This window comes from Cynocephalus volans, chromosome 1, assembly GCF_027409185.1.
Source record: "Cynocephalus volans isolate mCynVol1 chromosome 1, mCynVol1.pri, whole genome shotgun sequence".
NCBI lineage: Eukaryota > Metazoa > Chordata > Mammalia > Dermoptera > Cynocephalidae > Cynocephalus > Cynocephalus volans.
This window is the reverse complement of record NC_084460.1, coordinates 165,020,046-165,164,224: the sequence shown is the minus strand read 5'-3', so window position 1 is coordinate 165,164,224 and position 144,179 is coordinate 165,020,046. Positions and strand designations below refer to the sequence as shown.

Below are 144,179 nucleotides of genomic sequence, written 5' to 3'. Positions count from 1 at the left end.
CCTTTTGCCATTTCAGACCAACGCATCCAACACTGGCCTCAATTCAGGGTGAGTCAGTGAGGTCTGTCCTGCCTCTTCTATGGGTTCCCTTGTTATGCCCAACATCCGACGGGTAAAAGAAATTTGCCCACGAGAACTGGGTGATAGGAAAAGGAAAAGAGTTTATTTCTGGCAGCCAGGGCTACGCAGGCCAATCGAAGTGCACAGCCCCAAGTTGAAACCTCTCACAGCTTTTATTTTTAGCTAGGCAGTAATTTTTCACGCCTGACACAATCTAGCCAATACAAGCAAGCCAGCGATACATAAGCTAATTTTGTGGTTAGCCCTGTAGCCCCTCCCCACCCTGGATTCCCCATAGGGACTTTACAGGCTAAAATTGCAGAGCCACCTAAAATGGCATTGGCCATGCTACTCTGTTTATTCCCCCATTTATTTTAGCAAGCAATTTGTACAGAAGCAGAATGCATATGTTAAGGTCAGTAGGGGTTGGGGCGTCCCTTAACACCCCCAACTACTCTCTATGACTCTGGTCTCTACGAAGCCCAGGTGCCTGGCCAAGGGAACTCTTCTCATGCCCCCAGCTATTGGAGGATGCTCCTCTAGCTGGTTGGTGGCTTTTCTCTTGAAAAGAAGGTGGGCACCAAAGGGGACGCTCTTTGCTGTCACTCATCTTCAACCAGGACTGACTGCCCTTTCTCACCCTCTACACGGAATCCTCACGATCCAAACCTCCATGCTCTACACCCTTGGGCTGTCTCCTGGCCAATTTCTCGGCCTCCAGGGAGACATTAAAACTCAAATGCCTCGTTACAATGGATCCCAGTGGTCACAAGATGGCACTCAATTTAGACACTCACCAAAAGGGCAAAAGCTGTAGAGATTCCTTGTTCAGGCCTTCTCCTATCTCTGAATACGTTCTTCTCTCTGTCAAAACTGTCCTCTGTCTCAAATTCTTTTAGCTCATGCTCGACCTCTCCTTCCAGACTTGGATCAGTCTTCTGATCCATCAGCCCTCCACATTTCTCTCTCTTCCCCAAACCTGGCCTCCAGACACTCATCCTCAGTCACTCAACCCCTCTTCTTCTCCCCACTTCATCAGGTAACAACCCCACCTCAGCTCCAGCTTTTATAACTCTTCCATGAAGTGGCTGGTATGGAAGGAATTGTCTGAGTCCATTTACAGGCAGCAGGTCTGGATGGTGGCTCAGGTACATGCTCAAAATAATAGGTGGCCTGTGGGAGCCATTGTTGTTCCTTGCACAGCCCCAAATTGGAAATACCAGGCTGGCCACGGGGATCGAGATCTCTGGGATAATATGACCACACCTACTTTATGGCCTCCAAAAGGCTACTCACAAGTCAGTCAATTATGACAAGCTTAGAGAAATCACACAGAGATCCACTGAAAATCCCAGCGAGTTCCTAACCTGCCTCTCTGAGGCTTTACATGAATACATATGAATACAAACTCCCCTGCAGGCATGGCCCCCTTACACTCTCACTCTCATTTCATTACCCAATCAGCCCCTGATATTCAAAAACTATAAAAGAGATTAGGCCAAATACCAGCTCCTCGCTAATGCCATCTGTGGCTCACATACTCCAAAGCTGTCTGCCTCTAAGGGCAAGCCACCCAAGAACTGCTTCAAATGCAGTCAACCAGGCCACTTGGCATGGGCCTGTTGTAACCCCAGGCCTCCTCCTGGGGCCCTGTCCTCACTGCAAACAGCCAGGTCGCTGGGGGATTGACTGTGCCACTCGTCAGAGAGGGAGTGGCCCAGTCCCCAACCTACAGCCTTTGGCTTCATGGCCATCCCTACTGGAGCTTCTCAGCTTTGCCCAGGAGGAGGACTGACAATGCCCAGGGCCTGAGGCACCCACAGAGATCACTACACATGAGCCCAGGGTAACTTGCCTTGTAGCAGGTAAACTGATCTCTTTTGTCATCGATAGAGGGGCCATTTACTCTACCCTTCCTGAATATGTAGGACCAACAACCCTGTCCTCTATCACAATAGTAGGGGTCATGGGATCAGAATACCACCCACGGATCACTCAAACCCTTTCCTTCACCCTACATCACACCCAATTCACACACAAATTCTTAATAATGTCTCAATGCCCAGCCCCCTATTAGGACGGGACATTCTTTTCAAATTCAAAGCTACTCTTACCTTAAACACTTTAACTCCAGCTACAGTACTCCTGTCATAGGCCACACCCAGACCTGGCCCCTGAGGCTTCCACCTTCCCCTCCCCCTCAGACAAGGTCAATCCCTAGTACAGGAAGCTTCTTCTCCCTCCATTGCTATGCACCATTCCCCTATCCTTGTTAAATTGTGGAACTCCTCTTTGTTCCCCAATGTCCCACAGTACCCCATCACTAACAAACACCTAATAGGATTAAAACTCATCGTATACAAACTCTTTTCTTCTCATTTCTCATGGCTTACCCACTCGCCTTTTAATACACCTGTCGTTCTGGTTATAAAGCCTAACGGCTCATATGGTTTAGTATAGGACTAATCCTGATACGCGTCATTCATACCATTTAGTACAGGACTAATCCTGACACATGCTGTTCCCAACAACTTACTTGGACAGTACTATCTCAGGGGTTTTGGGATAGCCCCCACTTTCTGGCCAGACCTTAGCTCAAGACTTATCTGAACTTCCGCCCCCAACTTCTAGCACTTTAATACAATATGTGGATGACCTTCTCCATTGTAGCCCTTCCTATGAGGATTTACAGGCCCACACTATGGCTTTCCTTAATTTACTGGCCTCCAGGGGATATTGAGTGTCCTCCAGCAAGGCCCAAATTTCTTCTCCTTCAGTCACCTACTTGGGAGTCCACCTCACCCCCAACACCATAGAAATAATGGTGGATTGCAAGAGTTTAATTTCTGGACTCCCTACTCCTACCACAAAGGGTGAAATCCTTTCTTTCTTGGGCTTGCAGGGTATCTGTGCCTGTGGATTCCTAGCTTTGGCTGCCAGCAAAGCCACTTTACGGGGCAGCCAAAGGGGATCCTGCCATTCCCTTAGATCCCACAAAGCCCATTCATTCTCCCTTCCAGCAATTAAAAGCCGCTCTCCTCGCAGCCCCAGCTCTATCTTTCGCAAACCTTCTCATCCTTTTATCCTATACGTCACCAAAACCCAAAGATTGGCAGTCAGGGTTTTGGGACAAGAGGCAGGAAATGTTTTCTCCCTTGTTGCATACCTCTCAAAACAATTAGACACCACAGCTCGGGGATGGGGCCCTGTTTATGGGCCTTGGCGATAGCCACCCTTTTAGCACAAAAAAGCTCTAATTCTCTCCCCTCCCTGCCTACAACTTATTCACCTTACTTTCATTGAAAATTCCCAGTTCTCCTTTAAATTTTTCCCTCCCTTAAAATCCAGCCACTCTTATTCCAAAACACTCACGACACTTAGAACACAATTGCATGGAGGCTTTAGACCTCTTTCTCTGTCGCTTTCTACACATCTCCCCGCATCCCATTATGCAGTTCCTAGATTGGAGTGCCACCTCCACGCCCGGCCCCTGGGTGGGTTATGCCACAGTAAATCTAACACAAGCTATTGAGGCTGCACAACTCCCAGAGGAGGTTGGGGTTATACACTGCAGAGGACACCAAACCTCCAATGACCCCATAGCGCAGGGAAACAAACTGGCAGATCTAACCACAAAACAGGCTGCTCAGTCACCAGGCCCCCACTCTTCCTCTCCTGCTCAGGTCCTTCTCATGGCCCCTACACCCTTATCCCAATACACACCCCCAAGAAATACAACACCTCCAATGTTTGGGAACACAGAGAAAGGACAACTGGTATACTCTCTCCGGTTGCTATATCTGCCCCACTACACAAGCTGAGCAAATCCCTTTAGCTTTCCATAATTCAGTTCATATAAGCTATGAACACCTATTACATTTTCCTTCAGCCCTTATATTACTCTCCCCACATGGCCAAGTTACTAAAACAAATCACTCAAAACTGTCCTTTGTGTACTTGTTGCTCCAATCCTTTCCCACCCACCAGGCCAGAGGGTACACTCCTGGCCAGGATTGGCAAATTGACTTTACTCACATGCCTTCCCACAAAAGAACACGCTATCTTCTAACCTTAGTAGATACCTTTTCAGGTTGGATTGAGGCTTTTCCCTGCACTTCAGAGGATGGTACAGCAGTAACGCATGCTCTCACCTCAGAAATCATCCCTTGTCTTGGCCTCCCCACCAGTCACTCACGCACCTATGGGCTGCTCCCCGAAAGCCCACAGGGCTCAGCCCCCCTTGAACTTATGTACGGTAGGCCCTTCACTCTCACACCTCTCCCTTCCAGCTCACCACCTTTAGGCCAGTATCTCCCTACTCTTTCGCTCGTAAGGGATCTTCTTAGGGAACAAGCCAAACTTCTGTTACCTCATTCTTTCCCCACCACCCCCTCAGACTTTAAACTGAGCCTGGATAGCAAATGTATATTAAGACCTGAATCCCAAAGCCCCTCTCACCATGCTGGGAAGGGCCTTATACAGTACTTCTCACCACCCCCACGGCAGTAAAAGTACTAAGAAAAGCCCCTTGGTATCATTTATCCTTGGTAAAACTAACACTTGAGACTTTACCCAAAAATCTGTTAACACCAAGCCAGAGGGGTCCCTCTACTCAACCCTCAACCCGACATCTCCTCACACTTCATCCATTTTAGGACCCACAAAACTGAAAATCCCCAGGACCTCCACTCCTCCCCCAATCCCAGAAAAAGGATGATCTTTCCCCTGGCGATTATCCTTTCACTCTTGCAGGCCCGCTTCACTTCCTTCACACAAGAGCTACTCCAAGACTGGTCCCGACCTGCTATCGCAGGTTTGCCATTGGGGAACATGATGAGTATAAGCCGCCCCATGTCCCTAACCTTTACTTGCTACAGGATTGGCAGCAGCTTCCCCAAAGAGTGTAACATCTTAGGAAGATTTCTCCTGCCACTCCTTTACCTCCTATCAGTAGGATGCTTCTTAGCAATTTCATTGTGGAAATGTGCCCTTTAAATTCTTTTGGCTCCCTAACCCTTCGCATTCTTCCAGTGTTTTTCCTCCTATCTCAATGCTCCCCCTTACCTGGAACATGGAGGTTCCAGGTCCGCAGGGACAATGCAGTCCTCAGCGAATCAGACTGGTCCCTGAGCGACTCATCTGTCTCCCACTTTGCAAGAAACTTTTTGTGGTCACCCCCTCCCTGTCAATGCAGCCCACAACGTTTCCACAAACGTCTCTTCACTTTCCTCTAATCTCACCTCAGTGGGGACTGTCAGCATTATGCGGGGCCTGCCCACACTCTGCCTCACTAACACCAAACGCTGCCACTCACTTACCCCCTCCTCATCCACGCCCTAAAACCGGAATACATTTCCTTTGAAAAACTACGTTATCCTGTTGCCTGCCCTCCTAATGCAATTTCTTGCATATTCTTTTGGCTCGTCCCTGACATCACCCTCCAGACAGATGGAAAGATGGGGATGGGACTGGGACTAACTTCGACCCCCCTCTCAGGAAGTGCCCCTGGTCCTGTAGCGCACTAATTGTACCTTTTAATTGGGTCAGGGATCCTTCCTGCAACTGGAACTGGCATAGTGGGCCCTGCTACTGCCTCTCGATTCTATCAAAAACTCTCAGAAGAACTAAGCATAGATAGCATCTCCTCCCTCCAGGGACAGGTCACCTCACTCGCGACAGTCGACAGTCGCTTTACAGAACGGTTGGGCCCTTTACTTCCTTACAGCTGAGAAGGAAGTCACCTGCCTCTTCTTGGGGGAGGAATGCTGTTATTACATAAATGAGTCTGGGTGATCGAAAACAACTTAAACCATTTTACTGAACCCTTGGACAACCTGGCTTATGCCCCTACTAGGACCCCTAACTGTGCTGGGACTCATCCTACTTTTCGGTCCCTGTCTCTTTTGGTGTTTCTCTAATTTCTTGAAGGAACATATACAGGCTTTCACCAACCAAAAGATTGCCAAATTGTTCCTGCAAGGAGGATATCAGCCCCTCAGAATCAGTGACTCTTCCCCAGAGGAATACAGCCTCCCCACATGAAACCAATACCCTATCACCTAATTGTTTAACCCGCCAACATAAATCTTTTATTTTTTCATATCTTCACCCATCTCCAGCAGGAAGTAGCTTCAGAAGAATGAGACCTTTGCCCCTTTTCCCTTCTTCTTATACTTAAAAGGCAGGAATGATGGATTTTGGACGTGGCCGGTGCCATTGTGCACACAATAAGCACCAGCATGAAATAGCCGCCGGCCTCGTCTTCCACTCCAGCACCAAGTCCCTCCCCCCATCCCTTTACAGGAAGCCTCCTGACTTAGAAATAACTTTTCAGCTTCTGCATCGGTGCAGTTCTCCATCGGTGCAGTTCTCCATCCAGTTACATCAACCTAATGGTCTCTCCTCCCCCATACATTTTGCACCCAAAAGCTAATGTAAACTCTTGCAAACCCATTGTTGAGGCTGTCCCCCATTTTCAGGGCAGCCCTGGGCTGCCCTCCATTTGGAATACAGCCTGGCAGATTTCTTTCTTTAATAAAACTTGAATGGTACCCGGCATCCCAGCTCACTTTCTTTTAATTCCTTACTTATGAGAAGAGCTATTGGGCTCAAAATGATCTTAATCCCAAAACAGTCCTGCTTAGACTATCACATTTTAGTGCATAAAGACAGAATTTAAAAAGGTAAGCAACCAGAACAAAATTTTGCAAAGTTGTAAAAAGTAATTTGTTTTTCAGCTAGGATAGAATGAGGTGGTCCTACCTCGTCTTGCCCAAGACAGGTCCCAGATGGAAGGTCCTCCCTTATAGGGCTTCATTATTTATGTAGAGTTTGAGACAGATGAAATCTCTCCTCTGAAGATTATATTCCTGGGCTCAGGACCTTTTGAAAATTTTTTTCCTCCTTTGTTATCCCAGTCCAAACAACCTGCTAATATTTACTAGTGTTTGAGGCTATTCTTAGGTATAAACTTCATATAGTTAAAGAAAACTTCAGGTGTAGTTTCATGTTATACAATTACCTTAGCACAGGTTGAGAATTAGACCACCTAAACCTTGGGACCATAGTGATCATAGCCCTAGCCAGGATCTGAGTTCTGTTCTTCAGACCCTTTCAACCCACAGGCTTTAACCTGAGTCTATTCCCTAAGTACAAGTTATACTTCTAATGACCACTTGACATGTCAACTTGCTTTGTGTAACCTAAATGTTGCCGTTTAGAAATGTTGACCAGCTTGTCCCTTTCAGCTGAGCCTCCACATCAATATGCAACTCTGAGTGCTTTCTTTATCTGTTCTTTTTATAGTTCGTCCATCCTTGATCTTTCCTAATAGGCTGTCAATTTACACTGTAGTTTCCTAAGTTTCCATCTGAACACTTAAACTTTGTTTTTCACGGACATGTTCACTCAGGCTCCAACCTTAACCTACAGTTTGTAAAACTCTTCAAACTCTTGGGGAGAAGTGTGAATTTTGTCAACTTCAAATGGTCTACTCTGATAAATAAGTAAATAAACAAGTTATTTATATCCAAATTCTCAAACATGTTTGCTGCTTTCTGTTGAAATTTCCCCAATTCAGGCATTTAAAAAATAGTGTGAATGTTTGATGTATTCGAGGTGTTGCTGGAATTAGCACTGATTACTGTATGCTAAATTTTCTTTATTTTTTTAAAAGATGACCGGTAAGGGGATCTTAACTCTTGACTTGGTGTTGTCAGTACCACGCTCTCCCAAGTGAGCTAACCGGCCATCCCTATATAGGGATCTGAACTCATGGCCTTGGTGCTATCAGCACCACACTCTCCCAAGTGAGCCACAGGTCGGCCCTGTATGCTAAATTTCCAAAGGTGATTCTGGCAATATTTTAGTGTATTTAAAATTCATAAAAATTATTTCGTTATAAAAAAATACAAATTGTCATCCATGAGTGCTGTCTCATACTTGAGTAGAAACAAAGTCAGTTGCTGCCTGGCTGCAGCAGTACTTTTGTTTGACACTTTTAAACACCTAGCTTAAAATGACCTAGTGTGCTGGGCAACAAAAAGCAAAAGGGTGTGAAAAGCAGTGGGGTGATGAAATTGGGTAACAGCAAGACATTTTCAGTTCAACTGTTTCATTTTATAGTCTGCAACTATAAAAGCCACAAACTGTAAAACTGTACTAAACTATTTACCACTGAATTCTACATGATTCTACAATAAGTATCATAATCTATTTTTTCCTCAAAAAATATTGTAAGTTTATAAGTTCTATATTTAGGTTGAAGAACCTATAATGTCAATGTAATATAGTACTGATCTTTTTACAACTCTCTTAGAGAGTACACACTTGATGTGTCCATTTTCTCAAATTTGGTTCACTTCCTTTGGTAGGTGTATGGGAGCTGAGGAGATGCCTTATATTTCTCTGTGTCTTCTCTCTCTCCATTCCTGCTTCCTTTGTCTTCTTGATCTACATCCTGTATTTCAATTTCTGCACTTCCTTTCTCTTTTCCACAATCCACCATCTTCATGGAAAGCATCTCCCAAATTCTTTTGCTTCCATAAGAACCTCTGACTCAAAGATGAGTAGGGAGCAGAATTTTTGAAAGTATACAGCAGAAGATAGAAGAAAACATTGCAGAGCAGTACAAAAAAAATGACGTAGAAATGAATATTAGAACAAACTCAGAACATGGGGCACTTTAAATGACAATAGACCCACTTCAACAAGTCGATAGCATGAGAAACAACAAAAAGAAGGAAGGAGATTTTCTCTACATTAAAAAGACTCAAGAGTCAGAACATTCAAATGTAATGTGTGGACTTTGTTTAAATTATCATTCAACCAACCTACTGTCGAAAGAAATTTTTGAGGCAACTAGGGACATTTCCAATAGACCAGGTATTCTACAATACAAAATGGTATTAAGGAATTACAGTAGGCCCTCCATATCCATGAGTTCTGGATCTGTGGATTCAACCAATTGCTGATCGAAAATATTTGGGAAAAAATAAGCAATAAAAAATAACAATATAACAATAAAAATAATACAAATTAAAAATACAGTATAACAACTATTTACATACCATTTACATTGTATTAGGTATTATAGGTAATCTAAAGAAGATGTAAAGTATGGGGGGATGAGTATAGGTTATATGCAAATACTATGCCATTTTATGTAAGGGAGTTGAGCATCCTCAGATTTTGGTATTGGAGGGGGTCCTAGAACCAACCCCTTGTGGATTCTGAGAGATGACTGTATTATTCATTATGCTAGGTATAAAAATGGCATTAAGTCATGTTATTTAAAGAGTCCATCTTTTTTAGAGATGCATGTTTTAGTATGTAAAAGTAAAATGAGAGGATTTCTGAGATTTGTTTTTAAATATGCAAACAAAGAAACAGAGATTAAGCAACTGTGGCACAACCTGCTAATTGTAAAATCTTGATGGTCCTGGCGGCTTCATTGTTCTATGCTCTTTATTTATTTATTTATTTTTTAAAGATGACTGGTAAGGGGATCTTAACCCTTGACTTGGTGTTGTCAGCACCACGCTCTCCCAGTGAGCTAACTGGCCATCCCTATATAGAATCTGAACCCATGGCTTTGGTGTTATCAGCACCACACTCTCCTGAGTGAGCCACGGTCTGGCCCCTGCTCTTTATTTTTGAACGTGTTTAAAATTTTTCATTTCATACTATTTTCAAAATTTAAAAATAAAAAATAACATATTCCCATTCTTAGGATGCTTGATAACTCTTGAATCTTAGAAATTTTCATTTGAATGTCTTCTGCATTCAAGAACCAGCCCAACATATTTTGGGGAAGTCTTGATTTCTTCTCAGACTCTCACTCTTAATCTCCTGCTATATCTGTCAAAAGACAGAATTACGACAAATTTAGTTTAAAGGTCTTAATTGGCTTTATTTGTAATTCTGGAATCTGACAACACTTTATTCCATAAAATATATTGTGTTTCAATGAGGCTGGCTTTATAGAAAGGGAAAGGGCTGAAGAAAGCAGAAACAGAGAACAAAAAGCAGACTGGTCATTTCAAAGTTACTTTCCTAGCAAGGCGGGAACAGGGAAGACAGTATAACAGAAAAATAATTGGCTAGTTAACATCAAGTTACTTCAGGTTAAGGATTAAAACAAAGGGAACTTCATTACCATGTTGATTAAAATTGGAAAATTAGGCTGTTCTTTCTCTCTCCTGATTTCTCAGAAGGCAGGACAGCAATTCAGTTTCAATTCTGTGACATGGAACTTTAGCACTGGTGACTCCGTTTTGACTTTTAGTCTGGTCTGTTGGGGCCTAATGCAGGAATTTAGTCCAAAACAATGGCCTGATAAAATTATTATGTAACACATCTATCCCTCAAATGCCCATTTATTCCCCCCTCCACCCCCCACCCCCCCACTCCCCCGGCAATCTGGAGATATCCTGGGTTATTCTGGCAATTCTCAGATAGCCTGATATTTTGACAGACAAAATGGCCTATCTTGGTGTTTCCCTAAACACCTGTGACTTCCCTAAGACACACTTTTTTCCTGTGACTTCACTGACTTCACCTTTCTCCACAAGCAGAACTTACCACTCTCTGCTTTGTGTTTTATAGCATTTAAAAAACACTTATGTTGGAGTATTAAAACTATGTCACTATTTTACTTGTCTGTCTTCCCCCAGTAAATTGTAAGCTCCTTGAAAACAGACGTTGTGATGGTTAATTTTATGTGTCAGTTTGACTGGGCCCTGGGATACTAGAATATTTAGTCAAGCATTATTCTGGGTGTTTCCATGAGGGTGTTTTTGGATGATACTCACATTTGAATGGTAGACTGAGTAAATTGGATTGCTGTCCATATGATGGGTAAAACTCGTCTACTCAGTTGAAGGCTTGAATAGAACAAAAGGCTGACCCTCCCCAAGCAAGAGAAAATTCTTCTTGCCTGACGGCCTTCGAACTGGGACATTGCTTTTTCCTGTCTTTGGACTCCAATTGAAACATCAGCTCTTCCTGGGTCTCAAGTCTGCTGGCAATTGGACTAGAAATACACAAATGGGATCTCTTAGGTCTCCAGCTTCTCAACTTTCCCTACAGACCTTGGGACTTGCCAACTTCCATAATCACATGAGACAACTCCTTGAAGTAAATTATATATACATGTCTGTGTATGTATATGGCTTCTCTTCAGGTGTCTCCCTGGGTCTGGCCTTTCACCTCTCTCACCTGTTCTAGTAGCAACTATAGGTTAGTATTCCTAATAAATTACTTTTATTTTGCCTCCATATTTCTAGTAGCTTTCCACTATCTACACCCTTTACTCTGGTACTCAAGTCAGTCACAATCTGACCTAACCTGCCTTTTCACACTTGTCTGCCACAAATCTCTCGATGAAAACTTCCACCCTTTTTCGTTGGTTAATGAACACCTCTTGAACACACATTGAACTGAATTACTCCAGTTCTTACAATGCTCTTCCCCTTGCTTGTAGCCCATCCAAATTCTCTCATGGAATAGTGGAGAAAACACTAAGTTAACCAAGCAAACCCTGATTCTAGTCTTTTCCAGTACCACCATGTTGAGTGACATAGGCAATTGAGTCAAATAACTTCTCTGCGACTCAGTTTCCTCATCTTCGTGATAATGGGGAAAGACAAAAGGGTTCTACCCTCTTTTTTGATTAAAAAATGTTATGGCTTCTTCATCTTTTAGCACAGCTTTTGTCATTAATTCAACAACAGTTCTTGAGTGTCCCTTATGAGCAATAAACACCTACTCTAGGAAGACAACCTCAACACCCACCACCCCATCCCTAACAGCTGGACTTGCTGACTCAAGTGCACTGATTGTCTATGTCATTCATTATTTATATGTTATTTTTATGCCTTATCATCTCAAATATATTAGCTCCTTAGCAGATGTATGGATATGCTTCTGTATATCCTTGATAAAGTTCTCAAACTGTGAAGTGTATAACCTGAGAAACTTGATGAAAAAAATGCTGATTCCCAAGTCTCCCATCCACCCTCTTCCAATTGTGATTCAGTAAATAGTAATATACATAGTAATAAGTACCCTCCTCCCCACTCCGATTCTGATTCAGGTGGTCCAGGGACCATGCTTTAAATAAAAACTGCACCACTATATATAGCACATTTTCTTGCTTACACTTAACATGGGCCAAAAAAATTATTTTTTAAAATTTCATTTTTATTCTGAAGGATATGTATGTTTGTGTTGACAAAATCTAAAATAGAAAATGGCTCAAGAGGGATGGGTAACTCTAAAATAGTCTGCTCATATTGTCAAAAATAATGCTCAGGAGGAAAGGAAAGGGGGAAATGCACAGGAAACCAAAGAGACAGCACAAGCTGCTGCCTGATGGATGAGCTACAAATAAAAAAGTCATTGGCTGAAACCCATACAATGGTGAAGGGAAGGCTAAATGTCAGGATGAGCTGATACTTCACAAGGGCTGTTTAGTTAACTTCAGAGAAAGGGTTCAGACCCCTGCTCAATGCAGATGGAGACAAAAGCAAAACCTCCAGAGTCTCATTTTGTTTTCATTCTTTACTCGAAGGAAAGCAATTTTAAAAATGAAAAAAAAAAAAAAAAAAAATCCTAAGTAGATGGGTTAAAGAAAAAGAAGAAATGATAACATTGAGGGGATTAATATCTTTGGCTCTAGAACCATTTGCAGACTTATGGTGCACTGTTAATAATCTTTCAGGACTGTCGGTTAGAGCTCAGCCTTGTAACACCAAGGTCACGGGTTCCAATCCCATTACCAGCCAGTCACCAAAAAAAAAAAAAAAAAATTGAGAAAATATTTAAAATAAGAGAAATACCAAGAACTGGGAAATTTCCTGATTTTAAAGAGGGAAAAAAATGGATTCTGAAAACTACAGCCTTGGTCTTGAGCTCTTTCGAGATTTTATCACAGGTTAATAAAAAGCTTCTCAGCATTTAGGGATGGAAAAGATGAAAAGTTTGAGCTGGATTAGGTATGTGAAGGAAAGTAATGCCAAACTACTTTTTTTTTTTTTTTTTATGATAGATCGGGAGATGCTTATAGAAGTTGCTACTAATGATTTCAGCACGGCATTTTGCAAACCAATGACATTCTTATGAATTTTTTTTTTTTTTTTTTTTTTGTCTTTTTGTGACCGGTAAGGGCATCGCAACCCTTGGCGTGGTGTCGCCCGCACCGCGCTCAGCCAGCGAGCTCACCGGCCATTCCTATATAGGATCCGAACCCGCGGCGGGAGCGCTGCTGCGCTCCCAAGCGCTGCACTCTCCCGAGTGCGCCACGGGGCGGCCCCTTATGAATATTTTTTAAAAGTAGTTCTATTAGGTCAATTAAGAGTTAGTTGACTCATTTTTCTCAGACATAATTAAGGAGTGAGGCTTCTGAGATTTTTTTTGATAATTTGCATTTATTCACCAAATGTCTGTTGAACATTTTATCATGTACCAGGAATGGCTCTATTTAGTGGAAATCTAACAGTGAATAAATCAAAGTCCTTGTTCTCAGGGGACTTCTAGAGGGAGACAGATAATAAACAAGTAAACAAATATATTTTGTCAGGTTGTAGTGAGAGAAATTTAAAAAAGCAGGTTAAAGGGAAAAAAGTGTAATTAGGGAATTTTTTTTTTAAAGGCTGATCGGAGAGGCTAATAGTATATGATGATAACTGAGCAGAGACATGAAGGAGTGATAGAACTAGTTGGGTAATTATCCAGGGAAAGAATATTCCAGGGAGCAGAACAGCAAGCATATGGGCATGAGATGGAAGCATGCTGGGCCAAGAGACTGTATGACAGGGAGAATAATGGTCCCCCAAAGATGTCCATTCCCTAATAATTTCTGGAACCCATGAATTTGTTATATTTCATGGCAAAGAAACTTTGCAGATGGAATCAATATTTCATACCTTAAGATAAAGAGATTATCCTGAATTATCCATGTGGGCCCAACCTAGTCACATGAGTCCTTAAAAGCAGAGAATTTTCTCTGGATGCAGCAAGAGAAAATTGGCAGAAGGGAAAATCAGAGTGATTCCAAGTTATGAAAAGGATATCATGCACTGATGCTGGCTCTGAGATGTAGGGACCCATGAGCAAGACCAGAGAGAATCCTCTAGGAGTTAAGGGTGGCCCCTAGCTGACAGCCAGTGAGGAAACAAAGGCTTCAGTCCTATACAAGGAAATGGATTCTGCCAACAACCACAGAAACAACCAAACCAGTCCAGACTTCTGACCTACAGAACTGTGAGATAAATTGGTGTTGTTTTAAGCTGAGTTTGTATCAATTTTTGGTCATTTGTTATGGAAGCAATAGAATACTAATACAGATCATGAGACTGGATTGAAATGAGAGGGGAGTGTGGTAGGAGCTGAAGCAAGCAATGTAGGAAGCATGGGTTGGGGGAAGAGGGTAAATGTAGAGGAGAGAAGCTACCATGGGTCCTGGCAGATCATTGTAAGGCCTTTGTCTTTTATTGTGGGTAAAATGGGGAGCCACTGGGGGTTTGGGGCAGAAGCATGACAATGATCATACTCACATTATAAAAAGATCACTCTGGGCTGAGCCCGTGGTGCACTTGGTAGCGTGCTGCGCTAGCAGCGCGGCGACGCTCCCGCCCGCGGGTTCGGATCCTATATAAGAATGACCGGTGCACTCCCTGGCTGAGCGCCGGTCACGAAAAATAAATAAATAAATAAATAAATAAAAAGATCACTCTGAACTACTACGATATTGTGAAAGTACGTATTTGGTCTTCATCCCCCTCTCCTGACACAATTCCTAAAATCTTTAGAATCTTCAAAGTGATAAATCTTTTCATATATTAACAATGGCTAGCAACCCCTATGTAGCTTCAGGATGGGGGCTGGTCACAGAAAAGACCATGGCAGGACTTTCAGTCCCATCCCCCAACCTCTGGGGAGGGGAGAGTGACAGAAGGTTAAGTTAATTACCAGTGGCCAATGATTTAATCAATCATGCCTATGTAATGAAGCCTCCATAAAAATCCAAGAGGCCTGGGTTAGGACAGCTTCCATATAGCCGAACATGTGGAAGTTCTTGAAGAATGGCATGCCCGGGGAGGGCATGGAATCTCTGCACGCCTTCTCCCATGTCTTGCCCTAGGTATCTCTTCATCTGTTTTCTTTGTAATATCTTTTAAAATAAATGGGTAAACATAAGTGCATGTTTCCCTGAATTCCGTAAGCCACTCAAGCAAACTAATCAAATCTAAGGAAGGGGTTGTAGGAACCCTGGTTTATAGCTGGTCAGGCAGAAGTTCCAGATGCCTGGACTTGCTACTGGCATCTGAAGTGGGGTCCTCAACCTGTGGGATCTGAAGCTATCTTCAGGTAGATAGTGTTAGAATTGAATTAGAGGACAACCAGCTGGTGTCTGCTGGAGAATTGCTTGCTTGCTTGCTTGCTTGCTAGTGGGGAGAAATTCCCACACACTGGGACACAGAAGTCAGTCTTCTGTGATTGTGATTGTTGCTGAGTAGGAGCATAGAGGGAAAAACACTATCATTTACTTGTGTTTTTCTCACCCTCACACAACTACCCTGCATAGAATCCAGTTAGATGGATGTTGTGATAGTTCACGCAACAGCTTGCACTAGAGAAAATGTAACAGAGATAGGAATGGTCAGATTCTGGATGCATCAGGTTGAACCATATAAAATTGCTACTTGAGTGGGTCACAAAGAGTTGAAAATCAAAGAATAAGTCAAGAGGATTTGCTCATGGATGGCTTATGGGGTGCTGGGGAAAGAGGGGAATCACTGTCAACTCCAAAATCTTTGGACTGAGCCACAAGTAAACAGTTATACCTAGATGACAAAGAATGAAGGAGGAGCAAGTTTAGTGGGACAGCAGCAAACAAGGTTTCATGTTGGGACATGTTATGTATGAAAGGCCTATCAGACATCCAAGTGGAGATGTTCATTCAGCTGTTAGATATACAGGTCTGGAGTTCAGAGGATTGTTTGGAGCTAGAACTATTAATTAGGGAGCCCTCTCACGTAGTTGATATTCAAAGCCATGAGATGGTGAGTTCAAACACTGAAGAAATTAAGACAGAGAAGAATGGTGTCTCCTGGCTCACCCCTTTTGGAAAGTCTCTCCTAGATTGTAATTTTCTTTCTGATTTGTGAATACAAATATATAAGTTCTCCCACAAGCTAAAATATTTTCAAAACATTCAATTATGCATTTAATGAATTATCTGCCTTAAAAATGATAAAATTGGGGCTGGCCATTTAGTTCAGTTGGTTAAAGTGTAGCCTTGTAACACCAAGGTCAAGGGTTTGGATCCCCATACTGGCTGGCCACCAAAAATAATGAAACAAAATAATTAAATAATTAAATAAAAATTGTACCATTATAGAAAATCCAAAATAAAATCATCACTCAATTTTAGGTCTTCCAAATTAAATAGATCATAAGCTGGAAAAGCCCAGTGAAATTAGCTTAAGGTACACACTCATGTCAAAGGACCAGTGAATTATATTCCCTCAATAGCTGTTGCTCTGAGACATTTTAACATCACAGAATTGTGCATGTTTTTGTACAACCCTTATGCTGAACATCTGGTGAGAAGTATTATTCTTTTAATTTCTCACACCAAGAGAATTCAGTATTTACATGTCTTCAATTAAAAACAAAAACAAAATGAAACAGAAAATTACCAACCCAACAACTTTGTGCTACTCTCTGTTCCCTTTCATACGCAATGCCCGCATTGTGTCTCAGTTGCTGCTAATGATATAGGTCATAGCTAGTCTATTATTCTCACCAACTTTTCTTCTGAGAAAAAAAAAATTTGTGAGTACTTTAGACTAGTATAAAAACACTAAAAAAATTTCTTTCTGTGTCATATATCTTTCTCTTTCTTCACTCCACCAGAAATAAAGCATATTTTATATATATATATACACACACACACATACATGTACATATACTATATATTTGAATCACAAAACAAGTTGAAACCTTTCTATAAGATAGAGAAAAACCTGACCTGCTGCAATCATCTCTTAAAGCACTCCCATAAGCACACCATTACAAAATATTTTCGCCAACCACGTCACAAACAATAATTAAGGTATTAACTTTAGTCCATGTTTTGTCCTCCTCCTGGGCTAAGGGTGGGGTGGGAACATGCTCTTTATGGTAAAATTTCATAGGATCATCTGCTGACAAAGCAGATTTTTAAAGCTTACCTATAATCACCCTAATTAGGCCATCAAGTGTCAGGACTTGCTGTGTGAATTTGATTAATTCTAGGCATTTCTGTGGTGCAACCTGCATTAAAGAAGTGACTCTGCCTTGGAAGCAATTTCTTTATGTTTATGGCCTCTCCCATCTACCTGCCTGCATCAAAATAGTAGTAAGGAAGGTTTGCAATGATGCCCTCACAAGTCTTTTAAGCTTCTTTTCAGCTGGGAACCCAATCACATCCAAACCCTTTTTTTTTTTTTTTTTTGTCTTTTTCGTGACCGGCACTCAGCCAGTGAGTGCACCGGCCATTCCTATATAGGATCCGAACCCGCGGCGGGAGCGTCGCCGCGCTCCCAGCGCCGCACTCTGCCGAGTGCGCCACGGGCTCGGCCCCAAACCCTTTTATATACCTATGCCGCTAATGTCCTTATACCTTTATGTGGTGACTAATTCATAATACAACTTGTAATATGTAAAGTAGATTGTTTACATATGTCTAAGTTAATTTGTGCTGCTACAACAAAATATTTGAAACTGGGTAATTTATAATGAGCAGAATTTTATTTCTTACAGTTCTGGAGGTTGGGAAGTCAAAGATGAAGGCACCAGCAGGTTCAGTTATCTGGTAAGGATTGCATCCTCTGGAAGGAAGGACCACTGTGTCCTCCATCAGCAGAAGGCCAAGTAGGCTGAACTTCCTCTGTCAAGCCCTTTTATAAAGGCACCTAATCCCATTCGTGAGAGAGAGGCCCTCATGGCTTAATCACCTTTTAAAGACCCTACCTTTTAATATTATCACATTGGCAACAACTTAGTTTTAGAGGGAACACGTTCAACCCATAGCAACATCTACAACTAGATAGTGAGCAACTTATTTGTTCATATTATGATCTTTTCTAATGGATGCACTGTTCCCAATGCTCTAGCACAAATATTTGAAATAGTTATGCAGAAGATGCTCCTGGAAACAGACATTAAATCCTCCTCCCCCACTAGCATGCAACTGACTAAAAAGAGCAAAGAAAAATAAAAACAAGGTGATTTGTCATCTTAATGAAAGAATATTTTATGTTGCTCATTAGGGATTTATGTTTTTAAACCTACTTATTATCATGCCTTTAAGGAAAAACTATTGAATGAAGGTTGTTGTGATGGTTGGTTTTATGTGTCAACTTGGCTAGGATGTGGAGCCCAGTGTTTGATCAAACACTAGTCTAGATGTGGCTGTGAAGCGTATTATGTAGATATTACTAACATTTACAATCAGTTGACTTTAAGTAAAGGATTTTACCCTCAGTGATATGGGTGGGCATCAATGAGTTGAAAGCCTTAAGAGCAAAACCTGAGGCTTCCCAAAGAAAAAGAAATTCTGCCTCAAGACTGTAACATAGAAATCCTGCCTATGGATTTTAGATTCAAGACTACAACTTCAAATCTTTCCTGAGTTTCCAGCCTGCCCTATAGATTCTGAACTTGCCAGCTCCCACAGTCACATAGCCAATTGATTCAAATAAATTCTCTCTCTCTTTTTCTCTCTCTCCATCCTATTAGTTCTGTTGCCCTGGAGGACTCTGATTAATATAGTTGTATTTCAAGCAGTACTTTATTTTACAATATTTCTGCACCTTTTGCTAATTAAATATACTAATATTTTTAATTTGTTGCACTAAATAAGGGTAGAAGCTTATACACTATTCACTAATAAAAGTCAGTTTCTCTGCTGGTATGGTGAACAGGAAAGTACTGGCAAAGGAATCCAACAACAATGACATCTCTCCTGCCAAGCACGGAAATTTTATACCAGAGGTTTCCAATATGAAGCTCTACTTGAGTCCAGAGTGTCTGGCCCACTTAAGTATTATATCCTACATATCATCCTAACCTAGTTCATACAAATCCTAACCATTTTCTGATAAAGAATCTGAGAAGTTTGATCAAAACATTTTCTTCTGAAAACAATAGCCCACAATTTGGGGCCTGGTTAGAGCAGGGAGGAGGGTTTCAATAGCTAATGAAACTCAAAACAGGAGGTTGGTGTGCCCAGTTTCCATTGTCTCATTTATCAAGAGAGTTTCTGTTGTGACTTTTGGAAGTCAGTCTTATTGCACAATGTAATAAAGAAAATAAAATTTTCTGGGCTGGCCCGTGGCTCACTCAGGAGAGTGTGGTGCTGATAACACCAAGGCCCTGGGTTCGGATCCCATATAGGGATGGCCGGTTCTCTCACTGGCTGAGCATGGTGCTGACAACACCAAGTCAAGGGTTAAGATCCCCTTACCGGTCATCATTGTAAAAAAAAAAAAGAAAAGAAAAGAAAATTTTCTTTATGCTTATGTTTTTTTAATCATTGCCAGTTTATGGATATTTATGAAGTTGTATTAGTCTGTTTCTGTTGCTTAACAAAATACTTGGAACTGGATAACTTATATAGAAAATGACATTTATTGCTTACAGGTTCAGAGACTGGGAAGTCCAAAGTCCAGAGAAAACATCTGGTGAGGGTCTTGGTGGTGGCAATAGTGACTCAAGGGTCTCCTGGAATCAATGTCAGTCCAGATCCAGTGTCGAGTAGTCCCCAAAAGGTCTGATTGTTTCCCTTTCTCCAAAGCACAGTTCCTCTGGTAAAAGGCTGTAGGTCCCCTTGGGGAAGGAAGGGAGAATGATTAATAACATAAATTTTTGGTAGTGTACCAGGGTCCTTCCTCAAGGGGACCTGGCCACCCCTTTATTCAAGGGGTTCTGGGTCTGCAAACTGGCTCAAGTTTGGCAATTGACTAAGAGGCCATGATTCTCTGTTTTTATGATTCAAGTTAGACTTTTGTTCACTTGACTGACAAGTTTTCTGCTTATATAGATCAACTAAGAATTTAGTCGCCTTCCTATCTACTTGACTTACAGGAACACCATGATTAACTAACCAACACAATAGATCTACACAAGTCAAACTATTCTGATTGTTGCTTGCCTCTGCTGTCCATTATGGTAACTATGCCCACCTTGCTTTCAGTTGAGTGTCACCACTTAGCTCCTTCCATACCGGGAGCCAATTAGTCCCATCACATTTAAGTGTTCCAATTGCCTGACAGTGGTTCCCACTGTAAGGTTCAGTCTACAGAGAAGAGCAATCACAGAGCTCTTCAGGAATGCTGGGGCTCCCCTCACAAATTTGTTTCTTGGGGAATAAGTAAAACGTATGACTTCTGGAGCCTCTCAGTATGGGTAAGTAGGTTTTACGTGACAAATCCACTCTAGCATTCCAATCTCCCTAAGCCTTTGAATCCCTTTCTTTACAGTTAATCAAGGGAGATCAGGTACCTCTAACTCACTCACAGTGGGCCATCTTTTGATCCATATTTCAGCCAACCAACCACACAAACTCTTAGGACCTTTCTCAACTTTCCAAGCTACAACATTAAATGCAGATCTTTGCTTAGTGAGCCCATATCAATAAATTCAGCCTGATCCAATTTTATGTTCCTTCCACCATTATCCCACACCCTTAATATCCACTCCTGTACATTTTCTCCCAGTTTCTGCTTGTATGAAGTAGAAAACTCATTTAGTTCTCTTGGAGTGTAATGCACCTCCTCATGGTTCACACTTCGTACCTCACTTTTCAGGGTCTAAATCAAAGACAGATGGTGGGGGTTGGTTCTGAAGAGAATCGGCATTGTCTTGCTCAGTAACTGCCTCAGAGGAAGCTATTACTGTTTCCTTAGGCAATGCAGAGTTAATTCCTTCAGGCAGAGGTGGAAAGCCACTGCCTCTGGGGACGAGGGCAAGGAGTTCATTTCTGGCAAACAAGACAATGCAATTTAGAGGTTCCATGTCCCCAGCCTCATCAGGGTCTCCCCAGATGTCCCCACCCCAATTTGCAGGATCCCATTCTTTCCCAACCAATGCCCTCACTTTAACAGTAGATACCCTGTGAGGCTGATCTATAATGTAGATAGATTCATTGCAGTTCAGCCAATCTATAATGAGGGCTCGTGTTTGATTTTTGGCAATTTCAGCCCTGTGGATACTGGAGAGAAGATTCTGGCCTAGAGCACACCTAGAAACTTTTAGGCCATCTGTGTGGCGCTTGAATCAAGAATTCACATCCCTGAACTCTTCCTTTCCTTTCCACACTTTGTCCAGTGATGCTAGGAGCAACCAGCCACGTCATTATATTCCTTGGATTTCCACAAATACTCAAAGGTATCATGTATAGAGTCACTCAATCTCTTGCCTTTTATAAGCAGTGAATCAGGAGTATTAAACGGATTTATTTTGCATCTCTCTCCAAACAGTTTATGCCATGGACTGCCAGTGCTGCCTGTATTATTAGAAGTTGGGCTTGTTAGCATTTTGGGGTTTAAAGCCCAGAAACCAATTGAAGAAATTCATCTTTAAGATTCTGTTTCTCTGGATCCACTCTTGGTACAAAAATCTGTATTAGTCAGGGTTCTCAAGAGAGACAGAATCAATAGGATGTTATAAATATATCAGAGGGGGTTTACTAGGGGAATTAGCTCACGTGATTGTGAAGAAAAGTCGTGTGATAGGCCTTCTGCAAACTGGATGCCGGTAGTGTGGCTCAGTCCGATTCCGAAGGCATCAAAACCATGGAGCCAATGATGTCCTTGGTGTAAGTCCTGGAACCCAAAAGCCATAGAGTCTTGCACTCTGATGTCCACGGACAGGAGAGAAGAACGTATCCCATCTTCAGCAGAGAGATTCACCTTTTTTCTCTGCTTTTGTTCTCTCCAGGCTCCCAGCAGATTGGATGGTTCCTGCCCATATTGAGGGCAGATCTTTCCCACCCAGTGCACTCAGGCTCTCATCCTAATCTCTTCTGGAAACACCTTCATGGACACACCTGAAAAGATAGCTTTACCAAGTTTCTCGGCATTCCTTAATCTAATCAAGTTGATACCTAGAATTAACCTTCACAAGACCAACCCTTGTCAACTTGGTGTCCACACTATCTCCTGAAATCATATTTAACCTTCAAACAGGACAATAACATAATAGTTCCACCTAACATGATGCAACTATCCTGCGTACAGCCAAAAACGCATTAACCCCTTTCCCAGAAAAGGAGGTAAAGTCCTTAGATGATATTTACCCTTCTCCCGATATCCCATGACTTAAATGCAAATACTATGATGTAAAGTTAACAATACTTAAATGCTGATATACAGTCAGTAAGTCTCATGGTAAGTGATAAAGGATAAGAAGAACAAAAACAAAGATAATTGCTAAATATAAGTACGGTATATATATATACATTCTTAACACAGTAGAAATGACAATTATAATCCTCGTTTCTGCAACTGGTCATGTGGTTGAAGCTGGCATTTATAACTACCTTCTTCTGCTACCCATTCTCTATTCCCTTTGCCTTCAGCAAGCACCTCAGCTGGTTGTGGTTCTTTACCCGGTGGAGCAACCCAAACCTTCATCCCCGAGGAGTCTGGGCCATTCATAGCCTTGTCTGGATTTGGTTGTTGTAATTTTCCATTGACCTTAATCACAGGGCATGGTAGTACTAAGAGAAACCCTAAGGGATTTCCTATATTCCAGACATAATCTTCCTTACCTGCATTGTGAAGTAGTAGTCCAAATTCCCCTTGGTAGTCTGGGTCAATCACCCCATCCATTACCATAATTCCTTTCTCAGCCTGTTGCCTCAGAGGCATGAGGAGCCCAAAGTGACCAGGTGGCAGCCTTAACTTCCAGTTCAATGGGATCATTTTTGTGTCTCCTGATGGAAGCATTCTTCCCTCTGGAACCAAGACCTCTAGACCAGCAGAACATAAAGTCACAGGGACAGGAAGCAAAAATTTTGTTAGTGGGTCCCTAAGGTAATGGTGAGTGGTACCACTTCTCTTTCCACTCCTTGATTCCTGGACCTGTGAATCCTAGCTTTGGGAGAAACAGTACCATATAATGGGTGCTGATTTAGAGTATATACAGTCTCCTGAAGAACCTTGACCCACCCTGCAGGGTATTATCACCTAGCTGGCTGTCACCTGAGGGCTGTTTCCAGCTTCTAGAGACTGCCCACATTCTCTGGTTCCTGGCCCCCTTCCTTCATCTTCAAATCTAGTAACCATGAATTGAATCCCTCTAGTGGCTTCAAATCTTTCCTCTTCCTTCCTCTGTAGCCAAGAAAGGTTGTCGACTTTTAAGGACACAAGTGATCAGCTGCAGCCCACCTGGGTAATCTACCCATCTCATTGTTCATAACCTTAATCACATCTGCAAATTCCCTTTGCCATGTAACACCACCTTGTCACAGGTTCTGGTGTTGAGTGTAGATGTCTTTGGGGAGGGGCCATTATTCTGCCCACCATAGGTGCCCTCCTTTGAGTCATATTGAGAAGGGGCTCTTGTGGTGTTTTCCCCCTACTGTGTCTGGATCTTCCGTTATTTGTTGACTTCTGTTCCAAGTCTGCAGGTTACACAGGTCACTGGTGAGTGAACCCATCTCTAGGTAAAGAGGTTTGTTGTCCTCTGCTAAGAAGGACTGTTAGCTTTTTCCCCTTGGTGGACAGTCTTTTTGTCTGAGGACTTCACCAAAACCTAGCATTTTTTTCCCCTAGCCTTTGACATCCTCCACGGAAATGGAGTAGAAAGTGACAGAAAGATAAAAGCACTCAGAATAGACAAATTGGAGTTGAACACACCCCCCTTTGCTCACTAGCCACCTCTTTGGCTTTATATAAATAGTTTAATCTTTCTGATTGCTCATTTTTTAAATTTACATTTTTTAAAAGGTCAGAAATCATAAATTCCCTATCTGGATTTGTGAAGGTTAATTTTAGGTGTCAACTTGATTAGATTAAAGAATGCCAAGAAATTTGGTAAAGCTACCTTTTCAAGTGTGTCTATGTGGGTGTTTCCAGAAGAGATTAGGATGAAAGCATGAGTGGACTGGGTTGGAAAGATCCGCCTTCAATATGGGTGAGAATCATCTGACCCACTGGGAGGGAGCCAAGAGAGAACAAAAGCAGAGAAAAAAGGCAAATCCTTCTTTTTCCGCTGGAGCTGGGATACACGCTTCTCTCCTGTCTATGGACATCACAGCTCAAGACTCTTCAGCTTTTGGGTTCCAGAACTTACACCAAGGACATCATTGGCTCCATGGTTTTGATGCCTTCGGACTTGGACTGAGCCATGCTACCAGCATCCAGTTTGCAGATGGCCTATCGCGCAACTTTTCTTCACAATCGCGTGAGCTAATTCCCCTAGTAAATCTCCTCTCCTATATTTATAACATATCTTATCAATTCTGTCTCTCTAGGAAACGCTAATACAGAAGTTAAAGCAAAGAAATTAGATTTAGTTCATATTAATTTGTAATATAAATAGCTAAGTCCTAGAAAATTTTGAAGAAACGTGTTGAAGTGTTTTTAGAATTAAAAAGTCTTAGATCCTACTTGCTGAACCTCCAATGGCCCCAAAGGCTGCACACTTTCCCCTGATGTTACATGACACAATAAAACCCTCTAAGTCCACTATAAAAGTTACGATTTTGTATTCAGGTTCAAACTTGACAGGCGGATTGAGAAGATCGTACCTAAGACTGTTCTGTTTTCAATGCTGAACTTCTCTGAGCTCAAGGAAATAACATATTTTAAAGAGTTCCACAGTTATTTAATGAAAATAAGTCCCAATTTTGAAAGCTACTCACAAATTTTGTTGGTTAAGTGTGAGTTGTGTTCTCTGGGACTTTGGGATGTATGTGGTTATAAAGCCCCAACCCCATAAAGGGAGCTCATTTTTAAAAGAAACCACTTGTGCTGAAAACAAACTGTACCCATTAACACAATATTAGTGAACATTTAAAGTCAGCTATGAAAGGAAAATACATATTAATATGGAATTATTTTTATCAGCTTTGCTTCTTAGTCTGGGCTGTTATAACAGAATACCACAGACTGGGTGGCTTAAACAACAGAAATTCATTTCTCACAGTTCTGGAGGCTTGGGAAGTTCACGATCAAGGTGCCAGCAGATCCTGTTTCCTAAGGGTATGATTCCTGGTTTGCTGTCTATCTTCTTGTATCCTCACATGGCAGAGATCAGAGAGAGCAATCATCTGTATTGTGTCTCTTCTTACAAGGATACTAATCCCACTCCTGAGAGTTCCACCCTCATGTCCTAATTACCTCACAAAGGCCCCCTGACCAAATATCATCACAGTGGGGATGTAGTCTTCAACTTATGAATTTTGGGGGGACACATTCAGTCCATAACAGCTCCCCTCTTCTAGCCCTTTAAAGAAGCAGGGTCCTGCCTTGCTAAACCAATTCTTTTGAGATTTTGTGATTTTGATTCAGGAGGAAAGAAGTTGAGGAAAAGAATTGGGAGCACACAGCCGGGGCTAGAGAAGAGTAGAGCAAGTTTTGAAAGAGGTACAAAAGCAGCTACTGTTTGTGAGAGAGAAAAGATTACTGTATATTGTTTCACACTGTTCAGCTATGAGAATTTTTTAAAAGTTATATTGAAAATAGGTTTCAGGTTCTTACCTGGTTTTTGATTATGGTACTGCTCTAAGATTGGATTGTGTGGGTCACAGATTTATAAACATTACACAAAATACTAATACTATAGAACTATACAAAGTTCTGGACAAATTTTGAGTCATGATTGTGGCTACCTACCAATTTTATGAAACTGCAGAATTAAAAGCATTTATCAGTAAAATAACCTCAATCACATTATGAGTTTAGAATAAAAACACCCTTACATCTCCTGGAATAATCCAAGGTGTAAATATCAATATCTTCTTTAAATTGGCCAGTAAGTAGCCCTAGACCAAGAGCAGTATAATTTTTTTCTCCCCCCTCCCCCTTTTTTTTTACAGATATAGTTTACAGTACTGGCTTGGGGATTAGGTATTTACTGTTTCTAAAAAAAAAATTATCGTTTTGAATTGCTAACAGGCCATAATCACCAACATCTGTAATAAAAATTTGAAGTATTCATAAAACTGGGCTGAAAACATGCTGCCAAGCCTAGTGGGCAGTAAGGAATCTGGTTAATATACAACTTGAACAATCAGTTCCTGAGTAATTTACAACATGTTTTAGCCTTCTTTTAATTGACAGTAGTAATGTCTTCTATTCTTCTGGCCCGTTCTGATGTATTAAGCACTTTCACAACACTAATACCACGGTGCCAATTCAATATAAAATATTGGAAAGTAATTCCTTCTTTTCTCCATAAAGTTAATGTTCCTATGCCACATTTGTATTTGCTCAAAGGTTAAACTTTGTATCTGGAAAGTCCTTGTCTAGAAGTGTCTCAGAAATCTAAAGCCTGGAGTGTCAAGGTTTCATTCATTTGGCCAACATCCCTGGAGCCTCTTCTTTGTGCAAAACACTGTAGCCAGTGCCAAGCCGGGACACAACCGTCAACAGGAGGCAGTCCCTGCTCTGAGGGAGTCACCGGCCCGGCCAGGGAAGGGCCCAACTAAACAAAATACCTAAAATTCAGCAAGGCAGCTGCACGGTTAACGTGCCTGTAATTACAACAGCAAGAAGGACGAAGATCGTTCATAAATGCAAAGTTCCTCCTCTCGTCTGGTCCGTGTCGCCCCGCGACGCCCTGAGTCTATAGAGCTGGAGCTCTAGAAAGCTGGATCTAGAACTGGTCCTCCCAGCCGGAGGGTGGCCGAGCTGAGAGGGGAAAGGAGAAACCAGCGTTGGAAGCAGAGGCTGAGGTGGCCGGGGGACGTGGTACGGGACCCCGAAGGCGCTGCGGCAGGTAACGGCAACGCAACTGGGCGAGAGTCCGTCAGCCCTCAGGATGGCTCTTCGCCGGCTAGGGGAGCCCGCGGTGCTGAGGTACTCGCCGTCGGGGTCCAGGGTCCGTCCAGGCACGCGCAGCGCGGCCCGGGGTTCGGGGGCGTGCCCGCGGCGGAGCCCCTCCCCCGGCTCCTCCCCACGAAGCGCGCGAGCTGGTCCAGCGCGGCGCCAACCCTTTCCCGGGTCATCGCCCCTCCCCTCTTCCGGCCGCGAGCCCCCCGCGCGCCGCATCGGGACCGCGCGCGCCCGTGCGCGCGCCCTCCCGCCTGTAGGCCCGCCGGTCCTCTCAGCGCGCGCTCGGCTGCCCGACGACGCCGGAGCCGCACGCGCCGGACGAGGCTCTCTACGCTCCCTGTCGCCGAACGCGGGCCCGCTAAGGCGGCGCCCTCGGTTCCTGGCCAGGACACGGTCGGGGCCGCCGAACCTGTGGCCCCAGAGCGGCGGCGGCGGCGGCAGCGGTGAGGAGACCGGGCCGGGGGGAGAGGGACATGGCGGGGCTGAGGGCCTCGGGGGGAGGGTGGTCCGGACGCCCCGAGGCCACGTCGAACCCTGGCTGGCTGGCGGCGCGCGGGGAAAGGGGAGGGCGGGATCGAACCGGGCTGCACGGGCTCCGGCTCGGCGCTTAGGAAGGGCTGAGGGCCGCGAGGGCGGCCCGGGAGCGCTTCCGCGGGACCCTCAGCGGACTCTGAAGGGAGGAGACGCCGCCTCGAGGATCCTGCCTGCCACGTTTCCACCGCGCGTTACCTTCCGCCTCGGGGTGGGCGACAGCCCTGCGCCTTCCCTCCCTCTGCCAACCCCTTTGGCGTCCTTGGCTTTTCTGGAGCCAGGAACCTCTCGCTGTACGGAGGGTCGCGCCTAGGGAAGCCCAGTCCTCAAACCCAGGGCCACCCGGGGACCCTCGCGAGGTGGTTGTGAGGGGAGGCAGGAAACTGAGCTCTAGGGCCCTTTCCTGAACTTGGGGGAACCGAGATTGCAGAAGTTGGACGCAGCTTGCAGGCCGTTCTTTCAGGAGTGGGTGGAGTGTTGGATGCCTCCTCATCTAGCTCTTAAAACCCCAGGCGGAGTGCCGAGCGGCAGGTTTTGATGGCTTCCAAAAGTCCAACTCCCGGCCCCCCGGAAATTCCTCTCCTCTTCGGGGGTCGCAGCCCGCTTTGTAACGCTCCGAGGCTGGCAGGGGCCCCTCAGCTCCACCGGCCGGTCTTCCCGCTCCCTCCACCTTGGGAACGTGTATCGGGAGAAAAATGTGTTGCTAGAAACGGTTGCGATTAGCTTTTCGTTACAAGGGAGGGAAAAGTACAAAGTTATAAACTCCTAGGAGGCCGGGCTAGGTTTCCCTTTGGGTTTGCTCCACGCAGCCGTGAGTGGAGGAGCCTGTGGAACAAAGTAGAACTTGAGGAGCAGCCGCCGCGGTGACGACGTCCCAGGATGACGTCACCGTGCGATATTTAAAATGGGAGCTTTTTGCTCTGAGTGTGGGTGGAGGAATTGCGGCTACTTAAGATACCCAAGGTCTGTTGGTCTCCCTTGTTTCTGGTTGTTCTCTGACTTTATCACTCTCCACTCTCCCTCTTTTACCTTTTGGTACTCTTAGGATATGGACTGGGAGTGAGAGATTTTCGTCTATTCCAGTCAAGAAAAAAAAGTCCGTATGACTCATCTTGTGTTACAACCAAAAGCAACCACTAAGTGGTTCTTTCCTTCCTTCCTTTTTATTTTTTGATAGGAAGCAGAGCAAACAAAAAAAGAATCCCAAACTCTGGTATATGTAGCACATAGTTGGCACGTTTGATGAATGAGGAGAATGATCTAGTTAAGGATTCAGTATATTTCTTTAGTGAGGTTCCTTGTTTTCTTTGGTGGGTTGGAGACTAATGCAGTTCCATCAGCAGCTTTCTTCCCAAACCGTATATTAAATTGCCATGGGTTTTCTTTTCCATCGTGATGTGGTGGAATATAAATGTAGCTTCATAAAATAGAAATGGCTCACATTTTTCAGGAGGCGGTGGCACAGCAGTTGTGGTGGGTTGGGGTTGTGTGTGCCCTCCCCTCACACTAACGTGTGTAGACCCGTGCTGGTAGCTGGCTGTAGAGTGAATTTGGCATTCTGGGGTTCCAGGAGGGAAGTTTGGGTGTGTTCCCATCCAGGATCAGGGTGGCTATTGCTGCTAACACACCTCTCACTTAACTGTATAGAATTTATTTCACTGTGAGGTCCATTGTTTGAATTTGCAGATGGAGTAAAGGAATCACGTTATGAAGAGAGACTTGAAGAATGGTTTTAGAAAAGAAAGCTAACAGAATTGGCTTTATTTTTTGAATATGTGGGAACACAAACTGTTCCTAGTTTTAGTCAGTTTTTGTATTAAACATAGCAGAGTCTGTATGTCTTTAATAGCTGGCCCCAGAAAAGGTGATGTAGCTTAGTAAATGGAGCATCCGAATAACTCCATGTTACCTATAGCAGCCAAATGAATGAGCTCACCGCGGAATGACAGAATGTATATCGAAACAATCCCAGGACAAGGTTTTTGTCTTTATGGGTTAATCAATGATAGGTCTGCCATTTTAAAAAGTCTTTCTTTGAGACAATTCCAAAATGCAGCTAAATCTCTGATTATTTCTTGTAGTTCAATTTTCTGTGGATAACCCTGAATTTTTCCGCTCTTTTAAGTATGTTCTGGTGGAGTCTCTTTTTTTTTTTTTTTGTCTTATCTTTTAGGTAGATATATCGCTGGTCCTGAAAGAGTACTTACAGAAACTCAGTACTGATTTTTTTTAATGTATAACAACTTTATTAAAATACAATTCACCCATTAAAAATGTACACTTCAGTGGTCTTAATGTATTCACAGAGTTGTACAACCATCACCATAGTCAATTTTAGAATATTTTCATCACCTTAAAAAGTAACCCCCTACTTATTAGCATCACTGCTCGTTTCCCCCCATCTCTCCTGCTCCTAGGCCACTAATTACTATTCATGTCAATGGAATCATACAATATGAGGTCTTCTATGATTGGCTTCTTTCCCTTAGTATAATATATTCAGGGTTCAGGGTTCACCCAGGTTATAGTTTGTATTGGTACTTCATTCCTTTTAGTTGCCAAATAATATTCCATTGCATGTATATACCTCACTTTGTCTGTCTGTTCATCAGTTGATGGACATATGGGTTGTTTTTACTTTTTGTCTATTAAGAATAATGCTGCTAAGGACATTTTTGTACAAGTTTTTGTGTGGACCTATGTTTTCATTTCTCTTGGGTATATAGCTTAGAAGCATTTCTGGGTCATATGTTAACTCTGTGTTTAACCTTTTTAGCAACTGCCAAACTTTCCCAAAATGGCTCTGCAATACTAGATTTAAAGTGGACTCTTTGTGTTTTAAAGTTCATATCATTTTACAGAATTTTAAACTTGAGTTATGGTAGCTAAATATTGACACTTACAGTAAAAACTATGTAGTAGTATCATTTGTTAACAGTGCTTCTCTTTGAGTGATATCTGATTTTAGTTTAGCCAACAGAAGCAATTTGGTGTGCTCGCTTTACTTAAATGATAAGATTCTTAAGTAATATTTTATAAAAATGTCTTTATGGCATAAACATAAATTAGTGATTGTTCTGTACATCAGATAAGAGCCAATGAAACATAAGATAGATTGGAAGGAGTTGTAAAGGAGGGATATTTTGCAGAGCTTATCTTCCAGTTTCTATATTTTGGTTTTTTGAGAAAACCTGTTTTATCTTTGCAGGGAAAGATGAAGAATGAAATTGCTGCTGTTGTCTTCTTTTTCACAAGGCTAGTTCGAAAACATGATAAGTTGAAAAAAGAGGCAGTTGAGAGGTTTGCTGAGAAATTGACTCTAATACTTCAAGAAAAATATAAAAATCACTGGTATCCAGAAAAACCATCAAAAGGACAGGCTTACAGGTAAAGGATTAGATTGGACAGTTGGATCGAACTAAGTTAAGTGGCTGGCGCAAGGCCAGAGGACTTAAGGGTGTCCTGATCATGCCTAACGCAGTTTTATCTGCAAAATTACAGAACTCTGGGGTGTCTAGGTATTTTCTTCTCACTTATTTTAAAATACAAGTATTTGTTGATGGGGTACTATTGCCTGGACTTGGGAAGCCAATGCTGTAGGCTCATAGGAGTTAGTCTCTTTTGGTTATAGTCTGATGCCTGACTAACTGCATTTCTCCATGTATCACAAGTACTTGAGGACCCCTAGTCACCCATAAATGGGCATGTTAAGAGTTGAGGAAAATGAGTCTTTGTATCTAAAAGTATGTATCTGAATGTGTTACCTGTTTTTTGAAGGAAAAAAAATTATGGAGAAAGGGAACTAAGGTATTAGACACCTGATATGTTCTTGACACAGGAATAATCTAATTTATACTTCATAATTTTTTGTGGTAAAAGCCAGTGTAACTATTCTGTAGATGAAGGTTACTCACCAGCGATCAACAACTGGTAAATACTGGCTCTAGGATTTGAACTCAGGTCTGACTGACCCCAAATTCTCATAGGCTTTCTGTACACCACAATGCCACCACTGCCTTGGCACTGAAGAGGAAGATAATTCTCACTTGAAGCTGTCTTTTGTACTCTGGTTTATATATTATATTTACAGCTTAAAGTAAAGAAGAGCAGGCTCCTATAAATCATGTCCTGGCATGCTCACTCCCTAGTATTTATGTGACCACTCAAGAACCTGGGTTGAGAATGTTCTACGGCTAAATTCAGCTATATAACCTTGCTCCATTTGTGGATGTGGCCACAAAATATAAAAGTGAAACAGTTGTGACTATAATTACAACTACAGAAATTTTCTTTTATGTGTTCATATTGCTGTCCTCAAAGTTTCCTCCACAAATCAGCACTTCTGTGCTTTCATATGTAAAAAGGACTTCCTTTAAGCCACTGAGCTCTTGCAAGTGCAGGATTTGAGGAGTCTGTGAGGGAGGTGAAAATACTATTTGTTTATTTTTCATTTTCTAAAAGCCATGTAAGGGCCGAGCCCGTGGCGCACTCGGGAGAGTGCGGGGCTGGGAGCGCAGCGACGCTCCCGCCACGGGTTCGGATCCTATATTGGAATGGCTGGTGCACTCACTGGCTGAGTACCGGTCACGAAAAACACACAAAAAATAAAAAAAATAAAAATAAATAAATAAATAAAAGCCATGTAAGCTTGCCTTCTACTGACAAGAAAATAACCAAGGTAATTAGAGTTTTCCTCTTCATTTTTATCCAAAGAGGTTTCTTAGTAAATTAGAAAATGTAGTGAATTAAAGTAGAAATGTGGATGTTGATGCAGGCTCAAGTCATTTTTTTAATCTTCTAACTTGATTCTCTAAATTTTTTTCTGCACATCTTCATTTCTCATAAACTGAACAGCTTTTGTGAGTTTGAGCTTTTGAGGCTTTTTATACTGATTTTATTGACATTGGATGAAGACTTTTTAGAAGTGCCAAGCCACCATACTATTACTGAAAAAGGAGGCACTGTCAAGTAAACACTTAAAGGTCAGACAGTGTACAATTTCATTTCCATTAATTCTAAAAACTTGAGAAAAAAAAAGTTAGTCAAACAGGATTAAATTGGCATGCAATCAGAAGTATCATTATTGAGTCATTTTGAAGCTGTCTTCGAAGTAGAAAACTATTAGACTTAATTGTGGGTCGTTGCAGTTATAAAAATGAATAGAATATAACCAGAATTAGTAGAGACTCTTTAATCCATAGAGTAGGTTGGAGTGTTCTTTTTCTTCTAAAATATTTAGAAATTAAAATTGTTTGTCTGTAATATATACAAATAAGATGCTTGTGGAGAACAGTTTGGCAGTATTATCAAGATCTATAAAAATATTCATAACTTTTGAACTGTAAATCTAAGAATCTATTCTGGAAGCATAATCAGAAATGCAGACAAATATGTATGAATAAGGATGTTTCTTACATTTTTTAATTGTAAAAAGTTGGAAAGAGCTAAACTCAGCATTAAGTAAATGATAGAATATTTTAAGCAACTTTAAAAATTTTGATTTTGAAGGGTAGTAAATAGTCATAGTATGTACAGTGAAAAAAAGCATAAAAATATGTAAGGTATGCAAATTTTGTTGAAGCAAGGTCTCTATGTAAGCATCTGTTTTCACATATAATTTTAAAGCTTAGAGCCTACATCACCCTCATTGTAAATAAGAAAAACATACATCTAAGATAAATCTTCTTATCCTTAACTGCTTTTGATCCCAAGGGCACAAGGGACTTTTGAATTACCCTGTGCAGCATTAGAATCTGTAGCATAGGACCATCTTGTATAAAAAGGACCTAGCAGAATCTTGCATACTCTAAAACAGTTTTTTCCACTCTGAATTTGCTATATTGTTAATGGTGATGTTAAAATAGGTACATACAAATAGAATAAGGTATTGTTAAATAACATGAACTTTGTAGTCTGGTGGCCTTTATTTGAACCCTGGATCCATCACTTACTGACTCTGTGAGTCTCAAGTTATTCAGACTCTCTCCTTTTTTTCTTATACTGAGGAAAGTAGTATCTAACTCATGGGATGATTGTGAGAACTATAACACTTAATACATGGAAAGTATTTAGGAAACTGTCCATTGCATAGTAGGCCTTCAAAAACAGTTTATTATTAATTAGAAACATTTATTAGTGATTGTTATCTAATAAGAACTTTTCATTTTTTTAAATGAAAATTGAAACCAACTAATACAATAATTTGACTTTTAAAAAAACTTTAAATAGTACATTTCTCTTGATATCAGTGTATTTTATGACATAATTACTATTTGCAAGTTAACTTGTGTTTATATATTTATAGCTTCAGGTCTGAGGACTAGGTGAAATGATTTATCTAAGCTCACCTAATAAGTATTCTAGTACTAAAACCTAGGTTCTCTTGATTGATTCTTGGTTGTAGGCAGTAAATAGTTTCCATTGTGGCTACCACTCCCCTACTTAAGGAGAATGGTTATATTAACATGTATTTTTGAATTCTGTTTTGCAGCTATCTTTGAACATTCCATGAGGTAGATGTGGGTTTTTTTAGGTTAAAAAACAAATGGAACAGAGGCTATAATGGTTTAGAAACTTTTCTCACTTATTTGACAACTATTAAAACAACAACAACAGCAAGGAAAACCCTTGGGTGATAGAAGTTAAATGAAATAAGCCAATAACATGTTAGGTATCTTTTTTTTTTTTTTTCAAGATGACCGGTAAGGGGATCTTAACCCTTGACTTGGTGTTGTCAGCACCACACTCAGCCAGTGAGCGAACCGGCCATCCGTATATGGGATCCGAACCCGGGGCCTTGGTGTTATCAGCACCGCACTCTACCGAGTGAGCCACGGGCCGGCCCCAGGTATCTTTAATGATAAGTATGGGCTATGAATGGTTCTGTGTCCTTGACTTGATTTTATATTTTTAGAACAATTATAGGCAAGGCGAAGGGTGCCCTCTTAACATTTATTTTATTGTCTGGCATGTGAAAGCTAGTTAATGACAAATTAAAACTTGCCACAAGAATTTCCAAATATTATTTGAAACATTGGTTGAGGTCTTTTGCTAGAGAATTTGTTGTATAGGAGCTTGGCCTACAAAAACTTTTACCTTCAGAGTTCTAAGTAATTTCATGCAACTTTTCATACTCCTTGCTCATTTAGTGTACATGTGTAGTCGGAATAGTATGTGGGTGAACTGAGGTAGAGCCAGTTCTAGTGATTTTTGGGGGGTCACACCGGTGCCCTCTTCTTTCCACCATACTGAGCCATCTTTTTTTTTTTTTTTTTTTTTTTAAAGATGACCAGTAAGGGGATCTTAACCCTTGGCTTGGTGTTGTCAGCACCACGCTCAGCCAGTGAGCGAACTGGCCATCCCTATATAGGATCCGAACCCATGGCCTTGGTGTTATCAGCACCACACTCTCCCGAGTGAGCCACGGGCTGGCTCTGAGCAGTCTTGATGCTGCCTCTTTGCCTGTAGTTCACATTTATTATCTATTGAGGATAGGTATGCTTCTGGGTTCTCCACCAGGGTATTTTATTATTATTATTATTCACCCTTGTAAGACTAATAGGTATAAAAAGGTTTATGATTAAGACTCAGTTAAAGCTGTTAATGTAACTCTACTTTGTTGTAGATGCATTCGTGTCAATAAGTTTCAGAGAGTTGATCCCGATGTTCTGAAAGCCTGTGAGAATAGCTGCATCTTGTACAGCGACCTGGGCTTGCCAAAGGAGCTCACTCTCTGGGTGGACCCATGTGAGGTGTGCTGTCGGTGAGTTCTCGAGTTTGGCTTTGGTGGCTGAACTGATTACCATGCTGGAACTGATTTTACAAAATTCTTTCATGTACAGCCTGCTTGTGTGTCTTTATGGCCAGGAGCTGGTGGTTTGGCTTTCTCAGATGTAAATTTTATTAAGTACTCTTCTGGAGGTAATGGTGAAAGACTGGTTACATTCCTGTTTTACAGCTGAAGAAATTCAGAAAGTGATTGGGACAGAGTTTTTGTAGAGCTTTGTCAAGTTTATTGTAGACCAAAAAAGTAGAACTTAAGACATGTAGACTCTTCTAGGTCAATTATTGTCTTTCATTGGAGGTGCACTGGTCTTTCTGTTCTTCAAATTAGGAAAGAAGCTCATCCCAAATAATACTGGGTAATAACTTTTGGTTGGTCTGTCTGTATTCTCCCTCCCTCCCCTCTTTTGGTTTTTAAGTGACTGAGTTATATTTTCATGGTTTTGTTTTCATAGTGGAAATTATTTTTCATCTAATGAGCAGAATTGTAAAAGATAAGTGCTAGGTATGAAATCTATGTGAACTCTGTTTATTAAAAAACATTCATTGTGTAGCAGGCACTCTTAGTTGTGGAGTTTTCCAAAATGAAAGCAACATTCTGCTTTTAGGTTTTTCAGAGTGTAATAGAGGAGAAGGAGTGCTAAGCAAATTACAACATAGTCTGATTTATGCTATAATAGAAATATGTATGAAATGTAGTGGTAGGGGGCACAGAGAAGAAAGTTATTGCCTCTTCAAGGAAATCAGGGAAGACTCTACTGAGTATGTGATACTTGAACTGGGAGATGAAGGATCAGTCGTGGTTGACCAGGTGACAAGGTAGAAATGACATTCCAGGGAGTAGGAACATGATGAACAAAGGCATGGAGCCCCTGTAAGAATTTTCCTATGGCTGTACCTTTAGGGTGTTTATTTCTTTTTGGTTCTGAAGTACAGTTCTTCTGATTACCTGGCCCCTCCTTTATTAATTGTAGTAAAATTGCTTTTTGATGCACCTCTTAACTATGTGCTCCAAAGGTAGCAACAGCCTTTGACATGATCTTTAACAATCAAGGTGGAATTAAAGACATGTAGGAAGGTGGAATTAAAACCACGCTAAAAAGGCGTGGTTATTCCGGGTGTAGGTGAGAGAAGTTCATGGAGATGCAGATTCTCCAACACTTCTTCCTTAGGTAGAAAAAGGAAGAGTAAGCCATCTCAAGTATAGGTCTGAGAAGGTCAATCATTTTTAGATTCTGGGACTAATTAAGGACTCACCTTAGGCCAGTGTCAGACTTTAGAGCCTGTGGCCACTGAACTTCCACAGAAGACCTCAGTTTATGAAAAATAGCTATCACAAAGTTACTATACTGAATTCCTTGTTTTTTTTATTTGGCCTTCACTTAGATCCTGACTGACTTTTACTTAACACACAGTTCTTTAAGTTAGTTGTGTAGTTTCCCAGCCCATAAAAAATTAGAAGCAGCATTTGAAAGAGGGCCTTTCATTCATAGTAGTTGTAAAAGCTACCCAAAAAATGTAAGATAGTCTGAATAGAGGCGAGACCGAAAAAGGTAAAAAGTCAGCATAAATACATTATCACACAAATATAATATTTAATATAATGATCCTAAATCATCAGGGGAAAGTTTTTATGTTCAGGGATGTTTAAGAAGTTGGATAATTACATAAACATTTTGGACATATTTATTTAAAATGCTTAAAATAAGTCTTGGTACCTGAAAATAAAAGCGTTAGTTATATGGACATTCTACTTAAGTGAACACTTCATTACTTGATAAAGCCAGATAATTAAAAACTACTGTTCTTTCATATTATTTAAGAAAATTTTGCATTCAGTAGCCTCCTAATAATTTTATATATGATTAAAATTTTGCCAAAAACTGGCTGTGAGTTTTTTCCCTCAACTAATAGCAACCACCTTTACAATGTAGGGTGCTCATTCAGTGACAAAGAGAATCCCAAAAAGAAGGAGGCATTAGCAGTTGAGTCAAGGTGATTGATTTAAGTTCGTAGAGGAGAGTGAGATATTGAGAAGTGCTTTTGGACCAAAACTGGAAAGATAAATATTCTGGAAATTAAAACAAAGCTGATCTAACAGTTATAATTGAGCAAATATCTGAGAATCTTTAAAAATAATTCATTGATATACTAGAGGTTAACTAAGGTTATAAAAAAAATTGAGATGCACTCAGAAAGAACATTCTTCATATTCTTCAGTTATTCTGTCAGAATAAAATGTTGGAAGAGTACAAGGAATGCCATATAGGTAGAAAAGTTGTCACTTAGTGAAATATTTGAGAGGATACAGTATAGATAACAGATTTTTCCAGTGATGGGAAGATCTGAGAATAGCTGGCAGCTTCATTATCTACTCAACAAATTTCACAACTTTTTTTTTATAATTTCTGCAATGCTTTTTTTCTGATAAAGAGCATTATATATTATTGATTTGTTATAGATTAACTAAATTTGGCCTTGATGTTTTAGCAGTGCATCAAAGTGTCTGTTACTAAATCTCCCACGGAATTAACTGCACATTCTTGTGTTGCAGTAATTTAGTCAGCAGCTTCGCTTACCTTAAAGAGAGCCCTCATACTAAAATACTACAAAGGGGAAAGTGCAGAACCTAACTGGGTGTCAAAGAAATCTGAGTTACTAAAGCTGATCCTTCAATCATTAATGTCTGTCCTTGATTTACATTTCTTTTTCTACAATGGCAGGGATTTTTCTCAGATTTCCAGCCTTTCTGTTTTGTTTGAATCAAAACTCCTTTAATGGGTAAAATTGAAGATAGGTCTAAGCCCATTGCTAATATTACTAATATTAACCTATGAGTTAACCTTTGCTTGTATTGAAATTTGTTTAGTTTTCAAGCCATGGAGAGGACAGAGGGGCAATTTCTTTTGTCAAAATTATGCTAAAAAAATAAATAAAAAATTAAAAAAAAATTGTTTGCTAAGTAAACTTGAAATAATGGTACACAGATTCTGTGTTGTAAGGAGCTCACGCAGATGTTAAGGCATTTTATACTAAAAAGAATCACTGGCCAAAGATCAACCATTATCCAGCCCACTCCAGTTTCCTCATCAGATAGGAAACTAAGGCCTGGGGAGATTAAGTGACTTGTCTCTGGCTATAGAGCTAGTTATAGTGGCAGAGCCAGAACACAAGAAACTAAAGTCCAGTGCTCTTTCCACCGTTCTGTAGCAATTCCTTTTATGAGGTAAACTGAAAAAGAATAGAAAAGGGTGTTGTGCACCATATTTAGGTAGTATTAATGGCTTCACTCAGTCTGTAGAAATGGAAGACAGCACAGCTATATAAAGAAATAGCACTCATCTGTGAGACTACTTGATTTCCAAATAAACTTTCAAAGGCTTTATAACAGGTGGTTTACCTTATAGATAATCATTCCTAACTCCAAAATAATTTGAGATGTGTTATCTTGGAATGAAATGAACTGACATCAGTTAACTCTATTTTTCTATTGAATCAAAAGCTTGGCATTATTTCCTCTTCAGTTTTTATCTTTTTTCAGGCTTAGAATCACTTTAATTGTGTTTCTAACTTTAATTACATGTTGTGTAAGAGCTGCTTAACAATTAATTTCTTTTGTCCTGACACCAGAAATTGTTTTGTAGTGTTTACATTGTGCAATCTAAATCTACTTTAGTAGATTTGTGGGCTTCTGCTTTGTCCTCTGAATAAAAACTCTTGGTTTTACTGTTCAGTATGCTATTTTCCCTCATTGCAGAATTTTTCTTTTTCTTTTTTCTTTTTTTAAATAACCAGCATAGCCAATGTTACATATTTTGACAATTATCTTTCCTAAATCAAACCTTCAAAAATGTTTCGGAAGGATAAAAAGGCTTCTATTCTTTAAGAAACTTTGCTTAAAGTCTTTAAAAAGACTTCTTTAAGAAAATTGGGATGAGTACTGAGCAGTTATCCTAGGAATCCCTATGCAGTAGGCAATACGTTTCAAGTAAAATCCCTTTATTTTTCTCAAAACAGTCTTTTTTTTTCTTTAACTCCAACAATTTCTTCAGTTCTCATTTTTGTCAGTGTGAGTATAAGAAACATAGGCCCCCTTTTAATTTAATCATGGTAAAAGCCATACTCATAAGGAAGTATCTAGTTGATTTGTGACTTGAATTATTTGGATATACAATACATTGACTTTAAAAATACATAAGAAAATTTTACTGTACAACCAATTTCATTGGTACATACAAAAAATGTAATCAAAACAATGGATTTCTTAATAGTTGTTAGGAGTCAGTAGAAAAGAAAGAAAATTGGGGAAAAAAAGGGGTCACTTTTATTTGTACATAAACAGGTAAGAAGTAGAAAATTGTGGCCTACATACTGGCATGGAGCTGGGGTTGGCTATTGTAGGGTCAAGTTCTGGGATGGCTCATTCTTTGCCTTGGACTGATGGCTTGTCCAGACCTATTTAATTGTTTTTATGGACATTTCTTGCTTTGTGGATGTGACTTCAACAACATTTATAAATTTTTTGTTTTATCCTTAGGTATGGAGAGAAAAACAATGCATTCATTGTTGCCAGTTTTGAAAATGAGGATGAGAACAAGGATGAGATCTCTAAGAAAGTTACCAGGGCCCTTGATAAGGTTACCTCTGATTATCATTCAGGATCCTCTTCTTCTGATGAAGAAACAAGTAAAGAAGTGGAAGTGAAACACAATTCAGTGACTGCAACCCCAAGCCCTGTGTACCAGGTAACAATGAAATGTCTCCGTATTGAAGGACATGAGGGCTTGCCAAGGTATTTCAGGTAGTCTTGTTTGTGTTGCCCAAGGTTTCTGATGTGAGATTCTTGCCTTTCAAACAGTAAGTGGGGGAAGCTGCTGCTTTGAGATGTAAATAGGCATCTAGAGTCACTTTATCAAAGGGCTGCTTCACTACACAATAACTAGGATAAATATATTTCAAAAATTGTGGCAAAATAGAAAAGTCATGATGATAAAGTTCCTGATATTTTAAAATCTTATTTTATTCAAAAATTGCCAATCATTTTTTGGAGTATCGAACACTTCCAATTCATACCCTTTGGGTTTAACTTTCTTGTTCTTCTCTCTTTCCATGGTTAAAGAGAAACTTCACTAAATTATGTTTTGGTTCATTTTTTTACTCAAGCCAAACAATGTATCTTCTTTGCTTTAGCAGTTCAAGAGTCATACAGCTAATGTGCATGCATTTACAGATTCATTCACTTATTTATTTGTATCCACATACCAAAGAACATTTAATATACTTTTTGCCAAACAATACTCTTCAACAGAAAAGCTTTTCTTTGGTGGCTGGCCAGTAGAAGAGTTATTTTAAAGTCAAAAGAATTCAGAGATCTTTTGAGTTGAGCCTTATTCTGTACATATACTTATTTCTAATTTTAAGTGTATTTTCACATGTACCTATTTTTTTTTTTTTTTTTTTTTTTGTCGTTTTTTCGTGACCAGCACTCAGCCAGTGAGTACACCGGTCAGTCCTATATAGGATCCGAACCCGCGGCGGGAGCGTCGCTGCGCTGCCAGCGCAGCACTCTACCAAGTGCGCCACGGGCTCGGCCCCACATGTACCTATTTTTATTAGTTTACCTTAAAAAGACATAGTGAAACATACCAAGTTTATGGTAGGGTTGGATTTGGGCTAGAATGAAAATTCAGACCTAATGAGTAGGAAGCAGAGTATTAGAGTTTTGAGTATGAGCAACTAAAATTATAAATTCAGTATACATTCGTGTAATGAACATTATTTCAGTGTAACTTAATTTTTGATTTCTCTCCTTTTTTTTTTCAGTTGTCGAATTATCATTCCTAGGCTTGAGGGGAAGATTAGTTCTGATGAATATCATATTTTATCATATACATTATAATGTATATAACATGCACTTGCTTTATATAACTTCAAACAAGGCTGGCCTGTTAGCTCAGTTGGTTAGAGCGTGGTGGTGATAACAAAGTCCAGCGTTCAATCTCTACTGACGAGCTGCCCCCAAACAAAAAACAAACAAAAAACCCCACTTAGAACAGTGTAAAAGAGTATAATAGTGAGAAGTTTTCCCTCTCCTCCCACCACCAGTTTTGTGCCCTTTCACGGAGGTATTCATCACCAAGTTTCACGGGTTTTTTTGGTATCCTTCCAGAGAGATTCCTTATAGAGATAAGTAAACATAATACTTGTATTTTAGGGTCGTTTTTAAAACTTGTAATAAATATTTGTGGCATTTTTTTTTTCTCTCTGTGATGTGTTATATATTGCAAATTCCCTTAATTCAATTTTTGGGAATTCACTCAAATGTGTAGTAATTTTACCTCAGAATTTTGTTTGTTATTTAACCAATCAAACATGTAAGTTAGTCTCCAATTAAATTGATTGCTGCTAATTTTTTACAAGTAAATTGACCTTTAATTTTTTAGGTTTTCTTCTAAAGTTAAATTGGATTTCTTTTCCCTCATGTTGAAAGACTATTAGGATAACAGAAAGGCTTGGAAATCAAGGTGTCTCATGTCCTTTTTAAGAAAAACATTTCTGGTACTCAGGTGATTTCCTGAGCCATCATTTTTAGTAGTAATAGCTATTATATCATATGATGAAGAAGACAAATATCTGAGCAGAAGCATAGCTCCCAATCATGTGACTTCCATCCCAGCATTTAAACAAGCACCAAAAACCATGGAAACTCTTACAGCCCTTGTGTCTCATGGCTTGAATTGCTCATTGATTATTTGAACTTGTAATAATAAAAATATCAGTTTTCCAGGAAAAAAAAAAAAAAAAGAAAAACATTTCTTCTTGACATACTCATTAACAAAATGTTTCATAACAGAGAAGCACTATTACAAGCTCTTGTGTAGAAAGCTACTGCAAATGGCTCACTTTAATCTTTTCTTCCTATATACTTTTTTTTACTGAATCTGGCATTGCCAAGAGTTGTAAAAGGGATTATCAAATAAGGACAGATAAATCCTAGCTTGGTGTCTGTTTTTCAGTGTTTTCTGAAAGGTACCCCCAGAGACAGCTCTTCACGAATTAAGAAGTGAAGATTGTGTCAGTTCTCCCAAAACTGATGTATAGATTCAGTTCAAATCAATCAAAATCCCAGAAGGTTTTTTCTAGAAAGTGACAAATAGATAAAAAATTTTTAAAAAGGAGAATCAAATTGGAAGACTCACACTAATATAAAGCCATTATATTCATCAAGACAGCGTGGGTTTAAGGATACACAAATCTACAAATGGAACAGAGTAGAGTCCAGAAATACACCCATATGTGTACGGTTGGGGTTTTTTGTTTTCTGTTTTTTAACAGAAGTAACTAAAAAATTCAACGGGGAAATTCTTCAAAAACTGGTGCTGAAACAATTAGAATCTATATAAGAAAAAAAAAAAAAGATGAACCTAACTGCTGTCTGACACCAAATACAAAAAAATTGATTTGAGATGGATCATAGACCTAAACAGAAAAGTTGAATCTCTGATGTTTTTAGAAGAAAACAGAGGTATTTTTATTATCTCAAGATAGGCAAAGATTTCTTCCAGGGGTCACAATAAGCACTAACCAGAAAAAAATGGATAAATTGGACTTCATGAAAATTAAAAATCTTTTTGCTCATTAAAGAAACCATTAAGGAATGAACGGGCAAAACCAGAGATTGAGACAAGATATTCTCATTACATATATCTGTAAAATACTTGTTTCAAGAATGTACTTTTAAAGTCACTGCTATATATCAGTAGTAAAAAACAAATGACCTAATTAAAAATCATGGGCAAAAGATGTGAGTAAACACTATACAAAAGAAGTTATGTGAATGACCAGTAGGCAAATGAAAAGGTGTTCAACCTCATTGTCATCAGGGAAATTCAAATTAAAACTATAATGAAATACTACATTTTCCAGAACGGCTAAATTAAAAAGTCTGACAATACCAAATGTTGACAAGGATATGAAGTAGCTAGATTCATAAACTGAAAAACAGTACAACCATTTTGTAAAATTGGTACTTAGAAAGTTAATTATGCATCTGCCTTATTACACAGCGATTACACTCCTAAGTACCAAGAGAAATGAAAATACAGGTCTACAAATCCTCATATGAGAAGTAACTGTGCTCTTACTAGCTGTAGCATTGTTTTCTTTGTTGTGCATCAGTTTTTCAATAGTGAAAGAGTGAAAGCAGCCTAAATGTCCCTTCAGTAGGAGACCAGTTAATTTAGTTATGACATAGTCATTGCAATACTGTCTAATTGTAGTTATGTATTATCAGTACTTTATGTACTGATACGAATTTCTCTGAAATGTGTTATTATCAGATGTAAAAAGCAGAGTACAAAATAGAATGTTTTTAAAAAATGTGTGTATAAATGTGCACACAGATATATGCCTAGACTACCTCTAAATGTATACACAAAAAATTGATTAATGTCAGTTGCTTCTGAGAAGGGTAATTGAGTAGACTGGTCAGATAATGATAAGGGACTTTCCACTGTAAACTGTCCTTCTAGTATCTTTAGAATTTTCCATCATATGAATGCAGTTCTTTACAAAATATAAGTTAAAAAAAAAAAAAAAAGGCTTTACTTAGAAGGGGAAATTAAAAAGCAGAGAAATGCACACAGCTGCTGCATTTGGGGGAGAGAGGTCCCCAACTGATGATAAAAACATTTTGAATATTGTGAACTTAATGTGCCTACCTGACTTATAGGATAATCTAAGACAGTTATTAACAAACACTAAACTGGCTGTAACAGAATCAGCTGGAGAGCGTCATGAAAATACCTAGTCTCTATTCCTAAGATTTTATTATTTTTCAATATACCAGGGCTGAGGCATGGGACATTTTGTTTAAAAGCTCACTAAGTGACTCCTTGCTTAGCCAGCTGTGGAAAACCACTGGTCTATTATCTGACCTTACAAGCTTCCATTCATTCCATGTTATCTTCTCTCGTTGAAGTTGTTTTATAGTGCCATGCTTGAATTTTTTCATTTCTGCATTCATTCAGAAAAAATTGATTACCTGTTATACATGAGGTTTTTTTTTAACATACTTAGACTTGGCCATAAAAATGTCACTTAGGGTGCTAGCCTGGGACTCACTCGGGAGAGTGTGGTGCTGATGGCACCAGTGCCACGGGTTTGGATCCCATATAGGGATGGCTGGTTGGCTCACTGGGTGAGCATGGTGCTGACAACACCAAGTCAAGGGTTGGGATCCCCTTACCGGTCATCTTTTTAAAAAAAGGTCACTTAGACCTAGTCTTAGGGTAGTAGGTGAGTGATTTTGTTTGTCTTTGATGAGAAGTCTGGAAGGTCACTTAATCTTAACACATAACTAATTTTTCCTTTGAATTAACTTAATGTTTTCTCTTTTCTACAGATTTCAGAGCTGATATTCCCACCTCTTCCAATGTGGCACCCTTTGCCCAGAAAAAAGCCAGGAATGTACCGAGGGAATGGCCATCAGAGTCACTATCCTCCTCCTCCTGTTCCATTTGGTTATCCAAATCAGGGAAGGAAGAATAAGCCATATCGTCCAATTCCAGTGACATGGGTACCTCCTCCTGGAATGCATTGTGACCGGAATCACTGGATTAATCCTCACATGTTACCACCTCACTAGCTCCTTTTGATTCTGTTGGTGTGATGTTGAGAGAAAGGTAGACTAAACCTTACTACACATTAAAAGTTAAAAGTTCATATTAATAGTAGTGAAGTTAGATGGACCAAACCATCACTTATTTTTATAGAAAAGTTGTTGAGAGTAATCTTTCTTAAAAATATATATATGCACTTTAGATATATTGATATAGTTTGAGAAACTTTATTAAAGTTAGTCAAGTGCCTGAGTTTTTAATATTGGACTTGAGTATTTATATATTGTGCATCAACTTTGTTGGCTATAAGAACACTGTAGGAATGGACGGTCTGTTCTAGCACCTTTGAGCATTTACTTTACGGAGAGTATGTAACTTATTTATACACAAGGAAATCTATTTTATGTCATTGTTTGGAAGAATTGCGTGAAATTATGTAGTTGCAAATAAACAGTAATTTGAGGCATGATAATGTGTGTTTCTCTTCTGTGCATAAAAAAGATAGAGCAGAAGGGATGTTTCACTTTACTCACTGTATTTAAATATTTAGCAAAGAGAATAAACAGAATGTAAGAATTTTAAAATTCCTCCTAAAAAAATAAACTTTATTAACTGTACCTTTCCCAAAGGCCACGTATCAAAAATATGTGTATAAAAAGTCTAAAAGTTGTTAGTGGTAGCTAATTGAAAGTATAATAAAACATCTTTTAACTGTCAAAGTCACAGTTGGTAGGATTTTTCTAACCAAGAATTTGGCCTGTACTAATTTTGATGCAACATCTGGCTTACGTGCTTAATGCCATTCCATAAAGCAGAAATGTTCATATGGCAGCTCTAATCTCTGTGCCTTGTACTTTTTTCAAAAACTCTTGTCTTTACTAGAGGTCTAAAGTCAAATAGTACAGTCCTTCAGTAGTCCTTCATATTCATACCACAGTAATCCCGTCAGTCTTGCAAGCATACTCCAACTATAAAAAGAAAAAAAGAGATATATTTAAAAGTTTTTCCAAAGGTCAGTGTTTAAAAACCAAGGTCAGCAATACTTTTCCCATCACCCTTTAAATTTTCAATCTTCAATTATTTGACTTATCACAAAAATCACAATTTGCAAATAAATCATAGGATGGCTTTGGCTATTACAAAAATTCCTGACAATTAAAAAAAAATTCTCTTGAAGTATAGAATACAGAAAAGTACACAAATCATAAAGGTATATATAGCTCAATTGTATGAAAGTATTGAAGTCAGTTTTTACAGTGGAATTTTAAGCTTTTGCAACTTCATCAGAAAACTCATTTTTAGGTCAGTTAGCTCGGTTAGTGTGTGATGCGGGTAACACCAAGGTCTGGGGTTCAATCCCTTTACCAGCCAGCAAAAAAACCCCTCATTTTTAAACCTTTAAGACTTTTCTCATTTTAATTTAATTTAAAAATGTTTACTGTCAAAGTCATCACACTGTTCCCTTGTGGGTTCTAAAGAGTTTTGTGGTGATGATAGATTTTGTGGGCTATGTGTGTAAAGTTGGAAAGTTTGAAGTATTTTTATCATCGAGTTAGCAGATAGCATTTGTTCTGTTAGTTTGCTTACGTACAGGCTTGTTGTGAAAATCAGAAGCATAATAGCCAGTGTGAAGAAGGGAACACTATTTTTGGCACATACCTAGTGACCAGACCATTCTTTTCACATTATTACAGAATCTCGAATCTCTTCATTAATGCTGACAACCAAATGATAGGACTCTTTGGGCAAAAAGGCTAATTATGAATTTGACTGCATATTAGATGTACTTGCCTGTAGAAGATTCTGCCCTTTATTGACTATCCATCCTCCACCTTGCTTTGAAATTCATTTAAAGTGAAAGAAAGCTCTCATCAATACAACTTTTCTAATCCATTCCTAATGAAAAAACTATTGCTGTCTCAGCAGGTGGGTCTAAAATTCACTCCATGGGATGTAAAAGTTTGCCAAACCCTTTTTTAATGTTAATTTGTGAGACTAGGAATTAACATCTCTATCTCCCTTAGACAACTCCAGGACTGCTCTAATGAAGACAAAATGTGGCTGCATAATTCCAGCTTGAAAGCCTTACTAGGCTATGTCAAGCAGGAGTGGTTTGTTACTAAACGATGAAGATAATTTGTTTTATTTTATTTTATATCTGTAGGCATAACTGCAAAGGTCTAAATTTTAGAGGTTAAATTTGGACATGGATGTTTGAAAAATACAAATTCTTTTGGTAAGTTCTATTACATCAATAATAAAATGCTTATTTCTGGGTTTTGTTTAGTATAATGTTTATCTCAATGTATTTAGTAATACTTTTTAATAGACTGATTTCAAACTAAGATAATAAAGCATTTATGTTCACTTCTGTTCAGCTGTCACAGGTATGTGATAATTTCTTATTTGATGATTGGGAAGAGGGAAAAAACCAAAAACCTACACTGTATATTTTACCTTGCAGAGATTCTATCTATTTTACAGGTAACAGTAAACAAATAGTTTCTTTTTATTTGTATTACTGTGTGCCAGCTACTTGTTCAGTCCTTATAACAACCCCATGAGATAGGTACCATTATTATCCCAGTTTGGACAGGGACTCTCAGAGAAGTTAAAAATGCCCACAATCACAGAAAGCTAAGTAATGAAGCCCTGACTTAAAACCAAGATCACAAAAAGCTAAGTAATGAAGCCCTGGTTTAAAACCAAGTCTTGGCACCAAATTCAGTTTGTTACCTATAAAATCTACAAAATCTTGCAACTTGTGAGAAGGCTTAATATCAGATTTGAAAAAAGGAACCAGTGCAAAGATTATATTAAGCAAATGAAAGTACAAGATGTTAAAGTATCCATTAATTAACCACTAATAAATCCCTGATGAAGTTCCCTGTTACAAACTCAGTTATTTCTGAAAAGGAGGCTGAAATTGATAGTAATAAAATAAACTTAATTTTATTTGTTTGATCTATAAATCAAATTGCAATAGCTATTACAGCCAAATAGACTGAGGATTGAGATGACAAAGCAAACTATCAATTATTGGTCAAGGGGAGAGATCACAGAGAAAGGTCCAAGTTTATCACAGTCTTTAACTTTTTTCTTAGGTATGAAGTATTTGGCAACTTAACACAGTATATAATGTTAGCAATTCTTGCGCTAAATTTTTCTGTATACTCTTGAATTTGTATTCCAGTGAGTGAAGCAGCTACACTGTGAGGCTCTTAGGGAAACAACAGTATCCCTACATTACAGAGGGCACTTTATGGCATTGGCTCATACTGGAAGTTGTCATGCAAGCACTAATGATGGAGTTTGGATGTGTTGTCCCCTCCAAAACTCATGTGGAAATTTGATCCCCAATGTGGTAGTGTTGGAAACTGATTGAGTCATGGGGGCGGTCCCTCATGAATGGATTAATGCTCTCCCTGGGGGAGGGGAGATTAATAAGTGAGTTCTCGCTCGATTAGTTCCCATGAGATCTCGATGCTTAAAAAGACCCTGGCACCTTCTCTCTGGCTTCCTTTCGCCATGTGATCTGCTTGTACCCGCCAGCTGTCTGCTGTTTTTCCGCCATGAGTAGAAGCAGCCTGAGGCCCATGCCAGATGCAGCTGTCCCCGAACTGTAAGCCAAATAAACCTCTTTCCTTTATAAATTACCCAGTCTCAGGTTATTTCTGTCATAGCAACACACAACGGACTAAAACAACTAGTTACAGGGAAGGCTCATGCAATTCCCATTAAAATGTGTACTCACTTTATTCATTGCAAAAGCTATCACCCTCCACCCAGTTTAACTGCATTAGGCCGTCTTCCAGGTTCCTTTGGTTTTTCTTCATATGTAATTTTAAGGGTAACATAAGGACCAAAATGGAAACACATTTAACCCTTATCAAAAGCAATTCATTATTAGGACTTGTAGCAGATACATCACTGCAGTTAGAGTGGTTTGATTATTCTGTAAAGCACAATCACTAGAAATGAAAATATTGAAATTAATTGTTTCTACTCTCAAAAAAGGAATAGCTAACTACAGAAATAACTTCCATAACAGTTACAAACATAATCATGAGAGAGTGTAAGCTTAAATTTCACAGGACTTGAAAATACCAGCTGTTAGGATTTAGGCAGCCATAGCATGGCTAAAAAACTACTTTTATTTATGTGTATGCGTATTTACTTATATGAGGGTACTTCAAAAAGTTTATGGAAAGATTGTATTATCTTTTAATTCTGTTTTTCCACAAAATTTTGAAGTACCTTTGTATACTTATAAATAGATAATATTATATAAAATGTATAAAATGTTATAAACCTATAGGGAGTATGAGTGAAAAACATTTCCAGGCTAGAGGTTTAATGAGTCATTTCTCTACATAATTAATTTAGTGTCGTGACCAATAAATATAAGGTTGTTAGTAATTAAATGCAGATCAAAACAGATTTATTTTGACAATCATAAGATCAGTAATGCCCAGTGCTGGTGAGGGTGTTTGGGGAAGCAGTCAGTCTCATAGTGTTAGTAGAGGTTTAAAGGGGTATGTACCTTTCTGAAGGGCAATTACACCTTTTTGAAGTGTATATTGTTAAAAGGTTCTTCTTGCATATCTTCTGACCAATCAATTGTACTTCTAGAAATTTAGCTACATAAGTACTCAAACAAGGGGGTCATCTATGTAAAAGCATACATTACAAAATTGTTTTATATGGGAAAAATAATAAAAACCCAAGTAGCCATCAACAGATGAACAGTTAAATAAAATTTGAACACCTATTCAAGGAAATACTGTGGAAAATACCATGTAACCATGAAAAAAAAAAAAAGGAGTAGACTAATTTAGAATGGCATGGAACAAAATATTGCAAGTGGGGAAAGAAAAATGTTATATCTAGAATATTGTCAATACTATCTGGAAAAATAAATACCATGTTATTAACAGTAGTTAGTGTTGTTGAGGCAAGGGAAGTGGGAAAAATACAAAGAATTTTATCTTTCTACTTTGTACATTTCAATCTTAACATTTTTATATTGAGCATTATCACTTTGTCATTTAAGGGGTAAAAATAAAACATTTTTTTAAAAGTACTTAAAGACAAGTTACATGGATTTAATTTTAGCAAATACAAATACTATACATCATTAATAATCAAATTGCCTGTATGTTTCATGGGCAATCTTAGATTTCTGAATTAAACAATTGCAGTGTGGTTACAAAATCTTATTTTTTGATTGGTCACACTATGTCTAGAAGGAAATATTCCTAAATAATAAGTGCTTGTAATAGGGTAGTATTACATACTTTTCTCTCAATGTTCCCTATTATATATAATATGATAATATTAATTTCATGAGAAAAATGTTTAGTACTGTGTGGGAGAAAAATCTCTATTATTAAGAAAGAGTATTAAATACCTGGAAATAAACTTTAACAATAGCGTAAGAGCATAAAGGAGTGAGTCTTAAAAAACATCATAGAAAATTGGTGAAAGACAAAAATAAAAAACTAAATGGACTCAATATTATAAAAACTTTTCTACAAATTAATATATAAAGTCAAGGTGTAAGTCATAATTAAATTTTAAATGAAATTTTATAGAACTCGAAAACCTGATTTTAAGTTTACATGGAAGAATAATTCTCAATAGCCAAGAATTTTTTGAAAAAAGAACAAAGGACAGATTGTTCTTTCTTTTACATAATTTATTAATATATACTCTAAAGTATAACACAGGAATCCATACACCAGTGAAACAAAATTACAGGTGCAAAACCGGAAGGATTTATATGCAGACATTATATATACAGACATTTGTTATATACAAACATTAATGTTTGGTGGATGTGGCTTTTCAAATTAAAGAATTCACTTATCAGCGCCGAGCCGGTGGCGCACTCGGTAGCGTGCTGCGGTAGCAGCGCGGCGACGCTCCCGCCGCGGGTTCGGATCCTATATAGGAATGGCCGGTGCACTCACTGACTGAGTGCCGGTCACGAAAAAGACAAAAAAAAAAAAAAAAAAAGAATTCACTTATCAAAACTTAGTAGCGAGCTATTTGGCATCCATTTTTTAAAAGTTAAATTCCTACTTCAAATTATATAAATTCCAGATATATTAAAGACATAATGTAAATTATGAAACTGTAAAAGTACTGAAAGGAAAAATGAAAGGAGATATTTATACATTTAGTTTTGGAAAATGTTCACCATAACAGGAAGATTGGCAGTTTGGAATTTTTTTTTAAAAAAGCTTAAGTTTTCACAAAATGTGTTTAAAAAAATGAGTTAATATTCCTCTATACAAAACAATTCTACAAATAAATTATTAAGTGGAGTCAAATTAATAAATAAAAATGGCTAAAAACAGATTAAAATATGCCCTAATGGCACACTAATGACAAGGGAAATATAAATTGACAGCACGAAATGCCATTTTTCAACTAACAAATTGAAAAGATTGATTTGCAGTATTTTTGGAAGGCATTTTGACAATGCCAAAGTTTTAATATGTAAAAATTTTCTTATTCAGTAATTCAGATTTTATATCTAGAAGATAGCCTATGGAAATGCTTTCACAAATGTACAAAAATTGATGTACCAGAATGCTTGTTGCAGCATTATTTGCAATAATGAAAGATTATAATTCATTTATACTATATAGGAGCATGAGGCCAATAAAAGTGATGTGTGTATATTGACACGGAAAGATGTCCATGATATTGTATGTGAAGGGTGAAAATAGGTGTAGAAAGTAAGGATAATAACAGAACTTACTAGGTTTATCATAGAATGAAATGAGATGATTAATGTAAAACACTCCAGTATGTGGCAAGTATCAAATGCTCAATGAATCTTATTATATTTACATAAGGTGTGCAAAGGGTGAAAACAGGTATAAAAAGTAAGTATAATAATAGAATCCACCTAGAATTATCACAGGATAATGTTACAATTATTGTTCATATCTATGCACACATGTATAAAGCATTTTACCTAGCAAAATGGAAATTAAGTACTTTCAGTTCATTCTGTTCGTTGATAAACCTGTGTACTAGTATTAGCTTCATTTTACAGATGAGGAAACTGAGTCTCAGAGCATTCAAATAAGTCACTCCAGGTGACCTAACGAGTAGGGCCTTAAAACCCAGGCAGTACGACTCCAGGACACATACTTTTAGGAGCTAGACAGAGGATTGCAAAGCCAAACTATTAATAATGATTACCCTTAAACTGTTTAATAATAGTGTGTGAGCATTGTTTTTTGTCATTTAGATAGCAATAAAATAGATACCATTTTGGTATTCTTTTGGTTTAGATCAGATTTGAATAAAAATGAATAAATCACCTATAAAATTATTGGCCACAAGAGGGCATCAGATAGTCTTTTCCAACTTCAAAGCTAAATTAGGTTGTATTTGCAAATAATTTTATTCTACATGAAAAGTGCTAGTGGTTATAGTTTAAATCGCTGATTTTCCTCTGGATCTACATGTAGAAATTGCCATTGGTAATGGAGGATTTTAACTAGGTATGCCATAGTTATATACAACAAACATTTCTTTGTTAGAACTACTTTTTTATTAATAAAAAAGTATTGTTCATTAAATACACAAAAGCATCAGGAAAGTTAATCAGAATCACCTATTGTCCCTCCAGCAGACAAAACCACTGTTGATATTTTAGTGGACGGGTGAGCTTTTACTTAATCTACTGCTGTATTATTTTGTTATGATATGAAATATATCTATTTTCACATATTTGAAAATATGAAACATTTTTCTTATGTCATTGATTTTTTTTTTCTAAAGCATGATTTTTTAATAGTTTCATGATACTCATATGTATGTGCCTTAATTGCTTTAACCAGTCTTTATCATTAGATATTAATCTACAGATTTCTTTTGGAAATGTCTTTTCAGTCATATATCTTAATATATACCACCTTTGGTGGTAGTAGTAGAGGTGGTGGTGGGGAGTATTCCTTTAAAGTCTAGAAATAAATGGGCATATTAATCTCATAACCGCTGCTGACTTTTTGAATTCACAGATAGAAAATGTATAGACAATAAATTTTTTAGAGTTGAAATAAGTAAAGCTGTAAAATTCAACAGAAAAACATCTAGAGTGATTATTTGTTTCATTAAACTCAATGGAAAAAACATTGTTTTTGCATCTTATAGATCCTCTAAAGAAGTAGTAATGATAAAACATACTGATTAAAAATGAAAGTGTATTTAAAATTTTTTAACTTTGTCTAAAGTGAATGGAGCATGAAAAATGTAAGATTCAATTTTGTCATCTGAGTTATTACTAAGTGAAATCTGTTTCATGTTTCTTCTTTTGGTTAATTGCATTTCCCCTAATTCTGTCTGCTTGGTGTGTATGTATAAGAGAGGAAGAGACAGAAAGAAACACAGAGGACTCGCTGACAGTCAAATTCTACTATAAAAAATTCTGATAGTCTGCACTGAGGAATATTGTTGATTTCTTGCTTGCTGTGTATTCCCAATGTCTAGAACTCTTTGGTGTATATTAAAAAACTACACGTGTCTAGACTAGTATATCAGTAAATCTGCCGTTAGGAAAAAAAGGCACATGTATTCAGAAGAAGTTAATAAAAGGTGCAGATCAGAAGATAGAAATAATATTCTTAATATAGCCCAGTGATAAGACAGACCGTATTTAAAACTTGATATTGATAACTAAATAAGATCCTTTGGTAAATAATTTCAAAATACCATTTGTGCGGTGATACTGACAAATCTGGGAAGAAATACACAAAAATTAAAGGATGTGACATAGGATTTGACATGCAGATTTACAGCACAATCCCTCTTCCCCTACACAATCAGGATTGGCTGTCAAGAATATGGAAGTGGGAATCCATTAAAAATGATATATCCCTTGGGCTGAGCCCGTGGGGCACTCGGTAGCGTGCTGCGCTAGCAGCGCGGCGACGCTCCCGCCGCCGCGGGTTCAGATCCTATATAAGGATGAGCGGTGCACTCCCTGGCTGAGCGCCGGTCACGGAAAAAAAAAAAAAAAAATGATATATCCCTTAAACATTTTAAATGTTTAAAATATATCAGTATACTTTCAGTCACCAAATTTTCGACGTAGAATTAAGAATTTTTCTTAAAATGTTGGTCTGTTGCTAGGAGTTATCTGTGTTTTCTTTATAATCTGTATCCATAATATATGGGTCCTCATTTAAAGTTTGGTTTCTTTGCAGAAGACTACTTTTAATGTACTTCTGAAGCAGAATCAGATTTTTCTTTTCCTCAAATATGTTGTCTTCACCATATCTAGGATGGTTGATATGTACTATTTACTTAAGTTATGTAATCATAGCACTATATAACAAGCATAAACAGTTGGTGCCAAACATAGCAGACCCTCATCAAGCACACACCCCACTAGTGCCACCATGGGCATCAAGAGAACAGTCTGCAATTGTTGATGATCAGTGTGCCCAGGGCAACGGGAACTACATTTTAGAGAGGGACCATATGGCACTGGACAGGAGAGTCAGCTGTCCTTTTGTTGGCCTTCTCCTTGGCTGGTGTTGCTAAGAGGGGAAATATAAGGGGTGCAAGACAGCCTCACACTCTAACTCTTCCCTTCTTTCTTTTCATATAGTTCTTTCAGGGCCTGGACTGCCAAGGATTCACAATTCCTAGAAAAATACTAGACCAGGAATCAGGAGAGTTGGGTTCTGTTCCTAACTATGTGGCCCTTGGGAAATCAAAACCTTTCTGGATCTTCATTTTTTTAAATAAGGTGATATTGAGCTAGATAACATGGAACATTATATAGTAATATTTTTGTTATTATGTCTTTCATAATGATTTCAACTTATCTGTATCTAGTTTAAAAACAAACCTAACTCTAAAGTGCCATCTTTCATCAAATAAGCATTTTTTTCCCCAAACATTTGTTTCCTACTCTTGCTTTAGATAAGCTATCATCTTGGGAGCAGGACTTTTAACTTTCAGATTTGCAACTCCTTGATAGTAAAATATTCAAATACATTAGGAACCATCTGAGAATTTGCAAGACAGTGACCAAAGTAGTGAATGCAGGATGACACAATGTAGACATTAACTACCCTGCACTATAATACTCTTTCCTTAGAAGACTATCTTCACATTGCCGTTACAGACCAAAATAAATAAAATAAACAAAACCCTAAAAGCTATATCTTTAATACGAATCATCCCTTATTGATGGCTTAATACCAGCCAGACGCTGTGCTAGGCACTGTACATAGTTCATTCCTTATTTGCTCAGTGTTGGAGCCAGGATTTGAACCTCTAATTTCAGAGCTCAAACTCTTAACCATGATACTTACTGCTTCTAGCCAAATCCTTCCATTTATCTTAATTCATGAATGAGCACCCAAGTTGATTGCACACAAAAAGCCAGGAATAAGCATTTCTTATGTATGTAAACCTTGAAAGCACTAATTTATGGCCATAATGGATCCCTTTCTAGCATAACAAACAAGGCAGGGGATTAAGTTCCTTTCTGTATGAGGTACTATACCTGTGAGCAGCCCTGTTTTTTGCTTCAGGAACCATTACAAGGAATTTTAAGAGATTTTACCAGATCATAATTAGGTGCTTCTGGTTGCTTCTATTAATTATTCTCAAAGAAAGGGTCCAAAAAGGAATCTCAAGATAATTGGGATAGTGCTGAGTTTTTAAAATCTTTTCTTTCTCAATGTCTTTGAGTAAGTGGAAAGAGAGGACTGTACTTATATTTGTATTAATTAACATTTGAGCATTTAATCATTAAAATATGCTTACTGGCTAATGCCACAGGAAGCAGAGTGAATTTTAGAGGGTGTGTGTGAGCATGGCCAAGTCATCTGATGGATCTTTTGGATGAGATGATACTGTTTCAATTATTGCTTTGGTACTACAGTTGATGTACAAAAGTAATACATGTATGTTGAAGAAAATTTGAAAAACTACTACCCCAAGTTGATCTCTTAAAAAAATTGGTGTACCTTTCCTGTAACCACCATAAACTTTTTTTTTTTTTTTTTGCAGAACTTGAACTGCTATGTAGATTTTCTTATCACATATCTTTTGCCCATAACATTACATGAAATTTAAATCAAACCTATGTATACATATGTTCGTAAAGCCTGTTAGCTACTATGCAGTGCATCTTTACCTTGTCCTGAATGTAGCAGATCCTATCTTTTAGTTAACAGGGCAGAGATTATATTTCCTTTTATGTAATTATTTAATTTTACTTTGTGTTTTGTTGTTTCTGTGAAAACATAAAATGTCCCCTCCTAGTCAGATTAATAAACTGGTGAATGTTGGACTGTGATTTTCCATATCATAGTTGCATATTGCCATCACTAGTATCTTCTCTATCACATGTTCTCTTCCCAGAATTGCAGGGCCATTCTACTGTTCCCTAGAAATGTTCTCATTGTTGACAGTTCTGGGACTGTGAGAGGAAAACTGTCCTACTTAACATTACAAGAGCATAGTGCCAGCAGCCAACATTCAACTTCAAACAGTGACAGCTGACCTAACACACAACCTAAAGACATCTTCTTTTCAAGTGCAAGATAACTCATTTTCTTCATCAGTTTAGTTTGTGCTGATTCCATAAAACTGCTCTGGGAAAAACTCCAGCAACTTGAAGAAACCAAAGATAAATTAAGGAGAAATACACTGTGATGGGGATGCATCTGGTGATGGCTTGGTTTTAACATTGCCAGAGCTGCTGCATTATCATCATCAACAAAGATTGCTGAGAACTTATTATGTGTTGAACATTTAGATGTAAAGATGTCTCTCTCTGCCTTTGAGAAGTCAGACATCTGCTTAGAGAGAAGAGACAAACACATGAAAAGACAGGTGACCCTCAGCTTCCTATGAGGGTACAATTTCAAGGAAGGAGAAGTTGGGATGAACCAGAATGATTTGGGCTTGTTTTTTCTAGTGGTGGAATTTAGGAAGTATTAAGATTTCATAGTCAGAAAAGGGCAAAGCCATAAACAGTAAAATAAAAATAACCTGAGGGAAAAATTATAATTCATATACAAAGTGCCAATTTTATTAACACTTAAGAGCTCCTCCAAATTAGTAGAATAATAGTACAAAAGAAAATGGGCAAAAGATATCAACAGTTTTCAAAAAGACCAATGGTTTTTAAACAAAGGAAAAAATGCCCAATTGAGTAAACAGAAAGAGGTCAAATTTCAAACCATGAGATAATTTTCTCCTGTGGTTGGGAAAGAAGAGAAAATTAGATAAGAGTATTAGTGAAGATCTGCAGGGGATAAACACTCAACCATTAAGAGTATAAGTTGCTACAACACTTAAGAAGGTGTTTTGATAATAGGTATAGTATTCTTTACTCAGTACCTCCCTTATTAAAAATTTATCTTAAAGATATGTACATAGAGGCAAATTTTGCATATACAGATACAGTGACTATAATTTTTTCTCATTATACCAAAAAGATGAAACTAATTTAAGTGGCCGTCAATAAGAGACTGGTTGAATAAAGTACAACGTATCACTTTGATGTAGTATTACATAGTTTTGAAAAAATGATTTTATATATAGATAGCAGATGCATAGATAAATACAGAATGATCTGAGAGGAATTGTTTTTAAAGAAGTTTGCAGAAAACTTTATTTTTCTTGAAAAAATATATACATATATATGCAAGTATATAGAGAGTTAAGTATGGTAGTGGAGGGTTAGTTGTAAAAGTCCAAAGCCAGGCTAGGGTTTGGACTTTTAATCTTTAATTAGGAGGTTAATGTAAGGGTTTTAAGAAAATTAACCTGGAAGTAAAAGTTTTAATCAACTCTTATCTAGGAAAACATAGTATCTGTAGAGGAAAGTGACCATCTATTTGCTTCCATAATTGGGTAGATTCTTACTTCTTTCTAAAGTGGTCCACCACCTCTTCATGTCTGAGGTTAGATGCCTCCAAGTCCTCTACAACCAGTAGTAAGTGAATAGGAAAGGTGATATGTTTTTATAAAAAGCAACAGGAATGAAATAAATCATGCCTTCATACAAACACACTTGTATTGAGCACTTACTCTTTGCCAGTCAAAAGTTCTAGGTCCTAACTAGGCCCAGCATAAGTTCATGACCCAAAGCTCCCCAGCATTTTTAGGACCATTCAGGGTCCCCTTTCTGTGTTCTAAGCCTCTTCCATTTTTTACCCCAAATTTCCTAAATTTCACCTCAGTCTTCTTACCTCCGAGTTACCTCCCTACCTCTTACCTCCTGCCCAGCCCTCCCAGGGAATAAGCTCACATCTACTTCATGGAGAAAAGTGAGACCATCTGATAACATTTTACCCATAGAGCCAAAATGTATTAAATCTGCCCCTAACTCACTTTTCAACCTCCCTCTGTGGAGAAAATGTTCTCCTTTCCCTCTTCAAGTTAATCCCTCCACTTAAAATTCTTCATTCCATCTTGTTTCCAGGCCCCTTCTTCCCAGCCTACGTTAATTATACTCATGTCTCTCTCATCTTAAACAAACCTTTGCCCTTCTCTAGTTATGGTGTCCTCTTGCTTCTTCCCTCCTGTCATGGCTAGGAACCTTGAAAGAATAGTCTAATAGTTTTCATTTTGGGCCTTCTGAATCGGATGTCTCAGGAGCTAGTGGGGATCAGATGAAGGGGGGACCTGGGGATGAAATGAAATAACCATTTCATCTATTTTATATAATTTGGACCCTATATAAGATTTATTTGAGCCAGATGTGGTTTACCTGCAAAATATACTTCCTTAGATCTCATTCATGCTTCAATCCACCAAACTAAGGGGTGGCTCAACCATTCCACCAGAAGGGGTCTGTCAACATGAATGAGTTCATTCTCAGAGTAATTTCTTTTCAGTTCTTTTGCACCCCACGGTGCTGACTTGGGTCATCTTCTCACTGTACACATTCTTTCCTGGTGATTTCCCCCTCTACTTTGGATTAAACTTATGAATGATGTTGGCTTTAAAAGGCCAGAACTTTATCACCTCAAACCTGTTAGGATGGCTATTATTTAAAAAAAAAAAAAAAAGTGTTGGCAAAAACATGGAGAAATTGGAACCCCTGTACACTGTCGGTGGGAATGTAAATTGGCTCAGCCAATATGGAAAACGGTATGGAGTTTCCTCAAAAAAAAAAAAAAAAAAAAATAGTACTACCATATGATTCACCAATCTCACTTCTGGGTATTTGTACAAAAGGATTGAAACCAGGATCTCGAAGAGATATTTGCAATCCTATGTTCACTGCAGTATTATTCATAATAGCCAAGATGTGGAAACAATCTAAATGTTGGTAGATGGATGAATGGATAAAGAAAATGTGGTATATACATACAGTGGAATATTATTCAGCCTTAAAAAAGAAAGTCCTGCCATATGTGACAACATGGATGAACATGGAGGGCATTATGCTAAGTGAAATAAGCCAGTCAGAGAAGAACAAATATTGCATAATACCACTTACTTTATGAGGTATATTCAGCAAAATAGTCAAACTCAGAGAAGCAGAGAGTAGAATGGTGATTGCCAAGAGCTGTGGGGAGGGAGAAATAGTAGAAATGCTATTCAACAGGCAAAAAGCTTCAGTTATGTAAGTTGTAGAGATCTGCTGTAAAACACTGCCTATAATTAACAATACTATATTGTTCCCTTAAAATCTGTTAAGCAGGTAGATCTCATGTTAAGTGTTCTTACCACAATTAAAAAAATAAAATAAAAAAGGCCAGAACTTCACTTCTTCCCCTTACCAGTTTCCTTAAATTGTGGGTTAGCTATCATGGCATCAACAAAAAAGTAGCTTGTGAAAACGGTCTGGCATATGAGAAACAGTGGTTTCACTTAAATTCCCCAATTACTTTTGTCTAAGAACCCATTGTTTTAATACATGTGCTCTGAAATTGCTTGAAAGAATGGAGAAGACTCTAGGAATGCAATATTACATGTAACAGAAAACTGTAAACAATCTCTAGGTCCAAAAATAAAATGATGAGTTATGGAACACCAACTTAATTAAATATCATGCACCATTAGAATGAATACATATGAAATACTTCTAACAACAGATGTTTACGATAGAGTATCAAGTAGGAAAAAAAGAGAACATATGCTTTAAGACTAAAATGCATATATTTAAATATGCTAGAAAAGGAATAGATTAGACAAATTTTGATGATAATGTCATTTAATTGATGATATTTTAAAATTCATTTACTGTTGTTACAGTGCCATCTTAAAGAAACAATTTAAAAAATATTCCACTATCAAGTCAGATGAAAATAAAATTTGGAATATGTAATGAGTTAAACACATCCTGGCTTATAGAGATGGAAAATTTTTTAAGTTTCCATTACTGGTAGGTATTTATATACAACACATGGAATGATGTCACAGATTATAGCAATATATGTATATTCTAGACTTTTGGAGATAATCTAAACATAATGGAAATTTAACTACATATAGCTATATTGGTGCTGCTTTTGATTGAACAGTGACAAAGGTGTGAGTAGAGCCATTTCTTTTCTTGTGCTGAGTCATAATATCAAGGCTCTACTTCTGAGCTACTCTATAAACCCCAAAAGTAGAGTAACCATAAATCTCACTGTCCAATCCAAGACACTTTTGAGAGCAAAAGATTTATTGCTGTTAGTTACTCACACTTAGGTAACAGACAAAATTAGACTGTCTTGGGAAAATTGAGATATAGTTACCTTGTCCTACATTAATATGAGGTAAATATTACTATTATAATACAGTAATGATATGATGCTAGCAGCCAACACTTACTGAGCACTTGGTAATCTTCAACTGAAAAAATGGGTGACTTACATCTCACTATACATTGTGCATTACCTTTTGGAAATAGTGAAAAGCTAAAGAAAATTGTCCAGATCCATGAAAAGTTATACTGTGAATAACTACAGAACTCCTTTAAAGCTCTACCTCCCTGAAAAAATACTGTTTTATCTTGTCAGCAAGATTCATAAAAAAGTCAAATTCATAACCATTTCATCAACTACTTTTTTTTCACTTGACAAGCAGATGTTAGGCTAACAAAGTGTATTCTGGTCACGGGTAGCTGAAATACCAACAATGAGTATACTCTTGGGGTGGGAAGGAGGCAACTAAGCATCATGGAAAAACTATGTTGATTTAGTCATTAATGTGTTACTATTTTTATTATGCCACTGAAAATTAAACAGAAAACCCTCTGGGCACGTGTTCCACACTATATTTTATAGTCCCTCTTCATAATTTGCAATCATCACTACTTTTATGGGTTGAATTGTCCCCCTCCCAATTTTTATGTTGAAGTCTTTTAGCCTTCAGGATCTCAGAATGTGACCTCATTTGGTAACAGATTTGTTAACAGTCATGCAACTCTTAATGGGGATACATTCTGAGAAATGTGTCATTAGGCAAATTCATTGCAGTGCGAGAGTGTTATATAAGGTAAGAGTAATGAATTTTCCTGTTATCTACACTGGTCACTAGTTGCATGAGCATGGGCCCTCTAATAATCCTATTACTAAGTCTCTCTGTGCCTCACTTTCCTCATCTGTTACATGGAGATTAGAATAATACCACCCACACAAAGTTATGAAAATTAAATTACAAGTGGGGATTGTTCCTGGCACTCAGCAAGCAGTCAGTAAGTATTAGCTGGTATTAACTATTATTTCATTTTGGGGATGGGTAGGAATCACTTAAAAGTGCAAGATTTAGGCTGGCTGGTTAGCTCATATGGGAAAGGATTGTGCTGGTAACACCAAGTTACCCCTATTGGCCAGCTACCAAAATAAATAAAAATGCAAGAATTCTAAGGTAGACAATAGCCCTTTCACTTGGAGTCAGACCTAATGTGTCAAATGCTTGGCTTTCTATCTTAAAGGTCTGAGCTACCTTTATCACCTTGTAGGTAAGCTAGGCACTCCTGAATATAGTCTGTAGTAGTTTATAGCAACATCACTGCAACCATGTGAATAATATGCTGTGCTACAGCATGATGATGGCTATGATGTCACTAGGCCACAGGAATTTTTCAGCTCCATTATAATCTTATGGGGCCACTGTCATATTTGTGGTCCATCACTGACTGAAACATAGTTATGCAGCACATGACTATATTTAAGACGAGGACATCAGGGTTGTATTAGTCCATTTCTGTTGCTTATAACAAAATATCTGGAACTAGGTAATTTGTTAGAAAAAAAATTTATTGCTTCCAGTTTCTAAGGCTGGGAAGTCCAATGTGCAGGGAACACATCTGGTGAAGGCCTTCCTTAGTGGTGGCTTCAGCAACACAGGGTATCATGTTGCGAGATGGCGGAAGCAGAGAGAGAGAGACTCAAGTGCTCGTGACCACTATTATTAAGCCATTCACTAGGGCATGGTCCTCAGAATCTAATCACCTCTTCAAGGCCCCACCTTTCAATGACCATAATAGGATTTCCCACCCTCTTAACAGTCACAGTGGGGATCAAACTTCTAATACATAAAACTTGGGACACAATTCAATCCATATCATTCCACCCCTGGCCCCCTAAATTTATATCTTTCTCACAGGTAAACACATTCATTCCATCCCCAAGGTCTTAACTTGTTTCAACTCAAAAGTCCAAAGTCTCAAGGTCCCATCTGTGAAATCAAAACAGGTTATCCACTTCCATGATACAATGATGGGACAAGAATAGGGTACATATTCCCATTTTTAAAAGGGAGAAATAAGGCCAAAAGAAAGGTGTAACAGGTCCCAAACAAGTTTGAAACCCAGGAAGGCAGGCATTGAATCTTACAGCTGGTGAATCATATTGGTAGTCCTCTACATGCTGGTATGGGGGTTGGGCCCCCAAGTCCTCAGGCAGCTCTACTGTGGCTTTCCTGGTCTGAGGCCATGCTTCAGCTCCCACAGGCTGGCATTGCATGCTGGTAGTTCCACAAGTCTGGGGTCTCCATGGCAGTCCTGCTCCCATAGCTCTACTAGGCATGGCGCTGATGGGGTTTCTCTGCTCCCACTCGGACCCTGTGTTTCTGCTCGGCACTGCTCTAGTGAAGGCTCTATGTGGTGAATCCGCCCCTGCAACAAATCTCTTTCTGGGCCCCCAGGATTTTCCATACATCCTTTGAAATCGGGGTGGAGGATCCCAAGCTTTCACAGCTCTGGCATTTTGAGAGCCTGCAGACTTAACACCATGTGGACACCACCAAGGCTTTCATCTTGTGTTTTCCAAAACTTCGGGTCAAGCCACACCTGGGGCCAATTTAGCCATGGCTGGAGCAGCCAAAGCTTCCAGGGTGCTGGTGTGGGAAGCAGCTTTCTGAGCTATCCCCAGGCAGGGAGCCCCTGGAGGGTACCTCCGGCCTATTCTGTCTCCCTAGGCTTCTGGGCCTGTAATGGAAGAGGCAGCCTCTGAAATGCCTTCAAGGTCTTTTTTCCCCCTTTTGATAATCCCATTCTTCTGTACTATTCTCCTTAGCAAAGAGTTGCTGGATTGCATCCTTGCTTTTGTGGCCAGGCTGAAAGTCTTCCAATTTTTTGCCTTCTATTTTCTTTTGAATTATTAATTCTGGCTTTATCTCATGCCTTTTCTGCCATAACTCAGCATAGGCTGTTGCAAGTAGCCATGCAGCTTCCTTAATGCTGTGCTGCTTAGAAATTTCTTCTGCCAAATATGCTGGGTCAGCACCTTTAAGTTTCACATTCGGTAAAATTTGAAGGGCATGAACAGAATGCAGCCAAGTTCTTTTGCCAGTTCATTGCAAGGGTAATCTTTGCCCCAGGTTCCAATAAACTCCTTCTCATTTACATCAGATATCTTCTCAGAATGGCCTTTACTGTCCATATTTCTATCAGCATTCTTGTCACCACCTTTTAACCAGTCTCTAAAACATTCCAGACCTTCCCTGGGTTTCTTGTCTTCTAAACTCCCACCAACAGCTAGGCTTTTTCTAGCCTACTCCTTCAAATTCTTCCAGCCTCTCCTCAATATCCAGTTCCAAAGCCTCTTTCATGGGTTATCAAGGAGTGGTTCTGATGGAAAGCAAGTGAACATGTTAACTCTCTCTTGCTCTTGTCATTCTCACCATGTGATACCCTGCATTGCCACAGGACTCTTGTAGGGAGTCCCTACCAAGAAAGTGGCCCCCACCAGACACGCCCCCTGGGCCGTGAACTTCCCAGCCTCTAAAACTATAAGAAATAAATTTCATTTTCCTATATATTACCCAGTTGCAAGTATTCTGTTATAAGTGATAGAAAATGGACTAATACAAGCACCTAACAGCTTCCTTTTCTCTAGTTACCTTAAAGCAGCAACTTTTTTTTCCCTGTAAGTATTTAACAAAATTAAAAAATTAAGGGCTGGCCAGTTAGCTCAGTTGGTTATAGCAGTGTTGATAACACCAAGGTCAAGGGTTCAGACCACAGCACCGGCTGGCTGGCACCCCCCTGCCCAAAATTAAAAAATTATCTGAGTAATTACATACAACAAAGTATGTTTGATTTACACTTCAGAAATAGCAAAATAACTGAGCTTAGTTTCTAGAACTGGCTTCTTGATCTTTTCACTGTTGCCATTATTGCATCTTGAAATCACATTTAATTATTGCCTTAAACTAGACCACTTGTATTTAGTAACAAATTACTTTGTATTCAATGTTTTTGCAATTAGCTTTGCCATTTGTTACTTATTTAACCAGAAATATGATCTGGCCTTTAGAACTACAAGATTAAAATATGGTCTAAATTAAAAGCATTAAATTATACTCTGTAGTTTCACTTAGTATATCTTACTGTAATCTCGATTCTTTGAAAGTCTGGGTATCATTATCAGCATCCCATCTACCAGGGATAAATACAAAGAATTTTCATTTCTGTATCAATTCTGAATCTTTAAAATCTTTCAACATCCCTTTTGAAGTAAGTATTTTTATCCCTATTTTAAGTTCTAGGAAATTTGAAGGTAACTGAAGCAACTAATAATAAATGGTATTTTGAACATGCCTGACTCTAAATCCTGTGCTCTCTTAATCTGAGTAGAAAATTTCACATTAGTGTAAACCAGCAGTTCTCAAATAGTGGTGATATGCCTCCCACCCCTGTGGGCAGAGGGGGTTATTTGGCAATGTTTGGAGACACTTTTCATTGTCACATCTGGGGGGGGGGGCAGGGGGTAGTGACACCTAGCGGGAGAGGCCACAGATGCTGCTAAACATCCTACAATGCATAGGACAGTCCCCTGCAACAAAGAATTATCCAGTCCAAAATGTTAACAGTGCCCAGGTTGAGAAATCCTAATATAAACAAAATATTCCTCAACATGTCTTCTTATAGAAGCATTAATATCCTATCCTGGTTTTTCCTGAAATCAGTGTTTAGAGTCAATGAAAATAGCTATAAACCATAACAAGATGTTGCTGCATTCTAAATGTTTGTGTTCCCCTAAAATTCATATGCTGAAATCTTAACACCCAGTGTGATAGTACTCCTATTAAGAAGTGAAGCCTTTGGGAAGTGATTAAGTCATGAGGGTTCCACCCACACGAGTGGGAATAGTACCCTTACAAAAAAGGCTCGAGCAAGCTCCCTTGTCCCTTCCACTATATGAGGACACAGCAAGAAACACTGTCTTTGAAGCACAGAGCAAGCCCTCACCAGACAACGAATCTACCAGTGTTTTGTTCTTGGACTTTCCAGCCTCCAGAACTGTAACCAATAAATTTGTTTATAAGTTATCCAGTCAAAGGTATTTTACACCAGCAGAAGCAAACTAAGACATATATATTTAACACATACGTGCATGCACATTTTTAATACATCTAAAAAACTCAAGTTTATACAGTGAATTCTAAAATGATCATAGAACTTGGGAGTTTTCAACTCCAAATATTATACACTGTCACATACATACACAGGAGTAGAGAAATATATACGTGCGTTTGACATGTTTTCATTAATGTATGATTGTTGCAATCTTCATTCTTCCTGTTTAAAGGATGCACAGGGAAAAGGGGAAATCTTGATGCAGGAAAGCAGGGAGGAATAACATATTAAAGCTTTAGCAGACTTCTTTTTAAAGGCACAATAAAGCCACACCACAAGGCAGAGAACTGCTTTCTTGATTTTATTTCAAAAGTACACACGTCACAAAACTAGAGCAAGTTTTTGTTTTTTTTAAACAAACTTTGTTCTTACAAATTTCAAAATGTGCACCACTGGATATGTAAGCCAGAAATTTTAAATACAAAATCTGAAAATGACACTATCAATTCTCTACTTCGCATACGTGAAGTGTCAAAATATTTTTCTCAGTAGTACAAGTGTATTTATCACTAAAATTCACAGTTAGGGACAAGAATAAGTAAATCAATGAATTGTGGTTCTCTTAACACTTGTGTCATTAAATAAATTAGCAGAAAACACAACATTCTTCTTTGATGGAACTTTTAGTGTCCATTACTAAAACCAATCCCAACTGATATTCACTATATTCTTAAGTTACAAAACAGGATATTTACTTTGTAAAACTTAATTAATTAATAAAAGGCTGGTATTAACGTCCATAAGATAAATGATCAGCCTTCCCTATAGACAAATAAACACAACCACAATTCACAAATTTATTATCCTTCCCTGCTTCTATAACATTTATAAAAAGAATCTGTGCTCCTTTATAGATTATTTTAGTGTCAAAATAGGCATATGAGTAAGAAATCCTATTGCAGAACATGTTGCCTTTATTGCTGGAATATCTGAAGGCATATGAAATATTAAACTTGCCCAGAACATTTACACTACTAAACACAAGAATATTATAAAGATATATGTACATATATATAATATATAATGTCACAAGCCACTAGAAAGTTAAAATTATGCCAACATTTTTTACAAACTACTTCTTACATGACACACCAAAGTATTAACCACATAAAATATGGACTTTTTCTGTTCACACTAGAATAAGGCATCTGAAAGCCCTAAACACTGTTGAAACAAAAATTAGGAAAAAAAACTCTAAACATTCATAAAATTCAAATTTACATGCTGCACACACAAAAAGACACTGAGAATAGTTATCATAAGAAGCCACACATTACAGAATTTGACAGCCAACTTCATGCAATGATTTCTTTTTAATCAAAATGTTTACTTGCCCCTAACTTGCTCCAAATTTCCAGGACTCAATCTTAAATTTTAAAAATTATCTTTTTGATAAAGATCAGGTATTTCTTCAAATCCATTATCTATACGGATAATTATTTGGGTTTTTTCAATTAACCTCCCCCTAAGACACACTCAGGCTATGTTCCCATTTACCAAGTGCATGGCAGATAGCTCAAATTTATAGGAAGTAATTTGTCCAGAATAACTGGTCAATGTAGTCAATAAGAATCTTTTTTGAGGATTGGAGGTGAGAAGCTTTCTAACGCGAATATTGTAAGATTGCCAGTAAGAAAAAGAATACCTGTAAACTGCTCTATATTCCAAGCCCAGAACTATATACGCTACAGTATCATTTCTCTTCAAATTATCCCGTGTAACTTAAAAGAGATGGTATCAAGTCTCTCAGGTATACAGTGGAATCAAATGGTTTTGCTTAAGATGCGAGCGGTCCTTGACAGATGTTTGGCTCTCTAGCTGAAATGCTTTAATTTTTTGATGAACTACTTGGTGATTACCAATAGTAATTCTAGAACAAATATTTGATCTCTGGCTCAATGGAAATTATCAGTACTATCTAACCTCTGGATCAAATGAAAATTACAATGAGAATAGCTGGTGACATAAGTCTAAACTAAACTAAGTCCTCTAAACTTAATCACACTCAATCAGTCTCTTCAGGTTACATAAGTGATTTTTTCACAAGCCTATTACCTCAGACTGTAGTTGGTATGATTCTGAGCTAAAAGCCTTTCTGGAAGAAATTCTGATTTATTTATAGCTAAATCTTAGATAAACATGATATCTAAGGGAAGGAAAGTCTTACACATGTCTGCTTTGTATACAATTTCTACTTAGATTGATGGCATAATCTTTATTACATGAAAATCAGGAATAGGAAGGACCAAAGATTTTTACTATTAAAGTTTGTGTCCTGCTTATTTATTTATTCTTATATCTTATAAATAAATTTTATTCATATAAAACAGGTCAAATACCTGGCATTCAAAAATAGCTACTGTTATAAAATCAGAAACACAAAAGAGTGTTTGGGATGTTAAAATTTTTAAATCTTTATGAATAACACAATCATTTAAGTTACATCCAAAAAGAAAAGAGAAGAAGAGGCAAGATTGAAAGTATGAGGATAGAAAGGTGTGTCACAGTGATGCATTTTTAGAAACAGTACCTTCACCTCTAAGCACCTTTCAGGTAGGTGATAGCTAGCTCATAGGCACCAGAAATTCATAATAGAAATTAAATTACCCAAAAGGCACAGATGAAAATGTTAACACAAGTATAAAAGTAATTTTATGTAAGGTCAAAAACCTGTTTAAAAATGCTTCCAAATATGTAAAACTATACATTAATCCATTACACAGACATTCAGCTTAAGTTTACCATTAAAAAGTGTACACAATACTCTGCCTAGTTGTAAATACATGCCATCATTAATTTATAATGTAGCATTTATTACCACAGCACCCAAAAAGGTTAATAGAAACCAACTCCCTACTAAAATCTAGGGAAAAGGTTTTAGAGTTAGTGAAATAATTTATTGCAGACCTTATATACTAAAGAAACTGTTGGCTCATCCTACTATATCCACATTCCCTCACAATCTTAAGGGAAATACAATAAATCCACTTTCTTCTGCTTAAACAGTATTTAACACATTTGGCAGGTAGGAGTATTCCTTTTCTCCTTTTTCTAAATTTTCTTTTCTTTTTTGAAGAGTAAATCACTCTCACAAAACTAGACTCAAACTTTTTCAAAGCTCAACTTGATTTACTGGAACTACACAAAGACATGTTTGGCCACACAACAGCAACCGTACCTTCTCCCAAGTCTGGAATACAGAATTGATGGAAGACACTACTTGCTTAAAATATATTTGATCATTCAGCCTATGAAGAAAATATCATCCAGGAACTGCATTCAATAGAGTAAATTTAGGATTACATGTTTCTAGAACATATAATATGTAACACTATCCAAAAAAAAAAAGGCAAAACAAAAAACAACACTGAACCAGAAAAAAACCCCCAATAAATTTAGAATTGATAACTAGGGAATTTCAATCTATAATTGTCAAATAATAAATGAATTATAATATTTTCTTATTAGAAAAATATCACTTAAAGTGGAGAGCCAGTGTTCAGTTGGGAACTGTGAAATACTACATCCTTGATCTGGCTGGTCACCGTTTTGAAGAACACCACAAGCCTCAAGGCATCAGATCACTATCAACAAGATCTGTCCCCACTATTGCACCAACAGTGTCATCTCTACATGCAGCTGACAGCAAATGTTCTAACTGAATCTGACAGACACTCCTGTGCTTTAGCACATAAAAGAGCTTACTATGTCCCTGTTGCCTGTAGCAGTCTATCAATTAAATACTTAAGAAATCACAGAGAAGATTTATGAATGACTTGGAAGTCTAAGTAGTAATTTCTAAAACACTGTAGTGTTTTTGTGTCATTAGAGATATTCCAAACACATTTAGAGTTTTCAGAGAAGCTATAAAAACAAATACAAACATATGTAAGTAATTTTGCCATAGATGTATACTAATTTGGGGTAGACTGTTGAGTCATAAATAAATGAGACAGACATCCTAAAAATAATTGTAGAAATTATCAAGTACCACTTTCAGATGATTCAAGTATCAATTTGGTATGCATGTAAGTTCATCAATTTCTTCACCTATGATTTCATATTAAAAGTGCTACATCTTACTTAGGTATTGATATTTAGAAAGTTTTAAAATCAGCCTCTTGAAAGACAAGCCAGCTTTTTCGGATGGTGAGTTTATCTTTACTAACATTAATGCCTTTACTGTTTCAATAAAACCAAACAAAATTTTCTGAAGTATATTTCTTACAAGTTTCTGATTAACTTCTTTTGGATATATTTTGAGGTGGGTAACAAAGTTTAGAACAGACTAGGTTTTCATATATCAAGAGAAGAAAAGCAAGGAAGAGTATAGATGAAAGGTATGGAGGTTCTATACTATAGAACCATCCTTGCTCTGTGCTGGAATCATCACAGGAACCGCTCCCATTCGACTTAGATTAGGGGCAGCTACCTTAGCGGGAGGGAGAGTTGGACTCTGCGGAGTGCGTTCAAAGTCTTCACTCGGTACTTGGTTATACTGAGTCTTAGAATATCCTTCCATGTTGGAAGGAGACATGGATCCCAAAGATGAATGATTGCTGCCTATGTAGCTTCTGGCAGTGGACGTACGGCTCTTTGGAGGCGGCACATCTTCCCTGGAAAGCAAGGTCCCCAAAACAGGTTAAAAGAACAAGTTTCTAAAAACCTTCAATTACCCTTGTTTGTAAGCTATGAAGCATGGGTAAGGGGATCTAGTTAAGTACTAAGTATATAAAAGTATATGTGTATCACAAAAAAAGCAAGCAGAGCAAGGAGGCATGTCATGAACTGTATTTGTCCCCACTTTATCATTTTGATTAGAATGTCTAACTTCACTCATAATGAAATATAGTTTTTATACAAATGCATATGATTCTTTAATGTTGCCTTACAAGAATGAATCTCAAATAATTTCATATCTCTAGTATTACTGATCAAGATGATGTAGTTACAGTAATGTAATACTTTATAACTGATAAAACACTAACACCTACAAATATATTTCTATCCTAAAAATATAAAAGAAAAAAGTTCCTTTTTGCTATGAAAGTTATCTAAGACCTTAACTGAAAACCTTACAGATTTAAGTTTGCAGACATAAGAATGTTCACTCCAAGCACTGAAAAAGAATATATATTTGAATTACTGCTGATGCATTTTAAAAATCCAAGTGCTCAGACCCCACCCCAGACCAAACAAATATCAATATCCAGGGTATACAGTCATGAGTTAAGAGTTCTATAATCCAATGTGCACTTCTAGTTAGGATCTACTAATTTAGAATATTTTTTAAAAAAAACAAAAACAAAATCACACTACCAATAGTACTACAAACTACCACGTCACTTGATACTATCAGATCTTTAAAAAAAACAAACAAAAAAAACTCAACATCTCCATTTTTTGAAAACTTCATCCTAGCCATTTTATTGTGAGAAGGCATTTTGCAGTAGGGTAAAATGGGGTGCAAAAAAGTTTGGGGAGAGGGAGACAATGCAGGGTGGTTGGACTTGTGCACTTGAAACTGAATGTAGGGCTGGCTGGTTAGTGTAGTTGGTTAGAGCACAGCCTTGTAACACCAAGGTCAAGGGTTTGGATCTCCATACCAGCCAGCCACTAAAAAAAAAAAAAGAAAAGAAAAGAAATTGAAAGTAAATGCTTTCAAATGTGTAGTGGGGAGGTGCCAAAGTTTTTATCCAATACTCATAGAGTAGAGACTTTCGATGGTTAGACACGTTTGGTATACATGAGTTAACTCCTGTTTCACTTAAGTACCTGATGTCATGATGAACTTCCTTTTCATATTTTTCTTCTCTGCGCTTTTTATGACAGCAAAAGATGATAAGACCAATGAGCACTAGAGCAAGCAAAGTTCCTATAATGGCTCCTGCAATTGTTCCAGCTCTATTTGCAGCTAGAATAAGATGTTAATAAGAATTAGTAGTAAACCAAAAAAACTATATTTATCGATATTAAAGGTAAGATACATATTGATAGATTGATTTCATTGCACATATTCACTTTAAGAGACAAATTACTTACTTGGTTTGATCCAGGGGAAAATCCATAAAAAGAACTTTCTTCTGAACTGTGTAATCTGTTTCAAAATGATAAAACCTGTCTAACAGATTTTAATATCAAAGCTATATTGGTTAGCATATAAGAATATTCTAAGCTACTTGTATTTATAACTGCTAGGTATGGTACAAGAGTTGATGTGACAACTCTTACCCTCCTAATATTGCAATGATGGTTTTATTAGTAAAATGTATTTTTGCTTCTCTGCAAGCTAGAGAAGCTAATAACCAAGCCACAGAGTGTTCAGATCAAAGTTAGCATCCCCTTGCCCTCAATACATACTTGCTGACCGAACTAAACCAAGTTATATAAAGATAACAGAAACAAAACAAAGTATCACAACAGATAGAAAGAACATACTTACGAGGAACAACATCTAGGCGCAGGAGGCACTGATCAGAGCCCACTCTGTTTCTGACTGTACAGCTGTACGTCCCAGAGTACTCAGATGTGGCATTTTTTACAGATATAACAGATGAAGTCATTTCTATGGGAAGAGTAGAAAAAGCAAACTCATTTTTCTAGTATGTATTGCTCTAAGTTTGTAGTAAAGGTAAACTTTACCAAGTTTGACAATCCAGTTAAAAGCAAGACAGACCAAACCTGGGTGCAAACAAACTGCGTTAAGCCACATGCACTTCTCCAGGATTCAAACAATCATGCTTCCAGTTCATATGTATCAAGGCGAAAATAACCATGATCCCCTCAGCCACAGAGCTTCTGCTGAAGTAGGGGCATTGGTCCACTGTGTGGCAGTTGCAAATTCATTTTGGGTCATGTCTGAATATTAAAACATCCCATTCCACAAAGACCTTTTCATGCAGCAGGAAAATTTACAAGACCTATTTTATCCCCCAGATGGAAGAAACATGGAAAATAAGTCAGAAGGGGTCACCCAGTTTGGCCTCTTAGTTTGAAAAAAAGATAGGCGGAGAGAAAAGCTACTTAAGACCCGGGTGGGGTAGATGGGGAAAGGGTAGAGTATGCTAATTAGTTTGAACTAACAGGTGAATGGAACAAACAGGTGAGGAACCAGACAGCCAATTTGTAACTTTCTAGTTAGTGTCACCCAGGTTTTTAAAAAACTTATTTACAGACACACCATGGGTAAATTACTGCATCTTCAACACAAATCTAGGCATAATAGTTAAGATCCAACTCTTGCTATATTTAGTCACTACCTAATTTATGATCATGAATATTTTCCATCAATTAAAAAAAAAAAAAAAAACCACCAAAGTAACTAATGGTAATATCCTGAAAGGTGAACTCATTACAGAAATACCTCTTCATTTATATCATATACTTTCATTATAAAACACTGAATAATTCCCACAGACACCTTGATTGTTCTGTATAGAAAGGGGAAGGCATTTGGGAATTAAAAATATATAAACATGCACACACAAACACTACTAGATTTAAGTCCAAATCAATGGCACATGGTACAAATTATATTGTCATCAGTACCTGCTAACCATGAGGTGGGCATTTTCTGTGAATCAGACAATTTTTGCCATTCATATTGTAATGGAAGTGAACCTTCTTTTGGTTCACATATTAGTTTAAAGTCACTTCCAATTTCTTCTGATCCATCAACGGAGCATCTTGTACCTGAAGGTTTAACTGAAAAAAAATAATAAATCACGACTATATAAGTGAATGGAATTCATTTTTTATAATGATTACTTAAACAGGCAGCACGGTGCACAACCACTGACTCATTATCATTTGGTCCCAGGTTAAGAATTGACAAAAGACCGCAAATGGTTGTCAACATTAGCTCTTAGCTTTATCCAACACAAAACAGGAAAGAATGAGCTTAGGCAAGGAGCCATTGCATAAAGAGGTTTGGCTCAGTGCCCCTCTGTTCCATGGGGCAATCCTGTGGAATGCAAAGATGATATGGGCTGCACCACTTGACTCAAGGAAGCTCCCCCCTCCATTCTTTACCTATTTTTCTCCATGCTTGACATGTAGCCCTCTGGAAGCGTGTACCAAGTCACACCCCTCTAGTACCATTACCCCGACAATCAGGGGGGTTATAATCAATAATGCTGATAACAGAGACAATTCACTTAGTGCAGCAAGGACCAATTAACATTCTGTATTTATATTAACTCAAATCCATCCAGAAAGCAGTGTTATAAAAAGGTATCTCTGAGGCTGTATTTCAGATCTTTCTGTGTAATTGTTTAGAATAGCTGCTAACCACATTACCTGCAACTCACCCTAACCCTGGATCAACACTTTGGCATTGCATACTTTTCTACTGAACTTTATTAAGGCAAAATATTCATACAATAAAATTAACATGTTAATTATGTGGGTTGATTACTTTTTTTTATTAAAGCATAATTGATTACACATATTTGTGGTGTAGAGTTGACTATCAATACCTGCATACCATGTTTGATGGGTTGATCACTTTTAATAAATGTATATATACATATATCCACTAAGCACCACTCCAACCCTCTCCCAAGAAAGTCCTCTCATGCTGGCTGCAGTAGATCTCACTCCAAAACCCTGGCCCCAGACAGCCACTGATCAGATTTCCATTGCTATAGATTAGATCCGCTTCCTCTAGAATCTTATGAATGAAATAATACAGTCTGTGCTTTTTTGTCTTCTTTTATTCAGCATAATAATGTTTTTAAGATTGATCCATGTTGCTGTAAATATCAGTAGTCCTTTTTTATTGCCAAATAGTATTCCACTGAATGACTGTAACACAAGTTTATCTGTTCACCTATTGATGAACCGTGTTTCCAGTTTGGGGACTACTGTTACAGCCTAATTAGCCAAACTGACAAGGAGCAAGTGTGTAGTCTCTCAAAATCAGATTGACAAGACCGAGGAAGGCACTATGAGGAACTGTGGAATGCCACTGGACAAGAGGAAGGTTTCTGAAGGGTTCTGAAGAGACTCCAAAGGAAGCGGTGATCAGCTCTCAACCAGCTGTTTCTGAGGAGAAATTAGGAGAAGCAGGGATTTAATAGGAAGCAGGTGCTGTCAGGAGACCGGGCCATTTAGTAACTGAGTATCCCAGTAAAGGATGGGAAGTGCAAAGTGGGTTGGGGGCAGCATTAGGAAGACAGCAATAGTCTATAGTTTACTGCTGTTCTATGACCTTGGGAGAAACAATGTTTCCTATAAATTCAGTAGCTGCCTTTATCTGCATCTATCTATCCTCCCAGCCTAATAAATGGTAAGACTGCTTACTTTCTTTTTTTAGTCTAAGCTGATTTTCGTCTTTTCAGTCTGGAATGGGTTTTTATTTTTTTGCTACCATGAATAATAAAGGTGAATGGGTTTTAGGATTTTGCACTATCATGAACAACACTGCTTGAACACTCATGTAAACACTGGCATATGTTTTCCTTTCTCTTGGTAATTGCTGGGTAATATGGTAAGTGCATGTTTAACACTGTAAGAAACTGCCAAACTCTTTCCTAAAGTTGGCCAACAGAATTTGTCATATCCAATGGGGTATCTTTAACTAAGGCTTTCAGTCATGACCTCACTCCTTCTAACATTTCTAAATACTTCTTCATAAATTTAATTCTATTTCTCCCCTTCATCTGTTACTACTTGTACATTTTAATAAGGACCAACAGATGCATTTAACTGCATTGTTGATTTTTCTAAGCAAATCTATTTCTTTTTCTCTCTCTGCTTCCACCATCTTACAATGTGAGACCCCTGGGTCACTGCTGCCACCACCAGATGGACTTTGGACTTCCCAGCCTCAGAAACTCTTGTCTTTTCACTTTATTGATGGTGTGCATTGAAGCATAAAATTTTTCATTTTGGTGCTTTCCAATTCATTCTTTTTTTGTTTTGAAAACCAAAATAATCGTCAAAACAAAACAAAACAAAATGGATTTAAAAATGTGCAAAGAGCTTCCACCATCTTACAATGGGAGACACCTGGGTCACTGTTGCCACCACCAGATGGACTTTGGACTTCCCAGCCTCAGAAACTAACAGGGAGAAGTCCTGCACAGGAAGTGAAAGCTCAGCAGAGATCACACACCCTGTGGTACGTGATCCAGCAGCCTAGCAGAGTCCAAGCTGACCAGAGAGGTGGCTCCCCAGAGAGGCCCAAGACCCAAGGCAACCATACACACAAGGCACTAGAGGCCAACTGAGCAGTAACGGAGGTAGCCATATCAAATTGGCAACCACAGCAACATCTTAGTTAGTCAATAGTCTCAAACCGGTGGACTGTGAAACCCCCTGCCACAATGAATAAACATCAAAAAAAAGATACCAGAAATACAAAAAATCAAGAAAGTACACCACCAAAAGTTAATAAATCTCAAACTCTAGATCCTATAGAACAAGAAGCCCTTAAAATGACTGACAAGGAATTTCGAGTGATAATTCTAAGGAAACTGAATGAGATACAAGAAAACACAGCTAGACATCATGATGAAATGAGGAAAAGTATACAGGACCCGAAAGAGGAAATGTACAAGGAAATCAATGTCCTGAAAAAAAATGTAGCAGAACTTGCTGAACTGAAGAAGTTATTCAGCGAAATAAAAAACACAACGGAGAGTTTAACCAGCAGGCTTGTCAAACTTGAAGAGAGAACCTCTAAACTTGAAGATGGGCTGTTTGAAATAACACAAGCAGACAAAAAGAAAGAAAAAAGAATCAAAGACATTGAAGAAAATCTGAGAGAGATATCAGACAACCTTAAGAGCTCAAATATCCGAGTCATGGGTATTCCAGAAGGGGAGGAAAATGGAGATTCCATTGAAAACATATTCAACAAAATAGTGACAGAAAACTTCCCAGGTATAGGAAAAATCACAGATCTTCAGATCCAGGAAGCTCAATGATCACCAAACGTATTCAACCCAAAAGGCCTTCTCCAAGACATGTTATAGTCAAATTGGCAAGACTCAGAGACAAAGAGAGAATCTTAAAAGCTACAAGAGAGAAGCGTCAAATCGCCTATAAGGGAGGGCCAATCAGGCTAACATCAGACTTTTCATCACAAACCCTAACAGCTAGAAAGAAATGGGATGATATTTTCAAAATACTAAAAGACAAAGATTGCCAACCAAGAATACTCTACCCTGCAAGGCTATCCTTCCGAAATGAAGGGCAAATAGTATATTTCTCAGACAAACAAAATCTGCGGGAGTTCACTACCACACGACCACCCTTACAAGAAATCCTCAAGGGAGTACTGGGTTTGGTTCCTGAAAAATAACTACCACTGCCACAAAAACCCAAGAAAAATCAAAACCCACTAGTATAATAAAAATGGCATTCATGAAGACAAAACAAAAAACAAAAACGTTATCTACAACCTAAGGAACCAACAAACACAGAAGCCAAACAGTAAATCAGAAAGCAAGGAACAAAAGACACCTAAGACAACCAAACAACCAATAAAATGCTAGGAATAAATCAACACCTTTCAATAACAACTCTTAATATAAAAGGCTTAAATTCCCCAATCAAAAGACACAGACTGGCTGACTGGATCAAAAAGCAGAACCCAACTATATGCTGCCTACAAGAGACCTACCTCTCCCATAAAGATTCACATAGACTAAGAGTGAAAGGATGGAAAAAGATTTACCATGGAAACAGAAAAGAAAAACGAGCTGGAGTAGCTATTCTTATATCTGACAAAATAGACTTTAAACTAAAAACTATAAAAAGAGACAATGAGGGACCTTACTTAATGATAAAAGGACTGACCCATCAAGAAGACATAACAATCATAAATATGTACGCACCCAATGTTGGAGCAGCCAGATTTATAAAACAAACTCTATTAGACCTAAAGAAGGAAATAGACACTAATACCATAATAGCAGGGGACCTGAACACCCCACTGTCAATATTAGACAGATCATCTAGGCAAAGAATCAGTAGAGAAACACAAGATCTAAACAAGACTCTAGACCAATTGGAATTGGCAGATATCTACAGAACATTCCACCCAACAACCTCAGAATATTCATTCTTCTCATCAGCACATGGATCATTCTCCAGGATAGATCACATATTAGGTCACAAATCAAGTCTCAATAAATTCAAAAAAATTGGAATTATCCCATGTATTTTCTCAGACCACAATGGATTAAATCTAGAAATTAATAACAAACGAAACTCTGGAAACTATACAAACACATGGAAATTAAACAGCATTCTACTTAATGACATATGGGTCCAAGAAGAAATCAAGCAGGAAATCAAAAAATTTCTTGAAACTAATGAAAATAATGATACATCATACCAAAACCTGTGGGATACTGCAAAAGCAGTATTAAGGGGGAAATTTATTGCATTAAATGCTCACCTCAGAAGAATGGAAAGATGGCAAGTGAACAACCTAACACTTCACCTTAAAGAACTAGAAAAACAAGAACAATCCAAACCTAAAGTTAGCAGACGGAAAGAAATCATTAAGATCAGAGCAGAACTGAATGAAATTGAAACCCAAAAAACAAATCAAAAGATCAATGAATCAAAAAGTTGGTTTTTTGAAAAGTTAAATAAAATTGACAAACCATTAGCATAGCTAACAAAAAAAAGAAGAGAGAAGACTCAAATAACAAAAATTAGAAATGAAAAAGGCGATATTACAACTGATTCATCTGAAATACAAGGAATCATTCAAGACTACTATAAACAACTATACGCCAACAAATTTGAAAATCTGGAGGAAATGGATAAATTTCTGGACACACACAAGCTCCCAAAACTGAACCATGAAGATGCAGAAAATTTGAACAGACCAATAACAATAAAGGAGATTGAAGCTGTTATCAGAAGGCTCCCAACAAAGAAAAGCCCAGGATCAGATGGATTCACAGCAGAATTTTACCAAACATTCAAAGAGGAATTGACACCCATTCTTTACAAACTATTCCAAAAGATTGAAACGGACGCAAATCTCCCAAACTCCATTCTATGAAGCAAACATCATCCTGATACCAAAACCAGGTAAAGATATAACCAAAAAAGAAAACTACAGGCCAATATCCTTGATGAATATAGATGCAAAAATCCTCACTAAAATACTAGCAAACAGACTACAGCAACACATATGTAAAATTATTCACCACGATCAAGTGGGATTCATCCCAGGGATGCAAGGTTGGTTCAACATATGCAAATCAATAAATGTGATACACCATATTAATAAAGTCAAACACAAGGACCATATGATCATCTCTATAGATGCTGAAAAAGCATTTGATAAAGTTCAGCACTCATTCATGACAAAGACCCTCTATAAGTTAGGTATAGAGGGAAAGTATCTCAACACAATTAAAGCCATATATAACAAACCCACAGCCAATATCATCCTGAATGGGGAAAAGCTGAAAGCTTTTCCTTTAAGAACAGGAACTAGAAAAGGATGCCCACTCTCACCACTCCTATTCAACATAGTGTTGGAAGTACTAGCCAGAGCAATCAGAGAAGAGAAGGAAATAAAGGGCATCCAGATTGGAAAAGATGAAGTCAAAGTGTCCCTGTTTGCAGATGACAAGATCCTATATATCGAACAGCCTAAAACCTCTACAAAAAAACTGTTGGAATTGATAAATGATTTCAGCACAGTAGCAGGATACAAAATCAACACACAAAAATCAGTAGCATTTCTTTTCTCCAATAGTGAACATGCAGAACGAGAAATCAAGAAAGCCTGCCCATTTACAATAGCCACCAAAAAAATAAAATACTTAGGAATTGAGTTAACCAAGGAGGTGAAAAATCTCTATAATGAGAACTACAAACCACTGCTGAGAGAAACTAGAGAGGATACAAGAAGATGGAAAGATATCCCATGCTCTTGGATTGGAAGAATCAACATAGTGAAAATGTCCATACTACCCAAAGTGATATAGAAATTCAATGCAATCCCCATCAAAATTCCAAAGACAGTTTTCTCAGAAATGGAAAAAACTATCCAGTCATTTATATGGAACAATAAAAGACCACGCATAGCCAAAGCAATGCTGAGCAAAAAAAAATAAAGCTGGAGGCATAACACTACCCGATGTTAAGCTATACTACAAAGCTATAATAACCAAAACAGTATGGTACTGGCATAAAAACAGACACACTGATCAATGGAATAGAATAGAGAATCCAGAAATCAACCCACACACTTACTGCCATCTGGTCTTTGACAAAGGCACCAAGCCTATTCACTGGGGAAGGGACTGCCTCTTCAGCAAATGGTGCTGGGATAACTGGATATCCATATGCAGGAGAATGAAACTAGACCCATACCTCTCACCATATACTAAAATCAACTCAAAATGGATTAAAGATTTAAATATACACCCTGAAACAATAAAACTTCTTAAAGAAAACATAGGAGAAACACTTCAGGAAATAGGACTGGGCACAGACTTCATGAATACGACCCCAAAAGCACGGGCAACCAAAGGAAAAATAAACAAATGGGATTATATCAAACTAAAAAGCTTCTGCACAGCAAAAGAAACAATTAACAGAGTTAAAAGACAACCAACAGAGTGGGAGAAAATATTTGCAAAATATACATCTGACAAAGGATTAATATCCAGAATATATAAGGAACTCAAACAACTTTACAAGAAGAAAACAAGCAACCCAATTAAAAAATGGGCAAAAGAGCTAAGTAGGCATTTCTCTAAGGAAGATATACAAATGGCCAACAGACATATGAAAAAATGCTCAACATCACTCAGCATCCAGGAAATGCAAATCAAAACCACACTGAGATACCATCTAACCCCAGTTAGGATGGCTAAAATCCAAAAGACTCTGAACGATAAATGCTGGCGAGGTTGCAGAGAAAAAGGAACTCTCATACATTGTTGGTGGGACTGCAAAATGGTGCAGCCTCTATGGAAAATGGTATGGAGGTTCCTCAAACAATTGCAGATAGATCTACCATACGACCCAGCTATCCCACTTTTGGGAATATACCCAGAGGAATGGAAATCATCAAGTCGAAGGTATACCTGTTTCCCAATGTTCATTGCAGCACTCTTTACAATAGCCAAGAGTTGGAACCAGCCCAAATGTCCATCACCGGATGAGTGGATACAGAAAATGTGGTACATCTACACAACGGAATACTACTCAGCTATAAAAACTAATGAAATACTGCCATTTGCAACAACATGGATGGACCTTAAGAGAATTATATTAAGTGAAACGAGTCAGGCACAGAAAGAGAAATACCACATGTTCTCACTTATTGGTGGGAGCTAAAAATTAATATATAAATTCACACACACAAACACACACAAAAAAAACCAGGGTGGGGGGAAGAAGATATAACAACCACAATTACCTGAAGTTGATACGACAAGCAAACAGAAAGGACATTGTTGGGGGGGGGGGGAGGCAGGGAGGTTTTGGTGATGGGGTAACAATAATCAATCACAATGTATATCGACAAAATAAAATTTAAAAAAATAATAATAATAAAAAAAAAATTTTTTTTTAAAAATCTATTTGTTTTTGAGACTCATCGGTTGCCCCAGACACTATATCAACTGGACTTTTAAATAAGTTGTGCAAATTATTTCATCCTGTGAGTTTTCAATGAAATGAGCCTTGTTCTCCATTTATTTAAACTACCAGTAAATCCTTTATTAGAATAAGCTAGCAGTAAATAAGATACTAAAGCCATGCTTTTATACATCAAACATCTATTGGTAATATAGTATTCTAACCCTAACTCTAACCCTCATACTTTCTACTGAAAATGTCCCTTTCCTATTTACCAAACATATTTAATAACAGTTATTTAAAGCAGCTCCTTAGGAAATTCAGGGCCCAGCTGAATCTGAGTTTTCAACATACCCCATTCACAACAGAACAAGATTTTACCAACAATGGTTTCTAAATGTCACTCAGGAGTAGCCCACCTGCTTTCCACTAGGAGGAGAAAGTGCAAGTCTTCTCCATGCCTATCATCAACCATTACACCACAGAGAAGATTAACTCCTAATCCATGGCACTTTTGCTGGAATGCAAGAAAGAAAACCACAAAGGGAATGCAGATAAAGTCTTGTTCCCCAAATATTTCTTTGGTCTGGGCTTCCAGAAAACCTGGCCATTGTCCTTGGAACATTTGCCTCCATGATCTACAGAGCCAACAGTCCTTCCCAGATAAGGGTACATGACCATCAAGTTGTATAGTACCCCACCTATTTAGTAATGCTGTGCTCCATACATGCACTGCATAATCATCCTTCCGTGCTGGTGGCCTACGTCAGTCTACAGGAAATACACTCTACTATGGTCTAAATGTTTGTCCTCTCCATAGCTCATGTGGGAGCTTGATTCCAAATATGGCAGTGTTGAAAGGACTTTAAGAGGTGACTGAATCATGAGAATGATGTTCTCATAAATGGATTAATCCATTCGTGGAGAAATGGGTTATCGGTTTAATGGTTATCATGGGTGTGAATTGGTGGCTTTATGAGGACCAGCAAGTGAACACATTAGCAAGCGCTCTTCTCAGCCCTGAATCCCTGCACCACCTGCACCAGGAAGAAGGCCCTCACCAGATGTGCCCCCTGGACCTCGGACTTCACACCCTCTAATACTGTAAGAAATTAATTTCATTTTCTTATAAATTACCCAGGTCCAGGTATTCTGTCATAAGCAACAGAAAACAGACTAATGTATTAAATCCCTATATGGAACAGGATACACTTTTATCATGATGTCATCCTTCCAGGAATGCAATTTCTGCTTGGTTCAAAAATACCCTGGCCCCAGGTAAAACCCATCAAGAGATGTTAAAATCAATCAGCAAAAGTTACAGGAGAAACAGGATATTTGCAGCCTCAAAGTAGCTCCCCCACGATAATTTTTAATTACAGAGGGAAAATTAGTTAACTTTACAGTGTAGAAACCCATCAAATAAAACTTAAACCAAGTGATCACAATTAACAAAAAGATATGACATCATGTGCCCTTTGACATGACTGGAGGAGATTAAGGAGACATAACTGCAATGTGGCTTCTAGACTCAATCCTAGTTACAAAATTCAAATTAGGCTGTAATTTGGTTAGCAGTATTGTACCAATGTTAATTTCTTGGTTTTGATCACTGTAATATGATTTTTGTAAGTTGTCAACATAAGGGGAAGGGCTGGCTAGTTAGCTCAGTTGGGTAGAGCGTGGTGTTATTGCACCAAGGTCAAGGGTTCGGATCCCCATACCACCTAGCTGCCAAAAAACCCAAAAAACAAGAACAGCAACAACAAAAACATTAGGGGAAATTAGATGATAGGTATACTACTCTCAGAAACTCCTGTATTTATGCAACTTTTCTATAAAAGTAAAAATTATTTCAAAATAAAAACTGTGTATGGGGAGGAAGCCCTGCCCTCTGCCAATGGCTTGCAAATCTCTCAGAACCTCTAGGGCCAGTGTTGACTAAGCTACCCCACATGCTGTTGCTACTATGTCCTGGCAGCATGGTACAATCCGAGTGTACATTATACATCCAGCAAACCGCTAACTGTGCATGCTCTACTCTTCAAAACAACTCAGTCCCTTCATACCAAAAGCTCTCAATATTAACCCTTTCAGAGCTCCAGGGGAAGGTGCTGGTGTTATGTGGCTACAATATTAACCTTCAATTAGTTCCCTCTGTTGTCATTACCCACTTCAGCTTCTTTACTGAGCTGCATCCACAAGCACTTTTGGTGTATCTGAAAGAGCAGGGCAGACTCTGGCAATGGAGCAGTCTATAGCAACAGGCCACCCCTCATGACCAGACAACGAACAGCCATCTGGGGTCATGTCCACACAGTGCACAGGGCTCAATGAATGAACTATCATTACCCTGTGAATGCCATGATGGCAACTCCTTCAGATTTCCCATAAAAGAACCAAAGTATTAGGCAGAGCCACTAACAGTGAAGCAGTGAGAGCTCCAATGAACTACCACTTAGCCGGGTCACTAGAGGGTAATTCATCTTATCTTTCCCCCAGATTATCCAGGCAGAATTTTCAGGCAAAGACAACAGATAAGCTTCCATCCTATTCTCACAGTCAACAGAAATCCATTCTGGTGGTTTCTCCCACAGCGGTCATGACTCATCTGAAAACACGGAAGAGCAAGCTACAAGAAATCCTTCTCCAGCTCTGAGACAGCCTCACCAGATTAGCTAATATGTTAATAGTTAATAATGTTAATAGCTAATATGTTAATAGTTAGTAATCCCTATGTCCCTTCAGAAATCACTTCTCCCTTTCTCCTCTTATCCCCAGTTTATACCCTTTCCCTCCCTGGTTTGAATTCAAGACTTACTGGGTGATGGTTCCCATTTATCTCAATGCACCTGCACCATCAAACAGGGGGTTCACAATAAATAATTGTGATAACCAGGTTTAATCTGCTTGGTATATCATGAACCAGTTAAAAGTTTAACCCTTTAACAAAAAGGTTTGAACTATATGCGTCCACTTATACATGGATTTTTTTTCAATAAATACAGTATATGAGAAAATTTTTGGTTAAGTGTCATGAATGCATGATATACCTAACCAAACAGTTAAGTAGCCTACCTGACAGTAGGCTATTTATAGGTGATAGGTAGTTAAGTACTTAACTACTATTTAAGTAATGATGCTTTAGGGCTGGGGAGCACAGTATGGCTTGAGGAGTCAAAGTTCAATACTTCCTGGAAAACAGTATTGAAAGAAGGTATAGTCAGGTATCCCTGCATCTGGGAGTTCAGACCAGTTGTTAAACTTTCATCTGCTTGCATATTTATAAAAAAGAAAGGTTACTCCATGTTTACTCAATGTAGACACAAAAAGCTAGGATCTCCAATGTTACCATATTCATTTTCCTGGTTCCTTGTTCAGGTTCACTTACTTTCACACCATAGGAAACATTTTTAACTTGTGCCATTTAGGATGGGGTACATTTTACCAGGACCCTCCCGGGTGCCTACTCAATGATGCTAACAGCAGAAAACTGCTTTACCAACCCCTGAAATTGCCATGGGGATGCACAAAAATCTGCATTCTTGTTTCTAGTTTCTGTTTGCTGTGACATAAAAAGAAGAATGTTCAAAAATGACTCTGGTACCCAACACTTAATTACTTCTCTACCCTACCCCTGATCAGTCTCTAAAACAAAAAGAACAAGGGAAAAGTTGGTGTGGGGAGATTGCCTGACTAATTACTTCCAGGGGAAGGCTAAGCAATTCTAGCAATGAGCATTTCCTATGAAAAGTGGGTCCTCAGGTATCCTCCAAAACATGATAGCTTGCACCACAGAACCAGGGAATTACTGTGATAAAAGAGAGGAAGATAGCTGTTTTCTCCTGTATGGTAGCCATTGTACATTTTGTGTTGTTAAGTCTACCACGATAAGGTTTTAGAAGCGTATGCATAAGCTATAACCTTTTAAAGCTTCTCATTTCGAAGGGATAAGAATACTGGTGCACATTATTGCACAATCTAGAGAAGGATAACAAATTTTGCAGTCTTTGACAGCTTACAAATCAGTTTACAGTTACCTCCTTCTTAACTATCACAGAGAGAACTACAAGACATCCCAGCAGCTGTCTAATCCCCTCACTTGATGAAAAACAGGGATGCAGGGAGGTTACATAACTATCTGATGTCTAATGGCCTTTCTCCAATTCAAAATCATATCCCATCCCCTCCATTCTAAATACTTCAATTATTAAGAAAACAAAAAAGGAAACAAACAAACAAACAACAACAACAACAAAAAAAACAAGAAGAAAGAAAAAGGAACAAACCAAAAAAGAAAATAAATAAATAAATACTCCAATTATTTATCATAGAAACCGCATTTATTCCTTGGGTAATGAAGGTAAAAGCTTAAAGCACACATAACAATTTTGAACTGAATGAAATCTGATAAATTTAATGATAATCAAATCTTCTTATGTTTCAAAATGGGAGGCCAAGGCCCAGGGAAATAAAAGAGGTTCTATTTAATTCTCAAAGCAAATTCTGAGGACAAGGCAAAAAACTTAGATCTCCTAACTTTTGGCTTAGGGTTCTTCCTCATACCACAATACTCCTCATTTATTTTCAAACTCTTTTATGAATTTTACAAAGAAGTGGGTCATTTCTTATTTGTTCTATCTAAAAAAGTACGCTAGCTTTATGTTTTATGCCATGTGAGGACATTTAGATGTACTTCGAATGTTTAAAATTATTACTCTAAAAAACTAAGCTTTGTCTTACGTAAATCCTTCTACTACAGTACTGTGACCACTCACCCTGTTACCAAGTAACCTATTCATACAAATAAAAATAACTTACCAAGAACTGTCAGCTGAATCTTCTTATTTGCAACACCAGGAGCTTTTTTCACTTTGCACTGATATGTGCCAATATCTGATAATTGTAAATTTGTTACATTTATTGATGCATCACCAGATTTAACATCACTACTTGTAAAATGTACTCGTCCTTTCAGATCTTGATAGTAGTCGTCATAAATTTTGTCTCCAGAATATAAAATAATCTAAAAGAAAGCCAAAAGACAGGGGGGAGAAACAAACGAAAAACCCGTTTCATTAAAAAAGGTCTGGATACACCATGCTACTGTAAAATCCAAAAAAAAGAAAAAGAACACAGTATGATAAGGAAACCTACAATTATGCAAACCACAGAATGAGAAGACAAAAAAGGATCATTGTGATCCTTGAATACAGTCCCACAGTCCCATCTTAAATGGAGAAACCAAGACCCAACATGATTAAGTAATATAGTCCTATACTTTACGAGTATACTTTGAGTGATTTAGTGAGATTGGACAAGAACACAGATTTGCACATTCCTATACATTCTATTTTTCATCTGCCTCCAAGGCTGCAATATGCCAACCAAGTCTATAAAATCAAGCACATACTACTCTCTCCCCTGTGGGATTTACCTGTGGTATCTAACAAAAAGACAACATTTTTTAACTTAATACTAAGTTGGAGACACTTGTAGGTTCTAGACTCTAAAGGATAAAATCATTAAATAAACCTCTTAAGATATTTGTACCCAGGTTTAGAAGACTTTTCAATGACTGTGACTAAGTCTTTCAATCTTCTGTGACTAAAGCAAAGACCCCTTCCTAAATTTCACTGAGTTTTCTGAGCCACTGTAACAGGCTTTGAGGGCAGTAACTGAAGGCTAGATTTAGAGGGAAAATAAAAATCTGTTTTAAATTTGACTTGGAAGAGAATTATAATAGTCATCTCTAACAATTTCTAAAATTAATTCAACACAAATGGGCCGGCCCGTGGCTCACTCGGTGAGTGTGGTTCTGATAAAATTAATTCAACACATTTTATAGTTTTCCATATTCCCTAATGAAATCCCTCATTCTGGTCACAAGATCCAAGGGCCAAAGGACAGTAGTGCCAAACTCAAATGGTAATCAGGAAACACAATAAGTCTATATTGCACAAATAAATTTTTATTTGAGATGCTAATTATGTGCAATATAATCAGAATAAATGTCATCCAAGAATACTTTCCCAAGTTTATTCTGTTGCAATTTGAGTGGAGGGACTTGGGTTCTTTTCTGTATTATCTCCTCCCCTACCACACTGACCCCACCCCTAATCCACTAAAGAGCTTTTCTTTATATATTAAGTGTCTGCATGGAGGATGCACTCAATACCAGCTTGCTATGGGAATAAAAGCAGCAGCTGAAGTGTCCACAGCTGACTTACTCTGTAAACACAAACCATTCCTTTATTTGCTCCATCTTCTGCCACACCTGCTTGTCAGCAACAATACTGAGGACTCCACAAAAGAAGCTGCCCTATCTTCCTCTGTGTTTAACTACTGACTTGCGCATTGTAAAAGGCCATGAAGTTCAATCCAGTATTGCATTTTCAATAGCTCACTCTGCTATACACACACTTCAGTAGTCTTTTAAGGAAGGCCTGGCAAGTAAGATGTGTCCCCACTGTTGGTTATTTTGTAAACTATCTTAGTATTTTCCTATGAAAACAATATTATAAATGGTAATTAAGAAACGGGACTAACAGGCAATTTTACATGTCTTCGTTGCTTCCTCCTTACAACCCTGCATCTTTCACATTTAACATTTAGGATGAAGAAAGCAGTGGCTCTCACAGATCAACTTTTGCAAAGTCATACAGCTAAGATGCGAACCAGATCCATTTGACTTAGTGTAGTAATGATTAACATTTCCGTATCACTAATAAACTTACAAATGCTTCTGCATACAATATTACACTGAATTCTCCTAACAACTCTGAGATGGTAGGAGTGTTTGTTCCTAATTTACACATGAGGAAACAGAAGTTTATGAAACATGGGAGGCAGTACAAGATAGTGCAAAGGATAATAAAAGTGCAGGTGTGAGTGTCAGACAGACTTGGTTCAAATCCCAACTGCACCTGTTGCCAGCTGTGTGACCCTGGGAATGTTCCTTCAAATCTCCAGGCCTCTGTTTCCTCTTTTTCATATGCATAACTCTCACTTTAGGGTGTCATTTTAAGGATTTAATAAGTACATATAATTAAAGTATATAAAATACTACCCAGTGCATAGCACATGTTAACTGCTGACTAAAGAGGTCACACAGGAAATAAGAACGGAAATTTCTCCAGCCCAGTTCTCTGATTCCTGGTCCTTAACCACACTGTCTGCTAGCTTAAATACATTAAAATAGGGTCATTCTATGTAAGCATCCTTTTCTGCGTCAATTTCTCCCTAACTCTTCTATCTTTCTTTTGGTCTGCTTTTACTGTGTTTTAGGTTAGAGGCTAGGTTTTAACCCAGAGATGGGCACTTAAAGCCAAGTCCCAGTTCCACACTTATCTCACAACTCCCGTGCACAGGAAGGCTGAGGGTCCCACTCAGAATGGAAGACTAGGGTCCTCCTTCCATTAACATGCACACTAAAGGCTTGGGGCACACTGTGCTTTGGTCTCCATGTACACCTTGCCATAAGTTTCACTCATCTCATCAGTCTTCAGCCTGAAGCACTGAAGACCCGTGCTCTCCACATACATCCCCAGCTTCACCTGTCTTAAGCACGGGATCAGAGTTCTGGACTCTAAAGGGAAATGGGCACAGCACTGGCAGGGGAAAGCAGGAACTGCAGGACCACAAGCCTGTAGTCAGGGTGCTGACACTTCCACAGAGAGAGAGAAAGGAGAGAAAGGGTAGTAAGAGCAAGACAGGGAGGAAACAGACAGAATGAGTCAAGCTCAATTTATTTTGCTTAGAGAGACAGAAGGAAGTTTCAGTAGCTGAATCAAGGCAGAGGTTATGTCCTTGGAGGGGGAGGCCATAGTCATTCACAACTTGGCACAAGCATTTAATTATTTTTCACAAATGCAATGTAGGCAAACTGATTGGATTTGCCAAAAATATTAATTATCTAACTATACTGACTCAGCCATTAAATGGAAGAATTTTACTTTCAGTTTTTAAATAATCTCATCTCTGACATGGACAATAGTTAAAAATAAAATTTCTTTTCCAAATATATATATTACCACATTCTTCTAAATGGACTTGTTTTCCTCTCCCTAGTCTAATGTAATTTATTAACATTGATTTTTTTATTAAATGTGTCAGATGAAACGAATATGTGACATTCTAAATAAAGTAAGATATTCTGGAACCATTTAAAAGGCAAAGTGTGATATATGTAATTGGAGGTGAGATTACTGGGCAAGTTTCCTCCTCTGTGCTATTTTTAGCTTCCCCAGTTACCAACATTAGTAATTATCTTATTACTTTGATTAGAAAAAAATACTATAAAATATCTTCATTTTTTTAAAATTTAAGATTAAATATTTTATACTTTTTTATGCTATACTTTGTTTTGATTTTTAAGAAATTCATTGTACAGGATTTTAACTTGAAGAAATAAGGAATACAGGCTCTGTAATAATATGTACCTGCATTACACTGTTACATTTAACGATCCTTCTACTGGTGACAGAGTCTGTTTGTGTGCAAAACTTAAAAATGTAATTCTATCTAACCTCTAACAAAGTGCAGTTGACTCGCCATCCCCCACCACTATGCACTCTCCTGCCTGGCTATCATGTCTGCTCCACATACCCCTCCATTATTGTCAGGTATCTTACACTTCCAAATGCAGATTTTCAGAACTTTCACAAGTTCCTCTTCTGCCCTGATGCCTTCTCTAAGAGGCCTAGAGGGCTTTTCCTCTTCTGTAATCTTAAGTCACTTATTATCCATTTCACTCCACTGCATATGTGTCCTCACTTTCCACCAGAACAACTGCCTTCCTCACCTGGACCATAAGCCTGAGAAATCAGGAGCTTTTTCCCAGCTCCCTAGACCCCATCCATATGATCAGCAGAGTGATGGACACAGAAGACAATGCACAGACCATCTGCTGAGTGAGCAAGCATTTAGCAAACTTACCACTTGATCCACCTTCTGATTATCAGCTGGTGAAAGCAGCCACTCAATGTCCAGCGGCCCTTGGTCTTCAGAACCAACAGTAAACTTGCATGGCAGATAGGCAGTTTCCCCTTTGGCTTTTTCAATCATCTGATCAGTAGTAGTGATACTCAGACTTTTGGTGAAACCTGGAAAATGAAACATGTACGTGAGACTAAGCATCTGTTATCACGCAGGCAGCATGCACAGTGCCTGCAGCCATTCAGGAAGAGCACAGTGACGCTGGGGAAACAGGATGGGATCTGAGTCCAGAGGAATGGATTTCAAACTCAGCAATGCCCAGTTTTTAGTTTGTGCCTTTGTAAAAGTGGAATGACACTATTAATATTATCACATTCGATACAATTCCCTGTAAGAACACTGTGAACTTCCCAACACTACATAAAAGAAGTTTCTACTAGTAGAGGGTTTCTATATCCAAGCAGATGTTTAAAACTGAACTTAGCTAGAACCTCTGAAAGGTCAGTTATACAAATTCAAGGCTATACATTAATTCATGCTCGGCTCAGTGTGGAGAACACACTGGGAACTCATTATTATCGGTGGGGCACATACTGATAAATTTTGACACATTTTCTGCCAAGCCTTCTTTAATTCTAAATTTTTATTAAGTTTGATTATGAACTTCTATTGAATGCTTAAAAATATTTCTAAGCAATAAACTTTGATGAGGACAATTCAGAAAGAAAGAAAACACTGTCAATTCATATATATTATTTAATTTACAAAACAGTTGACCTCGATATTATCTTTCAGACATTTTTTACTGTTCATCCCTTTCCTATTTTTTGTCTGAAAAAGTCAATCATATTTATCTTATTATTTTTAAAAGACATCTTAAATTTCCATAACTTATTCTGATATTTATATTCTATAAAACTCCCATTTAGATCACAATTAAAGTGAAAATTAATGCTGAGTGGCAATATTTGACAAATATGTAAAAGCCAAAATAAGATATACTAAGTTTCAAACAAGCAAAAATTCCCACAAACATTCTTTCAATTGAGTTTGTCAAAAAGAGATGACTTAAACCCACTGCAATTCTGTAAGAGCTCACCTTGCTAACGGCTTACTATTAACAATACTGGTATCTCTCACATGCATAAAAGGTGGAAATAAACTATCAGCAAAATGGCACTATTTCTTGCTTCATAAGAGAAAAAATATTGAGTTTATAATCAATTCACATCTTGTTTTTCAAAAGACAAGCAATTCTGTGTATATCAATCAATCTCCACATAAAAATACATCTGTTTAACACTTGTCTTCAAACTTCAGTAAGTATGAACAAGCCATCAACTTGATTTAAAATGCAAATTTAGTCTGTAAATGAACTATCACATAAAACTTAATTTTCTTGCTATTTACACTACGAAAGTTTGCACAGCACCAGTTTGTCACATCTATGGTTTCCTTGTGATAACCCAATACTTTCCTAAGTATAAACTCAAACATCTAACGCATGAAGAACTGTAAGTTTCACTGTTTCTTGTAAAGCAGCAGTTCTACATATGGAAAGCTACCTCAGCTGACAATGACACTCAGGGCTGGATAATGACCTCCTGGAATAGGCCCTAAGCACTAGGATTATGGTGCATGGGGCCTGCCTCTCTCTTTCCTTCCCTTCTCTCTGTTCCCACCATAAAGATAAACACATTACAGCCAAATTAAGAGTAAATCAGTCCAGAGTCTTAGTTCTCTACAATGACTATTTTGATGTTGTTTTTCAAATAATTAATTCCAACAGAACAAACCAAAATGAAGAGGTAAGTTATTAACCACTGCGTGATCCTTTCCATCAGCCATCAAATAAGTTTAATACACAGACTATAAGTTGTAGTAATATGTTAATAAAGTCGAAGCCAATAGATACGGAATTAAAGAAAAGCCAGGTTACATTCATAGCCATTTACATTCAGGCACCATTCTAAGCTTTTAATCACATGTAAGTGTACTCCTCAAATAGATTAAAAATGAATACAAATTCTCTGCACTTCGTCCCTTAAATCTGGGGCTGGCCTTGCTGTGAGCAACAGAACGTGTGTGGCAGGAGCGCTGCTGAGTTGCAAGTCTAGGCCCCAAGTGCCCTTGCTTGCCCCACTCTCACTTCAAAGAGGCCTGGCACTGTGTGAACAAACCACACAGGAAGGAACCTGAGGATTCTGACCAATAGCTGCAACCACCCCACGGGGAGCTGCCCCAGAATACTTGGCCCCAGCCCAGCCCAGCCCAGGGTCCGCAGCCTTGTGAATGAGTCTAGAACTTCCCATCTTGGCCTAGAATAAACTGGCAACCCCCCAGGATCTGAACAGTGGCTTGTTACACAGGCAAGGTTGATGATTCACCATCCAAACCCACTGATTCCGCCCAAATCAGCTACTTATCCCCCACAAAGTCCATACTACTCCAGTACCCATTTCATGTCCACATTTCTATTTTAAAGTGATATGATTTGATGTTTATGTGTATAATCTCAAGTGTTTCTCCTGAATATTTAAACCTCTGAAAAAAATACTTTCTATCACTTCTAATAAACGCAGTTCCATTCCTACCTCATTAACTAAAGCATTCTACCTCTCCACCCTACACTGACTATTCTTTCTATGAATGCTCACAGTACTTTTACTATCTCTGTCATCCATTTAGCACTTAGAATATGCCACTTTGGATTTTTTTTTTTCTTTATAAACTTTACGGTGATGCTGACTTAGGTAGCGTCCAGGGTTTTGTCACATATCATAGATATTGAGGAGCTTATCTTCTTCCCACACTACCTTGTATTTTTTAGGACCTTTTAAAATGCACGTCCTGATTTACCGTTAAATCATTAGCTCCATTAGGATTGGGAGAAATTATGGGTACCACTATCTCCTGTTTTAGTTCCTCACATATAGTAGAAAAGAATTGGTTATTGGACTATAACTTTTATCAATTTTAGAAATTTTGGAAAAAAGCATTCATCTGCCAGAAAAAATTCCTGCTACTTCAAATACTTCTTTCTATAGCTCCTACAACTTGTTGCCTGCATTTAATCTGTCTGGTTATTAATACTTTATGTATCAAATTCCATTTGATACGAATCAAATTCCATTTGATACATATCAAGTTCCATTAATACTTTATGTATCAAATTCCATTCCAAATTCCAAAATGAAAATTCCATTTCAAAATGAATTAAGACATAGTCTAAAATTATGGAGGTAAATATATATAAGTGAGAATGAAAAATTGCTATAAATTAACTGAAACTTCCTGGTCACTGTGCACTTTTAGAGTTTTCATTTTGTAAAAATCAAATAAAGTTAAATGACATCAATTAGACATCCAAATGTGTTAAAGTTCAAATCCTCCTAATTCATGCTCTCAGTGTTTATACTACAGAAAGTCATTAGAATAAAAAGCATCTTAGTTTTCACAGTATTATGTTTCATTCTTTCTTGTTTGATATATAAAAATTACTTTTACTTTAAACGATTACCTTAAAAAATAGTTATAAGTATGTGAATAAAAATGATCTGAAAAGATATATACCAAACCATTACTAACAATTATTTTGGGGCTGGCCAGTTACTAATAAGCTGGTAAGAGAATGGTGTTAACAGTACCAAGGTCAAGGGTTCAGATCCCTGTACCAGCCAGGCACCAAAAAAAAAAAAAAAAAAAAAAAAAAAAGTGCAATTATCTTTCCAGAACTGAAATTTTAAAGTGATTGTTCACTTCTTCATTTCTGCTTTACTCTGTGATTTTCTCATGTGTATACCGCTTGAGAAATTTTAAACAGGTTTTTAAATGGCTTTCGGTATTTCTTTTTCAAAAACTGTTTAAAACATTTGACCGCTCTTCTTTGTGTTGCACTAGAAATGAAGTGAAATCTCAAGGTTATAAAAAACAGTTATTGGGTTTCCTAGCAACACTGGAGGGCCTATTGTCACAGAGGCATAGTTTTTCAAGTGCTGAAGTATGCAACAGTCACAACTGGTATAAGACAGAAGGCAGACACTTGGTCTCATGCAATGTCTCTGGGGATTCTTTCCTAATACTGCCCAATTCTACTTATGCAGCCAGTTGAGTGATAATTTAACTTGCAAAGTACTTGCAGGTTCCAACATGGTTTGAAAACTAAATAAAAATCAACTCTTCTTATAATTTTATTCAAATTTATATTCCAAGTATGATGAAATATGCAGCATATTATCAATCCACAAGTGTTTGCAGAATCCAGTTAATAAATGCTCAATGCTGGATTAGATAAACAAACTGAATCATATCCCATATTAGCAGTGACTAAAATAATATCTCTCAGTTTTCTGCTTGCTTTTTTAATCTCAAATTTCAAAGTCCTTTGTATGTTTAGAGCTTCTCTTCTGCCCAGTCTGACTTCTATCTGAGCATCAAAGTGATGAGTTCACCAAAGAGTATTTTTTAGCCCTTGATGTCACCTCCCACTAAGGCCTTAGAAGATTTGTTTCCACTCTAAGAAAGGAGCATAACTGGAGATAATGGAAGGAGCTATTATTCGTCTAAAAGGGAGGTGATGTTTTGAACTGATGACATGCCTTAATTTCTTTAATTTTCTTTTTCAAGTTTAAGCTATTTGTCAACCTGGATGGTCTTCAGTGATCTTTTCTTTCAAGCAATCTTAAAATCATAGGTTGGTATTTTAGAAAGATAAATAAATGTGAGAACTTTTAATAATGTTTTGAGTGAAGAAAGCCTTAGAGAAAAGTACAAAAGAAAAACACAAAAGCTGTGAAGGAAAAGACAAAAATTTGGCTAAAGTTAGAAAAGCACCATTTGGCAAAACCACAGTAATAAATGTTTTAGGCAAGATGCTGAAAATTATTGGGTAAAAGTATGATGAGAAACACTATATTTTACATAGTATCAAAGTCTCTTCCCAAAAAATACTTACACAAAGTGAAAAGTAGTAACTTTACAGTGGAGAATTCTGGTAGACACCACCTTATCCAAATGATCAGCTACCTTCATCAGTACAAACAGACATCATGTGCTTCCTGATGCAAAAAATGACACATTATCTAGCCATGAAAAGACATGGAGGAATCTTAGATGCACATTACTAAGTGAAAGAAGCCAATCTGCAAAGGCTATATACTGTATGATTACAACTATATGACATTCTGGAAAAGGCAAAACTACAGGGACAGTAAAAAAAATCAGTGGCTGCAGGGGAAAGAGGGGAGGAATGAATAGGCAGAGAAGGTAGGATTTTTAGGGCAGTGAAACCCTTCTGTCCAAAACTATAATGGTGGCTACATGTCATTATAAATTTGTCCAAACCCATAGAATATACAACACCAAGAGTGAACCCTAACGTAATCGGTGGACACTAGGTGATAATGATGGGTCAATACAGGTTCATCAGTTCGGGGGATGACAGTCGGGGAAGGTGGGGGGTGGCAGGGGATAAAGGGAACCCTGTACTTTTGGCTCAATTTTGCTGAGAGCCTAAAACTGCTCTAAAAAATAAAGTCTATTTAAAAATAAAGACTGAGAGAATATGCAACCACATTCATAACTAAAGAACTATAAATTAAAATAATTCGATACCATATTTCACATATAAAATTGACAGTGATTAAAATTAATAAAGCCAAGCTTGGCAAAAGTGTAAATTGTGGCAATACGAAGAGTAAATTGGTACAACCTATTGTCAACACAATAAAGACCTGTGAAATGTCATGTAGTAACCCACTTTTAGGAAATGCAGCTGAACTCTCACAAGAGCTCATTATGTGCAAGGATATCATTCAGTGATGCATTATTCTCTTTTATTCACTGATGCACTCCAAAAACAGGAAAACAACCTAAAGGTCCAACAACAGGCAAGAAAATTAGGGTAAGAAATCCAAGCTCCTCGACCTGAAACAAAGCACTAAGGCAAATAGGTAGAACCATTCCACTCCAACAAAAGGACCTTATTTAAGTTTGGTTTCTGGGTAGTATCAACTTCTACTCATATTAATAGAAGTATTACTCAATATTGCCACCTTCAGGTTTAATTCTATTCACTTAACAGCAAAGATAAGCATCTAAATCAAATTAGATCTTTCAAGAACATGATCTTAAACACAATAATGTATACTAATAAATATACAATAAATATGCAAATATAATTATACTTTTCGGGAGACTATGCTATAGACTGAATCATGTCCCCTCAAAATTTGTATGTTGATAAGTACAACCATTATAGAAAACTGTATGGAGGTTTCTCAAAAAACTAAAAACAGCACTACCATAGATCTAGCAATCACACGATTGGGTACTTATCTAAAAGAAAGAAAATCAGTATGCCAAAGAGATACCTATACCCCCATGTGCAGCACTATTTATAATAGCCAAAGTATGGAATCAACTTCACTGTCCATCAACAGATGACTGAATAAGGAAAATGTGGTATATACACATAATGGAATACTACTCAGCCATAAAAAGAATGAAATCATGTCATTTGTGGGAACATGGATGAGCCCAAAAGACATCATTGTTAAGTGAAATAAGCCAGGCACAGAAAGATAAATACTGCATGTTCTCACTCATATGTGGGAGCTAAAAAAAAAAAAAAGTGAGCTCATAGAAGTAAAGAGTAGGATTGACATTACTGGAGGCTGGGAAGGGTAAGAGGGAATGGGGATAGGGAGAGGTTGGTTAATGGATACAGAATTACAACTTGGAAGGAAGAATAAAAAAATTAGAAAATGGAGGAAAAAGTGAAAAAAAAGGAAGAATAAATCCTAGTATTCTATAGTAGTGTGAGGTGTCTATAAAAAACAATAATTTATTATGTATTTTCAAATGGCTAGAAGAGAGGAGTTCAAATGTTCTCATCACAAAAAAATAACAAATGTTGGTGATGGTAGATATGCTAATTAGCCTGATTTGATCATCACACAGTGTACACATGTATCAAAATATAACTCTGGGGGCCGGCCTGTGGCTCACTCGGGAGAGTGTGGTGCTGATAACACCAAGGCCAAGGGTTAAAATCCCATATAGGGATGGCCGGTTAGTTCACTGGGTGAGCGTGGCGCTGACAACACCAACTCAAGGGTTAAGATCCCCTTACCAGTCATCTTAAAAAAAAAAAAAAAAAATATATATATATATATATATATTACTCTGTACCCCATAAATATGTACAACTATTACATGTCAATTAAAAAATAAATAAATAGAAAACATTTATTTGTTGAAGCCCTAACCCCCCACGTAACTATATCAGATATGAGGCCTTTTAAAATATGATTAAGGTTAAATAAAATCTCAAGGGTGGAGCCCTGAACGAACAAAACCAGTACCCTTAAGGAATAGGAGGAGATATCAGAGCTCTTTCTCTTTCTCGGCCACGTGAGGATACAGCAAGAAGGCAGCAGTCTACACACCAGGAAGCAGGCCCTCACCAGAAACTGAATTTGCTGACACCTTGATCTTGGACTTCCCAGCCCCCAGAACTGTGAGAAAACAAATTTCTGCTGTTTAAGCCATCCAGTCTATGGTATTTTGTTATGGCAGACTGAACAGATTAACATAGACTGCCTTTAGTTCCCTGGAGCAATGAGGTTTTTCATCATGGAAGAGATATGCTGTTCAACTGTATATGAGGTTAATGCATTCAGCAGAAACTTCTCAAGAGGATTTAAACATATTGAGAATTCACGAAACAGTGGGAAAATGTGCTTATCAATCCATAGCCAATAAAGACAGCTACTAGGGAACTGCATGGATGGTCCTTCCAGGTAAGGCGAGAAAAATAATTTATGTACACTAAGATACAAAGGCATACAAGAATTTAAATTTACTGCTTATCTGTAAGTCAGGCATTGTCCAAGGGGCTTTACATTTGTTATTTCATTTAATCCTTACAAAACCTGTGGAATAGGCATTACGGACAATTACACCAAGGAACTGTTTCTCATGTGAAATCCAGGTAAATGTTGAATAATTCTAGTTACTTAATCCAGACTAATGTAGAATGAGAAAGGGGAAGTAAGAGGATAATAAAGGCATTAACATAAAAAATGAGGAAATGAGGCAAGAGAATTCAGAGCAGGAAAAAGGTGGTAGTGATATCTTTGTAGATCCCCTATGAATCTAAAATGAGAAAAGCACAAACTGCCAATGGTTTTAAAGATGGGCTGGGCCGGCCCGTGGCTCACTCGGTAGAGTGCGGTGCTGATAACACCAAGGCCCCGGGTTCGGATCCCATATACGGATGGCCGGTTCGCTCATTGGCTGAGCGTGGTGCTGACACCAAGTCAAGGGTTAAGATCCCCTTACCGGTCAAAAAAAAAAAAAAAAAAAAAAAAAGATGGGCTGGAAGACTTCTTATAATATGAGAAAATATGGGGTCATTTTAGAATTTGACTCACATACTTGATTTGGGAGCAGAGTGACCAGTGACATCAAACCGTGATGGGTTTGTTCCCTTAGCACAACCCTAATTTCTCCTCCAAATTCCCTATCTCAGTGATCTGACCTACCACCATCACCTTCAACAACCAATCCTCATAAGATCATGGATGCAAGAAATAGCTGCATCATCGATCCATTCGCACAAACCTGTAAATAAAATTAAAGGGAGGAGGTATCAACATTCACTTCCTCCTCATTCAAACAACTCTGTGTCCTCTTAATTCTGCCTCCTTAATATACTGCAAAACCAACTGTTTTAATCTACATCTAGGCCACTATTATCTCTCACGTGGCCTGAAGTTAGCTTGCTAACTGGCTTCCCTGGGTCCACTCTTTCTCATTCTAACCCGTTCTCCATACTTCACCCAGAGTGTTTTTATACAATTGATTTTTTTAAAAAAAGATGCCATTGCCATGTTTGAAAATCTGTGGTGGCTCCACATTGATTCAGACACCTTAACCCTCCTTCAAGGCCCTGTATGATCAGACACTCTTTACTTTCTTACTACTCCCCACTCCCACGGTATGCTACACCAGTTCTTCATCCTCTCTCCCCACACCAGTTCTTTATCCTCACTCCCCACTAAGCACTTGCACATTTAAGATACCTGCTTCTCTGCTCCATCCACCTTTTAGGCTAACTTCTACTACTAAGGTCTAAGTTAGGTCACTTTTTCCAGAAAGCATTCTTTGTTCCCATATATGGATTGAACCAGGAGTCCCCTCTGTACTCTTCAGGCCACCGATAATGCCTCTATCGCAGGCACTTATCTCACTTTACTGAAATTACTGCTTTACTGTGTCCTTCCTACCCTCTACCCCCCATGACTATTTCACATTTGACTTTGAAGACAAAGACCATGCTGGTCTTGATTCCATATAGCACAGCAAAATTTCAGGTACTCAGCTAGCATTCAACGAACATTTGCTGAATGAAAAAGGTTTTTGTTGTTGTTACTGTTGGGTTTTTTTGGTGGCTGGCTGGTATGGGGATCCAAACCCTTTGACCTTGGTGTTATAACACCGTGCTCTAACTAATTGTGCTAACTGGTCAGCCATCTGAATAAGGATCTTCTTTGTTCTATCATTGAGGCAATAAAAGGAATGTTTAGAAATATATTTTCTGTGTTTTTACCTATACCAGCAAGATACTAAATGCGAAGTCTGACCAGTGATGGCATTCTCACAGGGATTTTAAAGATCATGTCACACTGTAGAATTCAAGCAGTGACAGGTGTGGCCTTTTCACTTGGGTGCAGAGAGGGCCTGTGAACTGAATCTGTCTTGAGATCTAAGCAATCAACAAAGCACTTCATTACAACAGGATAAAACAGCAATCCAGCAATTTTGGATGTCTAGAGGTAAGCAGATCACAATTTGGGGAACTGTTGAGAAAAGAGGCAAAGCAAAGCTCACAGGCACAGGTACCTTCACATAAGAGAGAGGAAATAATTAAAGGATCCACTAGAGGTGAAAGACAGTGGAGAAAAAACTAACAGTGGAGAAAAAACAAGATGAAATACAACTGAGAGTGGGTGGGAATAAGGGAAGTCCTTTCTCTATCAAAGATGGAACCATAACAGTGAAATTGTCCTGGTCGGGGGCCAATCATAGAAGGAACAAATCAGAGGAGGCTCTAAGGCAAAAAAGGACAGCTAAGTGCTTGTGGAACACTCGTGTTGGCGTTTGCTTTCCCTTTTATGACTCAAAGGTCCATTATCTCCCTTGCTCCCTTCTAGCCATTTACCAAAATATGTCACCTCCTCTCTGAAGCTTCCCTGATCTCCACAGGCAGTGGTTAATTGCTCCCATCTCTGTATTACACAACCTTCCCACCATTATAGTACAGTCACATGCCACGTAATGACATTTCGGTCCACAATGGACCACATATGCAAACGTGGCTATACCGTATAGGTTTGTGTAAGTACACTCCCTGATGTTCACACGACTAAATCACCTAATCACACACTTCTCAGAATATATCCCATCTTAAGTGACACATGACTACAACTAGGCCTTTAAATATTGTTGAGAATGAGAAGAAAATATTTGCAGGTAGGTAGAAATTATGCTTTTTGCTGTCTAGGAGTTTCAGCTGTTTAATTCCCATGTGTGTTACTCAGTACAGAATGTTATTATGTACTCAGAGCTAGGAAAATTAATACTTATAGTCAGATAAGTTAACAACAATGAGAAATGGCATAAATATACTTATTTGCTTTTTTTGTACTTTTTAAATAACAATTCCCAGTTCCCTTCCCCAAATAAGGAATCAAAAAGGTGCCCAGGAAATAAACTGGGATGAAAATGGGGAAACCATCATCTTCACAATAAACAGCAACTAACAGTGACTGAGTACTTTCGAGGGTACTTCAGAAAATTCATGGAAAGACTCATGATATCTTTCAATTGTTTTTCCACAAACCTTTTGAAGTATCCTATTATACACCAAGCACTTTTTATAATACCTTATACATATTAACTTTTTCATTTCTCATAACTCCATGAGAGAGATACTAATATTATCCTTATTTTACAATGAAGGAAACAGAGACGCTGAGAAATATCTTAGCTATTTACGGAGCAAGATTCAGATCTGGACAGACTGACTCCAGAGCCACACTCACCCAACTTGTATGTACAAGTTGACTTGTGAACACACCAAACAGATTTTTCTAAAATCACTATAAAACACAGTGAGTAAATTATCAGAAACCCCATTCCAATCACAATGTTGGAGGAAGGTTTAGAATTTACACTACTCTCCTACACTAAATTTCTAAGTAGCATTTTAGGTAGCATATGGTTCAGTAGTTTGGGTAAACTTTTTTTTTTTTTTTAACAGGGAAATAAATATCAGACTAGAAATCTGTTGTTAAATTTGTCACACAAAAAAAGCTCTGTATCATTTTGGACACACTGCTTCTCTAGGAAGTTAATTATCTATTTCAGACCTAAATATGTTCTAATTCTAGACTATCAATCAACCAACAAGAAGCCTTCCCCTGACATCCATCCTTTCCCCTCCCCTCCACCCACATCTCAGTGGCATTAACAGGAGTTCTCTGAGTCCACCTCCTGACAAGTGGCAGACATTTCTCAAACATTAGTGTCTTGAATTATGGCAACAATTCTGCCCATTAAAAGCATGAGCTCTAAAGACAGATCTGGGTTCATATTCAAATTTAGCTTACTAAATGCTTGGCCACGGGCAATTTCTAGCCTCTTTATGACTAGGTGTCTTCTTTAAAATGAGGATTAAGGGCCGGCCCGTGGCTCACTCGGGAGAGTGTGGTGCTGATAACACCAAGGCCACGGGTTCGGATCCCATATAGGGATGACCGGTTGCTCACTGGGTGAGCGTGGTGCTGACAACACCAAGTCAAGGGTTAAGATCCCCTTACCGGTCATCTTTTTTAAAAATAAATAAATAAATAAATAAATAAATAAATAAATAAATAAATAAATAAAATGAGGATTAATAGTAACAATACCTACTTCACTATAGGGATTAAATAAAATAATCCATCTAAAGCTCTTAGAACAGTCCCAGCACAACTTGGTGTTCACTCATTTAATAAACAGTAGCTAGCAGACAATTCATTGGCATCTTATAAGCCTGTCATTCCTGCTATGATACAAACCCCTAAGTGTTGAAAAGGTGTCTTTTCATCTTTTATCCCTAACAACTAGCAGTGCCTTCTATAAAGAAAAAATTCAAAATTTGTTATGTAAAGAAATGACACTGAAATGTATCTACTAGGTTTGGTAATTAGAACATCACTGGTGACCTACGCCAAATCCAATTTAGTGAAGGCTCTGGGGGACTTGCGACAAGATATATCTGACCACAGCACTTGAGACATGTGAGTAGACAGACATGACTACTGTTTTGAGGAATGTGGCTCTCAAGGAGAAGAAAAGTAGTGTGTTATGTGGGGTCAAGGAAAGGTTGCTTTAAAATGAGAAATGTTGAACATGTTTATAAATCAAATAGAAAGAGCAAATAGAATGAGAGAGGTAAAAATACATATAAGCAGAATACTCAGAGAATGATCAACACCCCAGAAAAGAATGAGTCCTAGAAAACAAGAGATAAGACACCTTTAGGGCTGGTGGGGTAACTCAGTTGGTTAGAGTGCAGTGTTGTAACAGAAAAGTCAAGCAAGGGTTGGGGTGCCCAAACCAGCCAGCCACCAAAAGAAAACAAACAAAAGAAGACACCTTTGATTAACATAGGAGGGAAAGGGTGACTGGTTAGCTCACTTGGTTAGAGTGCAGTGTTAGTAACAGCAAGGGATCCCCATACCAGCCACCCCCCCCCCAAAAAAAAAGACTGGAGGGAATGATGTAAGGATTGGCACAGTTATAGTTAAATTTATACAATGGAGTACAAGAAATTAAGAGAATTTTAGGGCTGGCCTGTTAGCTCAGTAGGTTACAGTGCAGTGTTGTAACACCAAGGTCAAGGGTTCAGATCCCCATACCTGACTAGCTGTCAAAAAAAAAAGACATTAAGGGAATTTGTACCTGATAATCTGTGACAAAGAGGCATACAGAGGCATACAACATTAACTTAGAATAAAAGAGGCTGAAAAAGATGTAGGTAGAGGGTTTTGGAGACTGGTCCAAGCCTGAGACATCTGTGAAGAGGAATGGGGAAAAAACAAAAGTCTACAGAGTGGCATCAAAAGCTCTAGATAAGTTGAGAGTTGATAGAGCTGAGCAAAGATACATGAAGGTACTTCAAAAGTTCGTTGAAAAATAGAATTAAAAGATAGTATGTTCAATCCCTGTACTGGCCAGCCAAAACAAACAAACAAAAAGATAATATGAATCTTTCCATGAACTTTTTGAAGTATCCTCATACTAGGGTCTATCATAGCATTTTCTCTAGTTTTACATATATTTGAAATTTTCCATAATAAAAATGTTAAAAAAAAAAAAAAAAGAATACTACAATGATGTGGTACTCACACCCCCACCAGAATAGCCAAAATGAAAAAGGCTAAGATAAGGAGATGGAGCAACTGGAAATTCATACTCTATTAGCTTTGGAAAACTGCTTGGCAGTACCAACTGAAGTGAAACGTATGTCTAACCTACCGGACCCAGAAATCCCATTCTCAGGTAGAGATATGTGCACATGTGCACTAAAACACACATATCAGAATATCATAGTAGCATTTTCATAATAGCAAAAACCTGGAGACAAAAATGTCCATCAGCAGGAGATAGGTAAATCATCTGTTTTACAGTCACACAATAGAATACCATGGAGCAATGCAAATGAATAAACCAGAGCTATACAATGTGAATAATCTCACAGACATGATAGTAAGTGAAAGAAGTTGGACAAAAAACAACAAAAAAATATTGTAAAATTCATTTATATAAAATGTTATTAACCCGATACTATTAGAAATCAGAAGAGAGTGAAGGAAGGGACTGGAAGGGGCAAGAGGGGGCTTCTGAGATGCGGGTCATGTTCTATTTCTTGATCTGGGTGGTAGGTACATGGATATGTTCAACTTTGTGACAATGCTCTGTGCTGTACACTTAAAATACTGCTCTGAACTGTGTGCTCTTCTGTGTATGAATCTCACACTCCAATTAAAAAGGTTTAAAAATAAATTTAGGGCTGGCTAGTTAGCTCAGTTGGTTAGAGTGCAGTGTTATAACACCAAGGTAAAGGGCTCAGTTCCCTGTACTGGCCAGCTGCAAAAAAAAAAAAAGTAAATAAATTTTAAAAGAGCTGAAGGAATTAGAGACAAAAAAGGCCACTTTAAATTGCCTTCGTTAGGGCCGGCCCCGTGGCTCACTCGGGAGAGTGCGGCGCTGGGAGCGCCAAGGCCGCGGGGTTCGGATCCTATATAGGGATGGCCGGTGCGCTCACTGACTGAGCGTGGTGCAGACCACACCATGCCGGGGGTTGTGATCCCCTTCCTGGTCAAAAAAGAAAAATAAAAAGAAAATAAATTGCCTTTGTTAAAAATATAATGTTCTAACGCTTTATTGATGTACTTAAATTAAGGAAAAAAGTATAGCCAAACCAGACAATAAAAAGTATCTCCCCAATCCACACGGCTGTGCATTTGTACTCTTTCTCCAGCTGTGCATCACAGTCCATGAACAGGAGTAAAGAAACAGGCCTGAAGGATTGATCCACATCAAGGATGGGTACTGGGGTCTAACCATGGGATCCAGGATTACTGAAGAAATTCTGGTTTTAATGTGGCCAGATGGGTGGCCAGTTTTAGCTCAGTTTGTTAGAGCAAGGTACTGATAACACCAAGGTCCAGAGTTCGAATCCCTGTACTGGCCAGCAAAAAATAAAAAATGTGGCTGGAAGACCAACAGGGGGAGGAAATTAAAGTGCGGGGCGGGGTGGGGGGCAGGTCTGGAGATCTCACTGATATCAAGAAGGCGGCATGATGAAATGGGGAAAAGCTGAGACTATGACAGAATTCAAGATTTCAGAGGTAAAAAAGTACACGGAGAGGGTTGTCTAGGTAAATGACTAGAATGTAAAGTGCATTATAAGGGCTGGCCTCTTAACTCAGTTAATTAGAGCATAGTGTTGTAACACTAAGGTAAGGGTCTGGATCCCCATACCAGCCAGCTGCCAAAAAAAGTGCATTGTATAAAATATAAATACTAAAATGCCAAGATCATGCTATGCTTGGGGTGGAATATGAGGAGGGGAATTTCTTTCTCCATGTGGAGAAGCAACCTGGAATGAGGTGTAAGCAGAGAGCAGAAGTCTCAGAGGTGAAGGTTGGTACACAGGGTGGAGGGGAAAACAGTTTGCAGAAGCCAATGGAGCCCCAAGAGAATAGTCAGAATACAGTTAAGTTTTTACATTGCACAGCACATCTTCTGTGATCTCTGCCTTGTTCTGCCTGGCATTATAATTGCGTGAATAATTGTCTGACTCCTCCCTGAAGCTTTAAGCTTGCCAAGAGTATCGTATCCAGAAGCACCCATCATAACACCTGCCCATAAGTACACATTACGTTATTTATTTCCCCTCAAGCTTCCACAGGGATTGAGATTGCTTAGAAGAAACATATAATACATAATTTATAAATTAGGACCAGAGAAAATGTAAATTATAATGAAACACCAGACAGGAGAGTTAAAGTAAACAAGCAAACAGACTTTTCACAAGTATTTATTGAATTGGACTGTGACCCACCCCTCCTCCACTCCCCTCACACAGACACACTCATCTCAGGGAAGCTTTCAAATTTCAATTCCATCAAAATTATTCTCTTCCTTCTTTTCAATCTAAAGAGTATATTACCTTCCCCATGTTCTCTAATACACAGATGCTAATTTCAGAATTATCTGGCAAAACACATGCAAATAGGGTATTTTGCATTATGGGTAAAACAGACCCGTTGCCATGGTGAATATTTTCATCACTTTCATAGTACGTATCACTCCATTTTAGGAAATCTTCCTTTGCCTCCTTGCTCATAAAAACCTCAGGCTTGCTTCTCTTCCTTTTTAATTAACATGAGACAAGAAAAGTGAGTATTTGCCAGAAAACAAACAAACAAAAACCTCGCCTGGATAAAGTGTCATAAAGATGAGATCACAGAAAATAAGAAACCCGAGAAGTAGACATAATGAAAAATGAGTAAATAATGTGTCTCCTTATGGAAAATCCTGAAGTTAATAAAGAAAGGCTTAATTGCAATAAGGAAATCATCCCTGTTGTAAGCACATCTAACTTGATTGCCTCAATCTTGATATAAATTCCTTTCTAATATCCCAAAGTGAATTCAAATTTCCCCAGCAACCATTAACCAGGGGCCATTCTATCCTGCTTATTTTGCACCCTTCTATAAATGCATTTATTTCCCCCATAGGCAAGTTAAAAAAATATTATTTTTGTGCATATATTTATTTTTCTGCCTTATACTTAAAATGCGAATGCCTATAACTATAGAACATGAAATAAGAACAGTTGATATAATTTTGTGTGTAACAAATTGTCTGATAATTACAAGAAACTAAGTAAGAAACAAGAGATTTGATTTAGCTCATTGCCAACAGGAAACACTATGTGACACAAATGATTAATTAGGAAAAATCTCATGAGAACAATTCCAAAGGCGTGTTTCATTTGACAAAGCTGTTTTGGTGGCACATTGCGCCCAAGCTTTATCAGGTTAGATGTTCCAGGAGACGTTCTATAGTGGAAGGTGACCGCAACTAAGGCTCCAAATTCCAGACCTATGCTGACCAATATTGCAGCTCCTTAGCCACTATTTGCCTTCTAACGTGGCTACTAGAAAATTTTAAATGACATATGTAGCTTACATTATATTTCTATTGGACAGCACTGTTCTACACCAATGCCACAATTTATTGGCCTCAGTCCTTGGCTTTAGGACATGATTCGCATAAATGAGAATAATATGATGTGTCCTTCCACCCCAAGATTGCTGGTGGATTCAAATGAAATGTGTGTGAAATTGCCTTTAAAAATAAGGTATGGGGCTGGCTGGTTAGCTCCTTGGGACAGCATGGTGCTGACAGCACTAAGGTCAAGGGTTTGGATCCGCTTACTGGCCAGCTACCAATAAATAAATAAGGTACAACCACTTTTCTAGCCCAGATTTAACAGTTCATTCTAAAAGTATCAGATTTCACGTTGTATAACTAAGTAGGTTAGTCTTCTCGAATTGTACTGCAGAACTACCCCAGCACAAAACAATGTCAAAAGTTTTTGTCTGGTTCATTAGAGAACTCCCCCCCCATGCGAAATGCCCAATATTCAAGAGGTTCAAAATGCTCTTCGCTTTTGAGAGAGACTGAGGAAGGTCAGTGATATTCACTCTAAGAATTTAACAAAGATGTGGCTCAACAAATTTGGTTCACTGTATCTGGATGTCACTAGGGATTCCTTGAGAGAACTTCATCTGTGTAGCCAAACCATCCTTCCTTTGGAGAAACCTGTGTCATGCAGAAAATACACCTACACTATAGGAAGGTAAAAAGGTAACCACAATTACTTATGCTATTTCTTCTTGAAATCTAAACACGTTTTTAAATGAAATCAAAATCATTCCCATTTCAACTTGTAAAATACCTCTGAAAGCATGAAAATGACTTAAAAGTTGCCAAAGAAATCTGCACTTTATCAGTATGTTTAAATGGTGGTTATTTTAACTTGTTAACCCTTTTTCTCACCAAATACCAAAGGGCAAACTAAACCATGCAACTGATCTCACACCTACCCTATAAAGAGACTGCTGTTATCTCCCTGCCAACTAAAATAAATTGCAAATACTGCTGAGTCAAATTAAGACCTTTAAGGTTAAAACTCCAAACTGGCTAACTCCCTATCAGAATGAGCGAGGCCATGAGGCAAGGGAAGAAGCCTACAGAAAAGACCAGTGGGAAGCACGGGGGAGACAGAACGTCCGCCTGCATCACCGCCTCACCACTGAACTCAGAAACATTTCTAACTTTGCTCCCATTATCTTTTACTCATACACAGTCAGCCATGGATTTGAAAAAGTAAACAAAGAAATACGAATAACAGAGCCCCAAGAGATCACCAAACCAAACCATGGACTAACTAGGTTCCAGCTTCCTGAACTGATTACCATGCTCTTCATTTGTAATTTCAGCCCCACTGAAGAATGAGGTAGAAAAGAACCTAGGAAACCAGAGCTAGAGAAAGTTTCTCCTTGCTACTTCTTTTTACTTCTCATTAGCACCACTCTTAATAGAAACCAATCTAAATCTAAAACCAACCTGACAATCAATTACTACTCTAAATTATTAAGCTTGTTTTCTTGAAAAATAGTGAGATAAAGCTATAAGGTCATTTTAGTTAATTTTTTTTTTTTTAAGATGACCAGTAAGGGGATCTTAACCCTTGACTTGGTGTTGTCAGCACCATGCTCTCCCAAGAGAGCTAACCGGCCATCCCTATATAGGGATCCAAACCCATGGCCTTGGTGTTATCAGCCCCACACTCTCCCAAGTGAGCCACGGGCTGGCCCTAGTTAGATAATTTTTAATTGCTTTCTGGTTACATTAATAATTACTTTAAAGTTCACATCCACTACTTGCTGGCCACCAAACAAAACCAATCCAAAGTTCTCAGCCTCAATTATTTCCTTTATTTAATTACAGAAAGCATCAATTCTCACCTGATAATGACTTGCCTGTGACAGAGAAAAGGAAGAAACAAGGGGAGGGGAGAGAAGAAGCTGTAAACAGGAGATTAAAATCTGAGACTAGAATAATAAATTCACCCCATTCCTGAACACCTGGCAAAGCTGACACACACAAAGCTAACCTGTGTAGGATATGGACACCAGCCCTGCTCACCCCTTCCACGACACACCTATTCTTCATCTGTAAATGCTCTTTCCCCTCTAGGTCCTTCCCAAGGATTCCCATGAATTCCTCCTGCCTATCATACCTTTTCCCATTTATTCAATGAATATGCACTGTGCCATGTACTGGGAATGAAACGTACAGTCTGGCAAGAGAAAACAATTACAATAAAGGCATGCTTGATAAATGTTAGAACACGCTGCAGTAACAGGATGTGCCTGGAGCACAAGGGAAAGTTCACTTCATCGCAGACCAATTATGAAGATATTTCAACAAGCTTAAGAGATAATGGTATAACCTGGGTTACAGATAGTGGCTGGAAGGACACAAGTGACTTAGAAACTGGATGTGAGCAGGTGGGAGTATAGGAAGAGTCGAGTAAGGTACCAATATTTCTGCTTGGGCATTTTGGGGGCTGAAAAATGCCATTTAATTTGAGAAGGAATAGTGTATAAACAAACAGGCTCAGTGGAGGTGCCTGCGGGAAGTCTAAGCAGAGCTTTCAAATGGGTGGTTTGATATTATGGGTAAGTCTCAGGAGAGAGAAACTAGAAAGAGACTGGAAGCTGTAAGCAAATAAATAGTAACTGAAACCATAAACTGAGGAACCTCAGCACATACGGTACAAGGAAGAAACAGCACACAAAGGAAAATGAGGAATAGCTCAAGAGGATGAAGAGACTGCTGGAGAGAGCTATTCGCACTGAGGTTTCAGAGGTTAGAGGTGTGATGTCCACTGGATGTAGCCATGGTGGTCTACAGCAACTGCAGTTTCACAGGAGTAGAAGGGGTGAAATTAGACTGCAAAGGGTGGAAGAATTAGTAAACATGAAGAAAAATAATGGCACAGATGCAGGCAACTCCTTCAAGAAATCTGGTTAAGAAAGGAAAAGGAGAGACAGAGAGGTATTGAAAGAGGGATACAGGGTTGAAGGGATATAAAGAGAGATAAATAAGCTTGTTTAAAGTTGATGGGATCCAGATATAAGAGGTGGGATAGTAGAGTGACATCCCTGAAAAGCTAGTCTCAAGGAGGAATACGATGTTTTCAGGAAGAACAATGAACAAAAGTTCTAGGTCTGCATGATACTAAGAGAGTCCTTATCTGCTGGCTTTTCCCTTCTCCCTTGGGCTACACTATTGCCATCTGAAATTAAGGCCCATATGCAACGCTTCACTGTCCAACCACCTCCAAGTGCAAACAAAGTCCATTTCATTCTCTACTTACATGATGCACACTCTCCAACCTATTAAAATCCAGCTTCACTCTCACCACTACAGAAAATGCCTTTCCTGTGTAATCAATAACTTCCCAAATGTTCTCAATAGTCTCCTAATGGTAAGACCCACTTGTCTCATTTCTGCATCAGTCTCTAGGACACCATCACCCTCTCGTTCTCCCACATTCCCTATCACTCCTTACTGCTCCCAACTTCTTCATCTTCTGTCTACTTATTAGAGGTTGAATGTTCCCCCCACTTCACGTTTCACCTTCTCTTCTCGTTCTACCTGAATGTCGTGGTTAACTTTACACACATGCCGCCTATCAGTGGTGATTCTCAATCACCAATCTTTGCCTCTCTCCTCTGATCCAGTCCTTTGTTTAAATCTTCCTCAGGCAACTCAAATACTACCTGTCCCGACTTAAACTCGTCATCACCCTAAAACCTGCTCCTCTTTCCTTTATTCCCTGTAGGTTCGTGAGATCACCATATACTCAAGCCAGAAATCTTACTACTTCAAAACTCTTACTGCTTACTTTTTCTTGCCATTCAACCAACTAGACATCATGTTGCACTGCATCTTCCTCAGAAAAGCTTTCTAGACTGGCTGGCTAGCTCAGTTGGTAAGAGCATGGTGTTTTAACAGCAAGGTCAAGGGTTCAGATCTCCTCACTGGCCAGCCACCCCCTCCCCCCCCACAGCTTCCCAGATCAAAGAAAAAGCCCAACATTGCTCCGCTGTGTTTCAACAGGGACTGCTGATGTCCAGATAATTCCAGATGAATTCCTGTGTTAGATCTATCAGTTCCACCTGCTTCCAGAACTGCTGCACAGTTACCACTCAAGAGAATAAATCTCAGTGTAAAACCTCACTTTGACACCTCCACGAGCTTCTTAGTGCCATGCAATTGTGGGCAGGGATGCATAACCTGACAGACCTATCATCTTCTACCAAGCACTCAAATCTTTAGATCTCTGCCCACACAAAATGTGATGTGGTCAACAGTGGCATCATGTGCAACCTGTTAAAACGCAAAATATCACCCCAGATTTTCTTATAAGAATGACTCAGATGTACATTAAAGATATACATTGAGAAGTGTAGGTCAGATGCTTTGTATGCACTGAACTTCTCAACTCTCAAGACACATCATAAACTTCAGATCTCCATGTTTTTACAAAAGCTGTACTATCTGCTTTCAGTGTTCTACCAAACCTTTTGCAACATGCAATGTCATATACTACTGCAGGGCACTTAGCACAGGGCATGGTACATAGTAGGCCATAAGTATCTGACTGAATCATTTAATCAATCGATTAATGATGAATTCACTTTGCGACTTGGAAAGTCTGATGTATTGAAATGGAAGTTGAATTTTAGACAGAAATAATAACTCAGAATTCAAAGGAGACAGGGAAGGCTGACATTAAAGGGACTTATTGCAGAAGGCAGTGAAGGGAAAGTCAACAGGGTAGGAAAGAACCAAAAAAGGTGTCAAGGAACTCCCAATAAATCAATTTGGCACACAGATTATTGTTACCTTTGGCAACTGAAGCAGGGGGGTAAAATAGAACAATTAAGTCCGAGATAAAGCAGCTCAACCTCTTCAGATTAAAACTGAGTGAGACAAGACTATTGAAATGACCACTCTAAAGATCATCTTTATTGGATAAGAAGGTAAAGTAGGAGAAACAGAACTGGTGAGAGCTTTATCATACACACAGGACTAGTGGCAAAGAGGTTGAAAACTTTCAGTCATCAACAAACACTTGCTGAACACTAGCTCTGCCAGGCACCACACGCTAGCACAGGAACTGCTGACAGTGAACAACACAGGCAGTGACCCTGCCCTCTGATCTAGTGCAATGAGATAAACAGGGTAATTGATGGAGACCTCACAACAGACAGGGTAAGAAGCCAATGCAGGGAGAATTGCCTTGGAGGAGAAGAAACTTCTGCTCTAATGGTGGTTTAGTGGTAGGAATGAAAACATAAAAAGAGAGGCTTATGAAGAGAGCAAAGTTCACACCTAATCTTCATTTTTTGTTTATGTAAAGGAAAAACTCCAGGTAAAGCAAAACATCTCACTTCACTCCTCAACAACTCTGAGACAGTACAATCCCATTCTTTTTTTTTTTGTCAAATAAAAATTGTATATATTTATCATGTACAACATCTTATTCTGAAATATGTACACATTGTGCAATGGCTAAATCAAGCTAATTAACACATGCATTACCTCATATAGTTTTTTTATTGTTTTTTTTTTTTTTTTGGTGAGAACACCTAAAATCTACTCTTAAGCAATTTTCAAGTATATAGTACATTGTTATTAACTACAGTCACCATGCTGTACAACAGATCTCTTGACTTTATTCCTCCCATGTAAATGAAATTTTGTATCCTTTGACCAACATTTCCTAAACTATCCCCACTTCCCCATATCCCAGAATTCATTCTTGAAACACAAAGCAACTAAGGCACACAGAGAGGGTAATGGCTTGGCTGCCATCAAATGGCTAAAAAGAGTTGGGAGACCAGAACTTTTTAGTTCTACTCATGTTGGGAGTATGACAAACAGCAGCACCACAAACTTTAACAAGATCCCTAATACTAATGCTGTGGTTACACAGGCCAAATTAGTTTATATCACCAGCCTAAACCCTGGAGAATCCTGGAGTCCTAACAGTGCCTTAAAGTATTCAACTAAGATCATGAAATTAAAGAGCTAATAATAAAAACCTTCAGTAATTGGCACACAGTCAAACCAACATCATATTCTTAATAAATGACAGAGGGCCAGCCCATGGCTCATTTTGGAGAGTATGGTGCTGATAACACCAAGGCCACAGGTTTGGATCCCTACATAGGGATGGCTGGTTAGCTCACATGGGAGAGCATGGTGCTGACAACACCAAGTCAAGGGTTAAGATCCCCTTACTGGTCATCTGAAAAATAAATAAATAAACAAACAACAGATGACCAATTGGTAGAAATTAGGATGTCAATTACAGGTAATCAAAGAGGAGAGTGGCTGCTTTAGAGGCAGAATTAGCATAGCGATAAGAGCACAGATTCAAGACCAAATTTGTGACCTTGGCAAAGTAAGGTCCATAACCACTCTGTGCCTCAGATTCTCCACTTGTACAGCAAGGATAATTATAGTAAATACCCTTTAAGGTTGCTTGGTGGATTGAGTATATGTAAGGCCCTTAGAACAGTGTCTGGCATTTAGTAACTGCTCAATTGAGGCTTTAATTTTACTATTGCTACTGCCACTGCTCTACTGCTGCTACTACCATTACTAGTACTATGACTTGCTACTACGTAAGCAGTAAAAACGCATCAAAAAAAAGTCCCATCAAAAACTAGAGTATATCACAAAATTCTTTAAAACATATATAGAGACAGGTCCAGATATCTATCACTGAGAGCACTGCAATTTTTAATATGTAAACCTCTCCTTTGTTCTGCTAACGTAGTACTCAAATTATGTTAACACTGAACTTGAGCTCAAAGCAACGCATTTCTAAAATAGTCAGAAATATCTAAAGAAATACTGAAAATCATACATCAATTACAGTTTTCGAGTTGTTTCTTAAGCTGAAAAACTGGAATAAAAATTGTTTTGTTTAGCTGAAAACATTAATTCTTCAATGAGATGTTCACTGTATCCTAGCGTACGCTTTATGAGCAGAATGACTCTATAGGTAGCACAATACGTTCGGTTGAGACTGTGCCTATCAAAGTGAGGCATCCCAGAAAAAGAAAAATTAAACCCAGAAGTATCTGCATATGGAGGGTGGGCGGAAGAAGAAATTCCTTTACGTAGTTTACGTTCTTCCACTTTTCTGCTTTAGATGTGGTCTAAAACCTTTCTTTCCAGAGAATACAAACATTGTACGTTCAACTTCAGTTTAGGCCTTGACAAAAGAAAGGTGAGAATGTACCATGTAAACTGGTTATGTGACTCTTCATCTTTTCCGGAAGGTTTACTTTGGAAATTTCAGTCAAGTCTAAATGATATGTATCAAAAAGGTGGAGGTAGTGCTATAGGCTCAGATAAAAGATTACACTTGTTAATAGAATGTTGATCCCATGAGTAATGCTCACAGCTGTGGTATACAACAATGGAATTAACATTTCAACAGGAAGCAGAAAGCCATCTCAACAGAAAGGGGCACCCGATCCTCCTTCAGAGCACTTAACAAAAAAAAACAAAAACAAAAACAAAAAAACAAAAAAAACCTTTCCAGAGGCTACACAAAGTGTGCCTCCTAGGATCCCACCTACGGATGTTTTTTTAAAAAAATCAATCATTTGGTTACAAAATGGGGCAAGTGCTTAGTGTGACAAATGAGCTCAATTGGTTAAAACACTAGTATTAAAACAGATTATTTTTTAAGTGTCAAGATGATTATGCCTTCTAATGCTTCACGCATTTTTTAAATGCCTTTTTCCCCTCCCAGAGAAAAGCGCAGTAGAAAAATGTACTTGGCGAATCCTTTAGGAATTACCCTGTACAAGCTATCCCATCTTATCTTCAAAATGAACCAACTCATTACAAAGTCAAAACAGAGGTTACTGTAATGCTCTTTTACACTTTGCCCCAGGACTGCAGAACACTGCACTTTTGCAGGAACCTGCTTTTGATTTCCCACGGTCTGCTTCATAATTTGCCGTCTAGTTAGCAGCTCTAGCCGGGGCTACCTTTTTCTACAAGCTAAGAACGTACAGGCTAGTTAGTGTTCGTTCTGCGCCTCTTTCCTAGAGGTGTAGCCTGGACGATCGCAGGCACAGAACAGATCAGTGTCCACTAAATAATGGCGTTTGTAATTCAGCCTCCCCGTTTGGACTGCTCGACACCTGAAAACTCGCCGCCCAAGGCTTCTGAAATCGGATAACTCAGGACAGACACGACAGGGAGGTTAACGAGGCAAAGGGCAGAGCAAATAAAGCAAAGCCCACACCCGGGGCAGAGAACGCTCTGGGAGGGGCGTGAGGCGCAGCCGGCACGCGCGCTCCGAGCTCCTCCACTGCCACCCCTCGTCCCGGGGCTCGCCCCCGGCTCCGCCAGCGCCCCCCAGACACCCCACGCCCCCTGTGCCGCTCCCTTCAGAACCGCTCCACCCTACCGGCTTGCGCGCCCGGCCCCCAAAATCACCTCGGTGCAACTCCGCCCGCCCGGCCACCGCTGCCGCAGAGCCCCCAAATCGCGCCCGCCCCCTCCCCCATGCCCCTTTGTTCCCGGATGGCCACGGGCAGCGAGCGCCTCCGGGCAGGGCGACTGCTGGGGATCGAACGGCCCCCACTCACCGGCGACTCCGCACAGGAGGAGCACCACGCGCAGCAGAAGCGCCATGGTGGCTGGCGGGCGGCGGCTGCAGGTAGGGGACTCGTTGCAGGGATCAGCCTCCCGACGCCTCGCGCGCTCCCGACTGGCTCGCCGCGGCGGCTGCACCTCTGCACCCCCGCCCCTCCCCGCCCCTCCCCGCCCCCGCTCGGCAGGTGAATACGCGTCACTTCCGGCAGCCGCTTGGCCCCGCCGCGAGCGCCCGCGCCACCGGCCGCGTGGGGTTGGCATGGCAACCGGGCGCCGTGCGCGGTTCCCCGGAGGACCCTCGGGGTGGGGAACTCTCGCGCCCGGCGGCGTCGCAGTGCGTCGGCAACCACCTCTCACGACTCCCAGCCGGAGCCAGGGTTCCCGCCTCCATCCCCTCATTTGGCTCAAGGTTTTGTGCACGAAGGTCGGGTCTGCCGGTCTCCCCAGACAATTGAAACTGCAGTCGCGCCCTCCCGTAGGGCGCGGCGCGGGCCAAGACTTGCCCACCTCCCCGCAGACCCCGAGGGCGGCTGATGCAATGGGCCCCCACCCGCCCGCGCCTCCGGGTAGTGAGGGGTGGGGGCCTCCCGCCACTGGTCGCACCTTCGACGGCTTGCGGCTGGGGCCGGGTCTCAGACCTTAGGCGAGAGCGAACCGGACCCCGGCATTCGCTCTCTCCTCGTGGGGTGGGGTGGGGTGGGCTGAGGTAGACGGTGCGAGACGCTTTTCTCCATCTCCAGTTATGATTGAACCCCTAAACTGCAGCCACAGATTTGGGGAATGCCCTAGGTTTTATCCCCCCTTGAATTTAAAGGTTATTCTACTCCTGAAATTGGCCCACCAGAACCAATGGGATTTAAAAGCGAAGTTAAGAAAGAGCGGGGTTAAGAAAGGACGGTTCAAGGCCTGAGATGGGATGGGGGATCTGGGGAATTAAGAAATCTCGAAAGTCTCCCTCAACCTTGCGACGTCGCTTCCGCCTCCTGGTGCCCGCCACACTTTTTCTTGTGTCATTTTGCGGCTTATTCTCGGTTGCTCTTCCCCGATAACGTTTATTTATAACTACAGAGAGACTTTGGATTGCACAACACTTCTATATCAGGAGCGAGTCAGGGGAGACAAGCTGTGTAGCGCAGCGGGTAAGCGCCTGGGCTCCGGACTGGGGGAGTAACCGGCCAAGTAACTTGGAAATGGGACCTACGTCAGGGGGGTTGCTGTGAAAATTAGGTGAGATCCTGCACAAAAAATGCTTGGCACCGTGCCTGGCACATAGTAAGTACTCAGTAAGTGGAAGCTAATAAGTATAATATTGCAAAATTCTTATTTATTGAACCAGAAAAGAGAAAGGGCAGAGAAAATAAATCTGTTACCAGAAAGACCAAAATTGCCCAAATGCAATTTAGGCTGGTGGGTTGCAATCCTGACTGCACCTAAAATAACCTGGAGATCTTTTTAAAAATACAAATGCCTCGGGCTGGCCCGTGGCGCACTCGGGAGAGTGTGGTGCTGATAACACTCAAGGCCCTGGGTTCAGATCCCATATAGGGATGGCTGGTTGCTCACTGGGTGAGTGTGGTGCTGACAACACCAAGTCAAGGGTTAAGATCCCCTTACGGGTCATCTTTTAAAAAAAAATAATAAAAATAAAAATGCTTAAACCTCACTACAGTGATTATAGTTTAACTTGATTTGATTAAAAGCCTAGCTTACCTTAAGAGGCCAAGTATAGATGCAAAACATCAGTATTGGCTAGGGACTTCCAATTAGTCTAGGAAACAGGAATTCTACTGGATATAATAGCAGGTACATAATATTTGGAATTTAAATTTTTACTCACCGCATCATACTTTGTGAAATTAAGTTGAAAAGATCAAATAGTGAAGTTGTTGATATCTATTTCACGCTTTTTTTAGTATTAACCGCTTCATAGTAGCATACCCTTGTTACAAAGTTGCTGCACTTAGCATCTCCAATCGAAATCAAACCCACCCTTCATGAGTCATTTCAGCTAATCACTAGAGTAAATCTTTAATATTACCCCAAAGGACTTTCATTTTAATTCCTTTCCTGGTACTTTTTATTATAATCCCTACCTTTTGCCTCCTTCTGTGGTAGGTATTTGCATACCTATGAATCACTTGTCTTACTCTGAATATTCCTAGAAGGCTGAAAAGACAGTATTTATCTTTGTCTTGGAAGCACAGCACATAGTAGGTTCTCAAATATTTGAATTGAATATTTATTTTCTATGTCATATGTAAAAAAAGTTATTTAAATAGCCATGCAATAACAAATCATTACGTTTTGTTTATCTTTTTAGAATGTACTTTTAAAAATGTAAGTTTTACAAAATTTTTTCTGCCTCTGGATTACTGAACAAGAATTTTTTAAAAATGTATCATTCTAAGATTTAAGTAATCTTGAAAGGAACAGTTTATCTTATTTAGGGAATAATTTTGTTAATATGTAATTTTGTTAGCAATAATAATATTGTTCTTTAAAAGGTTATGTAAAGTTATCTTTACACTTTGGTTTATGACTAAATTATTTCATATGAACAGTAGCTAAAGTTATACAGTTATATGAAACTTATTAAGGACACCTTAAAAAGTCTTTGCGGTTGTTGTCATGTTGAAAATTATGTCTTCTGGAAGGTGTAATGAGATAATCTCATTAATTCTGGAACATACAAATTACTCATTGTTTTGTGTCCTCAAACCAAGCTGACAAATAGTACACAACCATTAAATGAATTGCCCTGTCCTAGTAAAGCATCAAGCACTCCACATTATATAGCCTCTAAACCAGCAGAAAGGTGATTCCTGGTCCATCACGAAGGTGATAATTATAGAGATACAAATAACCCTGCAGTTAATAAAGTATTTGTCCTTACCAAATTTTTTTTAGCAGTATTGTATCTATCAACACATTCACAGATGATTAAAATCCTACAATCACATTCAAAAGTTAACTTATACTTAAGAATTAAAGGATTTTCAAAAAAAAAAAAAAAAGAAGAAGAAGGGATTTTCACCTCTTCCCAGCCTGGAATATGAAGGTATGTGAAGTAAGAAACTTTCCATCACACATAACACTGCTGATTTTATATTTTCTGGAAAATAATAATGCTCTTCTTAACAAGAAATGAAGGTTTTTCGCTAGTGTGTTTGTTCTATTTATGTTATCAGGAACATTAGTTTTATAGATTGACCACCCAAAAGTCATTTATTTAGCCCTGAGCAATAAATTTGTAAATGTATACACTTAGTTTTATGCTTTTGTTACTGAAACGCCAAAGATCCGTTTGCTCACTGCTTAGTAGCCAATAATTGAGAGACAAGTGGTGGTGTAAGTAAAGGTAGCTTTTAATCAGGAAGCCAGCAACCTGAGGAAATGGTGGACTTATGTCTCAAAGACCATCTCCACTTTTCCCAGCCTTGTCAAAGGATTTTATAGGGACAGGTGGTAAGGGGTTGATTCCTGGTGACCTAAGCAGGGACATGCAGGCATAATCATAAAATTGCAGATAAACATCAAAGAACTTCTTGGGTGGGAACTGATTCATGGTGACTATCCTCGATGAAGTCAAGTCACTGATTCAGTTCCTGTTAACCTCGAAAAGATCTAGTTAGTAAGCTAGTAAAGAATGGCCACTGGGTTAATAATTTCCTCTATATTTATTCTGTGTACAACAGGAGCAAAAGTCATTATGTTCTAGCAATCATGTTAACAAGAATCATTGTATTCTAATGTCCAGCTGTAAGCTATGTGGTTTGGATTACAAGAGTAAGAAAAAAACCCTTTAATTTAGAAGTTTAACAAGGGGCCGGCCCGTGGCTCACTCAGGAGAGTGTGGTGCTGATAACACCAAGGCAGTGGGATCGGATCCCATATAGAGATGGCCAGTTAGCTCACTGGGTGAGTGTGGTGCTGACAACACCAAGTCAAGGGTTAAGATCCCCTTACCTGTCATCTTTAAAAAAAAAAAAAAAGAAGAAGTTTAACAAAATAGTCACTTCTGTTCAGGCTGTTACACTGTGTACATAATGTTTATAAATCAGCCCTTATCCAGTGACCCAGAAATTTTTTTTAGGTTCCTAATAATGCAGATTCCAAAATGAACACCCAAAAGTGATAAGTTTATACAGACCAAAATTGGGGATTTTACTGATGGCCTCTTTAAATAATCTTTTTCAATTTTTTTTTTTTTTTTTTTTTTGGCAGCTGACCAGTTCAGGCATCCGAACCCTTGACTTTGGTGTTATAACGCCATGCTCTAACCTACTGGGCTAACTGGCCAGCCCTCATTTTAAATATTTTTGTCCAAGAATAATCTCTGTTCCTTCCAATTGCTTCCTTCTCTTTGTTTTGGTTTCTGTCGTTTCATACTATACAGTTTCTTTCCTTCGACTTCTGGTAATTCATGGTTTTCTGCTCAAAAGTTAAAATAGGGCAGAAAAAAAGAAGCATATTGAAAGTTCCAGGTTTGGAGATACTTTTTTTTAAAAAAGATGACAGGTAAGGGGATCTTAACCCTTGACTTGGTGTTATCAGCACCACCCTCTCCCAAGTGAGCCATGGGCTGGCCCTGGAGATACTTTTTTTTATTGTGGACTCAGATTGGGTCTATTTGTGGCAGGGGGGACCCCAATAAAATTACTTTTAATAAAGACCACTAATCTCCGTGTAAACACGAGATGGCCGGCTTTCTGGAAAGATGGCTGTAAGAGGACTGGGGGCATCTACCTTAAGAGAATATATGAGTATATAGTATGAGTATATACTATATGAACTTTCATTTAATACCTCTGTATACAGGATAGAATCCTCACCCAACCCTACTTAATGTCTTCTTGTCCAAAGACCCTCTTTTTTACTACTCCAGAAAATAAATATCTAATCTTCTGCCAGAGTGCAGAAGGAATAGAGATGACATCTCAGTGCTTAACTTCTTTTTAAACTAACTTTAAACCAATCTGCCTGTGTTTAGCCCCACCTTCATCCCATTCTCAAGTGTCCTCTTACCACCAAGAGTTCTGAAACTCTTGGGAGGTTCACTTTGGCCCCTGCAGGCTTAGAATTCAGCTCTCTTGAGTGTGTGTAGTCAGTAAACTCTCATTTATCTGCTTTCCAGCTTCCACAACTTTGATATTATCTTCTGCCCTGTTTTCTTTGTCCTTGTGCCTTGAGACCTTTTTTAAAGATCCATTTATTGTAATTTTAATGAGGTTTTTGGGAGTAGAGGCAAATATATGTGTTTAATTCATCTTTTTTCAGAAGGCTGCTCTCAATTGGGGTGTAATTTCCCCATGCATTTTTCAATTTTATTTATTTATTTATTTTAAAAGATGACCAATAAGGGGATCTTAACCCTTCACCTGGTGTTGTCAGCACCACACTCTCCCAAGTGAGTAACCAGCCATCCCTACATAGGCATCTGGACCCTTGACCTTGGTGTTATCAGCAGCATATTTAAATTTTAAAAGTCTAAAGAGAATGAACATTTTTACTCTCCTCCTGAAAAATACAAGAATCTTAGAATGTTTTAATTCCTCTCATATTCCTCTCCTGACTTGTATTGTAATTCGTTGTTTTTGTTCTCCACCTCATAAATTATGCATTGTTACTTTTTTGTATACAAGTATTCAATGTTCAGTTAGATTTGTCTACATATCTTTGTTCACTATTTCTTCTTGCATCTTATTGTACTATGTATATTTTTGTTTTCCATCCATGCTCCCTGGCTTGTTCTAACTTTCCTCTATCCCTTCTGTCTTGGAGCTAGCCATAAAGAAATTTTCTGACCTACCTTGTCTGTTTGTAGGTCATAAGACCCCCATTTCAGCAGGGATCATGCCTCGGAGGAAGGAATGCAGCACAGAGAGGCCAAGAAGAATCTGAACAGACAGGCCTTGCTGGGTTTCCCCTCAGTCTATTACCATTTGTACACCATTGTCCATGCTTCAATCATGCCTATGTAATGAAGTTTCTATAAAAACCCAAGAGCACAGGGTTTGGGAGCTCAGGACAGCTGAATATGTGGAGGTTCCTGAAGGGTGGCACACCCTTCTCCCCCCATACTTTGCCCTATGCATCTTTTCATCTGTATCCTTTGTAATGACCTTTATAATAAACCAATAAACTTAACTATGTGTTGCCCTGAGTTCTGAGAGTGGCTCCAGCAAATCAATCAAACCCAAGGAGAGGGTTGTAGGGGAGCCCAGTTTATAGCCAGTTAGTCAGAAGCACAGGTAAAACAATCTGGAGCTTCTGATTGGCATCAGAAATGGGGTGGGGGCAGTCATGGGGACCAAGCCCTCAACCAGTGGGATCTGATGTGCTCTCTCCAGGTAGAGTGTTGGAATTGAATTAGAAGAAACCCAGCTGGTGACCACTGGAGAATTGATTGCTGGCTTGTTGGCTGGTGGGGAGAAATCTCTACATATTTGGCCACAGAAGTCTTCTGTGCTGATTGTTGTGGTGTGAGAGCAGAGACAAAACACTGCTTCAGTGTGGAATTTTTTCCCCACTCACATCTCATCCCACTTCTGGGATCATTTTTTTTTTTATTCCAGAAGTATGTCATTTAACAATTCTATTATTGAGGATATCTTTTTTTTTTTTTTTTTTTTTTAAAAGATGACCGGTAAGGGGATCTTAACCCTTGACTTGGTGTTGTCAGCACCACGCTCAGCCAGTGAGCGAACCGGCCATCCGTATATGGGATCTGAACCCGGGGCCTTGGTGTTAACAGCACCGCACTCTCCCGAGTGAGCCACGGGCCGGCCCCTATTGAGGATATCTTTAAAGTAAATTTCGTTTCTGTTTGCCTAAAAATATCTATCTTTAATTTGGTCACATTCTCAAAAGGTGGAGTTCTTGGTAAAGAATTTAGAACTTACTGGTCTTTTCTCTCAGTGCTTTCAAAATGTTGTTCCACTGTATGTTGGGCCCATTTTTAGGAGCAAACATTATCTGTGAGCCACATAGTGCCTATGGGTGGAGGATGAAGATGGCACCCGCAGGAAGTAGGGGAGGCGTAACCCAAGATAGCTCCAAAAGGTTTTTATTGGTCCTCCAGTATTTCTGCACTTGTGAACCTGCGTGACCGCTATGCTCAACTTGTTAGTACAAAATGCATGCCCGTGTGATCCTTTAATTGATTGGTTAGTTCGGAAAGCCCCTACTTGCTTGCTTATATAAATTACAGTGTAATGGCAATAAAGTGGAACTGCCCTGACAGAACCCCTGCCGCGTCTGAGTGTGTCTTTCACGGGGCTGGGTTGGCGGGCAGCAGGCTCACTTTTCCCCAAGATCCCTCGGTCCCAACACCGGGGGTAATCCTGTTGGCTCCTTCTCCTTGTGGGTCTGCAGGAGGACCCCAGGCGCGCCCCCGCAGAAGCATTCCTTTGCTGCTCTAATGAAGTCAATCTAAGGATCGGTGTAGTTAATCTGGCTCTTTTTAGGTCTTCTCTTTGATTTGCTTTTCAGTTGCATGGCAACTTTTGGAATTCTTTTTATTTATCCTGCCTAGGATTTCCTGAACCTGAGAGAATTCCTGTTGTCTCTCAATTTTGGAACAATCTCAATATTCAAATTCTTACTGAATATTGCTTTTCCCACATTCCCTTTATTATCCTCTGGGACACCAATTAGATGTATGTTACTTCTCATTCTGTCTTTCATGTCTTATTCTCTCATACTTTGCATGTATTTGATATTCTAAGTTGGATTCTGGATTTTTTTTTTCACTTTTATCTGCCAATTAACAACTTTTCTCTTCAGTTCTGTTGAATCTGCTCGTCAATTCTCCTTATGGGTTTAGGTTTTAATTTCAATTGTATTTTCATTTATAGATATTTACTCTTTTTCCCACATCTACTTGGTTTCTTATTTCCTACTTCTAATAATCTTATATTTCATTAAGCCTATTAAACACACTTAATATATATTATGTGTGCAATAATTACTTGATTTGAAATCTTTGTGTGTCTCATTTTGGTCTTTTGCAGATTCTTGCTTTATATTAGGTTTTCTTTTTCATGTGTTTTATGGTGATATTTAATTATAAGCTCATGTTTGTGGAACTTTACCTGTGTGAGTTATTTGAGGGTTTTAAGTGGTTTTCTTTTTTGTTTGTTTTTGTTGTTGTTTTTGGTGGCTGGCCTGTACAGGATCAAACCCTGGACCTTGGTATTATCAGCACCATCCTCTAACCAACTGAGCTAACTCGCCAGCTGCTAAGGACTTTCCTTGAGAGAAGACCCTGCTTCTGCCAGGATCCCAGGGGCACTACTAACCAAGGAACACTTTTAAAATAATTTTTTGGCTAGTCCAAGATGGCAGACTAGGCCACCGGAGTGTCGTGTCTGAGATCCAGGTGCTGAAGACTAACGCTGGACCCCGAGATCGGGAGTTGTGGTTGCAGTGACTGAAGGAGGAATATCAGTCCTTTTTCCGGTATGTGGAGAACAACAGGAATGCCGACAATGATTGGTTCCGACTGGAGTCCAACAAGGAAGGGACCCAGTGGTTTGGCAAATGCTGGTACATCCATGATCTCTTGAAATATGAGTTTGCCATAGAGTTTGACATTCTTATCATATATCCTGCTACGGCTCCAGAAATTGCAGTCCCTGAACTGGAAAGACGCAAAGATGTACAGGGGTGGCAAAATATGCCTAACCAGTCACTTCAAACCTTTGTGGGCCAGGAACATGCCCAAGTTTGGACTAGTTCATATCATGGCTCTGGGGCTGGGTCCATGGCTGGCGGTGGAAATCCCTGACCTGATTCAGAAGGGTGTGATCCAGCACAAAGAGAAATTCAACCAATGAAGGATTGAGCCACTGAGGCAGGACAGAGGGACCTTTGACAGGCTACGTTCCTGTTTTCCTGTGCATCACTCTTACTCATCTAAGTGCTTTCTCCCACAACCCTCTATCCCTAATTGTTACTAAGTAGCTGCAGCAGGCATTGCTGGAAAATAATAATAATAATATTGCTACAGAGTTTCTGTGTTAGGCTGCACAGAGAGGGGAAAGACTTGGGCCTTGGAAAACCAAGAGGCAGTTTACATCCTTTCCCCAGGTGGAGCAGTGTGAGGTCCTGGAGCCATAGGGAGGAACTGAAAGTCAGTACATAGCCTTTTTGGTTTTGGGAAAAACCCATCAATAAAAGCTGCTTCCTCTAGTAAAAAAATAGATAAATAAAATAATTTTTTTGGCATTAGGTTTCTCAGATTACACAGTTAATGTAAATTTGGATCAGAAACCACCATGAGGGGCTGGCCCGTGGCTCACTCGGGAGAGTGCGGTGCTGATAACACCAAAGCCCCGAGTTCGGATCCTAAAAAAAAAAAAAAAAAAAGAAACCACCATGAGGAAGGGCTTCTAGTTATAAATTCTCAGATGAGGTTCGTCACTCTCACATCTTCCATAGGCTTCTAAATAAGACTCCCCTACCTACAGAGGTAGGTCTGTCGTGTAGAGAAATCAAACCATATTTTCCTTTGTCGATAATCTTCCAGGTGTTTTTGCTTAGCTTGCTCCATTCTGTTTATTGAATTACTTTAAAAACATTGTATTCACTTGATTTTGTGGGATTCTCTAGTGTCTGGGTAGAATAAATAGTCAAGGATATCCTCAGCAAGTTTTCCTCAGAACATCTAAGGGCTTTTTCAAGGCCACATTCTTACTTTTAGGGTCCCTAGGGATTTTTGCTTTTGTGGATACCTCCCACCATAAAAAATATTAAAAATTGTCTTTTACAACTGTGTTAATATAAAGACAAAGTTAATCCAGGCTGTATCATATCATTATTTCTTTTCTTTCTTTTTTTTTAAAATTATAACATTCACAGATGCTGGATAAGTTGGCTCTGGGCATTGCTCACCTCTTCCTCCCTCCACCCCTAATAAGAAAAGTCTTCAAAAAGTTCAAGAAAAGATTTGTTATCTTTTAATTCCATTTTTCCACAAACTTTTTGAACTACTCTCATGTAAGTTGTCCTGGTGATGCCAGTAATATTAAAGGTTTCTATTGAAAGGAAAGAAAAAGAAGTGAAACTATACATTACCCTCCCATCCCTGTTTCTTTCTTTCTTTTTTTTTTTTAACAAGAGAACAAAGGGGACCTCCCATCCCTGTTCCTATTTCACCTCTTTCGCCAAAAGTCTCCATTCTTATGGTACCATCTCCAGTCCCTTTTCTTTACTTTCCTTCTTAGGCCAAAACAATCCACAGTGAACTAAATCTGCTGTGTACTAAAGATAAGAAAGAGATAAGATGTTTACCTAGTAATAAAAGCGTATCCCTACTATTTAAACTCTTTCTCCATGTTCATAGATTATATTTTGACTTAGAGGTATTTTTTGTTTGCTTGTTTGGGTGAAAAGAAGTAACACTAGCAGAATAAACCAGGAGTTTATATCCTCTTTTTGCCACTAAATTTGGTAGTAAACTTTAGGAAGAAAATTAAAAGAAAGAATTATAGTGGCTGGTGTGTGTGACATACACACCCATAGGGCATTTTAAAACTAGATGACTTAATGTTTGTATAGTGCCATGGGCATTATAGATCAAAGATGCAGGGCTTACCCTGCATTGAACCCATTTAATTTATACTCAGATTATAAATTTAAACATTACAGAAGTGTATGGAGCCTCATATGCTTTATATTTTTCTGGTTTCTTTTTGGCTGGAGACAGCTTTCTGTCTGATAGATAATAACAATGCTTTTACATTTACAGGCAATATACATTCTTTCATCCAAGGAGTTCAAAGAACTGAGCAATTATGAGTCATTGTTCCTTAAAATATCCCTACAGAATTGGAAATGACAAGTATTGAGGTCAACTGATTCTAGGTAAAAACAAAACAAAACAAAACAAAACAAGAGTCATGGTGGCATTAAAGCATTGACCAGAGATTTCGGGAGTCAGAGATGGAATTGAGAAAAAGTTCCTCTTTCTTTGATTCAACCACAACCAGTAGCACACATTTTTCCCATAAAGGTATTTTATTTTTTTTGGCAACTGGCTGACATGGGGAACCGAACCCTTGACTTTGGTGATACAAGTCTGATGTGGTCTAACCAACCCATAAAGGTATTACTTAAAGGGCATCAGTTGCATTCATGATAAAGATCATACTTCTTAACTCTGAAGTGTTTAGCACTTACCTACCTCTGCAAGCTCACCTCATACTCTCCATCCCCACTGTAGATATGACCACTTTGGAGATGGTGTTCCCCTCTGCCTGGAATACTTGACCTTTCAAGTGCGTGTCTCCTAGTCATCTTTCCAATTTCATATCAAGGGTTCCTTCTTAATTCCAGCATTATAGTTTCTCAAAGCACCAGGCACCTCCCCTTCAGAGCCCTTGCCAGAGCTGCAATTTCATACATGAATGTATTAATTGTTTGATTGTTTGAGTAATGACTATTTCACTCACCCAACTGTAGGCTCCATGAGGGCAGGGAACGTGTCTTTGTTTTTATTTTTTACTATTATAGTCCTAGCATCTAGTTTAATGCTTAGTGCTAAAAATGGGCTGAAAACGTGTTTGTTGACTGAATTATTTTAGATTTTAGGAAAAGTGTTTTTTCAGAATTTGCATCCAAATCCCAAAACTTCAACTTGGAGTTATAATCAGGGAGAAAATGCCTGGCATTCTAAATTGTTTGTCTAATATATATTTGAATAGAAAATGTATAGAATGCCTTAACGACTTAATTCAATTTAAAAACCATTAAAACTCTAGTAAGATAACAGGAGATAAATTAGGAAAGTGCTGAAAGGGAGAGAGCTCAGAAAAACTGGATTCAGGGGAGTTGCCATAATTAATACAAAATTTATCTCTGGTAGTCAGAAATTTGAGATTAGACAGGAAAGCCAGTGGATTATTTCTGGAGCAGGAGTCCCCACTTGAATCCAAGAAGTTAACTTCTCTCTGTATATTTATTTGGGCTCACTCTAGATTTTTCTTGGGTACCTGAGAAGACTGGATGCATTAGAGCTATCTACTCCCTGGCCTTATTGAAGGACTCACATCTGAGTCTCCCGGAGAGTTGTTACCAGCAAAAGCTTTATTCGTACTGCCCAGGTGCTCAGGAGCGGGCAAGAATCTCTCTTCTTCTGAAGTCAGGCTTTTCCGATTCAGCAGAAGAATAATCCAAGCTGTGCTTTTTTCTTTTCTTTTTCCTTTTAAGCAGGGACATATCATAATCTTATCTGTGTTTTAGAAAGAAAGCTCTAGAGGCAGTGCCAAGGATGGATCTAAAGAGGGGAAGAAACAAAATGAAGGAGATCATTGAACAAATTATTGGCATAGTCACAGTAAAAACTAGCGGGGTCTGAACCCAAGTTGTGGCAGCTAGGGAGGTTTGGAAGATATTTCAGAGGAAGGACTAACAGTATTTGAGCCCAGTTGGATGTGGGCATTGAGGGACAGGAAACAATCAAAGCTGTCTCAGGTTTCTAGGTTTGGGCAATCAATGGATAAGAGGTGCTGTTACCTAAATAGGGAATACCAGACAAGCAGGTTTAATGGAGTATGAGTATTAGGTTTTCAGTGCCTGGGGGACATCCAAGTAGAGATGCCAAAGAGAAGACCTGGCTGGAGATCTAGATTTTGGAAACTAGATTACATTCCTTTGAAGAATTCGTTTGTTTTTTATATTGGTTGTAAATCTAAATACATCTTCTCAGAGCAATCATGCTGTAAATGTGGTTAATTTACCATGAAAGCCCACAAATGTCCATTTAGCCTATAGTCTTCCTGATAAAGCATGAAATATTTTTAAGAATCTTTCTATGGGGACTTCTGTTCATCAGGACATCTTGGTACTCCAGTGAAGCATCTTTTCTTGCTCAGAATTGGCAGCTGAGACTTCTCTGCCAACCCTTTTTCTCTTCCCAGTAATAACGGAGCATAGATTGTTAAAGTGCAAGTGCAGATTCTACGATGTGGAACTAGTATTGCTTGTAGATTTAGGGAGAAGGGACTACATTTTTATTTAAAGTAGTGAGAGGGAGAATTGGCAGATGTTTCAGGTAAGGATAAGTGATCAAGCCTGGACAGATGCTGGTGGGGATGGAGTGAAAGCTGAAGGATCTGATTAGGGTTGGAAGAATAACAGGAGTGGTGAATCAGCACAAATGGGAAGCCTGAGAATCACAGATCCTGGGCAGCTTTGGTGACCTTACTAATGAGGTTGGGAAGATCCGCCTTGCATTCTGCTAATCAGTAGTGAAGAAGAGAAGGAAGGGGAAGCAGACGGGGTGCCCAGGAGCAGTGGCAATGGGCAGGGAAAATCTTTTCTTTGGACACCATGTGACTCCCTGGCTAGGACAGCCATTCATAGATATGTTGATTTAATTTAGGATTGCTGGTAGTGAGAACATACTATCCCAACTCACAACTCAAGATCTAAATTAGGACTAGGAAACTCGTACATTTCTGATAAAAGAGGACCTTTATTATTATGCAAATGGACGTGCTGTCTAGGTGATCTTACCTGTCCCTACTTTTATAGTTTAAAAGTCAGTTAAGCATTCCTTATTCAAAAGCAATTGAAAGGTTTAAGAAGTCTCCCTTAACATTAAAAAGCATTCTTGTCACTGTTAAGCATTATAATTTCACATTTATGTAAACCTTATTGCATATAAAAATAAACTATGGTTTATTTTGTTCCTTTTTTTTTTTTTTGCAGCTGGCTGGTGAGGGGATCCGAACCCTTGACTTTGGTTTTATCAGAACCATGCTCTCCTAAGTGAGCTAACCAGCCAGCCCATCATCTTTTTGTTTTGCTGTGTTGTGTTTTGAGCTCCTGACCTTGGTGTTACAAAGTGGTGCTGTAACCAACTGAGCTAATAGGCCAGCCCCATTTTGTTTTGTCTATTTCCTTGGTAGTTCTATTGCTAAGCAGTGAAGAAATGGGGGAAGGAAGATGGGGGTATAACTAAAGGGAGATAAATTTTTGCTGTGTGTCAGTGACTCAGACAAACTTCAGATTTGGCAGGAGATGCTGGGTGGGGTTGGGGGCGGCAGTTAACCCATTGTAGAAACAAGAAAAATGAGGAAAGAATGTTTAAACATATTTAATGTGTACTGATTCAAAAAATATTTAGGTAGATACAATTTATAGCATTTTAATTTTTCTTTTATTTAGATGGAGGTTAAGTAGTCTCTGCCTTGACTAAGTAGAAATGCACATAGTGGATATGTTGGACTCTGTTAACATGATAGGAATTTTCCAGACTGTGTCCTATAGATGCGTTAGGCCACAATCTTTTCTGAGTCTTTTTTCCAATATATGTTTCCTACTTGCTTGATTAAGAAGAGAAATGGACTTCGGGTGAATAGTCCCAGCATATTCTGTATGGCTTTCAACACATGACTGCTGGTTCCTGAAATTCTTTTTGTGTAGGTGCTCTATCATGCAGTGAAATTGCTTAATGGACAGGAGAAAAATCAAATGGACAAACACCGGCATCTCAAATAAAAACGCAGATGACAACTCAAAGTGGATAATTAGGTTTGGTCTGCAGAACTGCAGAAATCCATCTGCCAAACAACATGCCTGCAGTTTTCAGAGTCTGACTTCTTGTTACAGCTACGAAGACTCCAATTAATCTCTTAAGAAGGATGAGAGCCAAGTAAAGACAGAAAGAAGGAAAGATGTCAAACCAAGTCAAAAAACAAACCAAGGTAGGTTGTGATCTTCAACTAAATGAGATCAGCTAAACATTTAGCCTCCATGAGATCCCAGGTCAGCTTCTTTTTCACTCTTTTTACTTTTCCTCCAAGGCCCCAAAGAGCTGTGGATAATCTTTAAGTAACTATGTTGGGCACAAATGCCTAAAATATTAGGAAGATAATGTATTTTCTCCATAAGCTACTTCTAGTGTGGTGTGGAGTGGAGTGAGTTTGAATATAATATAGGGTTTGATTTACCATTAGAGGAGGAGTCCATGAAATACAAAGATGAGTGTATTCCAGAGATGGATATAGAACTGGGCCCATTTAGCAGGCATTCTGATTTTCGTACTGGTTGGTCAGGTATAGATGACCCAGTTGATAGCCAGAATGGATTATCTATGAGACCAGCAGGATAGTAGTTTGATTTGGGCTGAGTTTTCCCAGAAGCTAACCCTCAGGTACAGAGTTGACTGCAGATTAGAAGGTGATCTAAGGAAGCCCAAGTAGGGGAATAGGGAAATGAGAATCTAAACAAGAGTAAGTGGTGGCAAAGTGTTTGACCCTACGTGGTTGCCATGTGGTTGGTGCCTGAGTCACCAGAGGTGACAGGTGGGAGATGGGAACTGTTGTTTACAGACTAGAAGTTCCAGTTTGGGGGTGCCAGGAATAGAGGTGTTTCAAAAAATTTAGCTAGAAAATACTAGAAATTGTTTTTGACTCTTGACTAATCAGAATAAATAAATTATAGCTAAAAAAGGACAAAACCCAAGAATAAGGAGGAATAACTGTCCATGATTCAGCTTCTTGATAATCTGCAGTGCTTTGTGGTTCCTGGTAGTCTGTCTCAACCAAAGCCCAGGTTCTCTTAAGTACCACCACCAAGTCTGTAAGGCCAATCTGATGGGCAAGGAGTTTTAGCCTTTGGTTCTGAGTGAGTGTGTGTGTATGAGAGAGAGAGAGAGAGAGAGAGAGAGAGAGAGTGTGTGTGTGTGTGTGTGTGTGTGTGTGTGTGTGTGTGTGTGTGTGTGTGTGTGTGTGTGTGTTTAACAAGTTTGATAGTTCTGCTTGACCTGAGTCATTTAGGGAGAAATGTACATGCAGGAATGAAAAGACAGATTATGGACATGTGTTAGTTCTGATCCATCTAGAAGCTGATGTCAAGACAGGATTCAAAGTGAAAGAAACTTCTTGGGGAAAATTCCTGTGAGGGAAAACGGAGAGGGAAGAGAGGAGGCTGAGAGAGCCTCTGACTACCACACTGATCTGACTCCTGGGAAAGAGAGAAGGCAGGAAGGCAGGCTGGGTAGGAGGAGTCTTAGACTGCAGCGCTGTTCTAAGAAAGTTTTGGCAAGGCCAATGGGGAGTCCTCAAGCCAAAGTCACCCGGAAAGGAATCGGTCTGCCTTTGTTTCTCTGCCACACTTTATCATTGTCTGAGAATAGCCCATGGGAAGCTTGACCTCAGTATACACGCATTGGTGTATGCAGAGACAACACCTGGGGTCATCCCACAGATCCTATGTAGACAGGTCTGTCTTTACAATTTTGAAGACATCTGCAATAAATGTATGTAGTTTGGAGTATTTCAGGGGAGGTGAAGCAACATTGCAGTGAATAACCACAGCCGAAGCAACCCACATTTTTGGGTACACTAAGCATTTCCTAAGTACTACACATGCATTAAATCTTGTAATGCTTACAATAATATTGTGAAGTGATACATTAATTAGGCAGGACTCTTTTGGTTGCAAATGATAGAAACTCAACTAAAATGAACTTGAGTGAAAACAAAAGAGTTCATAGAATTTATATGTTCATAGGGCCAGCCCATGGCTCACTTGGGAGAGTGTGATGCTGATAACACCAAGGCCACGGATTCGGATCCCTATATAGGGATGGCCGGTTAGCTCACTTGGGAGAGCGTGGTGTTATCAACACCAAGTCAAGGGTTAAGATCCCCTTACTGGTCATCTTTTTAAAAAAAAAAAGTATCTCCAAACCTGGAACTTTCAATATGCTTCTCTTTTTCTGCCCTATTTTAACTTTTGAGCAGAAAACCGTGAATTACCAGAAATCGGAGGAAAGAAACTATATAGTATGAAACGACAGAAACCAAAACAAAGAGAAGGAAGCAATTGGAAGGAACAGAGATTATTCTTGGATAAAAATATTTAAAATGAGGGCTGGTCGGTTAGCCCAGTAGGTTGGAGCATCTTTTTAAGATAAGAAAAAAAAAGAATTTATCTGCTCAGGTAGTAACTGGGATGTCTCAGAGCTGGGGTTAGAGGGAGGCCAAGTGAGATAAGTTATGCAAGTCCAGAATAGGATCCTGTTTTTATTCAATACTTCAATTTTTTTCATCAAGGGATTTTTTGGCATTAATTTTGATTTTTAAAAATATTATTTAAAATATTATTTTCTTGGGCTGACCAGTAGTTAGCTCAGCTGGTTAGAGCATGGTGCTGATAACACCAAGGTCCAGGGTTTGATCCCTATACTGGCCAGCCACCAAACAATAAAAATAAAATAAAATATTGTTTTTTTATGACTTTTTTTGCATACTCTAAAATTTTGCTCTTGAGATGAGTGCCTAACTAATCTCACCCTAGTCTCGATCCTGCTTCAGGCATAGTTGAGTCCAGACATTGAAATGATCACATCAAGACTCAGATCCTCTGGCTCTGCTTTTTCTTGGATTGGCTTTATTTAATGTACGTGCATTCTGCAACTGGCTTTTAACACTTACAATCACAGAAGAGAAGCCTTTTCTCTCCTAGAACACTTACTAATCTTTGAAAGGACTCTTCTTGAATCTATCTAAAACCTAGGACATTCTGGAAGAATTTTTGAATTATAGAGTACGCTCCAGTACAGGAAGACATGAAGTTTTTGGGTCAATTCTTATTCCTTTCTTCTTAGAAACTCAATCATTTTTTAAAATTATGTTTATAACTTACAACATTCTCATTGGAAGGCAGAAATAGTTTTAACTAAGTTCTCGTATTGATTGGGTGAGAAAAAAATGTCTTTCATTGAGGCAGGTTTTTAATGAAATATTAATATATCTCTCTTTGTGAAATAACAATATGTCAAGGATATTTAGTTAATTTAAAAAAAAGTGAGATGCAAAAACCATGTCTGTTATATACCACTATTTGTGTGAAATGTGTGTGTGTGTGTGTACATATATGTAAATACTTATGATTATTTCTGGAAAGTTATAGAAAAAAACAATAATAGTGGTTGCTTCTATGGAAGAGAGTTGGGTAACTGGGAGACTAGGTATGGAAACGAAATTTTCACTATATATCCTTTTATACCATTTGAATTTTGTACTATGTCCGTGTATTACCTATTCAAAAAATAAATAACTTTTGAAATAATTACTCTGTATTTTTTCCAACAAATATGTGATGGATATTATTATAAATATTAGAGATAAATTAGAGAACAAGACAGGCAAGTTTTTTGTGTTCCTGGACTCGATTACTAGGCCTTGATCCAATCTATTTAGTAGAAAATTAAATTTGTTATAAGATCTCTGGTGTGTAATATAATCACAATGGCATGATTATGTTTGAATGTCCAGTATTGGTGTGGAAGGCAGTTTTCATTTTTTTCACTCCTGACTTCTCTGACATCCCCAGGCATGCTGGAGTTTTGACAAATGTTCTGAGGTTAAAGAGAAAGAAAACTAGTGTTGGTTGATAATGGCAGTCCGTCCCCAATAGAAAATGCAAGGTGGAATTCATTACTGACCCCTGCCCCTAGCAATGAATATGAGTTGTCTTATCAATAATGTTAAGGGCTGTTCATATATTGGTATCCACAATTCCTGGAGCACCTGGATGTTGCAATCAAGGGGGGAGTACACTGATTCTGTGAAGGCTTATGTTCTGGGGACCATAGGGTTAACCAAGTGCTTCAAGTTACCATGGTGGATGGTAGTTCTCCAGTTATGAGGAAGCATAAGTGCTCGCATACATTTCCAAGATCCATCACTACTAGTCCAGGAGGCAGTTTGTGGTCATGACAGTGAGAATAGGAGCAAAAGGTCACAGAATGCTTGCATTTGGCTATGTGATGGCAATATATGCTTCTACAACTAGGAGACCTGGGGAAGCGTGGGAAAGAGTAGTGATAATGATAATGAGTGACAATGAGTAGAATTACCCCATTTACTCCTATGTTAAACCCCATTGGGTCTGGTTCTGGGATTTAAAACCTAAATCCCAAAATTCACTCACTGAATATGTCCATTACAGGAGAAGCTTAAGGGCAAATGATGACTGACCTCTATAAACATGGTAATGTCAATACAATTTCCAGAGTCTGCAGTGCATCCAAGGTCAACATCAGGAGCTGATGTATTAATATATGGATGAGCAGGAACCATGGGGCCAAATGGATATTCATTACCAAAGGTAAGAGAAGGTGCCATCATGCTGCCAGATCATCCACAAAATAAAGAACTGCTCTGCGGCTGATGTGGTTAGATTTGCTGCTTCTGATCATTTCTTCACTGTACTGTTTATCTTAGAAATCTGGAAGAAACAGCTTCCTCTACTTTCATTTTCATCTTTTTTTAATATCTTGAACTTTACTGTATTAACACAATTAACATTATAGGTTGGTTCTTCAAGTTTTTCTGGACTTGTTAGGTGAAATGCCTGATTAGAGTAGTTAGTTCAGTTTTTCCTCCTCTTCATAGTTTCAAATCACCATAGTTATTCTCTAACACCTTTGTTATAAATCATAGAACTTAAGATGTAGAGAAAGGCCAAGAGAGCAGTTTATCTCATTCATTTTGCAAATGTGGTTGCTGAGATTTGTGGGGGAAACAAACAACTACTAATCTATCTCTATTCAAAGACAAATGACTTTGCTAAAATTAGTTGACAATTTGGAAAAATAAATTTAAATATTTTGTTTAAAGCTGGCTCCCGAGCTTGAAAGTTGGGGGAAACCATTTACATCAGGAGCCCAGGATCTTCTGGGGAGGGAGGGACAAATACTTCTCTCCTTGCTGCCCAAATTTTCTACCTGAGGTTTGGTTTCAGGTAGATTTATAGATTTGGACAAGTGTATTTCCAACTAAAGTCCAGGTACAGGTAATGCAGCAGGTACCCTGACCTTAATCAAAAAGGGGGAGTAAGGCCTAGAATCAGTTGGTCCTGCAGTCTCTTATGAACCACCCTCCTGGGTCCCCCTACTCCTTGAATTGTGTCTACCTAGTACGGGAAATAGAGGCAAAAATATATAAGACAATGAGTTTATTTGGGCCCAATTTGGGGCTGCAGCCCAGGAAACACAGATTCAATTTGCCTTGGATATGTACTCCCTCTGCATTTACAGACAAACTTTTAAAGGAAAAAGGAGAATTTTTAAAAAGAAAGAAAGAAAGAAAGAAAAAGAAAAAAAGGAGAAGTTAAAGGAGCAGTTCCAAAGTTGTTTGCCAAGAATGTACATTGGTTCACTAAAATAATATAAGCTACTAATTGTCTGTACATTGCTTCTTGAGTCATAAATTCCAGTAACTTTGCAACAAAGAACATGTGTTCAAATGGTCATGCATTAGTCTGTTTCTGTTGCTTATAACAAAATACTTGAAACTGGGTGATTTGTAAAGAAAACGAAATTTATTGCTCACAGTTTCTGAGGCTGGGAAGTCCAAAATTCATCTGCTGGTGGCAGCAGTGACCCAGGGGTCTGACATTGCAAGATGGTAGAAGCAGAGAGAACAGAGAGAAAAGCAGACAGACTCTCCTCTCTCTTCTTTTAAAGCCCTCAGAACCATGCCCCTGACTACCGTTTTTAATTCATTCACTATGGCACAGTCCTACAATCCAATCATTTCTTCAAGGCTCCACCTTTCAATTACTGTAAAAGGATTTCCCACCCTCTTAACAGTCTCAGTGGGGGCTAAGTTTCTATTCTTTTCTTTTTTTAAAAAAAAGATGACTGGTAAGGGGATCTTAACCCCTGACTTGGTGTTGTCAGCACCACGCTCTCCCAAGTGAGCCAACTGGACATCCCTATATAGGTATCTGAACCCGTGTCCTTGGTGTTATTAGTACCACACTCTACCAAATGAGCCATGGGATGGCCCCTGGGGCTAAGTTTCTAAATACATAAAACTTGGGGAACACAATTCAAACTTCAATGAGTTTTGGGGGGACATAATTCAATCCACTATAGGTCATTTGTACAAATTGTGATAACATTTGGATAATGTATTCCTATTAATCAGAACATGCCTGCATTTGAGGATCTACTTTGAATTTTAAAGGGCTTGGACACCAGCAACCCTAATAGTAGCAACACCTGCTTGTGTGCTCTGGATGAAGACTTTGAAGACAGGAGCAATACTCACTTCCCTGAAGCAGTTCTGCTCTTAGACCTGAGTAAGGAAGGACTAGTATTGTGGGTCCCACACTAGAGAGGGCCACACATATCACAGAAACATCCACAAAATAAGTGCGTTAAAGAACACATGGGCACCTTTGTCGTTCTAATATGTATGCAGGCACAGAATGAACTGTCACCCTAAACATTCATTCCTGAGGCTAGTATTATTTAGGCCGCAGGGAAATGATTGATTGTCCACAGCTGCCTGATGTTCTCAAAACTAAAGGCCACTGTGACCGAATGTGAAAGTTTGAGACTATGTTGCTGCAAATGTCCGAAACATATTAGTGCACTGCCTCCGAATGAGGGGAGGCTGTTCAGGACAGGAGTGCCTAGGTCAAAAAGAAAAGACAAATTGTCAAATTCTTCCCCTTAGGTTGCATGAATGCAGTTGATTCTTGCTTAATAGAAGTGTCATTTTCCAGTTATTGGAGTGCTTCTATTTTTTTGCTTGTCTTCATGTTCCCGATTATGAGTACCTTTTAAGGTACTCAAAAATTACACGGTATTTGGAACAGTGCTACGTGAGGTTGAATGATTCCTGTTACTCTTAAGTGTGCACATTTATGTCTGAGCATACTGAAATGAGATGATTCTTTGTGTTGGCAACTAGATGGACACTGAATGCTAGAATTATGCTTATTTTAATTTTAAAAATTAATAAAATAACTAGATTTTCAGAGTTAAAAGTTTAGCATTTAAAAAATAATTTTGATTTAAATTGTGATACTATTTCTCATTTGTAGTTTGCCTTTAATTTCAATGAATCTTTGAACATTTTAAAAGAAAAATAACATTTTTAAAAACATAAAAATGTTTATATTTTGATCTTTCATCTTTATTTTAATTTCCATATTTTGATAAAAGTATTCATCACATTTTGTACACTTTGTACACTTTTATCATCAAATTTTGTACACCTTAAATAAAATTACATTTTATTTTTTAATTCTTGAGATCATTACTGTCAATAGATCACAAATTATGAGAAAATCTTAGTTTTTTGGTACAGTTTGCAGTTCAGGGATCTGAACCCCTGACCCTGGTGATAGCAACATCATGCTTTAACCAAATGGGCTAATTGGCCTACCCTCATGAGAAAAATCTTGATATGAAATTCATGGTTTTACTGCAATGTGGATGAGAGAAATTAATATAAATAACATTTACAAATTAAATATGTTCCTATTAGTGCTTCAAACACTAAAAATTGTATTATTTTATTAGTGATTCAATACCAACAATAACCCAGTTATTTCTCCTTTCTCTTCCCCTAGCTTCCTGTATGCAGAGGGGAAAAAAAGCCATAGGATAATGACATTATCTCTGTAATTTCAAGCAATCTCAGCTTTGTCCTAATTAACCAAAATTTTCATACCAAATTAATTTTAAGAGTTCAATTTACCAAAAATATTCTGTAAATTCTCCACTTCTCTTATGTACTTTCTTCTTTCCAAAATGAATACCAGGGCAAAGAATAAAAAGGAAGCTTAGTCAGACAAATCCAAATAACGACTTTAGGAGGCGTGTATGATGTACGAACAACAGGAAGTGGGTTCTGTTATGTACAGGTCATCTTTTTGGTGCATTATTTTTCTTAGCACTGTGTAACCTGAAACTACATAAATCTGTCGACAACATTCCTGGTGGGGATGCAATGTGGGAGGGTTTGACGGAAAATTTGTGAGATATATTCAGGGCTTTATAAATAATAAGGGTAGCAATTGGGTAGCTAATTATATGGAGCTCTTCTTTTGTATCAGCACTACTGCACTACTAAGAGTTTTATTTACATTATTTCATTTAATTCTTACTATAAGAGAAGGTACTATTATTATCTCCATTTTAGAGAAAAACAAGCCAAAGAGATTCAGTATTTTGCGTACAGTCCCACAGCTAATAAGTGGTGGAGATGAGATAAAAACCTAAGCATTCTCATTCTGAAACTTTCATTTTTGAGGATAATATTAGGTCCTGTGGTCTTGCCTTGTTTCTACTCCTGCCTCCACCAGTTATTAATTGTGTAACTTCAGGAAAAGTTATTCCCTCGGCCTAGGTTTTCTAATCTGTAAAATAGGAGTAGTACTAGCATCCTAGGGTTACCATGATAACTAAAGATGACAATGTGGGTAAAGTTCTTAGCACAATGTTTGGTACTAAGTGCTCAGTAAATGCTCTCTGTGACTATATTTATTATTATTTTACACTACTAAATCATGCTACTTTTAAATACTCATGCTCATTGATCTAGTAGTTCTAAATTTTGGAATCTATTCTGAGGAAATAACCAGATATGGATATGCAAACAAATTTATGTATAAGAATGTTCCTTGAACTTCTATAAAAATGAGATTTTAGAGCCCATTTAATTGTGCAACAAGAGGGAAATAGTTAAATAAATGACTTCATGTGATAGACTATTAGAAGACATGAAAAGAAATATTTCAGAAAAAATATTTAGTCTCCTGAGGAATAGTTGATTATATGAAATAGGTAAATAAAAGGAAACACATCCACAGATACTACATTATCTCAGTTGAAGACAATTTATTAATTAATGTAATAAGTGTTTATTGAGTGCCACGTGTGTGCAGACACTGTTGTGGGCACAGGGAAAACAGCAGTGAATGATTAGCTTCTATCATTCTCAAGGGGGAGATTCATTCTAGTGGATTATATGTACGTTAAGGAAATGGAAGGAAATGCCTAAACAGTATACCGAGATATATTATAATTGTTTACATAGATACGTTTTTTGCTTTTTAAAGCATGAGCATGTGTTACTTTTATAATCAATAAAGCAGTTAGATGTATCTAACATAAAAAAGGTGTATCAATAATTTTGTTCACTTTATGGGAAATCTTTTGGATACTTTTTGCCCTTTAAAAATCTCATTTTTTATGATTCACCATTTGAAATGCAGGAAAGTACAAAGAAAACCACAACCACAAATATTCCCACATCTAAAATCAATCACTAAACATATTCTCATATTTGATTCTAATATTTTCTCTTAATTATTGTTAAACATTACTCAATTATTTTTATGAAAACAACATATGCATATTACAAAGAATTCATGCAATTCAGAAAAGTACAAAAATGAAAGTGAAATAGATTATCAAATTATCATTAAGAAATAACACAGTAGTGAACCTGGCTTAAGGCATTTTTCAGTGGAAGTCAGGAAGAAGAAAAAAGTGAAAGACAAACTTCTCTGCAAATGGGATCATGATATAAATCCTATTTCTAAATACAATTTTAATTCAAATTTACAATAGAAGAAAATAAGTGAAACTAAAGAAATTTTTGAAATTTGACATCAGAATATATTTCTTCACCAGAAGAGATACTACTTCCTAAAAGGTTTCTCTTAAGTTGACAATGAACTTGTGAAAAATTCAAAAGGGTTGGAGTCACTGTCTTTATTTTCTAATAAAATCTTTGCATTTTAGCTATCAACAAACATCTTTCTAGAAAAAGATTGAGGACCTTAGCATTCCTGCAATTCCTCCCAACTTTGTCATTTACATTATTATTATTTGTACATCGTATATTTTTTAACATTTATTTTCCAGTCTGTATCAAAATTTTCATGCTTAGTATCATTTTGCAATTTAAAAGAGCCAGTGCTTACCACCAGTTTTTTTTTTAACCGTAATTTCTCTGTTTCTGAATGCTTTGCTTTGATTAATCTCTAAATTGAACAACTGATTTTTCTTAACAAGTAGTTCTTTTTATGCATTTTGCATTGCCTAACATTTTTCATTTATGAAAATATATACTTCTTTTATTCTTGAATAACATCTTGTCTGAATATATTATTCTTGGGTCACAATGTGTATTATTTTTAGGTCACATTCTATTTCCCTTTTTGAGGGTTGTTTTAAGTATCTATTGCTGTGAAACAAATTACTGGAAATTTTAGACACTTAACACAACAAACCTTTATTATCATACATAGTTTCTGAGGAGCAGGAATCTGGGAGTGGCTCTAGCTTCAGGGTCTGGCTCAGGATCTCTCATGATGTTGTATTCAAGCTGTGGGCTAGGTGGGTAGTTATCTCAAGGGTTGACTGGGGCTACAGCATCCACTTCCAGTTGTTGGGAAGCTGTTCCTCATTGACTGTTGGCAAAAGTACAGTTCCTTATCATGGTGGCCTTTGTGTAGCAGCTCGCTTACCCCAGAGTGAGTAGTTCTAGGGAGACTGAGTGCAACCAGGACAGAAGCTGTAGTGTCTTTTATAAGCTAGTCTTGGGTGTGACATACCATTACTGCTGTAGGATTCTATTGGTCACACAGAACAATGGTGTTAAAATAAGAGAGGGGACTGCACAAGGATGTGAATACCAGTCCCTAAAAATTGTGATTTTTCTTCTTTTTTAATCAATACTTTTCAATTGGTACTTTGAAAAGAAACAAGAAATATTATTGTCCTGGAACTGTGTAATTAATGAACTGGGTAATGTTTATTGTATTTCCTGGGTGCTGGTGGCATCACACTTTGTTTACCCCTGGAGTGAGTCACATCTGGCCTGTCCAGAAGACTGTTTTTTGAGTGTAGCACAGTGTCTGCCATTCATATTGTTCCAGGCAGAAGAGGTCCTAGAGTGAGGGGCTGCAATTAAAGACTAAGTAAAAACAAATGGACAGAGCAATTTGTTGCATAGAACAACATGGATGGTAGCATCCTCCATGTGCTTCTAACCAAGAATAGCAATTTTACTGTATTGCTTAGCTCATAATAAGCACTCAAAAAATGTTAAATAAGTGCTTTACATGCATTATGTCACGTATCATTACCATACTCCTATGAGGTAAGGGCTATTAAAAATACCATTTGATAAATATTCAAATAGTGACACTATGTCAGTATTAATATACTTAGTGAATGGCAGAGTTGGAATTTGATCCCTGGCCATCTGACTTCATAGATTAGACAAAGGACATGTTGCCTTGTTGCATCAGACATTGGCGCCCAAACGGCACACCTCTGCATGTTCAATAGCAGTGGCAGCATTTTCAGCAAACACTGGCATCACAGTTGCTACTTTGTAGATCATAAGTGACCAGAGTCATATGTAATAACTGCAGTGAGTTGGAGTAGGAGAAAAAAGAAATTATTCCAAGAACTAGACCAACTTGCCCATGGAAAATAGCCTGTATTTCCTTCTAGAAAAATTTGGAAGCGCTATGAGAAAACCATAGTTCCCAAAGGATAGAAAACAGATACAGGGAAATACAAATATATGGTTGCCTTTGCCCAGAATTTATCCAGGGCCAGGCTTCCCTAAGTGCAAATATGTGCACACGTACAGTTCCTGATACAGTTGAGAACCAAGATACTTAGACCTTACATGATCACAGGGTGTTGGCTCTTACTTTCTCAGCAGATTGTTGGAAACCTGTAACTGAAAGTAAGATAAACAGCTCTGTGCTCGTTGTCTTTATCGTTCTGGCTCTGAAGCACCTGCAGATCCTTTCTAAACTCTGGTATCAGTCTTTATCCAAGGCTGTGCCATACAGTTGCATTTCAGGCTGGGAATTTCCTGGTATGGAGCTAAATGTAGAAACTGTAAAGAATTCTTTGTCTATGACTGTTCAAGGTTCAGATGGAAACACTCAGAGTTTTCATCTACATTGTGCTAATTATTCTAGATATTTCAGTTTCTATTTGCTGGGTAAATAGTATGATTCTCTTTCTGCACTCTGCAAAATATCTTTCTTTTAGCTTCCACTACTATGAAGGTAGGGTTTTTCTGTGTGCGTGTCCTGATTTTGGATGGAAGTCCCAAAGCTGAGTGCTTTATGAGGACTCTTTCCTACTATTTAGAAACAATTTACTTCAGGGTTACTTGGGGCATTATTCAATGTCATTGCCTTATCCCTATTCCAGACCCATTCTTTATGGTTATTACATAGCAAGCAATAAAATTGGCTTATGAATAGCACCTTGTTAACAATGAGGATTTGGAGTTTGATTGCTTTAGGTTCTAATTAAGACCTTGTTCTTCCAAACTGTGTGATGTTGTTGGGCAAAATATTTAACCTCTCTAATCCTCAGTTTCCTTGGCTGTAAAATGGCAATGAAATGACGTACAACCACAATTCCAAAAGGTTTCCCTCTTTCTCTTGTGTGTTTCAAACACTTAAAAGGAAACTGTTCTCTTTCTTATTATTTATTTGAAATCTTTTCTTTTTAAAATTTTTATTCATTTTTTATCAAAACATAATTGATTGTAGATATCTATGGGGTACAGCACTGAATATTTTGAGATCTTTTCTATTTGGGGGAAAGTAGTGTTGGAAACTAAAATTTTTATTTGGGGTTGTGAGAAAACTTTAGCTTCTCCAAAATTTACAGATCTTTGTGTTCTCTGAGTACTAACTGCTTCTGACAAAATTTAAAAAAATTAAATTTGCTCAGAGATTTCACTATCAGGTGATTTTCAGTCTGGTAATAATTTTCTCAAAACATAGAATTCTTGAGGCTCCCAGTCAAGATGGTGGAATAGAAGGTCCCCAGTGTCACTCTCTCCCACAAATCAACTAATTTACAATTTTACAACTAATTTATATATTTTTTTTTATAAAAAGCAACAACATCCAAGCTGGGGCCACTAGAGCTCAGGAGAAGAGGAGGAAAGACCTACAGAGTGCATGAAAGCAGGAGAATCCACGATGAGAGAAAGAAAAAAGGCTCCAACCATTTCCTGCCATGGCTGCTTTAAGGCTGGAGCTGCTGAGCGAAAGGAGCAGAAGCCGGCAAAAACCACAGCTATGCCCTTCAGATAAAGTTGCTAAGAGGTGGCAGGGGAGAAGAGGCCCTTGGTGGCCCCCAGGCCAGCAAGACCACTAATAGGGTTCCCATGGACCCACATAGGAGCAAGGACATACAACAACTGAAAAAAAGGAGCCACTCAGAGGCCAGTGAGTCATTGCAAGGGACCAGAGCATGGCCTGTCTCATGGGAAGTGCTTGCAGCATGGGAAGTGGGGGAGACGGGCCCACTGGGAGAACACTGAGACATAGCAAGGACAACTGACCGGCACCACAATCAGCATAGGACCACTCAGAGGAGACTGGTCAGGAATATAGAAGTGCATGTGGTGCAGTTTGATGAAAAGACTCAGGCCCAGATCAGAATTTCTACACAACCCAGGTGCACCAGGTCTCTTGAGAGCCAGAAGTACCTATAAGGTCAACCATTAAAACCTGAGCTGCACAAAAAGCCTTCCCTAGGGAATCAGCAGCAAAGCAGCAATTTAGCTAAAC

The 144,179-nt window shown here is 38.6% G+C and overlaps 2 protein-coding genes across 3 annotated transcripts; one reads left to right on the top strand and one right to left on the bottom strand.

Annotated features, from left to right (window-relative positions):
* The first annotated feature begins 27,356 nt into the window (after nucleotides 1-27,356).
* BTG3 (BTG anti-proliferation factor 3) lies at nucleotides 27,357-45,515 on the top strand. The gene is made up of 5 exons (XM_063112967.1): nucleotides 27,357-27,553; nucleotides 30,850-31,028; nucleotides 35,266-35,403; nucleotides 39,961-40,168; nucleotides 44,827-45,515. The coding sequence occupies exons 2-5, from the start codon at nucleotides 30,856-30,858 to the stop codon at nucleotides 45,067-45,069; spliced, it is 762 nt and encodes a 253-aa protein (XP_062969037.1). The 5' UTR covers nucleotides 27,357-27,553; nucleotides 30,850-30,855; the 3' UTR covers nucleotides 45,070-45,515.
* Nucleotides 45,516-45,699: 184 nt separating this feature from the next.
* On the bottom strand, nucleotides 45,700-115,912 carry CXADR (CXADR Ig-like cell adhesion molecule). 2 transcript variants are annotated; one of them, XM_063101523.1, is made up of 8 exons: nucleotides 115,787-115,912; nucleotides 90,402-90,568; nucleotides 86,286-86,490; nucleotides 73,446-73,601; nucleotides 72,340-72,462; nucleotides 71,673-71,811; nucleotides 70,330-70,513; nucleotides 45,700-46,011 (listed from the first exon to the last, which is right to left on the bottom strand). In XM_063101523.1, exons 1-8 carry the CDS (start codon nucleotides 115,830-115,832, stop codon nucleotides 45,970-45,972), a joined length of 1,062 nt encoding a protein of 353 aa, XP_062957593.1. In that variant the 5' UTR covers nucleotides 115,833-115,912; the 3' UTR covers nucleotides 45,700-45,969. The 2 variants fall into 2 exon arrangements, with proteins under 2 accessions (XP_062957593.1, XP_062957590.1); XM_063101520.1 differs by lacking the exon at nucleotides 45,700-46,011 and having other exon boundaries at nucleotides 68,260-70,513.
* Between the last annotated feature and the right edge of the window lie 28,267 nt (nucleotides 115,913-144,179).

Coding starts and splice junctions, on each gene's coding strand:
- BTG3 (XM_063112967.1), top strand. CDS start 30,856: ATGAAGAATGAAATTGCTGCTGTTGTCTTCTTTTTCACAAGGCTAGTT. Junction 31,029..35,265: donor TCAAAAGGACAGGCTTACAG/GTAAAGGATTAG, acceptor ACTTTGTTGTAG/ATGCATTCGTGTCAATAAGT. Junction 35,404..39,960: donor CCATGTGAGGTGTGCTGTCG/GTGAGTTCTCGA, acceptor TTTTATCCTTAG/GTATGGAGAGAAAAACAATG.
- CXADR (XM_063101520.1), bottom strand. CDS start 115,832: ATGGCGCTTCTGCTGCGCGTGGTGCTCCTCCTGTGCGGAGTCGCCG. Junction 86,491..90,401: donor ATCAGAAGGTGGATCAAGTG/GTAAGTTTGCTA, acceptor GCTTTCTTTTAG/ATTATTTTATATTCTGGAGA. Junction 72,463..73,445: donor GCCCACCTCATGGTTAGCAG/GTACTGATGACA, acceptor CTCTTCCCATAG/AAATGACTTCATCTGTTATA.